The sequence below is a fragment of the Onthophagus taurus genome, chromosome 1 (genome assembly GCF_036711975.1).
Source record: "Onthophagus taurus isolate NC chromosome 1, IU_Otau_3.0, whole genome shotgun sequence".
NCBI classification, from domain to species: domain Eukaryota; kingdom Metazoa; phylum Arthropoda; class Insecta; order Coleoptera; family Scarabaeidae; genus Onthophagus; species Onthophagus taurus.
The window spans coordinates 38,345,949-38,490,127 of NC_091966.1; the positions used below are offsets into that span (position 1 = coordinate 38,345,949).

Sequence of the window (144,179 nt, forward strand, 5' to 3'; positions counted from 1 at the left end):
GTTACAGTCGCCCTGGGTCTCGGTCTCTATGGAACTTTAATAAAGCGGTAGAAGTTTCGCAATTTGTTTGGTAAAGGTCGCCGGCCAGTTCTCGCTCTATGCCGAAGAAGTGTTATTATGTTTGCGCCGCGATAATTAACTTTTTAGTTTTTGGTGAAACTTTGTAGAGGGGGGCTTGCTTTAATATTAATCCTTTTAATTAGACGTTTTTACTTACCTTAATTAAAATTAAAGATTAAAATGTACACTTTTATGTTAATATATCATATTTATTATCTTCAACAAAAATAAAATTAAATCACAAAATAATAACAAACGACAAATATCGTACTTAATGCAATTACAATAACATTTTAAAATCTGTTTGGTAACGGGACGTTTACCAACGCAATAATAAATGCTAGTAATAATATGTATCACAGCGATTACAAATAGGTTATTTTACAATAAAAAAAATTGTTCATTGATAAATAGATTTACAAAAACTGGGAATACTGATAACATTACGATATGATCAGTTGATTTGTCAGTGGTGAAGCGTCCCATCCATTTTCAATCACCCAATTTTTTATTCATTCATCACGAACACACAATGCAAAACGTCAACGTTGGTTGATGATGGTCAAACATGAATAGAAAAAAGATTAGCTACCCTTATCAACATTAATAAAATAAATTTATTATTATTATTATTGTTGTTGGTTTCTCGTGGTACAGTTGAAAATATAACAAGGACGTATATAGTTATATAAAGATTGTTAATTTGTTTGATTTTAAGTTTAATTGATTTTTATTTGACCTTGTCTGGCAAGCAACAGTTTAGCATTTCATGAAGGCCGGAAGTTTGCTATAAACAAAGTTGGGCGTATAGCAACGGGGCAATCAGAAGTGAAACTCGACAGTATTTGATTAAGAAAGGATTGCTTGTTTCGGAAGTTACGTTGGTTTAAGTGGACCGCCTTGCAACTTCCCTACAAGTTTTCGATGCTAATTTAGATGCAGAGTGACACAAAGTTTTCGTTTCACTCAAAATTAAAGAGCTATGCATTTCAAAACGGATGTAAAATTATAATAAAATAAGCAAGAAAAAATGAGATGATATCTTGAAACGAAATAGAAAATAACTTTATAGGTTGTGTTATATATTTAAGTACTGTTTAACATTCCTGGGAGTACTGGTGACCACGATATTTAATTTCCGCACAAATGCGCCGTAAATTGCATTTTCCGAGGTTAATTTTCCAAGGATATTAACCGGAATAAATCCCAGTCGGCGTAAATAAAGTAGGAGTCAGTGGCGTGCACAGTAGGCGACGCACGGCATTATTTTACCGGCAATTTATACCCTAGCTGGTCGCAATTTTAAACGTGCTCCTCATTTGACCGTGCCCTGCAATAATAAAGCATAATTGGTCGCATCGATTGCGTGAGTTTCGAGCAAAAACGCTTGGAAATTTTCCAGTACCACGCGTTCCGTTTGGCCATATTTTAGTGACGCCAATTTCGGGATTAATTGAACTTTTAATTTGTTGCATAAAATTTTACAGGCTCGTTGGACAGGAATTTTAACAAAGCGTTTTGTAGAGGTATTCTGAATTTCCACCAGCGTTGCGACACGTGCCATTCGGATTAAAAGCGTCCGGTATTAATGACATCATTTTATTTTGTGAACAAACCAACGGTGTATTATCAAATTGCACCTATGTAAACTTGATATCGGTGCAATTATTAAACCGCATATTAAAATTTCGTTATCAAACGTTATGAGGCTAAAAATCGAATTAAATCGACGTGAAATATCCATTTATAAATTCTAAAATCTCGTTATAAATTCTAAAAAGTTTTCAAGATATTTACGTCTAAAATCAATTTTGAAATGTTGAGGGGAAACTCGCTTATTATCCTTGATGTTAAGAATTGGAAAAGCTTTTTGGGTTAAAATTCTTTTTTAATAAACGCAGAAATAACCTATGCAAAGTTTTCCCCTAACTTTTTAGCCAATTAGATATGAACCATTTTTTTGACATTCTTAATCGATTTCGACGAATTATACCTCATTCGAATTGCTGAAATGTCAAAATCTTTTTCGAATTGTGCTAAAAAATACTGAAAAGTGTGTAAAAAGTAAGTTTTATACGAAATTATAAAATATCCGGTCTCTTTTCCCTTATTCCAATAAATAATTAATTTTAATCGATCAAAAAGTTTATAATATCTAATAGCAGTGATAGGGAAGATGAAGTACTAAACCAGATGATAAGCAAAGAATTCATGTAAGTATGATTATAGTTTTGTTATTCATTTCGCTATAAGGCAAAGTTGCCAACGTTGGATGAAATGCAATAAAATAAAATGCTTGCAAAATATTAAAAAGTTGAAGGACATCAAAAAAAGCATGGCTCAAATCCTACAGATTCGTATTGAAATTAAAAGCGGCAATGATGTTGAAAATATGAAGCATCACTTCTAAATTCTTCCTACGGTAATATTAGCCTTTTGGAAAACTCTAGTTGCAATTAAAGTCTATCGGTGTTATCTAGGCAATGACAATTAAAGGTCGTAGGTCTTTATATCCACATTCCTTATGTCTTAGAAGAGTCTACAAGAGGTTGCTTGCGGCCAAGGCTCCCCAAGTAATATTATATGAACCCAAAAGTAGTTGACACATTGTCTCGCTCGTAAACGACCTTGGCTAAACTTCGAATAGAACATGCATGATTTTGTTTTATTAACACCACTGGAACCCAAATAGTCAACTCATGAAACGCCGATAATTGTCCGTTTTTGAGTTACTAAGCCGTGGTCGCTTGCGGCCGAGGTTCCACAATTAATATCATATGAACCCAAAAGTAGTGGACACATTGTTGTGCCTCGCTCGTGAATGACTTTGGTTAAACTCAGAATAGAACATTCAGGATTTTGCTTTATTACTGTTAACACCATTGGAACCGAAATAGTCAACTCATGAAACGCCGAAACTGCAGACGATCTTGGCTAAACTTGGTACAAACATTGCCTTACCAAACCGCTGTTGCTTGCGACCCAAATAGTCAACTTATGATAGTACCGAAGCCGCTACGACCTCGGCTATACTTAGAAAAATAACTATAGGTGTTTGCCTGACTAAACTGAGGTTGCTTGCGACCGAGGCTTCGTAATTAATACCATACGAACCCTAAAATGGTAAAACTGATCAAACTAGTTGAAGCCAAAAGTCAACTCATTGCAACGTCAAAGCTGCTAGCGATTTAGATCAAACTTAGAACAATACGCGTCCAAGGCTCTATATTTAACAAAATTTGAATCCATATGTGATCAAAACGTTGTGTTAACTCGATCGCAAACGACTTTGGCTAAACTCAGAATAGCAAATGCATGATTATGTTTAATTAAGACTTCTTCCTTCTTAAATTATCCGAGTGTGATAAGTAAAGATAGAGATTTAAAAGAGATTTCTTAAGCAATGGTGGTCACACCAACAACTTTATCCCACTGTCCAAACTACAAATATTTAACCTACTCAGTATTATTCTTTCCTTATTGGAGAAAGAACCCAAAAGTAGTGGACACATTGTACTGCCTCGCTCGTAAACGACCTTGGTTAAATTCCGAATAGAACATGCAGGATTTTGCTTTATTAAACCGAAGTCGCTTGCGGCCGAGGCTTTGGTATTAAATGAGATATTGATATTTGAAACTTCTGTTGAAAGCCTGGGTGTGGTGATTGATGAGCAGCTGTCTTTTTCTGGTCATGTGGGTATGCTTTGTGGTAGGGCATTTGGATCGTTGAAAGCGCTTTATGGTAACAGGAATATTCTTTCTTGTGAATTGAAGCGACTTTTGTGTGATTCACTAGTTCTTTGCCATTTTAATTATTGTAGCGCTGTGTTTAGTCCGTGTTTATCGTATGACAGTGCTCGTAGGGTGCAAATAGTTCAAAACTCTTTTTATGTTTTATTTATGGTATCGGGCGTAGAGAACATATTTCGGCTAAGCTATTGCTCTGTAGGTGGCTGAATATGGGACAGAGACTCACTACTCACTATCTGAGTCTGGTCTATTCAGTGTTATTTTATGGGAAGCCTCCTTATTTGGTTAATAAAATAAATTTCAGGACTGATGTTCACCACCTTAATTTGAGGCATCGTTCCTATGTTACCATTCCTAGGCACAAATCACCCAAATTTAAGCAATCGTTTTCGTATCAAGTGGCTAGGATGTGGAACGTGATCCCTGATTTCGTGAGATGTGCTGGCTCTATCGCGAGGTTTAGATCTTTAGTGTTGCGGGACAGGTTGTATGGTCGACTATAGTTTTTTCGTATTTGATTAGTTTTGTTTTAGTGATTATGAAATTTAGTACTATGTAAATAAGTTGCATTATTGCTCGGTTTTTTTCTTTATTTCATATCATGCATTTTTATTTTGTTTGTTTGTTCTTTTTTTGTTTCACGGTGGAAGTTAAACCAGATTTTGATCTGTTCTTTCACCATTTGTGCTAACATATCTAAATGAGTTATTATTGATTAATTTAATTATTTTATTGATTTGTATTTTTTTATTGAATATTATGAATAGTATTTGTTTTTTTTTGTTTTGTTGTATCATAGGTAGAGGTATATTATTATTATTTGATGTACGACTTAGTAGATGACATGATTAATCTTAAGGAACAATTTGTTTTATGGATCTTGGGAGGACCAATTTAATGAGACATCGATCCATATAAACGCTACGATTTAAAGAAGAGATAACAGGATTATGTTCAAACTCTAACGAAAGTATAGGGTTCGAAAAGATAGAAACGCAACGTTTCTCACTTCTAAGAACATCCGATGTTGATGTAACTTGTCTGATCAAGCATTACATTAACTTTTCCTTTATTGTTACTTTTAGAAAGATGTTATATAAAAAGGGATCCACCACAGCCAATAATTTCAATATTTCATTTCATACCTTTTCTTCCTTGCTAATCAGCTATGGGTATCTACACCAGGAAAAGAGCATAAAGGCTGAGAAGAAGGTGCGGAAGTCGATATTTCGAGTTTAAGTCCAAAAAAGTTTGAAATGTGTAATTGAAAGATGTTTACTTTAGCAATATATGAATAATAAGTGTTCCTAAGAATGTTAACTTTTGAAGATATGCACAGGAAGATATCTAAACGAGCCTTGCAGTCTTAGCAATTCTCCTACTAGTAAATTAGGATCAACTTGTACTTACAAAAAAATAGGACATGACAAGATAAACTACGATTCATTTTAAAAAACATTACTTGGTGCACAAGATTTCGTAATATTCATAGACAATTGGCCCAGATCAGTACAAGAATTGGCTCATGATATCTCTCTATACAGTTAAAAAGCGATTCAAGAGCATTACTACTTAATACTTCTTAGTGAGTGAGCATAATACCCCATTATATACAGGGTGAGTCAGAAAGAATGGGAAATCCGAATACCGGAGATACTAGACACCAAAATATGATGATTTAACGTAACATCTCTTATACAAATGTCAGTGGTTTTTGAGACATAGGGTGTTGAAAGTTAAATTCTTATTTCGAAATTTTTTGATAATTTTGAAGGTTTTTATACTATTAACATAAAATTTGGTAGTTTTATGTTTTCGAGCATGAGAAATACGAATTTGAACTTGTTTTGTTATTGCTCGTAGAGGGCGCTAGATACACGCTGCTCGTTTGATAAATCAAATCATAAGTTTTTTGGCTCGACAGCTACGACCAATAAGAGCTGCTAATCACAAAGAGCATTCAATTTTACATAAAAAAGGTACTCTTATTGAAATTGTCTAAGTCTATCGGTTTTCGAATTATTTACTTTTAAATGTTTAAATGTATTTTTTCTTCTAAAATATTTATTTTTGAACATACGCAAAGTTGGCTTATTTTTGCGCTCATGTTTCGACAATTGCTTGTTAATTGTCAACATTGATCTAATTTCCGCGTGCAATAATCATTTTTACCAACAATAAAGTTATTACCAATTTGAAAATGCCACGACATAATGAGTTTTCTAATAGTGAAAAATCCAGATTTAAATCCACTAGAATTTTGAAAATGGTCACAAAATTCTATTGTTATTAATTAATTGTTATTGTTATCGATTATTATTGTTACTAATTGCTATAATTACTGTGTTATTGATTTTAAATGTTAACCGTAAAATTACTTTGAAACAATTAAAAGCAGATAACTTGAAAACCAGTAGACTTAGACAATGTAAGCAAGAGTACCTTTTTTGTGCAGAATTGAAAATTCCTTCAGATTTCTGGTTCTAATTCACCATACCTCAACTGATAAAATAGTCATGACTTGATATCTCAAATGTACAGGGTGGTTCAAATTCGATGTCCGAATAGGCTATCTCGGAAACTATAAGAGCTAGAAAAAAAATAGCTTACATGTCATGATCTCGTTTTTCGAGAAACTGTTAATGCCAAAAACCTCAAAGCGCTACCGTCTTTTGTTTTTCCCCTAGAGACCAAAATTGAAAATATCGTAAAACCAGCAAGTGCAATTATCTTGGTTGTTATTATAGGTGGAGTATTATAACTAAGACATTATATGGACACTTTTTTACAGAGAATTTGATGATGTAATCAAAAATTTTTTTTCGAATTTAGATTTTGAGATATTGTCACAATTTTCGTTTTTTTAAATGGATACAACCACTCATTATTCGCTTGTTAAATTCGTTATTTTTTTCTGATTACAAAAATATGGGGTTAGATAGGTCTATTTCTTATTGTTTTGGAATAAAGCTAAAAATAAACTTTTTTTTGGTGTCGTCAAAGAAATTAAATTTACAGTTTCCTGTAAATTATAACTAAAAATTAAAAAAAACATATTAATGATATTTGAAACAAATATATTTGTTGAACTATTTAATTTATACTTTTTTTGGCACAAAAGTTGGAATAGATTGCATTATTTCACATTTTTTATTAATATTTAATATTATTATTAAATAAAAATTTTAAAAAAATTAAAATTAAATGACATTTGTATTCAAAAATTTTCTTTTAAGATCGATTACGAAAAGTTTAACATGTTAGAATGTTACATATTAGAAAATAAAGTAAATTTTATATAAATTTTTAGTAGAATAATTTTTAGTTATAGTTACAGGAAACTGTAAATTTAATTTCTTTGACAACACTAAAAAAAAATTAATTTTTAGCTTTTTAATTTAATAATTAAATAAGAAGATAACTTCTGGTATTTAAAAACAAATAATTTTTTTAATATATAACATTCTAACATGTTAAACTTTTCAACATTTTCGTAATTCATCTTAAAAACAGGATTTTTAAAGTGACACATCAGAAAATTTTTTAATACAAACAAATTGCGCCATCTATCAATAATGTATTAAGTCATTTAAGAATAATATTAAATATTAATAAAAAATGTGAAATAATGCAATCTATTCCAACTTTTGAATAATTACATGTATAAATTAAATAGTTCAACAAATATATTTGTTTCAAATATCAGAAATATGTTTTTTTAATTTTTAATTATAGTACCGTAATTTACAGGAAACTGTAAATTTAATTACTTGGAAGACACTAAAAGAAAAGTTAATTTTTAGCTTTATTCTAAAACAATAAGAAATAGACCTGTTGAACCCTACATTTTTATAATCAGAAAAAAATAACGAATTTAATAAGCGAATAATCAGTGGTTGTTTCCATTTAAAAAAACGAACATTGTGATAATATCTCAAAATCTAAAACCGAAAAAAATTTTTTGACTACGTCATCTAATTCTCTGTAAAAAAGTGTCCATATAATGTCTTAGTTATAATACTCCAGCTATAATAATAACCAAGATAATTGCACATGCTGGTTTTACGATATTTTCAATTTTGGCCTATAGGGAAAAAACAAAAGACGATAGCGCTTTGAGGTTTTCGACATTGGAACTTATTTAAAAAAAGAGATCAAGACATGTAAGCTACTTTTTTTCTAGCTCTTATAGTTTCTGAGATAGCCTATTCGGACATCGAATTTGAACCATCCTGTACAGTGTGCATCTAGCGCCCTCTACGAGTAATCACAAAACAAATATCAAATTCGTATTTCTCATGCTCGTAAACATCTAACTACCAAATTTTATGTTAATAGCACAAAAACCTTCAAAATTATCAAGAAAATTCGAAATAAAAATTTAACTTTCAACACCCTGTGTATTAAAAACCACCGACATTTGTATAAGACATGTTAGGTTAAATCGTCATATTTTGGTGTCTAGTGTCTCCGGTATTCGGATTTCCCATTCTTTCAGACTCACCCTGTATAAATCACGCAGTTAATGGGTGATGATGTTAACAAGAAAATGTCTAGTAACGACGTTTATAAACGATCTCAACAGAAAAAAGACATTTCCCAAAAAAAGTTAGATACTAATCTACTACATGAGAGTTAGTAATGATAAAATCGAAGACGTGAAACTTGTAAAATGATTTTACTTAATTTTCTTACAACACTTTTTGTTTGTTAAAAACACAAGTTCTTTGAAGCATTAAATTACTGAAGTTAGAGTAAATGTATTTTACTCTATCTTAACATGTTACAGCAATAAGCTCTTCGATTATTCAATTATTAAAAGAGATAATTAATGTATTTGATTAACTTGTTTTTTCTTGTGTTAATTAAAATTCTTCCAGATTTCTAATCGGACATTTCGACATCTGTATTCAGCGAGATCGAAATTCACGATTGAGATATAAAACATTAAAATCCGTTGAATCGTCCCCTATTTAATCGATTCAATCTAAATTAATTTTTCCTTATAATCTGTATAATGTTAACGTGAAAGAAATGAGATCAGGAATTTTGTAATTCTTTAAAAAAAAAATGCAAATCGAGGTAATAATATCCATTCTCTTATTGGCCTAGAATCTCTTTCGAATGAGATATTATTCATCGGAATTGCTTAAGAGGTTCTCTTGTTACAATCAAAAAAGTACACTTTAAAACCTTATCTAATTCGGTACTACAAATAATTTGGGGTTAACTTTGTAAATTAAAAGGAAGAAGTCATGAAAGGTTTTTAATGTATAAAATCAATTGGTATTTCCGGGAAAAGTTATCGATTACCATTACCCACAAGTGCCAAAATCAGGATTGATTACCCCTTATTACCCGATTACTTCGCCCGGATACACACAAACAATCGCGAAGAAAGAATCGCGTTTAATATCGATCTCTCTTAGAGGAATGTCCGGTGGTTGAAAAAGAAGGAAAAAAGCGTTTTTACGTCGGATCATTAACCATACAACTCTGTTACGGAGCCCTCCTCGGCCATGTTGAGATCTCGGCTGTTCGCTTAATCATCTAATGGACGAACCGAGCGATTCGCATTATATTCGCTATGATTTATAGCCGGGATATTATCCCGAATTCGGTGTAACAGTGATTTGCTCGGCATGTGCTCCCTCTTATAAGGGTTTTTATCAAATTAATTACCCATATAACGTTTTGTGTAAAAAGAAAAAAATTAAATTAAAATAAGTATTCCATATAACTTTTTCATTTCCTCGCTTTGTCGCTGAGGAAGTTATCGTTTAGCAACAGGTACAGCTATAACTAACACTCCTTAATCTAACTTTGTTAAGATTTTAATTGAAATTTATTGCAGAAATCCGAGGAGTACCTCGAGAAATTCTTGCCAGATATAAGGAAGCCGAAAACAAGTAAGAAGAACATTAAACACGACTCCTGTTTTATTATCAAGTTTGATTCTTAGTTTTGTTTTGATTAATTTCCGATAATTTCGACTGTACCACTAAGAACCCTGAATCTCACGTAGTACAAATAACCATGTATATAAACGTTGTCTCGTTTTATTTTCTTTGTTTACTTAAGTATCCTTTAGAATATGCGTAGTTTATCCCACTTAATCCGGTCATACGGCACTGCCTGAATACCCGAACGTATTCGATCTCTTCCCGAAATCAGCGAACTGTTCGGGTGTTTGAAAAGTTTCAATTTTTACGCACTTTTTCTTCGGCCTGTTTTGATGCTGAAGGGTCTTACTTCGCGCACAATACGTTGAGGAACTGTTCGAGCTGGAGGAACCGAGTTCAGACACACCCAAAAAACCTTGATGGAGCGTCGTGCCGGCGGTTGGCATCGTTCCGTACTTGTTAGGAGGGAAATTGGTGTAGGATATGCCCGGAGCGACTGCTCCATGATGGTTCTTCACCGTGATAGGAATGGTTTGTCCGGCCAGCGAGTTCGTCTCCACGAAGTTTGCCTCGATGACACCGCTATTAATGTCTGCGCTTGTGAATTCTAAGCACTTGTTGGTCGTACAGACATCCGGTGGAGTTTTGTTCAATAGAGGTCCGCATTCTGGTACGTATTTTGGTGTGCGATCCGACGTCGAGATGGCATCGTATTGCTGCCTTTGTTGGTGCGTTGCGACGCCAAGGCGCCTGTCTATGTATTCGGCAGTCAACCGGTGTTCTCGAAGCTTTCTCTCCGCTCCTGGTACCATTATCCTCACCTGTGTACAACAGAGAAACACATAATTAGTATATTGGGTTGAAAGCAATTTCAAAGTTGTTTGTTACCAAATTACTACACTTTGAGTATACACCTCGATAAGGAGTTAATTATTATTGTATTATACTATGAAAATCAATCGTTGGGATGTCAAAAGCACTACCTCAACATTCAAGGAATAAAATTGAATTTCAAGAAATGTCATTTCCATTAAAATGCAAAATGCACTATCATTAATTACCGTTATTAGAGTCAAAAGACGCGAAACACGATCAACAAATCCTTTACCCTTTCGTTTAATACCTCTTGTAAATTTTCCGAGTAAGAAACCTTTTGTGTAACGAGGAGAGTGGAGGGGTGTTTCGCTGTCGTCGAGAGACAAAATTACCTAATTTGTTATCGTGTGCACATAAAACGAATTCGTTATACTCGGTGTCGTTGTAACGTCCAATCAGATTTACGGTCGTTTACTTTTGGGGTCGTCGACGTTCAACATCGCAACGCGAAGACCCGTTTGATTTTATTGAAGCGGGTGAATATCGCGAAGGGGGGCGACACCCAACCAACTAGTCAATACGCGGCGAAGCCTATTGTACTAGGAGTTCGTTGAAAAAGCGCACAACTCAGCAACTGTGGATTTAATTGCGCAGTATTTCCATTAATCGAAACGAGGAAATTCTACGTTGTATTGCGAGCACAATCCATATTACAAAAAGTTATAAATTTATCTATTTTGATACGGAACAAATCTAAATTAAATCATTAAAAATCAAATTTAATCAATTCAGTTCTTGAATTAATTCAATGATATGGTTGAAAAATAGAAAAGCATACAGGAACAGGTGATAATTAATATGGTGTATTTATTCTTTACATATTGTTTATAGTTTCTAAAATTCATAGTATGTGAACCTTTTGAAATTAAGCTTGCTCTCACTGCTTCAGAATTATTCACAATACCAGGCAATTGTTTCCAATATAATCTTTTAAAAGCTCTAAATAGCTTTTAGTAAATCCTAACACTATTGAGTGACGCCGAATAGCTCCAGGAACAATCGCGATTAATTAGCTAAGTGTAAAGCAGTTTTGCAAATTTATTATAGAGTCTGCGAGTATGGTTGAATTTAAAGAATTGCTCGATCTGTAGGAGTGACAGTACAAATGTAGTGCGAATGCTAAAATTATCTCTGTCTTGCTATGCAGACTTAATGGGTCGAAATTCCGAGAAGGTTTATTAAACTTCATGCAATCTCGGAGCATGTTCGACTGCTCTAATTGACTCGGACTATCAGTCCTAAAGGTTCTCATTGGTCCCCTATGGTTTCCTATTATTCCGAATAACCTTCAATGGCTCTGATTATATCTCAATAAAAATCTCAATCATTGCATACTGCTCTCAACAACTTGTAATATCAGTAATCCCTAATATATTTCAATGACTTCCAATATCTCTCGCACTTCTAAGTTTTTTCTCATTTATTTTGTGGAGTATGTATGTTATTATTTATGTAGACTAAACCCGACGGCTACGATTTTATTGAAGCCCACGGTAAAAATTCTTCGCCGTGGTCAAGAACACATCTACCGCATCATAATGGAAGGGACTCCAGATGACGTTTTTTCTTGTGTTTTCTTCTAGCGCATAAGATTCGTAGTATTGTCTCTCTCCAGGAATTTTATTGATTTGTATACGCTCCAATTGTACGTTCAAATCTGAGTGACGTATTTTGAAGTTCGCGTCCTGTAATTTCAAACTTTATTTTTTTTTTTTTTGAAAAACTAAGCCTTAGAATCAAAAATTAAAAAATATAGGGTCAATCAATTTTAAAAAACTTTCGAATAAGTCAATAAAAAAAATACTTGACGGCCCTATTATCTACCAATAGCATAGCTCCCACGTAGATGGGCAAATTTGCCGACGATACCCATAATTCGATTATATTCTGCTGCCATTCTAGAATAATTTACAGTCTCCCTAACGCTTTCTTCGCAATATAGTTGTTATCTTTTCGAGAAAAGTAGTTTATAAGAACATGAACATTTTTACTACCCATTTAACTGCTTACAAAATTTGAAAAAGGAGAAGAGAGTACCCTGAGGGAACATGTGGTATCGTTTGATGTTAAAGTAACAGGGAAAGAGTTAGACTAACTAGAGGTCATAAGAGCTATGCCTAGGAACCGTCGATGATGTTGTCGAGGATTTGCGAGAGTGCTCTCCTTTTTCTACTAGGTATACATACATATATAGAGTTATTTTATTTTTTTTACACTAATATGGTGCGGCGCGGGATTTATTTTTGTGTCTTGTGTCCTAAATCATGCCTAGATATTTTGCGGCGTTAGCATATGGCACTACAACACTATTTATGTGCACTGAAGGTCTTTTGTCCACCATACATGATTTGCATGGGAAGAGATAAGATGAGATTTCAAATCATTGAGGTTGATTCTCCATTTTTGTGTCCACTTTTGGTATATATCACCAATATCCTGTAGCTTAAGCTAGTTGCTTCTGGTTCTGTCAATCCAGTAGCGTACCATCTCATCGGCAATCGGTTGAATCTATTTTTGTGTCCACTTTTGGGTTATATCACCAAGTTCCTGTAGCTTAAGCTAGTTGTTTCTTGTACTGTTAATTCCATCTCATCGGCAAATCATATTATGGTTACGTCATCATGTTTGGGCAAGCCACAGGTATAAAGCAGGTATGAGGTTGCTCCCAAAACGCTACCATGTGGCACATATGCACATATTTTGCTCTCTGCTGCATTGTAAAAAATCGTCCAGTTACGTAGGATTCCAAGATTTGGACATATTGAGCTGATAATCCTTTAATTCTCCTGAGCTACATAAAGGAAAATCACCGAATATTGCTTGTTCTCTAGGGTCCCCTCGATTTGATCTGTAATCCTGTTAAATGATGGAATGATGATTGCGAAATTCAAATCGGTTGTTCGGAATGAGTTGTCTTCCAACTATAAGTGGTCTTAATCTCTTTAATTGAAGCTTTACGAATACTTTAGATATGATAGGAAGTAATGATATTGGCCTGTACGTCTTTATATCATTAGGATTTATTTGATGATAATATTTGGATTTGGACATTCTTATCTTATATTACTTAAAAGAATAAGATCGCGTTAAGGCATTCATCCGTCGTTAATGATGTTCGAATGAGATAATCTTAAGTTAATGATAGGGTTGAGTTGCAACAATCATTAATTGTTAATGGCTTGGTTTGATTGGGACATTTATAGGCTGAGAATGAAGCTGGGTACAAATTTTTTAATTTATGGATTGAATTATGATATATCTGTTTGCATTGTGACACTGGTTGGGCAACGATATGATCGGTTCGGTTTGAGACATTCTTGCATTAAAATGCCTTTCTTAATCGAACAGGAGTCATTGTTATACTTTACGAATTTTCTCAACACAACCTCATGAGCAATCAAATTAAGCTGGGGCATTGTTCGTTTGGGTTATATTTAAAATTCGAAAAATGCAGGTAATTCTTTCCTTTGTGACGTTTTGTTGATGTAAATTGGGTTTTCTGAAGTATTCAAACTTAATACCATATCATTCATATTTTCTACAAGCTCTTCGTCAACACTTTTTATAAAGACATGTGGCTAAATGATGTACATTGAGCTAAAATCACTTCGATGTTGATTTTCCCCAATAATTTCTTTTTAGGTATTAACTTCTAAAAAAAGCTTTCGTACAATATTATGATTAATTGTACAAGATATTAGGTCAATTTTAATACAATGGTTCTGTATAGATAAATAATAAACAATGTCCACTCAAAGACTATTAACTGAACCGGTATCGATGTCGACGGATAAATTTCACATTCAGTATTCAAGCATTCAACGCGTTTAATATTGAATCCGTCCAGGTGGGCAACAATGGCTCTTTGTGGCTCGGAGGCCATTGTTTAATTATGGATTTTGAGCGGTGCCGCTGGAGTGCTACCACCTGCCTAAATTTTCGAGTTAATATTTCATGACATCGACCGCCGGAGGACATGTCGAAACATGAAATCGGTCCGAAGAAGGATTCGACATATTATTCCGTTCCGGTAAACGGATTTCCGCGAACGAGTTCATCAACATGGAGTCGTCTCTGGTTCGGTTTTAGCACGTTTCCCAAATGGTCATTTGCAAATGTATGCAAATTCGGTCGCGATGCAAGAAGCTCACGTCGGCGTCGGCGACGGTGCGAAAATGCAAAATAATTCAGAGTGTGCGAACGCCACTGAATCCCGAAGAAATATCGGCAGGGCAACAAATTTCGAAATGCGTTTATTTCGGGGATATCGTTTCCTTGTCTGCGTAAATTTCGACCTGAAATCTAGTTCGGTGACAGTGATAGAATGGATTTCGCGCGGCCAATGTATTTTTGAAATCCGAATTTAAACGGAAACACATTTTATCAAGAAATACTGTATCAATACGGATTATTTGCGTTTGATAAATGGTGTTAAGATGAAAAGAGATGAATAATTTGTGATTCTTCCGTGGTCAAATCTCACTTTGGCGACTTAGAAAGTTTCAGAGAGTGGTTCGTACGTGATTCGGGCGCGAGTTGAGAAAGGATTTTTCCCTTTATTATTTTTTCGCTTTAAATTACGGACTTTTTGCATAATGCAAAAGCATTCCGGGCGCCGTTCACTCTTTCCTGTGCCGAGGGAACCGCTCCCCAAATTATTAAATCACGTCACGGTTCCGCCCAATCAAGTCACGTTTTAGTTCGACTGACCATTTGTTTCCTTTTGGCCGACCAAAAAATTTCTATTCTACGTTCCATTTTTCAATTTAGATAATATGTATTCAATTTTCGAGCAAAGAGAATCGAAAATTTGTGGGTGAGAGAGTTAAAAATGTGAACGGAACAGGGAAATGGAGGGCGCGACTCTTGAACACCTTTCGTTAGCACTATATCACGAGGGGCTTATGTACGGGTATTAAGCGCTCAATTTGCGAGATTAGCGAAACGGAAGTGATTTATGCTGCATCAATAGGTGTGCGGGCGAGGGCGTCGAGCGTCTGAAAAGTTCTCTCTGTAGTGCGCTTTTGACCGATCGCCATAAATTCCGGACCCAAACCGGTCCAGATTTATGTGTATCCATCAAAGCGGCACTTAATCAAACGACTGCAAATAAAATTGTTTCCCAAGTGAGTCGAAACGCGGTACCATCGTCGAGAGAGCCATCGAGAATCCGCGTCGATAAATCCTTCCTTTCAAATTGACGCTACAACATAAAGAAGAAAAAAATGATGTATATCACCCGCAAAACCTTTCTTATTTCAAACTTAACGCAATTGGATATCTGGTTACCAGCTGTTGGCGGTTGTCGAGGCCACAAATCATGACCTGGTTGGAATACGGGAGTCGTCGTTCCGCGGACATCCGATGCATGTGTGGTGGCGGAGCCGGCGGCGTCGAGTTTCGACCGAACTAGAACGTTGTGGCATCGCGTTCCGAACGGGACAACGTGTTTAACGAAGCAAATTCTTCGAGCTGCACAATGGCGCAAATTTCCTCCGACGGACCGTGAATTTGATTGATGTCAAATATTACGTTTTAATGGTATGCTACAAGAAACGCGCTCGATTTCGAACGCGAGACGGGCGTGGAATTAAATATATATTATGGAAATTGAAATGGCACGCGGAAAGGGTCGGGATGAATTGAATAAATTCATGTTCTCAGCTCCGGACTTCCATTGTACTTACCAATTACATTAACATAAAGTGTTACTATGCTGATTTTTGGATTATTATTAGCTTATATAGACTATTGAGGAATTTACTCATTATTTTTCGATTAAATGGTAAAATTTACTTGGATTGCTTGGATTCGACATGTATTTACAGAAGATTCATAACTTGGATGGATATATTTGCGTGTGTTACGGTAGTAGTTTGCTTAGTAAACTCAATAATATTCAGACAAATTTGATATTTCGTGTAAACATAGAATGAGTTGAGGTACACACATAGCAAGGTTTTTATTTGCGGCAAAACACTTTAAAGGCCACCAAGTGTTCTTTTATTGAACAAGTAAATTGATGTATCAACATCATTTGGTGTAGCGTGGTTTGGTACAGAAACTTGATTGAACTGAATCTCGGTTGTTTTGAAAGACAGATGATTATTGTTAGGTCGACATTTTTAGGTAGGATGCACATGGGAGGATTCAAAGGTAGCCTTGCTCTGGAAAGAAGTTTTGAAAAGAGGTCGCTCTCGTGTTTCCTAAGCAGCCATATACCCTAAAAATATTATTTAACATTGGACAAGCTGAGGTTTAATCTTGTCAACTTTGCACCGATAACTGAAAGAACGCTGAACATTTGAATTTTCGAAAAGGTTCGCCTGACACCTACTGACATAAAGGAAAAAAACTTTGAAACAGTACTAAGGTTGAACCTTGATGTACCTTGACCTCAAGGACCTTGAGTTGTCCTAAACCTTTGGGGGGGGTTAAGTTACAATAGATTTCATAGGTCGCGGTGACGAGGGGGGGCGATTTCCCTCAACTCGGCAGCAATAATAATAATAATAAATCTAGGATATGAAGAAGATCACTGCGGTAGTGGTCAGATAGTCATAGACAGTCTATATCAAATACAAACTTCACAGCTTGCTAGGTATTTAAGTATTGTTCCAGATGGGTTGTTTAATTTATTTATTTGATGTCCCTCCGGCGTCATTAATTTATAGAATTTGTGAGCTAATAATAATGCATTTAAATCTGCGAGACTGCAATGACTCGCAGAAGAATGCTGCTTTGTTAATTAATGCAATGATTCTGAAGATTGATAGATTGTGTTAGATTGAGCTTAAATTCTCTGCTTGCCGTTCTCTTATAAGTCTTCAATAATAACCTGATGGTGTACAGCTCCATGAATGAAGTGGGAGTGGATTTTAATTGTATATTGTTGTAGAATTTAGTTCCTACGCAGTTAGAATTTTGCTGATATTAAAGTATATAATATCCCTAAGCGCCTAAGCCACAGCAAGTTTTCTGCCAGAATCTTAATCAATCACTTTCGCTGTCATGAAGACCAAGTTTATTGAATTGGCTACTTTTCTTCCACTTTTTCCACGCCTCTATTACTTCTTGCCATAGGATTGTTGGTACACCCCACCTTTTTCTTCCTTCCGGTTTCATACTGAACATTTTCTTTGGTATTCTTTCCTAATTCATTCGAAACAGGTGGCCATACCATTTCTGTAGTTTCTCTTCTATCTCCTCTAATAGAGCTCTCATGTCTTTTCCAACAGCCTTGTATCTTGTCTCTTCTGGGTTTTCCTACTATTTTTCGTAGATGCTTTATTTTTGCTGCTTCTACTTTTGAGTATGGGTGTACAGATGTTTTGTAGGATATCTGCTTTGAATGACATCGTCTGCGTGTATTAGGTCTTGCGTACAAATGTCTCAATGGCTAAGGAAAGTAGTGGGCTTATTACCCTGTTTAACACAGTGTTCTCTTCTAAAACTCATCCACAACAAACCCTTGTAACTAATTTTATAAGAACACAATATGAACCCTAAACTACCCCCTAAAGCACGAATCTGCAAGTCACTCAAAAACAAGCAGTATGGTAAAAGTATAGAAATGAGATTAGGAGTGTTGCATAGTCTAGCAGAACTAAATATCCAGGATATTATTAGATTCACAAGATCAAGACGAAGATACTGGGGAGAGCATTTCGATAGAATGAACCAGGAAGTATCACTTAAGAGATAACATGAAAGCTAGATATCTGCATGTAAAGAAGCTTAATATTTTATAACAGAAACTACAAGACTTTGTCTTAATAGAACAAGAAGACATCACTTCTTTCGTTTTCGAGTTATTAAATAATAGATACGACAAAAATTGCTAAAAAAGGATTTCGAAACCGTTGGCCCCGTGGTTGTCCTCACATAATATTCTTGATGGAACACCGCGATCGGCCTTTCCAGATCTTCCTGAGACACAACAGCATAGAAAATAAGAGCGAGTACTGTTCCTTGCGAAACCTAGTGACTCGGGGGTGTCGTTCAGCGAGGAAAGCATGTATATCCAGCTTAAAAGATACTAAGAAGGCTAAACTACTATGGAAAGCTCTAAATAGTTTAGTGGCAGAAGGGGATAAACATAATAATGATCTGCCACTTCATCTGAGCGACGTTCATGCTATCAATAAATTTTTCATTGACGCTATTCCCAAATTTGATCAGGACATTGCAGCGGTGGTTAATGACTACTTATCGAGTCCACTGCTTACTGATGAGTCAATGGGTGTTACAAAAGTTTCCGAATGGGAAGTGCTTACAATTTTCCAGTCAATTAGTAGCAATGTTTATGGTTGTGATGGTTGGATTGTTCTGGCTCAATTAATTCCTCTTAAAAAGAAGCCCAACCCAGACAGATTGGATGATCTTAGACCCATAGCTCTTCTACCACTGTTGTCAAAAATTTTAGAGAAGGTTATGGATAAACAGCTGCGCGACTTTGTAAATCGGAATAACTTGTTGCCTGAGTGTCCTGAGGTTCAGGGTGGGTTATGGTTGCTTGTTTTGTTAGATTTCTCCAAAGCGTTCGATTCAATTAACCACGAAATTATGTTAGGTATTTTAACGTCGTGTGGACTGTCACCATCCATCGGCAGTTGAGCAGATCGGTAGTTTCCTTCGGGGTAGGCAGCTGTTGGTTGTGTAATGGTAATACGTCCGATCCGCTTCCAATACATTGCGGTGTTCCGCAGGGATCAATTATTAGTCCATTACTGTTCTCGTTATACACATCAAATCTTATTGCACACCTTAGTAGCGTTCAAAGCCATCTTTATGCCGATGATACTCTACTGTATGTATCCTTCGCACCTTCGGAAGTTGACCAAGCCTGCCAGAAAATAAATCGCGAATTTAAGGGTATAGCACGGTTCGCTGAATTGCACTGTCTGAAAATTAACCCTCTTAAATCCCAGTTCATTTTGTTGTGCAATAATTCTTATTACAATGAAGTTTTGTGTCGCATGTCAGATAATAATCTGAATTTCACATCTCATATAAATGGCTGTCTGAAATCATGCTACTATAAGCTTAGGCTAATTTTTCAAAATCGCGATATTCCGACCGCTGATATGAAAAAACAACTTTGTGGGATAACTGCGTTATCACGATTAAATTATTGTGATGTCGTCTACGGTACCCATCTCGGATTCTGTGATAGGCAGAGAGTAGAGAGGGTGCAGAATGCATGTCTACGCTTGATTTGCCTGCTACACTGTTTTACAAGGTTTTGTACAATGCTATGCCACCATATCTATATCACAAAATTTCCTTCAGAACTGATGTTCATAATATTAATGTTAGATTTCGCGGTCGGCTCACGATTTCTAAACACCGTACAGAGTCTTTTAAGAAATCGTTTAGCTATTACATGCCAAATTTATGGAATAGAACAGTGGAGAGAGTGGCTAAGTTGATTCCTCGCCTCTTTAAACGGGAACTGTGGTCGTTTCTTTTTGCTCGGCAGCACCCACAACCACAATCATATGTATAGTTCGTGCCTATCCTACAACCGTATAATGCTCTGATGCGGAAAATACGGCACACGGTGTATATCTGGGTAGGTATCAACTTTATAAAAAAATAATTATTTAAAACAACTTTATACAAAAGTTGTTTAATATTTGATTAGCCATAATGAGACAGCTTTCAATTGTTTATTGACGAATAACTCGCTCATGAAGTTTTTTAAATGGCAATGTACCTTTTCGTTAGGCTCATTTGATAGAGACTTTTTTTCTCTGTACGATGACGTAAAATTTTAGTACCCTTGTATCAATCAAATTTTGGAAAAAAATGTAAAAATTGTTTATTAAGAAAATTGAATTGATAACATTAATCTAGAATCCGAGATCGTCAAGTATAATATACAAGTTGATTTATAACATACGGAGTAAACTAAAAGGGTAGGTACTAAAGGTAAAACTGAAGAGATTTTTTTAATGTTTTATTAAAAATGTAATAGTTACATAGATATCGCATGAAAATTTTTTAAATAATTTATCGTCCATTTTTGAGAACACGGTTTGAGCGTTTTAACAAATTTTTAAATAGCCGTAACTGCTATATTATAAAGATTTTATTATTTTTGTTAATTATGCATTGTTTAAGTAACCCCGAAATATTCGCAGTTTGAATTTAAACGTAGCGTAATACCGTATATGGTAAGAAATGAAATTAATTCAACTTTAACGTTCTATATCTTTGTGATTATTAAGTTGTGGTCAAAACATTATTAAGAAAATATCTTCAAGTTGGCTCCTAGTACCTACTCTTTTAGTCTGCTATTATTTACTTTTTATTATATTAGTTTTGGAAATGCGAAGAAATTGTTCGTTTGATTTATTTTGCTTTGATTCTTTGATTCATTTATTTGTTAATTATATCGAGAATAATTAGGTTAGGTGGAAGAACAGTCTACAGACTGAACCTCGCCTATTTAATTTAATTAAGCAAATTTTGCACTTAAAGGTGAAAGGTGTTTATTATCACTCTACCGGTTTCGCTCTTTTCGGAGCATCTTCAGGAGTTCCTAAAGTTATTAATTTTACAAATCAAAAATGAACACAGAAAACCTTACCACCGAAATAAATACAATCTACCAAGTTGCGAAAAATAATAACTTCCCAACTTACATAATAAATAATATTATAAACAAACAACAGAAAAAACAAAAAAAAATGATTAATTGTACCACTCTAAAGAATCAACACAATGAAGATCAAAGTATTTATTATAGAGGTATAACATTCCAAGGCAACATATCCAATAAAATAAAACAGAGTTTAAAACAATATAATATAAATCTTAATTTCAAACCAAATAAAACATTAGAAAGAATGCTTATAAACAATAAGGACAAAATAAATAAACTGGACGACAATGGTGTGTACATACTAGAGTGCGACACTTGTAAAGCAGCGTACATTGGAGAAACAGGCAGAAGCCTTAGAAAAAGAATAAGAGAACATAAACACAAAAATAACTCCAACTTCGGAAATCACTTAACATTTAACTCAAAACATGAATTTAACGAAGATAAAAATTCCAGAATCCTTCATCATATCAATAAAAGTTACTATTTAAAAATAATGGAAAACTATGAAATTAATAAATTCCTCAACAACTGCCCTGATGTAACATGCCTAAACGAACAAATTATACCTACAAGAAGACCACTATATACCTATCTCAAACAACCATACACACCTCCACGAAAACCTCCCGAACTCTAAAAATAGCTGCTCTCTCTGTACCATTATATTTTTCAGTGTGTTTGATGTAGGGAGTTGATATGTTTATGTTGTAATACCTCATTTTAACCTGTTGAAAATCAACCTATTCAAAACAAGAAAGTTTAAATTCAATACACGACAATCACATTTGACAGATTACCAACATTAAAATAGAAAATATACCATTGACAGTTTCAACATAACCTAAAATAAAAACCTAAAATAAAAATAAAAAGTGATGTATGATAGCACATGTTTAGAGATTAACATTTTAATAGTGAATTAATTCAATAAAATATCACATACATGTTTAGTTGTTCAAAAAATTGACGTAAGTTAAAATGTAAAATTATATAATAATAGAAAGTGTTGTAAAATTAATAACTTTAGGAACTCCTGAAGATGCTCCGAAAAGAGCGAAACCGGTAGAGTGATAATTAGGGCACGGAACTTTTGTAACGGAACGATGCGATTTACCCCCTCCACTTGTTCTCCTAGAAAATAAGGTGGTGGGGTCAAGTCAACTCACCTCATCGGTTGTTGTTGACGACCGACAATCGGTTTATTACACGTCAGTGTCAACTGTCACTACAATTTGAAAATATTAAAAAAAAAATATATTTTATAACTTTAATTCAAACAAACAGGATCCGATTTGTAATATCAATCACAAATCGGATACGGATATAAAAATATTGCTGTTAACGTATATTGAAACAATCATCCCTAAATTTTCATCTGTAAATGACGTTCTAGTTGACGTTAAAATGTGTTTGTACCTAGAGAATGATCTTTTAACATCACAACTTGTAAGTGGAGCATAAATAAAATACTGAGTTATTGAACCATATTTTTCCTTAAGAGTTAAAGGTCGGTTTTCAAATCCGAACAACAATTTTACCACAAAGGGAAACTAAAAACAATTCTTAAAAAAAAAACTATAATACGAACACAAACAGAACTCCAAATTCCAATTAAAGGTAACTAAAGAAAGATAAATAGCAAATTTGACGAAATTATGCGGATGAAAAGCGTCGAATACTGCACATTTGAACAACACAGTGAAATCGTACTGACAGTTGACAATGTTGACATTGATGTGTAATAAAAAACTGATCGTCGGTCGTCAATAACAACCGATCAGGTGAGTTGACTTGACGCCAACGACTCATTTTCTAGGAGAACAAGAGGAGGGGGTAAATCGTATCGTACCGTTACAAAAGTTCCGGGCCCTAGTGATAATAAACACATTTCACCTTTAAGTGCAAAATTTGTTTAATTGAATTACCCAGGTGAAAAGAAAACAAAAATGAATATTATTTAATTTAACTTTTTTACGATTCTTTTTTATTATGTACATATTAAAGTAATAAAGTCCTTTATTATTATTATTATGTTTACATTAAATATGAAATATTTTTGAATTTGACAGTGAGGAACTGTTGTAAGTTTCCTACATCTGATTTTATTTTATTTTTTTTTATGGCTTTGCGGGATCCTAGCAAATCAGCCCCTATATTATAGTTATGTAATATTCACCAATAAATCAAATCGCAATATTAGACCTCACCAAAAATTCATATATAATGTAAAAGACATTAAACAGGTTACAACTCAATACATGAACGATGTTAATAAGCAAAACAAAACCACAGGCAAGCAACGCCTTAATAAATCGTGGGCGGTATTTCTCATGAAATTTGCAGCTCAACAATATGTGATTTAGATCCGTAAATTCTGCTCCACATTCACAGGTCGGAGAGGAGAAAATCTTAATCTTATACAAGTTAGACGGAAAACGACTGTGGCCAAATTTCAGTCGTGTTGAAAACCTGCGAGACACCTCAACTTTCAGTGCCGAAACAAGACAGTAGGATGTATAACGGCATATTGTGTTATTCTTTTATTATAGTATGCCCTCCAGTGTGAAATCCATCCCTCTCTCTTCTTTATTTCTGTATGATTTTATTTTTATTATTGAAATATGTGTAAATCGATATAAAACATGTTTTACTAAAAATGTTGGCAAAAAACTTCAAATGATAAAAAGAGGCTTCTTGTTCTGCTGCATTAAAAACGAAATTGCCAGAACTGACAGGTTTAAATGGGGAAGTGAAGTGACATGGGTCTCTCGTCGGACGAAGCTCGTCAGCGGGTCGATATCACGGGCGGGCACAGAACGGCCACCAAAGCGGAGATAATATCAATTATCTTGTTTTGGCGCCGCGACGCTCCAAATTCCTCAACGAAACGTTCCGACGCGTCCCATGTATCGATCACACAACCACCCGAAGCCGGCGGTATAATGATAATTGAGCGTCGGTGTCGCGAACTATTCATTCATGATACCACAAATCACCGACAGTGCTAACGCGTATGAAACATTAGTTAATGCACCGGCGACTGTCGATTGTGAGCGCGACGACCGCAACACATCGCCAGGATTCATATATACGGTCGAACGACGTATGCTGGTTTACATTTTTTTTTTGAGTTTCCTGTCGTTCATGTGATATCAATCAAACGCCACATAGTAATTGGTGGTCATATTGTGCAGAGATTGTGCAAATGTGACAGTGATTTAGTGCGTTCGTTAGAAAGATAAATGGTTCGATTTGAAAGCTACTATTCAGGAATACGTCTGTTTGATTTATGAATAGAAATATATTGTTTCGGTTCTTATATTTTAGTAACTCAACTAAATATAGTTTAAGCAAGAATCTTGTTTCGTAGGAGTTGATAATCAAACTAGACGGGAAACAATGCAAACAAACGCAGGAAGTGTTAATTTGCAAATGGAACGGGCACCGAACTGGACTTTCCTCCTCTCTCTCTCTAACTCTTCTAACCCAGAGTGACGGGTAAACTTAATTGAAGACAATTTAATTATTCAAATGCGTTTAGTTGGACGAGCTATTAGCGCGCATAAGCTTTTATGTCACAGTTTTGTTTACCCGCAAAACGTAATTAAAGCTTTAACTAATGTTAAATACGATGAATGCTACGGAATGATTTTATAGTAATGGTTAAAGACTTTAGGATTTTTCCCCTCTTTTACCATTACTGATGAGATAAAAATTGCATGTATTCGAGCTATTGTTATAAATATTAAAGAGTTGAATGTGCCACAGCCAGTGAGAGCAAAGTTCTGTACCGGAAACTTTGCCCAAAGCGAGCACGCTCCTTGACTTTTTCAGTGAGACGCTTTACCTTTCTTTTCTCCATCTCTATCCTCCTGTTGAAAACAAAGATGTGGATATTTCTTTTTTAACTGTGTTCGCTATAAAATAATAATATATACTTATTTATTTAGATCTTAAATAGAAACCATATAAAAGAAAATAAATGACTGAAAAGTTTAAAACAAAACAAGAAGTGATGTCTTCTTGTTCTATTACAACAAAGTCTTGTATTTTCTATTATAAAATATTAAGCTTCTTTACATGCAGATATCTACCTTTCATGTTATCTCTTAAGTGGTCTATCAGGAAGTATCATCAAAACAAGTTTTTGAGCTATGCTTGTTTTTAGTAACGAAAGTCAATTATTTTAACATTTTGTTGATATTCACTTTCTAAAGTATATATGGTTATGAATTATGTATTCTGGGTTCATTATAAATTATTTATGTATAAAACATTTTTCTCCATCGCTTTTGAGTTATATTTGATTTTTGTAGTGAAAATCAACAATATTAATATTTTTTAGATATCCACTTTGTAACTAAAATATGATTACAACTAAAGTGTATATGGTTATGGATTATGTATTCTTGGTTCATTATGAACAATTTATGTATAAAATATTTTTCTGTTTCGCTATTACTTTTTGAGTTATTAATAACTTTATTAATGAAAATCATCAATTTTAATATTTTGTAAATATCTACTTACTAACTACAATATGGTTACAAATAAAGTATATATGGTTATGGATTATGCATTCTGGATTCATTATGAATAATTTTTGTATAAAATATTTTTTTGCTTCGCTGTTAGTTTTTGAGCTATGCTTGTTTTTAGTAACGAATATCAACAATTTTAACAGTTTGTTGATATTACTAAATATGGTTATAACTAAAGTATATATGATTATAGATTATGTATTCTAGGTTCATTATAAACTATTTATCTATAAAATGTTTTTCTCCATCGCTTTTAGTTTTTTAGTTATGTTTCATTTTTGTTGTGAAAATCAACAATATTAATATTTTCTAGATACCACTTTGTAACTAAAATATGATTACAACTAAAGTATATATGGTTATGGATTATGTATTCTGGGTTCATTATAAACTATTTATGTATAAAATGATTTTCTCTATCTCTTTTAGTTTTTGAGTTATGTTTGATTTTAGTAGTGAAAATGAACCATATTAATATTTTTTAGATATCCACTTTCTAAGTTAAATATGGTTACAACTAAAGTATATATGGTTATGGATTATGTATTCTTGGTTCATTATGAACAATTTATGTATACAATATGTTTCTGTTTCGCTATTACTTTTTGAATTATTAATAAATTTATTAATGAAAATCATCAATTTTAATATTTTGTAAATATCCACTTACTAACTACAATATGGTTACAAATAAAGTATATATGGTTATGGATTATGCATTCTGGATTCATTATGAATAATTTTTGTATAAAATATTTTCTTGCTTCGCTGTTAGTTTTTGAGCTATGCTTGTTTTTAGTAACCAATATCAACAAACTTAACATTCTGTTGATATTCAGTTTCTAACTAAAATATGGTTATAACTAAAGTATATATGATTATAGATTATGTATTCTAGGTTCATTATAAACTATTTACCTATAAAATATTTTTCTCCATCGCTTTTAGTTTCTGAGTTATGTCTGATTTTAGTAACAAAAATCAACAATTTTAATATTTTGTAGGTATTCACTTTCTAACTAAAGTATGATAACAACTAAAGTATATATGGTTGTGGATTATATATTCTGTGTTCATTATGAACCATTTATGTGTAAAATATTTTTCTTCATCGCTTTTAGTTTTTGAGTTATGTTTGATTTTAGTAGTGAAAATGAACCATATTAATATTTTTTAGATATCCACTTTCTAAGTTAAATATGGTTACAACAAAAGTATATATGGTTATGGATTATGTATTCTTGGTTCATTATGAACAATTTATGTATACAATATGTTTCTGTTTCGCTATTACTTTTTGAGTTATTAATAAATTTATTAATGAAAATCATCAATTTTAATATTTTGTAAATATCCACTTACTAACTACAATATGGTTACAAATAAAGTATATATGGTTATAGATTATGCATTCTGGATTCATTATGAATAATTTTTGTATAAAATATTTTCTTACTTCGCTGTTAGTTTTTGAGCTATGCTTGTTTTTAGTAACCAATATCAACAAACTTAACATTCTGTTGATATTCAGTTTCTAACTAAAATATGGTTATAACTAAAGTATATATGATTATAGATTATGAATTCTAGGTTCATTATAAACTATTTACCTATAAAATATTTTTCTCCATCGCTTTTAGTTTCTGAGTTATGTCTGATTTTAGTAACAAAAATCGACAATTTTAATATTTTGTAGGTATTCACTTTCTAACTAAAGTATGGTTACAACTAAAGTATATATGGTTGTGGATTATATATTCTGTGTTCATTATGAACCATTTATGTGTAAAATATTTTTCTCCATCGCTTTTAGTTTTTCAGATATGATTGACTTTAATAACGAAAATTGCAAATTGCAAGATTTTCCTCTTCGTTGCGGAAATAGGGTTACAATTAAAGCATATCTGGTTATAGCTTATGTATTCTGGGTTGAAAATCATCAATTTTAATATTTAGTAGATTTCCACATTCTAATTAAAATATGGTTACAATCTACATCTTGTTATATATCCTTGATTCGATTTAAGCATTTTATGTACAAAATAGTTAAAAATACATGATATAAAGTCGAATCGAGGTTTTAAAGTTTTTGTAGATAATTTTAATTTGATTTTGTGTGCTTATAGCCAAGAGAATATTCTTAAACGATATTCAAACAAGTTCAAAATATTCTCGTTGAAGAAGCGGCAAAGTAAAAACTTTCATTTACATCAAAACAAAACTGAAAATGGCCTGGTTAAAGTGTTATTTGGCTGGGAAATGTATCCAAACCGTCCTCATAGTATCACATTTAAAGCACGACTTAGAATCCCTTGAAGCTGCAGAGGTTCGTATAACCAATAAAACAAAGCCCTTAAATACTAAAATGGTTTTCGTCGTCACGCGAAGCGTATTATATACACTGAGCTTTTTAGTCCTAAACAGAGAGAATTGAATAGTTTTTAACACGATTTATAAGATATTTTTCAATACCTTTGAAAATTTTTATAAAAGTTTGACTATCTTTTTTGATTGTAAGATTTTCACTTTAAAGAGGTAAAAGTGGTGTGGGTATAATGGGAAAGAAGTTAAAAAGAAACTGTAGAATTTTATTGTACATCTTGGCTCTGTCCTCGCGGAGCCAGTAATTAACTGCCAATTTGAAAGTTTCGAGAGTTTTCCGGACCGGACTTTTCTTTCCACTTGTGTTTCGCAATTTTCCGTAATCCTCGCTATGCACGGCCGGAAGTTGGGCTATTTTCTTGAGCAAATGAACTCGCGGAAAACAAGGCTTTGTCCAAAGTGCCACTTCCGGATTATTGTCGATTGTATCGAGTACGAAGAAGAAATCAAATGTCAACAGAAAAGAATTATAATGGAAAATTCAGTCAATTTCTCGTTGTTGTTTGCAGATACAGAGTCGTCTTTCAACAGGTATCCAATAATGCGACCTTTGATGGGAAAGCGACGACACGTGCAGTGCGAAAATAGAATTTTAAACACTGCAACACTATGTGTGACGATGGGGTTTGCTTTGCGTGGACCGTAAAACAGCTGCAGCTATACGAATAGCGATGCTGACGGCGTCGCAAATACCTTTTAACTTGACAAGCTTAGTGCTGAACTACCAGAGAAAATGTCGTTGGAAACGTCCGATATTCAGAGAATAAAACGAACGACGAAAGCATCACTTTGAAATTTAAAACGTTCTCGATAATATTTTTCTCTATATTATTTCCATCAATTTGAATTTTAATTTTTGTTTAAAATATATGGAATTAATCATTCATAGAGTTTATATTTTATTAATTTCACCATATTTATTTTTATTGATTAAAATAGAGAATATGAACGTAGAGAAAAATATGGAATTAAATTTTAATCCCCTTCGTTTGGATGCGTTTACAATGTTAATACAAAAAGCATTTTCACAATTATTTCAAGATTTACTCGGGATTAAAGGGATTATTGGAACTACGTTTTCAATTATTATTAAATATTACTGTACCATTTCGTCGACAGATGAAAATCTATTCAGGTATCCACTCAATGAAAAAACAGCAGCCATTTTCGTCATAATAAAAGCTGCACCAGCCGTGAAAAAGCACCATCCATAATAGTATTCATATAAAGGTTCTGTTGATGATTCTTTATGGTACTGCGTAACCTCCAACATCGTTTCAGACAAAGTTGAAGCGAACACCACAAGTCCAGTACCGAGTAAGAGGGCTAAAACAAAAAAAAATCAAATTAATTTAGTAATCAAAAATTTGATTCTATCTTAAATTTAAGCATGCGATAATTTCCGCTCGTTGAGTTTCACTTGAACTCATTTGATTGGTCTTCAAAATTGTATTAAACGAGGAATGAACTCGATTTATCCTTTTTTTTTGACGCTTAATTGAGGATCGTTAAAGGAATGCCTCAAGTAATAAAGTTCTCCAATTCGCAACGGCTCTGACTTCAAAGCCGTTCCAGTTACGAATGAAAAATTAAGCCATCGCGGAAAGAAATCGTGTTGTATTTCAAGGGTTGTGATTTTTTTAAAAGACGTTCCTTCCTAATTGGTTCCCGCCGTGTCCCTGTCATCGAGACCGGAAAAAAAAAATTACGATGAAGAGGATCAAGTTGGATTTCATGGAACAGTCTTAATTACTGAACAGACCGCGGGCGTCGTAAAAAAAACTAATAAAAAGAATACAAGAAAAAATACGGATACAAACTTCCGAGAATGTCTTTTGAATGAAATTAAGAAAAGGAACGATCCCTGTAATACTCGGATGAGCTTTAAAGGTGAAGTTTTACATCGCGCCGTTGTCTTAATGCGACGGTCTACGGGGAAACATCCGAGGAAGTTTAATTTTTATCACCGGTTTGGGAGGACCGCCTATTTAAATAATTGTTACCGTAAGGTACTTATTTACAAGAGCGTCCTTAACGAGCGGCAGTTTGTTTTGTGTAAGTCTCGAGGGTGTCAAAGTAAAGTTTTTGTCGACTTGTAAACTTGCAGAATTCTCGCCTCCCGGCTCACCGTTTAAATTAAACAGAATCGTTCGTCAAACTATTTAATCAACCATCGATCAAACGGTCCCAATATCTTTACAAACTTACCCAATAATATAGTTACACGACCCAAAAGTGAGACGTTAAAGTATACCGCATCATTAAATCTTGCTCCGATATAAACTGAGATCGTACCTTAGACTTTCAAGTCGCACCTAGAACTAGGTTTACCTTCTAACTTCGACCTTTTAGTGTTGTTGGTATGGCAGAGCTGTGATGGGAATTCCATTAAACTCGCTTCAAATAGATTTAGTTATTTATTAAATAGATTGGAAGTTTGGAAATGCTATCGAAGTACTTGGTTATTTATACGTAAAGTTTATTTTAGTTTAAAGTATTTATTTGGTAAACAGAAATTATGGTGGAGGCGCCAGTTAAAAGCACAAAACTAAATTATATGTTATTAAATAGTTTCTAAATTTATAAAAATAAACGGGTTAATATTTAGGATGTTTTCACTAAGTGACAGATATCAAAAATTAACTACTTTAATAGTTAACGACTATTTTCATGAATGAATAATAGAATTCCTAAACTAGAATTACTTTATCATATCTATAAAGTTATAAATGTTACACAAAACTATATGTTACAAACACTCTGTTATCTTAAAAAAACTAGAGACGCTCCAGAGAATAATAACTTCGAATTAACAAATTTTTGATATAATGAGTTGATTTCGTAAAGAGACCAATTCCACGAAATATATTTTATGGTTGAGATTTGAGAATGGAAAGTTGAGTGCGAGACATACTCAGAGCTGTATTGAGTAAAAATTGATTTGCAATGTTGCTACTACAGGTAAGATGTTAATTAACTTAACTAGTTTTCATTAATTGAGCTGATCAATATTTTGAGAGATGGAGGTTACCTATGTTGGAATTATCAAGAAAAGTGAAGTACACATTTTGCCTGAGAAACGATCTAGAAAAGTAGATTCGGCAATGGTTTTACTGAGAATATTACCATAATTTTGTACGTATCGAAAAAGCCTCTGAAAAATCGAAGATAATTGCTTACTGTAATAATACCAAAGCTGGAGTAGATTTCCAAGATCTAGAAGATAGCCAATGATGGCCAACTAACTCAACTGCTACTTATGAAAGATCTTGCTTTGTCTAACTTCGTCTAAGCAAAATACAAAATATTCCCAAAGTAACAAAATTCGTCCTAGTATTCTGTCAATGCGAGGATATTCCACAGACTTAGGAGCGGCTGTAACGATAAAGGTAGATTCCTGAAAAGGAACACATGCTCCACATGTCCTTATCAAGAAAATGTACTCCATACAATTATTTCCAATGTTCTCAAAATATATGTAAAACGTGTTATTAGTTTTTCAAATTTTGTTTAAGTTATGTATCTTCAACTAAATTAAACACAAGTTTCATAAAGTTTCGTTTGATTAGTAAACTTGTATTTTAATGTTTGATGAAACGTGACCAAGAAGCTTCTCATACTTTTTGTTAAAAGCGCTCATAATAAGATAGCGACCAGTGGTTATGTTCCAATTTTGTAACGTTGGTACTTAAGTCATACTTCCATAAAAACTAACTTGCGCCTCGGTCGCAAGCGATCTCGTCTTGATTAAGTTGAATATACTTGAAAACTGTCCAGCTTTCCAACTATGTAGTATTAATGTAATGCCTTGGTCGCTGGCAACCTCAGCTTGATTAACTCATAGATCTTTGCAAAGTATCCGTAGCTTTTTATTAGTTTCGCATGAATTAAACGCCTCGGTCAAGCGAGTTCCGCTTATTTTTTTCATACATTCTTGAAATCTGTCCAGGATTCTATCAATATGTTCATAAGACTAGATTAAGTCATACATCCTTATAAACTATCCAGCTATTGATTTGGTATGGATGAAGCTGTAAGCGACCTCGGATGCTAGAACTGCTCAGGTATCTCTATAATGCTGTAGATGCTTTGACACTACAGACACCTACTATACAGAAATGCCACACACTGTCAATCATCGCCAAATAAGTTTTTAGCTACCAGCAAAAAGGTGTATTGCAAAAAATTTCTTCTTAAACATAATATTGGATTATATTTAAAGTTGGTGTGGTCATGAACAAAAAAATCTTCTTACAACATTTGTTCCTAGGGCCTTTAACTGATATTCCTTCTCTCTTTCTGTTCTTGTGCACGTGTCAAATTTTTACAAATCAATCCTTGAATGGTTTACTAATTGATGCCTTTTGACTACGAAATCATTCTGGCTAACAGAACAAGAGCATTATGTATAATTCGTCAAGCATTATTGTTTGCATCATTTGTTTCCTGAATTTTCCTTCATATCAACTGCGATAAAATGCAAGCGTTAGATAACAGTGTTTATGGACCATCTAAAAAATGCAGGAATACAACATGTCAAAAATGAACTATAGAGAGAGCTGTAAGGACTACCATGAAGTCATTACGATGCTAGAGATGCTTTTATAATAGGAATACACCCTGGTAAAGGTTACCTAGTACCAATATATAGCTGAAACAACTTTTAGACTAAAAAAATGTAATAAAGTTATAGATTCTTTAATACCAGAAATATCTTCTATATTCGAGGTTTTCTAGTATATCTATTACACTGAGGTTGCTTGGGAACAAAGATGAGCTACAGAACAAGTTATATGTCATACACAGATTTATGAGAGATTTTCATGCAATTTCAGTGGATAGTACAAATTAATTACACATAGAGATGTTGGTGCACGGATAAAAATCAATACTAGGCTCTATATGTGAGTTGATATGAGTTATATGCATTTAAAGTAGTATAGCGATATTGCCAACTAACTTTATATCTGTGCAACTTATAAAAAAATGGTAGGTATAACTCCATACGGCATCACTGCAAAAAGAGTTAACCACAATCGCCCGCGAACTACCATTACTCTTCATCAGTACACCACACGGTGACAGCTATCTATATTTTCGATTTTTACCCGAACGTGTAGCTTGTTGCTAAAGGGAGATAACAACTATGTTTCGAGGACTCCTTTATTTTCGGGAATGCTGAAACATGGACAATACGGCGAGTGTATTGTTTGGGCTTGAATTCTTCGATTTCCAATATGAAAGGTTTCTTTACCGTGTTGATCATTTGACAGATTAACGTGTTGTTTAAAATAAAATAAAATAAAAAGTAAAGAAAATCTAAGGTTTTCCTTTTAATAGAGATAAACTAAAAAGTTTCGTTAGTGGTTATTACTTTTTCCGATAGTTCTGGGAACGGATATTATGGCTATCGGAACTTTGAACTTGGGATGATTATGATATCGGTAGAGAAGTTTCCAAAGTATTTGGTTCATTCTTATATCATCTAGAGTTTTAACAATGTATGTGAACGTTAAAATTCGAGACTTCTAAAAAATCCTTTAATATTTTTGGAAATTTATCAAACAGGAAACTAATTTAATCCTTCATCTCTACATGAACTTAACTCAACATAAATAATTAGCCGTCATAGACCAGTTTGGAATTTCTAAGCTTGTTAATGTTCCAACAATAATATTTGCCAGCTTTGCAAGGAATTCATTCCCCTTTTCACTGCTACCGTGCATAACAAACAATTTCGTCCAGGGTAATTCTCGTAGTGAAATTAGTTGTTGAATTCTGTGAAGGTATATAGTATTTCTCAGACTCCGAGTAGTTCTAGTACAAGCTATTGCAACATTAAAGTTAATAAATTCATCCACAAGAATTATTTTTGTAAATTTTACTTATATTTAAAATTTTCCTTGAAACTAATCATCACTGTTACATACAAGCCTAACATGTCATGATAAAACTGCAGTGATGAATCAATCAGTAATAATAAATAACGAATTTGATTTGGGCTTTTATGTAGATAAGATTGGGGGCAAAGGTGACATTAATAGAGCTTTTAAATTGGAATGGTTAGAAGGATACTTTTTCTCCCTATTCAAAACGAGGTTTGTAAAAAAATTGTGCACTTTTCCAGTTTTCATTGTAAGATTATATTTGCGATTATTGTATAATAGCAACAATTTTTAAATTTGTAATCACGTAGTTTTGAGTAAACGACAAAAAATGAGTAAATATCTTCTGATGTTTAAAAATTTATATCTCAAAAAAACTAACACATATTTTGAAAATCCGTTTCTTTTACTGGAAAGCCAATAATTCGTATTACAAACGCTGATAATTTCACAATGATTTATTAAAATTCCTAGTTATTTTGATGAGCAAGTAGTTGCTTAAAACGAAAAATGAGTAAACGTCTCTTTGTGTTTAAATATAAATATCTGAAAAACGAAGAGATATTTTGAAAATCCATTTCCTTCACTAGAAAGCTTATAATTTGTATCACAAATGGATATAATTTCATACTGATTTATTAAAATTCCTTTTTTTTATGATTTCTTGAAGACGAGAGCAGTTTGTTTATTTAACCTGAAAAATGAGAAAATGTTTTATTGTGTTTAAATATTAATATCTCAAAAACGAACAGATATTTTGAAAATCCATTTCTTGCACTAGAAAGCTTATAATTTGTATAACAAATGCAGATAATTTCATACTGATTTATTAAAATTCCAATTTTTCATGATTTCTTGAAGATGAGAGCAAGTTCTTTGTTTAACCCGAAAAATGAGTAAATTGTGTTTAACAATTAATATCTCAAGAACTAAAAGATATTTCGAAAATTGGATTCTTTCATTGGATATCTTATAATTTCTATAACAAATACTGATAATTTCATAATGATTTATTGACATCTCGATTTATTATAATATTTTGAAAATGACTGAAAATAGTTGCTTAACCCGAAAAATCTGAAAATGTTTTATTGTGTTTAAATATTAATATCTCTAAAACTAAGAGATATTTTGAAAATTCATTTCCTGCACTAGAAAGGTCATAATTTGTATAACAAATACATATAATTTCATACTGATTTATTAAAATTCCTTTTTTTTATGATTTCTTGAAGATGAGGGCAAGTTGTTTGTTTAACCCGAAAAATGAGTAATGTTTTATTGTGTTTAACAATTAATACCTCCAGAACTAAAAGATATTTTGAAAATTAGATTCTTTTCTTGGAAAGCTTATAATTTGTATAACAAATACTGATAATTTCATAATGATTTATTGACATCTCGATTTGTTATGATTTTTGGAAAATGACAAAATAGTTGCTTAACCCGAAAAATCTGAAAACGTCTTATTGTGTTTAAATATTAATATCTCAAAAACGAACAGATATTTTGAAAATCCATTTCTTGCACTAGAAAGCTTATAATTTGTATAACAAATGCAGATAATTTCATACTTATTTATTAAAATTCCAATTTTTTATGATTTCTTGAAGATGAGAGCAAGTTCTTTGTTTAACCCGAAAAATGAGTAAATGTTTTATTGTGTTTAACAATTAATATCTTAAGAACTAAAAGATATTTCGAAAATTAGATTCTTTCATGGGAAAGCTTATAATTTGTATAGCAAATACTGATAATTTCATAATGATTTATTGACATCTCGATTTGTTATGATTTTTGGAAAATGACTGAAAATAGTTGCTTAACCCGAAAAATCTGAAAATGTCTTATTGTGTTTAAATATTAATATCTCAAAAACGAACAGATATTTTGAAAATCCATTTCTTGCACTAGAAAGCTTATGATTTGTATAACAAATGCAGATAATTTCATACTTATTTATTAAAATTCCAATTTTTTATGATTTCTTGAAGATGAGAGCAAGTTTTTTGTTTAACCCGAAAAATGAGTAAATGTTTTATTGTGTTTAACAATTAATATCTCAAGAACTAAAATATATTTCGAAAATTGGATTCTTTCATTGGAAAGCTTATAATTTGTATAGCAAATACTGATAATTTCATAATAATTTATTGACATCTCGATTTGTTATGATATTTTGAAAATGACTGAAAATAGTTGCTTAACCCGAAAAATTGGAGTATGTCTTATTGTGTTTAAATATTAATATCTCAAAAACGAAGAGATATTTTGAAAATCCATTTCCTTCACTAAAAAGCTTATAATTTGTATAACAAATGCATATAATTTCATACTGATTTATTAAAATTCCTTTTTTTTATGATTTCTTGAAGATGAGGGCAAGTTGTTTGTTTAACCCGAAAAATGAGTAATGTTTTATTGTGTTTAACAATTAATACCTCCAGAACTAAAAGATATTTTGAAAATTAGATTCTTTTCTTGGAAAGCTTATAATTTGTATAACAAATACTGATAATTTCATAATGATTTATTGACATCTCGATTTGTTATGATTTTTGGAAAATGACAAAATAGTTGCTTAACCCGAAAAATCTGAAAACGTCTTATTGTGTTTAAATATTAATATCTCAAAAACGAACAGATATTTTAAAAATTCATTTCCTGCACTAGAAAGGTCATAATTTGTATAACAAATACATATAATTTCATACTGATTTATTAAAATTCCTTTTTTTTATGATTTCTTGAAGATGAGAGCAAGTTCTTTGTTTAACCCGAAAAATGAGTAAATGTTTTATTGTGTTTAACAATTAATATCTCAAGAACCAAAATATATTTCAAAAATTGGATTCTTTCATTGGAAAGCTTATAATTTGTATAACAAATACTGATAATTTCATAATGATTTATTGACATCTCGATTTGGTATGATATTTTGAAAATGACTGAAAATAGTTGCTTAACCCGAAAAATCAGAAAATGTCTTATTTTGTTTAAATATTAATATCTCAAAAACTAAGAGATATTTTGAAAATCCATTTCCTTCACTTGAAAGCTTATAATTTGTATAACAAATGCATATAATTTCATACTGATTTATTAAAATTCCTTTTTTTTATGATTTCTTGAAGATGAGGGCAAGTTGTTTGTTTAACCCGAAAAATGAGTAATGTTTTATTGTGTTTAAATATTAATATCTCAAAAACGCAGAGATATTTTAAAAATCCATTTCCTGCACTAGAAAGCTTATAATTTATGTTACAAATGCAGATAATTTCATATTGTTTTATTAAAATTCCAATTTTTTATGATTTCTTGAAGATGAGAGCAGTTTGTTTGTTTAACCCGAAAAATGAGAAAATGTTTTATTGTGTTTAACAATTAATATCTCAAGAACTAAAAGATATTTCAAAAATTAGATTCGTTCATGGAAAGCTTATGATTTGTATAACAAATACTGATAATTTCATAATGATTTGTTGACATCTCGATTTGTTATGATATTTTGAAAATAACTGAAAATAGTTGCTTAACGAAAAATCAGAAAATGTCTTATTGTGTTTAAATATTAATATCTCAAAAACTAAGAGATATTTTGAAAATCTATTTCCTGCACTAGAAAGCTTATAATTTATGTAACAAATACAGATAATTTCATACTGATTTATTAAAATTTCAATTTTTTATGATTTCTTAAAGATGAGATAAAGTTGTTTGTTTAACCCGAAAAATGAGTAAATGTTTTATTGTGTTTAACAATTAATATCTCAAGAATTAAAAGATATTTCGAAAATTGGATTCTTTCATTAGAAAGCTTATAATTTGTATAGCAAATACTGATAATTTCATAATAATTTATTGAAATCTCGATTTGTTATGATATTTTGAAAATGACTGAAAATAGTTGCTTAACCCGAAAAATCTGAAAATGACTTATTGTGTTTAAATATTAATATCTCAAAAACGAACAGATATTTTGAAAATCCATTTCTTGCACTAGAAAGCTTATAATTTGTATAACAAAGGCAGATAATTTCATACTGATTTATTAAAATTCCAATCTTTTAAGATTTCTTGAAGATGAGAGCAAGTTGTTTGTTTAACCCGAAAAATGAGTAAATGTTTTATTGTGTTTAACAATTAATATCTCAAGAATTAAAAGATATTTCGAAAATTGGATTCTTTCATTAGAAAGCTTATAATTTGTATAGCAAATACTGATAATTTCATAATAATTTATTGACATCTCGATTTGTTATGATATTTTGAAAATGACTGAAAATAGTTGCTTAACCCGAAAAATCTGAAAATGTCTTATTGTGTTTAAATATTAATATCTCAAAAACGAACAGATATTTTGAAAATCCATTTCTTGCACTAGAAAGCTTATAATTTGTATAACAAAGGCAGATAATTTCATACTGATTTATTAAAATTCCAATCTTTTAAGATTTCTTGAAGATGAGAGCAAGTTGTTTGTTTAACCCGAAAAATGAGTAAATGTTTTATTGTGTTTAACAATTAATATCTTAAGAACTAAAAGATATTTCGAAAATTAGATTCTTTCATTGGAAAGCTTATAATTTGTATAGCAAATACTGATAATTTCATAATAATTTATTGACATCTCGATTTGTTATGATATTTTGAAAATGACTGAAAATAGTTGCTTAACCCGAAAAATCGGAGTATGTCTTAATGTATTTAAATATTAATATCTCAAAAACGCAGAGATATTTTAAAAATCCATTTCCTGCACTAGAAAGCTTATAATTCATGTAACAAATGCAGATAATTTCATATTGATTTATTAAAATTCCAATTTTTTATGATTTCTTGAAGATGAGAGCAAGTTGTTTGTTTAACCCGAAAAATGAGTAAATGTTTTATTGTGTTTAACAATTAATACCTCCAGAATTAAAAGATATTTCGAAAATTAGATTCTTTTCTTGGAAAGCTTATAATTTGTATAACAAATACTGATAATTTCATAATGATTTATTGACATCTCGATTTGTTATGATTTTTGGAAAATGACTGAAAATAGTTGCTTAACCCGAAAAATCAGAAAATATCTTATTGTGTTTAAATATTAATATATCAAAAACGAACAGATATTTTGAAAATCCATTTCTTCCACTAGAAAGCTTATAATTTGTATAACAAATGCATATAATTTCATACTGATTTATTAATATTCCTTTTTTTTATGATTTCTTGAAGATGAGAGCAAGTTCTTTGTTTAACCCGAAAAATGAGTAAATGTTTTATTGTGTTTAACAATTAATATCTCAAGAACTAAAAGGTATTTTGAAAATTAGATTCTTTCATTGGAAAGCTTATAATTTGTATAGCAAATACTGATAATTTCATAATAATTTATTGACATCTCGATTTGTTATGATATTTTGAAAATGACTGAAAATAGTTGCTTAACCCGAAAAATCGGAGTATGTCTTATTGTGTTTAAATATTAATATCTCAAAAACGCAGAGATATTTTAAAAATCCATTTCCTGCACTAGAAAGCTTATAATTTGGATAACAAATGCAGATAATTTCATACTCATTTATTAAAATTCCAATAAGTTCTTTTTTTAATCCGAAAAATGAGTAAATGTTTTATTGTGTTTAACAATTAATATCTCAAGAACTAAAATATATTTCGAAAATTGGATTCTTTAATTGCAAAGCTTATAATTTGTATAACAAATGCTGATAATTTCATACTAATTTTTTGAAATTCTAATTTATTATGATTTTTTGAAAATGACTGAAAATAGTTGCTTAACTGAAAAAATGATAAATGCCTTATTATGTTTAAGAACTATAATCTCAAGAACTCTGGAGATATTAGCTTATATATAGCTTATAATTTGTATAACAAATGCAGATAATTTCATACTGAAAATTACTGAATATCTGATTAAACCAAAAAAAGAATAAACGTTTTATTGTGTTTAAACGGTTTCACTAAATAATCTGATCCAGTTGATTTAACGAAGAACGTGCCCCAGAAAAAGCGGGATCTACACCGGAAGTACTCAGAATTAGTCTTTACTATATAACTGAAATGCTTCTTTTTTGGTCTTACATTTTTGATATATTTGCAGTCTTAAACTTGTCTTGCCAACATCAATAAGAACAACCTATGTTTGGTTATACATAAAGTTGTATCGAATGCTTTCATAAGCTACTTCACAATTTATATACCTAATAGCTTTTATAGAAATAAAAGAATGAAATGGTATTTGCGGTTTTAATCAAGATTAAACAGTGTTAATGAATAAAACAATTTTAAAAGACTTAGTAAAATTACGAGTCTTTTTTTCCGAGTCGTTGATGTTCCTTTTTAAATTACAGGACGCGTGTAAACTCGATTATCTCCATCCAATTTTCGCGCTCCCATTCTCAGGCGATTTCGGTGGGGGAATTATGCGAGGATTAAAACCGCACATCGCGCTAAGTGGGAACGTAATTATCTTTTCAGTAACATTAACGACTGGCCCGCGGCGATGAATAACACCGCTATTTTCATATTGCGGCCCGTTAGCCGAACTAATGAATTGTAACTAGTGGGCCCTAGCATCGAGCGTCCGTAATTTCGGAGATTACCGAGCTCCGGGCATAATTCCGCACTCACTTTGCGCAAGGCCCAAGAAGTTATACCGGCAGTTAATTGGATTTCTCGGGCAGACGTGAAGTTTTAACTGGCCCGGCGAGATGCATTATGGAATTGTCGATGGGAAATCCGAAAACGTCAAAACTAGCCGAGTTTATATTCAACGAATAAAGAGGATTCATTAAATACGTGAAAAATTTGTTGGAGCCGGCGCCTCCGCCAAAAATTTTAACCCACATTTTCTGGCTTATCTATTAATTTAATCTTTATTCATGTGGCCGTACAATCCCATTTTGTGTTACTACAGCAGCAAAAACACGGAGGTTATCTCCGTTCATGGCCCATGTAATCCTGAAAAATATGCTTAACCCGTTAAATGGTATCGCGGGATTTGACTGAACCGACGGTATATCAAGTCGCACCTAATAAATACGCGCTATCTGACAGCGAGAGTGTGCCACCGGAAGCGCTTGCACTGTCCCAACTCTATCGTCGGTCTAATCTATGGTTTCGGCTCACTTTTCCATGAGATACGCCCAGCGAAATTCTCATGTAATACGTTTAATAGGATGGGGCTTAATCAGATGATGGAAGACGCTTCCAGTTTTCCGAGTGTAACTTTTGATAAGTTACTTTAAAGGATTTTAACTGAGTCAGGATTTAGTACTGGGGATTACATATTTTTTTGGCGATTACTTTTTTTTAATACACAAGTCGTCACAAGTCAAAATTATTACAAATAACATGTCACGAAAAGCAAGACAATCTTTTACAATTTTATACACTTAATTTTAAATAAGTTTTTTAATGAAAAGGAGTTATAATCTTCTGCAACATGGCGAGGACATCAACATCGTTAATATATAGGATAATTTCATTAATATTATTAAGTATACTCAATTATCTTTTTAATTTTTTATTCGTTATTATCATTTAAAGCTTTTAGTTTTCTTATATGAAACGATTGGGGAAGAAAATTTGTATCATTCAAGTGGGGGTAATAATAATAAAATAAATGCGATTAGTATTCTTTAACAAAACGTTTTAAGGTACCGCAAGTTGGGTAAATACTTACAAAGAGTGTGGTGGTAAAAGACAATCCCCGATAAGTTTACCATCCGCGGCGAAAGCCAAAGCTCAAGAAAAATTCCCCAAATTTGAAAGAAATAACATGTACGATTCAATCCCTGATTTTTACAAGTTAACCAAGAATTACCACACAAGTACTTTTATATCGAAACAACTTTACAATCAATATTAACCCTAATTATTCTTAATTAGTTCAAATGGAACCAAGATTTGGAAGCGGGGATAGACCTAATTTTACCGGTGGACCACTTCACAACACATACATTTTGGAGCAACTTCACTTTCATTGGGCCGCTGAAGATGAGGATGGATGCGAACACAGCGTCGACGGGCGCAAAGCCTCAATGGAAGCCCACGCGGTTCATTTTAATTCGAAATATAACAACATCGGTGATGCTTTATCTAAAAGTGATGGTCTTGTAGTTGTTGCTTATTTCTACAACGTGAGGATATCGCTTTAATCATAACGACTCGTAATTAATAAGCTTAATTAAATTGATAGGCTTCAGATGACGTAAAAAATTCAGCAATGGACGCATTAACAAATTCATTCGCCTACATCTATGGTGGTAAAACAAACGTTACAAAAAAAACAAAAAGATTTCCAATATCCAAATTAATCCCCGAGATTCATCATGGTTACCTAACTTATCCAGGATCGTTAACCACCCCGCCTTGCTCTGAAAGCGTGACTTGGATAGTATACGAAACCCCAATTCCGATTTCGCATAAAAATATAGGACGTTTCAGGGAATTTTACAAAATAAATCCATACCTTAAAAATAATTTTAGACCTTTACAAGAACTTAATGATCGCGTCATTATTGGAAGACCGTGACGTAACGAGAAAATAATAAAACTGTAATTTTGATTGAAGTATGCGTCTTTATGTTAATTGACTGAAAACACTTTGTGTTCGCGAAGACCTCCTGCAATTAATTGCGAACATAATTACGTTTGAAATCCGTCGAAATTCATTTACATTTCGCCGCGTTTGGTTACCAAAGCAAACAATCGCAAGTTTAATTCCGAATCCACGCAAATTTTAATTGCTGCATTAATTATATATTTCAGGGGCGGCCATAATTAAAGGGCCTCCGTGGCTCGTTCCAACCGGAAACGCAATCGTTAACTTCCGAGAGCTATTTACAAAACCCGGAGTCCGCGCAAATTGTCCGTATTGCCTCGCTGGCCGTTAATAGGGCTCGGAACCGTACACCTGAATGTTCTCCTAACCGACAAAGCTGCACGTTACCGTCCCGTATGGGCTTCTAATTAAGATTATACGGTCACCGTAACCGTCGGCTGTAAAGTTTTGAAACGCCCCCCTGCAACAAACCGACGCCTATGAGTTGAAATGACTCCAACTGCGGCGACGCCACTGGCAGGGAGCTTTCGTTAGGTCCGCATCCGCGCGTATAAATTAGAGAGCGCATTACCTCTACGCGCCGGCAAGGCTCGGAATTACACTGGTATAAGCTTACTAATTTCAACGTAGAAAATTAATTCCTAAATAGCACCGGCGCGAACTTTCCCTGTCGGAATGGGACGAGAATAAAACGTAAAATGGTCACCACTTAACGTTACTCCAGTTGCGTATTACGTATTAGTTACGGTTTGGGGAATTCAGATTAGTGAATCTCCAAGCCTGGATATTAACTTTTAGTAAAATGAGCTTGAAAATAGTTGCCTGAGCTTTAAGTGAAACGCCACCAGGGGGGTAAATTTACAATTTAATTCAATTTAATCTTTCCAAGCTTTACCTTGGAACATAACAGAACATACACCCTATTATTAAACTAATACCACACACACCATTTATCCTACATTAAATTTATTATCAAAATTATTTTCTAATTTTATTAGGTTTAAGCGTCATAATTTATAACCATCAACACATCATTAATGATGTAGTTTACAAAATTTATTGTCAGTATACAAATTACACTAGTATACAAGAAATATCTCGAAGACTGTGATATTTATGTGTTTTTTATAACATAGAATGTTGTGCTGATTCTGAAACTGTCTTTAGTTTTTCTCCATCACGTCCAGTTCGAGATATACCCAAAAATGTGGAAAATCGTAAATTAAAAAACATAGTAACGGTTCATGTTCAGTATATTTTTTATTTTGCATAGTGTGCTTCTGTAGCTACATGGACATGAAAGTAGAGATCCAGACAAACATTTTGAGGTATTGATGGCATAAATCGGACTGTCCGTTATTTTGCTACAGCCTAAAACAACTCGACAAAATCAAATTTGGCATTTTTTCCATTTTTTTATCACTTAATCCCACCGTAACGAAAAAGAATTATATATGAACAAAAAAGTTAGCTATTCTATCCTGTAGAACATTTAATTCTCTACATTTCGAAGCATTGGACACCATGGTCGAACGTATTTTACCGGGGATATCGTTAATTTACGACAATCGTGCAAAATTTCATTTTTGCCATTTTCACCGTATTGTTGAAACATTATTACGAACAGTTTTTTTTAATAAAGAGGTATTTTTACTGTTCCAGGCACTAAGTATGAACATTAAATTCACTGACATAAATATTATTATTTTTTAAATACAACAAACAATAATATTCTTGGAAAAAGTTTTTAATAACTCGCGCGTTTACTTGTTAGATCTTTTTTGGCAAAAGAAATTCTAATTGTTAAAAAACAATCACAATAAAAAGTGTTTTTTAATAACTCCACTTCATTATACAGGGTGATTCACATAAGAACCGACACAGAGCAGGGACATGTAGAGGACAATAAATTAAGATGATTTAACGCAACTTATCTCTATACTAAGTTGTACCTCTGAGGAGTTATAGACCTTCAAAGTTGGGTCTTAAATTTTTAAAACATTCAATATCTTCGTAATACATTAAGCTAGAAAAACCAAATTTGGTATACGTTATGAGTGTACCGAGGGTATTAATTGGTAGCAAGTTGAGACCAATTGAGGCATTTCATAGGGTTGATTAAGGTTTGATGGTCCTCTAAATTTTGATTTTTTTTAACCTCTTGGTGGATTTAATACATTATTATCTCATTTCATGTAGAATTTAATTTTAAAACGTTTTTTACTCTTATTATTTTTTAAAAAACGTTGTCGTTTTCATAAAAAACTCAAGTAACTAATGACACATATTTCGTTAATGCTACTTAAATCATCGAAACTTCAGTAGTCGGCTGTGAAATTGTACGTAATTTTAGGAATAAATTGTTTATTATAACCTAAAAAGACATCATCCATAAACAAATTTAGTTTAGGTATAATAATTTTCTTGTGATAAAGTGAAAATCTCCAAAATGTCAAAATTAAGTACTTTTGATTTTAAAATCGATTATAAGTCAAGAATGAAAGGTGATGGCGAAAAGTTTTTTAGGAATAAATTATTTATTATGAACTAAAAAGATATTATTGATAAACAGATTTTGTTTAGATGTAATGATTTTCTAGTGATAAAGAGAAAATCCCCATAATGTCAAAATTGAATACTTTTGTTATCAAAATCGATCATTACTCAAAAATTAATTGTGATGGAGATAAGTTTTTTTGAAATAAATTGTTTATTATGAACTAAAAAGACATCATGCATAAACAGATTTGGTTTAGTTATAATGATTTTCTAGTGATAAAGAAAAAATCACCAAAAAATTCAGTACTTTTGGTATTGAAATAGATCATAACTCAAAAATTAAAGGTGGTTGAGAAAAGTTTATTTGAAATAAATTGTTTATTATGAACTAAAAGGACATTACTCATAAACAGATTTGGTTTAGCTTTAATGATTTTCTAATGATAAAATTGAGTACTTTTGGTATTAAAATTGATCATAACTCAAAGATGAAAGGTGATGGAGAAATGTTTTTTAGGAATAAGTTGTTTATTATTATTTTCACTGGGCCTGTCCTGTTTGTATCCCAAAGATTACAAATTATCAACTAAGAAGACATCATCCATAGACAAATTTAGTTTAGATATAATGATTTTCTAGTGATAAAGAAAAAATCACCAAAACATTAAAATTGAGTACTTTTGTTATTAAAATTGATCATAATTCAAGGATGAAAGGTGATGGAGAAAAGTTTTTTAGGAATAAGTTGTTTATTGTCAACTAAGAAGACATCATCCATAAACAAATTTAGTTTAGATGTAATGATTTTCATGTGATAAAGAGAACATCCCCAAAATGTCAAAATTGGGTGTTTTTGGTGTTAAAATCGATCATAACTCAAGAATGAAAGGTGATGGAGAAAACCTTGTCGTCAAATAACTTTGTAATCTGTTTGTCAAGTTTGACGTACAATTTCATAGCCGACTACAAAATTTTCTCTTATTTTAAGTAATATTACGAAATACGTGTCTTTACTTATTTAAGTTTTTAACGACAAAGTTTTTTAAAAAATAATACGAGTAAGAAAAGTTTTAGAATTAAATTCCACATGAAATGAAGTAGTAATGTATTAAATCCGCCAAAAGGTTAAAAAAATCTGTCAAAATTTAGGGGACCATCACCCTTAATCAACCCTATGAAATGCCTCAATTGAGTTTAATTTGTTACCAATTAATACCCTTGGTAGACTCATAACGTATACCAAATTTGGTTTTTTTAGCTTAATGTATTACGAAGATATTAAACTTTTTAAAAATGGAAGTGCCAACTTTGAAGGCCTATCACTCCTCAGATGTTCAACTTAGTATAGAGGTAAGTTACGTTAAATCATCTTAATTTATTGTCCTCTACATGTCCCTGCTCTGTGTCGGTTCTTATGTGAATCACCCTGTTATGTGAATATATTAGAACCTTGTTCTGCTAAACACCTTGTTTTTTTTTTAATATTTTTTGGTATAAAAGGAGAATATATTGCCATAATATTTAGTTCTTCTTGAGACACCTCAGTGATCTTTCGTTTAAGAAAATAGCAGTGTTGTAAAAGTTTTGTTGATAATGGCTAGCAGCAGCAGAAGTTTTCAATGCAAGAACAATCCTCATTTGTTCTGTTTTATTTGCGGACAATACATTATTGGGATGACGGGACGACCAATTACAATTCTTATAAGACAGGCGTATTCTCATTATTATTTGGGGTTTGCTTTGACGAATTTAGACAAGCCCTGGCCAGCCAGCTTCGTATGTCCAAATTGCGGTATAACTTTGAATAGATGGATGGCGGGTGAATCTAGTTACATTATAGTTATGGCTAACCAAAGTTAGCCAGAAGATCAAAGCAAGTGTATTAACTGATAAATTTTGAGTTGGATTAGTAAAATCGACATTTTCATATTCCAGTTGGCACGGTTTTTCCACACAATGTATAGCTACTGACATTTCAACTAGAATTAAATGAGTTGGGTTTAATAAGTTTGCTAAAAACGGACCTCTTTAACTTTTCCTATAAGTCTTAATACATTATCTAATACATAATATCTCCAAGATATAATGCGTGTGGCTAACTTTAAATCTGTTGCTGATGCTAGCTAACATCAGCTGCTTCAAAGCAGCACAAAAAGCAATTTCCATCTCTCTCCATTCGTTCGAGTTGCGGAATAATCTCGTTTTCCATTGCTTACATCCATAACATGAACAATCTCATCTCGTCCAATGTTGTAGTAAAATTGCTCTTTTAGAAACATTTCGTTGTTTTGATCTTCTTGGCTGATCCCTAACTTCTGTAACGTAATTTTTTAAGTACTTTAGCGTAATAAGTATAGCATAATTTTAGATATGTCGTCAAGCAAAATGTAGTGTCAAATTATCCACTGATTTTGAACGATAGTGCAAGTGCGCAAAATGACGAGAGGGGATATTCACGACCTCTTTTAATATTCACGTTTAAATGTATTTTAATCATAAAATATGTATAAAAAATAAAAATATAGAAAACATATAGGTACTATCCAATAAATAATAATAATGCAATACACTAAAAAACAAAAAAGGATTTTATAGCCGATGTTGAAATATACGTGATTTAATAAAAACAATTTGATACTGTTGAAAGAGAAAATAAAAACGAAATAATACAACATTTAAAATCAATTTTTAGATTGTTGTCCGCGTTTAGTTTGTTTCGAGTCGGATTGTATTGTATTGAGTTACAACACCTCTTCACCGATGCATTATACCGCGCAGATTCAACTGTATATATTATAACAAAATAGACCTCTTCACGCATCGATAAAAGTACCTCACCATGTTTTATAACCATTTTGATGCTCAATAATACAAAGCCTCCAATAAGCCTATTTGATACAAAATAATCAATTTTATTTTCATCGCTTCACAATATATTTCGTCATTTTAACCAGCGCAAATCGTGTGCAAATGAACATTGTAACCTTCGTTATACTTTGCTCATCTTCACATGGTGTCAATATTCAATTTAAACTTATTTTTGATTATTTTTAACGATCTTTCTTTGCTAGTCGAACACCTGAACAACTTATTTTTGACCAAATGACGATTTCCTTTTATTTCCACCGCTTGCAAAATATGGCACTTACAACCCGAATTTCTAGGCTTTTTATTTCGTCAATAAAACATTAAAAAAGAAAGTAGAGGTTATAGAATGGAAGATATCAGAGATGACATTAAGATGGATTTATTACGGATTTTATCTAACTTTATTACTCCAAGGGCTTTTCGTAAGTATTTCATTTCTATGAATAACATAAGAGCAGTTAGAGCAGATCTGTTATTCTGTGCCAAAGTCGCTCAAAAGTTTTGAACCTGATCCTGAAGAAGGTTGTAACAGGGCATCCGAAACGTCAAATAATATTTTAATTCAATTTCACCTGGAAGTGTCTAGATGTAATTTTATTTCTAATAACACCGGCTTTGACAACCTACGAACTTATTGGTCTATATACTGATTTATATATGTACATCTAGTAGTACGTACATTTTTTCGCTATCTATTAATATTGTCACTACTTATGTCTTTTAAGGAAACTTATTCATTTTCATGTAGTTCATATTGAGTATATTATTTTAGTTATTATTCGAGGCGAAAGCGCATTCCGAAACATTTGCCGGTGCCAGATTTCTAAAGCCGACAAATCGCGGTTTGCTATTCTCGTGTGTCTAATAATTGCATCCATAAACGTTATCATCAATAGTGGGCGAAGTCACCCTTCCTGTTTCACTCCTTCGTTAGTGGCAAATTCATTTGATATTCGGTTGTTGCTTGTGACCTGATTGCGAATTGTATTGTAAATTTTAGTTAGTAATCTTATAACTTAAGTTATTCATCACCTCTTCTTTGGCATGACCAGTTTTTTCTTTGTTACGACGTCAAAAGCTTTCTCGGCTTTAGTTGTGGTTTTATAAGTATTCTCCGAGTCTTTCCAACCTTTCTTACAAATTTTATACAGTAACCCGATTTTTTAGCTAGTAAGTATTTTTAACTAGTAACCGTTTTAAATAGTTATAAGAAAATTCTTAATATTTATTCTTTACATTCCCAATAATGATGGATGCACTAGTCAAAAATGTGAAGAAAGCCTTGATGACCTAGAAGGTTTTAACCAATTATTTCCAATACGTGTTGGGCGTTTAATTAAAGATGGAATGGGCCACGATCGGCACTAATCCAATTACGAGTTCATTAAGAGATTTCGTCCCCCAAAGAATGTCTTCATGCATTGTTATATTTGGTTTTTATATTAAACATAAAAACTTATTTAGATCATTTTTTTAAGTTTGTATTAATAGATATCGTAGCATATTACGTATTAAAATTAGACATACACTAAGTTGAATGAAAGCTAGAATTAATGACATAAAAGCATAACCCACCCAAACTATTATTTAAGGCAGGAAATAAAATGACATATCATAACGATAACTAGAAATTGTCAACTCATTGTCAATTTGTATTATGTCAATAGAAATTTTAGGCTCTGGCAATGGAAAGATCTCGATAAAAAAAAATGGCTAGTAAAACATCTTTATTTATGTTCGTACTGATTTGTTTTCAATTAATCCCTTTATATAATGAGTTAAAAGTCGAAAAAGAAAGACATTACTGCCAAGAAGGACAACACACCTGGGAAGGAGCGTTTAAATCATGCGCAGGAAAAGAACAATCACCGGTGGACGTACCTTGTTCAACATGCAATGTAGCGTTAAAAACAAATTTTCCAAACTTCGCATGGAGTCAAACGTATTATGAATCACCTAGATCTATAAAATTGATAAGAACCAAAGATACCGGTATAATCCCCCATAAAAATTCCGATATAAATTTATGTTGTATTTTATTGTAGTGGGATTACAACCATGTGGAGTTAAAATTAAAATTAAAGGTGGTCCTCTACGCGATACATATCAATTGGATCATATACATTTTCATTGGGGTGATCATGATAATATTGGAAGCGAACACTCAATAAACGGAAAGTATTTTCCCATGGAGGCTCACGCTGTATTTTTTAATACAAAGTATGGGAAATTAAAGAAAGCGGAATTACAAAAAGATGGTATTATGATTATGGCGTATATGTATCACATCGTTTCTAAAACTAATGATATCGCGATGAATTGCGTTACATGCTGTTTTGAAAAATTTTATTCAAGATCTAAAAAGATAACAATTCCGATTCCGTTTCCAATGGCACGATTACTTCCCCCTTTTCAAAGACGTTACGTCTGTTACGCTGGTTCATTAACTACTCCGCCTTGTCACGAAACAGTTACATGGATAATTTTTGATAAAATATTGGAAATATCTAGAGAAAATATTGAAAGATTTCGAGATTTGTACTGCATCGATCCTGGATTAAGAAATAATTACAGACGTGTACAACCGTTAAATGGAAGAGTATTTGTTGCCAGAGCCTAAATAAATTTTTATAAAACAAAATAGATTTTTTTAGTTATTATTTGAGGATTTATTTAACTCGCAATATATGAATGCAGTAAATATAGTTACGAAACTACTATGTACTTGCACTGCCCCTCATAAAATGCAACATAGCTTAATAGTACAGGAATTGGGTAGTTTTGCAATGGAAAAGTTTTTCTTGAAAAAGGTGACGTTTTTATGATAATTCTATGTTTTTGACTTAAGAGACGCATGGCTAAACCCAAATGATTTTAGTTCTAGTGTTAATTCTAGTGACAAAGCAAGTGTAAAACTAGAACTAACACTATACCTAGAACTAGAGTACCTAGTTCTAGTTTTGCACTTGCACTGTTGGTATGAAGAACTAACACTATACCTTAATTAGAACTAGAATCATTCGGGTTTAGCTGTCTTTAGAGACGTGCGGCTAAACCCAAATGATTCTAGTTCTAGGTCTAATGTTAGTTCTAGTGACAGTGGAAGTATAAAACTAGAACTAACACTATACCTAGAACTAGAATCATTTGATAAATGTAACCAAAATGGGCGATGAATGGTTTTACACTTTGATTATACAGGGTGATTCATAAGTAATGGGCCAAATTGTAAATGTACGTTCAGGAGGCCAAAATAATAATATTTTCATTAACCATAATGGGTCTTAGTCTGCTCCTTACTGAGATACAGGATGTTAAAACGAAAAAAATAAAATAGATTTTTGTTAATAGATCAGCTACTTTTCTACATAATGACTCATAGTTGACTTATAGTTTTTGTAAGGGTAAACAATAATGTGTGAGAGGATTTGAGTTAACTCGTAGATGTCGCCACATGCGCCATATGAATTAGATGAAATCAGCTACAAATTTTTTATCGCTCATTATTTTACAACATACTTGTTTAATTTGGATAGCCCCATCATTTCTGTAGAAAAAAGCTATACTTCTTTGATCTTGAAAATATTAACGATTTTCGAGATATTTGAATTTTACTAATTCACTACACTACATTTCACGGTGGTCGACGTAGCATTAATCTGTTAAGACACAAGCATGGCATGGAATGTTGACATTTACCTAACCGTAATTGATAATTGATAACAATATTAAACTGAAACCATAAAAAAATTACGTAATAAAACAATTTATTGTACGCCAGTTAATAAAACGAAATACAACATTAGAACAGACTTGAACTAAGACCACTTACGACAACTGTTATCAAAACCTACATGTTAATGTTGTGCGAAGTTAAATTAAATTTAAGCTTAATTATGAGCTACTGCAAAAGGTTTTCAACATGACCACCACCAGCATTTATACACGCATTTAACCGTTTGGTTAAGGATTGTCTGACTTTAAAAAATGTAGCAGGATTATTTCGTATTGAATTGGCTGCATCTTGAATTCTATTCCATAACTCGTCTCGTGTATTTATAGTAGGTTCAGCATAGACCATTGATTTCATGTAACCCCACACATGGTGGCCACTGAAATTCACTACCACGTCCAATCCAACGGTGAGGGAATGTTTCATTCAGATGTTCGCGCACAGCACGTGAAAAATGTGGAGGAGCACCGTCTTGCATGAACCACATATTTCTTCTTAGTTGTAATGGAAGATCTCCCAAGAGGTCGACTAAGTCATTATTTAAAAAAATTAAATATGACTCTCCATTTAAATTAGGAGGTAATTCAACTGCACCACACATTTATTTTAAACTCGTGCTGGAAATGTCTATCTTTTTTTAAACGAGGGTTTTCGGTTTCCCAGGCATGACTATTTCGCCAATTAAAAACTCCGCGTCTGGTAAAGGTTGCTTCATCCGTGAAAAGAATGTTATTTAGGAATGTTGGATTATTATTCAATTTTCCTTTTAGCCACTGACAAAATTGAACTCTGATTCGATAATCTGTTGGAAGTAAATTTTGCACAGGTATAAAATGATAGGGATATAAATTTTCCTTGTGTAAAATTCTAGTCACGGATGGTTGGCTTATTCCAGTTGCTGCAGACAATCGACGAGTGCTTATTTCAGAATTTTGCGCAATTCTTACCAAAATTTCATCTTCTTGCTGCGGAGTGATAATCTTAGGACGTCCTGTATGATATTTTGGACGAAATGAACCTGTTTCACCCAATCCATTATAAATATTTTGAAATATCATCCGGTTTGGCTGCCTTCTGTAAGGGTACATTTCACGATATTTTCTGGATGCTGCTTGCCCAGAAAAACGTTCTTGTGCGTAAACGCATAACATGTCTCTTATTTCTTCGTTTGAAAAGTGATTATGTCTCGACATTTTGATTTATGTTAGGACAAGAATGAATCAGTTTACTTAACAATAAAATGTTTTAAACTATTCATTAAACGTAAAAGCTCATTGACGTTTCATAATTCATATGGCGCATGTGGCGACATCTACGAGTTAACTCAAATCCTCTCACACATTATTGTTTACCCTTACAAAAACTATAAGTCAACTATGAGTCATTATGTAGAAAAGTAGCTGATCTATTAACAAAAATCTATTTTATTTTTTTCGCTTTAACATCCTGTATCTCAGTAAGGAGCAGACTAAGACCCATTATTGTTAATGAAAATATTATTATTTTGGCCTCCTGAACGTACATTTACAATTTGGCCCATTACTTATGAATCACCCTGTATATAATATGGATTGAGCTAACTGAATATATCTACTAACAAAAATGTTGCTCAAGGTGAATAGACGCAGATGGAAAGCGATAATGTGAAAGTGTAACAAAGATAGATATATTATATGTCAGTACGCTTCTATATCTAACTCACTTCTATCAGTACACCCATTATATGGCAGTACGCTTCTATGTCTATCTCTGTTCGATCACCTTGCGCAAGCTATCTCTCTCGTTGGCTCAATCCATATTATATATAATCGAAGGTTTTACAATGTTTCGAGTGAAATCCTCACTCTTCTTCAGGCACTGAAGGAATATATATAAAAAGGTGATATATATATATAAAGAAAAGATATAAATTATAAGGATAGATATAAGTGTGTAAAACTAATTTACCGTCAAAATTTTTATCGATGTTGAAAATGATTATGTTGTCGACACAAGTAGTGAAGATAGATTAATATTAAACCACGTTTACGCAACGGTTTAATTATAAAAGTATTCGTTATCTATTCTGTAAAGAAAACAAGGTTCACTTCTTATTCGGTTCTTAACTTGCTAAAAAATATAGTTATTAATTTCGAGAGAACAGTTATAAAACAAAATGGCGACTTACTTATTCTGTCAAAAGCACGACGAACACGCAAGCGGAATATCTTTTCAACAACCGACAATGAAATGTAAAAAGTTATTTTGCTGTATGAACAACACGTTGTTAACAGCAATTATTGTCAAGGGTGTTAAAAATAGATGGTCAGCAAAATCAACTATCGGTTTAGCGAGTTTTCGAAAGACCGTTTCACAACTTATAACAATGGCGTACTGACGTTAAAATAAATGTAAAGCGCATGCGTGATTGACATATAATATTCTAGTGAAGAGGGATGATGTTATGGAGGGGGGGGAGCATATTGGATTGCTTACACAAATGTCATAAAAAATCTTTTTCTGTTATTGAATTCAGTCAGGTCGTTCATTAATTTGATTTGATTATTATTGCCTACATTGATGAATAATTCTTCGTAGAGGTCCATTTCACGAGACTTTTTTAGGTTTTTGACAATTTTGACGTCTTCAAATTTGATCTCATGTTTGCAGGCTTTAACATTTTTATATACCGATGAGTTGCTTTTTGTGGTGTGTTCCTTAAATCTTGTGTATAAATTTCTTCCAGTCTGTCCCATGTAAATCTCATCGCATTTTTGACACTTAATTTGGTACACGCCACTTCTGTCTTCAATCTTTATTTTGTAATAATAAATACTATAAACCATTTTGCATTTTATAGTATTTATTATTGAAGTCGAAAAAGTTTTGTTTACAGACTATGTTAAGGATTTCAAGGAAACTGTCGATTTCTAGTGATTTCTATTTTATCTATGTTCTCTATTAGGTGTTCCTTTATTAAATCAACAATAGGGGTAATTGGTATGTTTTAATATAAGTTTTTTATATCCAGAGATATCAGTCTGAAATTCTTTCCTATTTTGATTTTTGATAGTTTTTTGCATAATTCCGTGGAATTTTTAATTGTGTCTTGAAAGCAGTTGTTTAATGCCTTATACAAAAATCTTTGAACTATTTTCGCAATTTTGTTGGTTGGTCTATTAGTGTTTAATAATTGGTCTGATGCTCTTATCGACCCTATGCAATTTTATTAAACTTTTCATGTGTGGGATCTGAGGCTTCATTTCAATAGAGTTAAAGTTATCTATGTTAAAAGTCTTCAGGAATGGGAGATTTTGTTTTATTAGTTTTTTCAAATTATTGTTATATGCAATAGTTGGGTTGTTCTTAATTTCTATGATATTATTTTGTTTAAAAAATAGGGTGGTTTTTGAAATGTAATCATTTTTCTGCAAGATCACTAGGCCTGCTCCTTTATCACCCAGACTTAACAATAACCAGAAATACTAATACAGAGAAAATGTATATAGAGAAAAACAATATACACTGACAATATCATACCAAGGAACTCATACTGTTGCAAACAACACAAATACGCCAACTTTAGGTTCCTTTTCAATACAATATATAATATACCCCTTAACCCAGACAATCTATCTGCTGAAATAAAGAAAATCATAAAAATTGGTATAAACAATGGATACAGCATTGAAGAGTTACAAGGAATATATAATATGGTCCACAAATCCAGAATCAACAACCTAATTTTTCCACAGATCAAAAACAGGCAAAACTTCATCTCACTACCTTTCCACCCTACACTAGAATACAAAATGAAGAGAAACTTATTTAAATTCGACCTAACCCCTGCTTTCACCTCCAGTAATAAAATACAACATCAGTTAGTTAACAACAAGAACAAAATAAAGATTGAAGACAGAAGTGGCGTGTACCAAATTAACTGTCAAAAATGCGATGAGATTTACATAGGACAGACTGGAAGAAATTTATACACTAGATTTAAGGAACACACCACAAAAAGCAACTCATCGGTATATAAACATGTTAAAGCCTGCAAACATGAGATCAAATTTGAAGACGTTAAAATTGTCAAAAACCTAAAAAAGTCTCGTGAAATCATATGTATATAAATCATATATAAAATCGCCTAGTTAGCGATATAGGAGATAGCTAGGCAGCAAAAGAGTGTAAAGACTAGAGTGCAGATATATATGTATCTGCCTCTCTCGTTATAATTCAACTCAAGACGCATGCGCGAGCACGTGGTGCGTACGCTATCATCTTATTGGACGGTGAATTAAAAATTAATAGCAGCTGATGACCTTGATGTTTATAAATCACTAAATAAACGTTTGACATATGAACATAACCTAAAATCTTAATATTTAGTTATGTATATTATAGGTTTTATGTGTATAATAACATAATTATTAACATATTTTTGGACTAAGCAATTTAAAATGTAATCATTATTTGTTACGAAAGTGAAGAAAATTTGTTAAAAGTAAAATAAAAAAGAAAAAGAGTAGTGGAGATATTTTTGGGTCCTAAAAATTGGTTGAGCAGGTACAAGGAAAGATCTCAGTGTAAAAATAAAGAATTCAAAGTCCTCGTTTAATTACATCGATGTAAATTTTATGATAGAATATTATGTACATTAAATAGTAAGTACCTAAGTACAGGTGGTTCCAATTTGTTGAAATAGGGTTTTTGTAAGAGACGAGGTTGGCAATCATGAACCTTGTGTAGAAGTGACCGCGTGTTGAGTTCGTTGAGTTGTGTTAGAAAACTAGTAAAAGTTGTTATTAAAGAATAAAAACGTTTTTGTTACATCTTAAGTTTCTCCTGGCCTTATTTATTTCACTTAACCTAAAGCGCACTCCGCAACAGGTTATGGGCCCAGGTGGACGGGAGAAATTGAGAGGTTAGAAGACGTGTTGGACGAGTTCTTTTGAGAAGTGAGGTTAGAATCAGTTAGAACGGTTAGAAAGAATAACAACGTTGGGTTAGCGTATTTTAAATAAAGAAAAAGAAGAAAAAAAAAAACATGGAGTCATCTCAGGGTGTCGTTGGGTCGTTGAATAAATTGAACGATAAAAACTGGAGTGTATGGAAATTTCAAATAAAAATTGTTTTAATGGCGAAAGGGTTATTTGATATCGCAAGTGGAACCGAAAAGAAGCCGGAGGACGATAAAAAGTTGGCTGCATGGCAACTGAATGATGGAAAAGCACAGGAGGTTTTGGTGACTCGTATGGAGGAAACTCCACTTTCGTACATTATGCAATGTTCGACCGCATGCGAGATGTGGAAAAAACTAGAAGAAATCTATGATAGAAAATCAATATAGTAGAAACCACGAGAGCTGGCAGTGACAGATCGCTTAAAAATGGTATGAATCAAGATATGGACGTACGACTTAGATTATTTCACCACATACATTTAAATGTAGGTTATGTTAGTAATGGAGGTTATATGTCAAACATTGTCAAAGATATTATTTAATGATTTTCCTTTCAAAGAAAATATTTTCGGCTTGTGAAAACACTAACAGATTTATGACAACGCTCACAAGACGTTTCGATTTGAGGTTAGAATTATAGAGTGACATCCCTTGAAAGAACAGACGTACTTTTTCGACGTGGCCATTTGAATTGTACAGCAGACATATTAAACTAATGCTATCTCTTTCCAACACACATTACTCTCTAGCGGTTTGTGAACTACGTATGGCATTTGTAAGAGCGGAAAATGATGATTTACTGCCAGCTCTCGTGGCGTTTACTATAATTGGTTTGCATTTGTTAACTGAGCAGTTTTATAATTTAAAATTTGAAGAAGGAAATATAAATGACTTTGTAACAAAAGTTACTAACCTATGTGCGAAAATGAAACAGCAAGGAGAAGAGGTTCCAGAAAAGATGGTAATGACGAAGATAATAATGGCATTGCCAGAAAAGTTCAAACATTTTATATCAGCATGGGAAAGTGTACCAAGTGATGAACAGAATTTAAATAATTTAATATCGAGACTACTAACAGAAGAACAAAGAGTAGGAAGAGAAGATAACTCTGTAGCTTTAATAGCGAAGAAAGAAGGAAAGAAATGTTTTACCTGTGGTAAAGAAGGGCACCTAAAGGCTCAATGTAGGAGGGCAATTGAATGCTTTTATTGCAAGAAAAAAGGGCACAGAATGAAAGATTGTTACCAAAGAAGAAAAAGAGAAAGTGAAAACAATGAAAGAAAACAAAAACAAGTTGAGAAACAAGACGGTTTAGCGTTGATTGCATTGTCCGAAGCCGAAGCATTAATAAACACTGATTGGTACTTAGACAGTGGAGCGTCACACCATATGTGTAGTAACTTGGATTTGTTTGATCGATATGTATCATTACAAACTTACAAAACAATAAAAATTGGTGATGGGACAACAATGAAGAGTACTGGAATGGGAACTGTGAGTATGTTAGCCTATAATGGAAAAAGTTTTCAACCAGTTACACTTCAAGATGTGTTATATGTTCCTGATTTGAAGATTAACTTATTCTCACAAGGAAGTGCGCTAGATAAGGGAATTACTCTACGGTCAGACTCAAACAAGGCAGAGTTAATATTGAAGAATGGAAACACATGTGCAATTGCTAAACGAAGCGGTAAGCTGTTTAAAATGATTTTCAAGATAGATACAAATTTATTGGAGAAAGATAGTTGTTTATTGGCAAAAGAAGAACATAATTTAAACTGGTGGCACAGAGCAATGGCTCATCAAAACTTTAGACAAATTGAAAAGGTTTTAGAGCAGAACAATATTGTGGTAAAAGAAACCTCAAAGTTTTGCAGTTCATGTGTGCAAGGAAAGCAACATAGAGAAACTTTTAAAATGAGCTTATCGAGATCAGACAGGATAGGTGAAATTATTCATATGGATTTGTGTGGTCCAATGGAGGAGTTATCGCTTGGTGGTTCAAGATATATGTTTCTATTAAAGGATGATTGTTCTAATTATAAGACTGTTTATTTCCTAAAAAGTAAAGATGAGGTATATAAAAAATTGAAAGAGTTCATAATTGAATTAAAGAACCAAATTGGAAGGGACATAAAAATCGTTAGAAGTGATAACGGAAAAGAATTTGTAAACGTTTCAGTAAGAAATCTATTAAAAGAATATGGAATCATACATCAGCTCACTGTACCTTATACCCCTCAACAAAATGGAAGGGCAGAAAGAGAGTTTCGAACAATTATGGAAGCAACAAGAACAATGTTGGCTGAGAAAAAGATGGAGAAAAAATTTTGGGCTGAGGCAGCGAACATGGCTGTGTACTTGATAAATAGAACTGGAACGAGTCCAGTAAAAAATAAAACACCTTATCAAGTGTGGTATAATAGAGATTTTGACCTTCAATCCCTACGAGGAATATTTGGAGAGGAAGTTTGGGTTTATATACCGAAAGAGAAAAGACAAAAATTGGATATGAAAAGCAAGAAGGCTATATTTATGGGATATGCACAGAACACAAAAGGTTATAGAGTATATTTAATTGATAAAGAAACTGTGACAATAGAAAGAGAGATAATTTTTGTATCAGAAAGTGAAGAAAGCAATGTGAACAAGGAGACAGAAGAAATTGTAAGACTAGATTTTGAAGTGGAAAATGCAAGTGAGATAGAGGAGGATGAAGAGGGAACAGAGGAAAATGAAGAAGAAGAACATGAAGAGGAAAATGAAGAAGAAGACCGTGAAGAGGAAGAAGAAGAAGAAAAATATGGTGATGCTTTACAAGAAGAAAATGTAGAAGTTCAGAGACAAGAAAGGCCTAAACGAAAAATAAAGTTACCGAATAAATTAAAAGATTATGTGAGTTATTTTACTGTTGATCAGGACGAACCCATAACATACGAAGAAGCTATGAACAGTGAGAACGCGCATGAGTGGGAAAGGGCAATAAAAAATGAACTAAAAGCTTTGACAGATAATAAAACATGGGATTTAGTAAATAAACCAAAAAATTGTGAAATAGTGGACAGTAAATGGGTGTTTAAACTTAAACGAGATGCAAACGGTGACATTAATCAATTTAAGTGCAGGTTGGTGGCAAAAGGTTATCAACAACAGGGTTTACAGGAAGATCTCTATGCTCCAGTAGTAAAATTAAAGACAATAAGAACATTATTAGCTATTTGTGTGACTAATAACTGGTCAATATATCAAATGGATGTTTGTAATGCATTTTTGCATGGAGAATTGCAAGAAGATTTGTATATGTATTTACCAAAAAATTGTAAAGTTAATGGCAAAGTATGTAAACTTAAAAAGGCTATTTACGGTTTAAAAAAGGCACCATTGTATTGGTACAATAAATTTGAAGAATTTATGTTGGCAGAAGGTTATGTTAAAAGTAATTGCGATAATTGTTTGTATATTAAGATTTCAGAAAAATTTAAAATTTACGTATCAATTTATGTTGATGACATATTGATAACAGGTTCCTCTAAACAGAACATTGAAAGTTTAAAATATAAATTACATGAATTCTTTAAAATGAAAGATTTGGGACTGTTAAGTTATTATTTGAGAATACATGTAATTCAAGATGAGACAAATGGAAAAATTACTCTTTCTCAGAAAAGTTATTTAGAAAGGTTACTTAAAAAATATGATATGTTTGATTGTAAACCGGTGGGTACCCCTATGGAGAACAATTTTGATTGTAATGTTTTAATAAGAACTGAAAGCGAAAGTACAGAGTTAGAGCATAAATGTAGACAAATGATAGGTTGTATTATGTATAGTATGTTAGCTACTAGACCTGATTTATGTTTATGTATTAGTATATTATCAAGATTTCAGAGTTGTGCTAGCGAAAAATTGTTTATATCATTAAAACGAGTATTACGTTATATTAAGGGAACGCTAGATTTGAAATTAACTTATCAAAAATATAACACTAATGTAATATTGGGGTATGCCGATGCCGATTGGGGAGGTGACACAGTGGATGGAAAATCAACCAGTGGTATTTGTTTTTTAATACATGGGTGTATGGTGGCTTGGACATCTAAGAAACAAAGTACCGTGGCTTTGTCAACAACTGAAGCCGAGTATGTGTCGTTATGCTTAGGAATAAGTGAAGCTTGTTGGTTTAAAAAATTATTAGATGAATTAACAGACAGGCAAGATTCAAAGGTGGTGATTTACGAAGACAACCAATCAGCTATACGTACAATAAAATCTCATGAACAGATGAAAAGAATGAAACATCTAGATATTAAATATCATTTTATAAAAGATAAAATCAAAACAGAGTTGATTGAAATCGAGTATATTGATAGTGGTAAACAGTTAGCCGATATATTTACTAAACCATTGAACGGCATTAGATTTAAGCAGTTAAGAGACGAAATGTTAAACTGATTTTTTTTTGCAACAAGGTTCTGATTGAGGGAGGGTGTTGAAATAGGGTTTTTGTAAGAGACGAGGTTGGCAATCATGAACCTTGTGTAGAAGTGACCGCGTGTTGAGTTCGTTGAGTTGTGTTAGAAAACTAGTAAAAGTTGTTATTAAAGAATAAAAACGTTTTTGTTACATCTTAAGTTTCTCCTGGCCTTATTTATTTCACTTAACCTAAAGCGCACTCCGCAACACAATTCGATGTCCGAATAGGCTAACTCGGAAACTATAAGAGTTAGAAAAAAAGTAGCTTACATGTCGTGATCTCGTTTTTCGAGAAAGTGCTAATGCCGAAAACCTCAAACCGCTATCGTCTTTTGTTTTTTTGCCTAGAGGTCAAAATTGAAAATATCGTAAAACCAATAAGTGCAATTATTTTGGTTACTATTATAGGTGGAGTATTATAACTAAGACATTATATGGACACTTTTTTACAGAGAATTTGATGACGTAGTCACAAAAATGTTGTCGGTTTTAGTTTTTGAGATATTATCACAATTTTGGTTTTTTTAAATGGAAACAACCACTGATTATTCGCTTAATAAATTCGTTATTTTTTTCTGATTACAAAAATATAGGGTTTGAAATTAAATTTACAGTTTCCTGTAAATTACGGTTCTATAACTAAAAATTAAAAAAACATATTTTTGATATTTGAAATAAATATATTTGTTGAACTGTTTAATTTATATATGTTTTACACAAAAATTGGAAGAGATTGCATTATTTCACATTTTTTATTACGATTTAATATTATTTTTAAATGACTTAATAAATTATCGATAGATGGCGCTCATGTTTTTTTTTTTAATTCAAATAAACATAGCAACATTTGTTTGTATTCAAAAATTTTCTGAAGTGTCACTTTAAAAATCCTGTTTTTAAGATCAATTACGAAAATTTTGAAAAGTTTGACATGTTAGAATGTTACATATTAAAAAATTATTTGTTTTTAAATACCAGAAGCTATCTTCGTATTTAATTGTTAACTTTCTAGATTTTACCTACCGCCCCGTAACTTACAGGAAACTGTAAATTTAATTTCCTCGACGACACTAGATGGAAATTTTATACAAAAAGTTTATTTTTAGCTGTATTCTAAAACAATAAGAAATAGACCTGTCGAACCCTATATTTTTGTAATCAGAAAAAAATAACGAATTTAATAAGCGAATAATCAGTGGTTGTTTCCGTTTAAAAAAACGAAAATTCTCATGATATCTCAAAATCTAAAACCGAAAATTTTTTTTTGACTGTCATGAAATTCTCTGTAAAAAAGTGTCCATATAATGTCGTAGTTATAATATAATGTTTAATGAATAACCTATAATACATAAACTTGATATTTAAAGCAATATTCAATGTCAATTTCACACAAAAGTACATATATTCTAATTTATTTGATGCATCTACGATCATTTATATTTAAAGGAAATTATCTACAATAATTGCATTTTCAAACTGCATAAAATACGCGCGAAACACTTTAAGCTTTTTAAAATTTACGGTTCGCGCATGCGCTTTCGCGACACTTCAAACGACAAAGACAGAACATATAACATTCCGTCTGCCTTTGATGGAAACGCTCGCCACTCATTGCTTACATAGGGAGTCAGCGATATAGGAAATAGTATATATGTATATGCGTGAAATGGACCTCTACAAAGAATTATTCATCAATGTAAGCAATAATAATCAAATCAAATTAATGAACGACCTGACTGAATTCAATAACAGAAAAAGATTTTTTATGACATTTGTGTAAGCAATCCAATATGCCTCCCCCCCCCCTCCATAACATCATCCCTCTTCACTAGAATATTATATGTCAATCACGCATGCGCTTTACATTTATTTTAACGTCAGTACGCCATTGTTATAAGTTGTGGAACGCTCTTTCGAAAACTCGCTAAACCGATAGTTGATTTTGCTGACCATCTATTTTTAACACCCTTGACAATAATTGCTGTTAACAACGTGTTGTTCATATAGCAAAATAACTTTTTACATTTCATTGTCGGTTGTTGAAAAGATATTCCGCTTGCGTGTTCGTCGTGCTTTTGACAGAATAAGTAAGTCGCCATTTTGTTTTATAACCGTTCTCTCGAAATTAAAAGTATATTTTTTAGTAAGTTAAGAACCGAATAAGAAGTGAACCTTGTTTTCTTTACAGAATAGATAACGAATACTTTTATAATTAAACCGTTGCGTAAACGTGGCTTAATGTTAATCTATCTTCACTACTTGTGTCGACAACATAATCATTTTCAACATCGATAAAAATTTTGACGGTAAAGTAGTTTTACACACTTACATCTATCCTTATAATTTATGTCTTTCCTTTTTATATATAGCACCTCACTTTTCTTCAGTCGTGCCTGAAGAAGAGTGAGGATTTCACTCGAAACATTGTAGCACCGAAACATTAATAAAACCATTCATCGTCCATTTTGGTTACATTTATTATAACTCACGATGAACTTAGAATCCATTTTATCCAAACATAGAATCATTTGGGTTTAGCCGCACGTCTGAGTTCTAGGTATAGTGTTACTTCTAGTTTTGCACTTGCACTGTTACTATCTTGAACTAACCCTATACCTAGAACCAGAATCATAGTTCTAATGTTAGTTCTAGTGACAGAGCAACTGTAAAACTAGAACTAACACTATACCTAGAACTAGAATCATTGCGGGTTTAGCCGTCTTTAGAAATGTGCAGCTAAACCCGAATATTTCTAGTTCTAGTGTTAATTCTAGTGACAGAGCAAGTGTAAAATTAGAACTAACACTATACCTAGAACTAGAGTACCTAGTTCTTGTTTTGCACTTGCACTGCTAGTATGAAGAACTAACACTATACCTAGAACTAGCATCATTCGGGTTTAGCCGTCTTTAGAGACGTGCGGCTAAACCCAAATGATTCTGGTTGTAGGTATAGTGTTAGTTCTAGTTTTACACTTGCTCTGTTACTAGAACTAACATTAGAACTTAGTTTATTAGAACTTTAGTTTAATAAAAACATGCAATATAGTGATATTTTATGCTAACTAGCCACCTGGTAGGTGGTGTTTAGGGTCCAAATGTTTCTAGGTCTAGTGTTAGTTCTAGTGCTAGTGTTAGTCTAGTTTTATTTGTTATTCAGCGCTAGATTGTTGTATATATTTATTGATCCGTTATATCGAGGTTTCACTGTAATGTCAAATTATATAGACATGTTGCATTTTATGTGGGACAAACTAAGCAGGTACGCCCAGATTTCTATGAAAATAAATTTTTGTATATTGCATCTTAAGTGAAATTCAGTGTATAGATGGAGTTTGGAAATGCCTACAAAGCTTATGTCGTTAAATCGGCACCGCATCGCTGTCATGATCTAATTAATATGAGCCCCTGAGTGAATTTATAATGCATGGCCGTTAGGTGTCGCGTGGCAGGGGTCGGCCGTTATAGCAACCCCTCCTGACCCCGCACGACCCGCGTCACGGCAATTTATGGAGGTAGTAATTTTGGCTCCGATAGCGGGCTCCGGCTAAAAATTTCAAAATTATGCCTCCAGAAGGCGAACGTAGATCGGGGAATTGCGTTTTGAAGAGAAGTTATGCTACCGCGTTACGATGTGGTGGTGCGGTGCCATCGTCGTCGACGGTGGTGCTAAAGTGGATTAACCTAGTCACGTCCACCGAACATTACGCAAATCGAATACGTTTTTGTTAACATCGTCGTCATAAAGGTAAAAATATCGAAAAATTGTCGTCTTCTTAATTGAAACGCCAGTTAATTTAGGCAATTGTTTTAACTGAAATATATGCGTAAAAATTGCTCTGGCATTTTCCCGATATATTTTCAATGAATTTTTCCAACCACGTTTCGTCCGAATACAGACCCACCACCAATTATTTCGGTGTGCAAACAGTAATTCTATATATAACGATATTTATTTTACATTGCACGCCTCGGTTTATTTGTTACAACTTGTCATACGGCCCCCGTTCGCTGTGGCTGGATTGCAATTACTAATTTGCTGATAATTATTATTTCGTTGAATCTATTTTGCCTGGTACATTTCGAACTGTTGACGGCTAAATCAACCATCCAATGGAAAATAATTATTAGAGATAGCGGCTATTTATTATATCGTACGTGCTCTATTATTTCCCCAAAACATTGTTTTTCATTTTTTGTTTTTATTTTACCATTTTTTATTTAAAAAATTAGTCACGTATTTAGCCAAATTTAAATTTACCTACAAATAGAATTATTTTATTCTTTATATAAAATCCTTGTTATATAAAACCTTCTCGTATTTTGAAAATTTATTGGCACCGATCTGGAGCCCGATGATATTGGTCGAGAGTCGGCCCTTCTGGCAACATAAAATGCCAAAGGTTCAGATTAAAATGTGCATATTGAATCAAACCGCGTTCGCTGTGCTCCCATTCCACTGAAATAATACCGCGCTATTATTTTTGGAATTACAATAAAACGGAAAGGAAAAGTTGCCGTGTACGCGCTTTGATATTCATGTGAAAACGTTTATATGTTTGTTTCGAACAATGACCGATCGAACGTTTAAATATTTTATAAAAAGCAATAACAGCTTTGTGGACCGTATTGCCGCATAACGTTATTGAATGGCGTTTTATGTACCATAAAATTCTGATAGACGACGATAAAGTCTCTTGAAAAATCGAATTGTCCCCGTAAATACATTTTGTCTATATAGACAACTTGGAGCCACTTACCTCCCAATATAAACATTCCACAGGCAATTAGGGTTTTATTGTCACCATTACAATGGCCAAGAAGTGCGAAGAAGAATCCTAGAAGTAACAGGACGATTGCTGCTCCAGATAATACGGTACAGGACCTAGAACAAAAAAAGAAAAAAAAATTACGAAACGTGGAAAAGTTTTGTTTCTTCTACACCATTATTCTGTACCTACACGTCTCACGAGCTATTGACGTCATATTCTGGTTGTATCTTTCAATATTCGAGTAGTTGCACGTGGAAAATTGATGCCATGCGAAGGAACTCACGTTTTGTATTCAATTTAAGTACGTAGTACGGAATGCGCACGGAGAAAAGTTCGAGTCCTCTACGTATAGGTCACCGACTTTTTGCCCCATCACTTCGACGTGTAAATTGGAAAACTTGACAAAAGTTAGATGAGATTCGACGCGCAACCTATCAACCGCTCATAATTCGCAACACGATCCCTTACAGTATAAATTTATTTAGGTATTTATAAAAGAAAATTATGAAACGAAACGATATCCTCAATTATACTACATCACAAATATAAGTTGTCATCTAAAATAGTCACGTTTCAGAACATTTTCTCATACTACATTTTTGGTCATGTAAAGTTCGCAATTTTAAGATCACAATTTCAAAAAGAATTTTAAATAAATGTTTATGGACTAGACTTGCATTAAGCAATAGCAAACAAGCCATATTAATGATCTAAATATGTTTCATGGATTATGTTTATGGTAACTTCTTAAACTTTTTCCTATCTTAATGTACACAAATTTTTCAAAGATAAGTTATGAGTTGGATAAGGCGTTACTAATGAAAATGTGCTGAATTCTACACAACAAATAAAATTCAAGGAAGAGATCTACATTCCCAGGTTACGACGTTTGTTGACATGTTTTTGTAATGGGGGTGGTTGTTTGGCTGTCACATCGTGAATATAAATATCAAAACCAAAAATTAGTCCAACCTCATTACCTAATATTGGCAGCCAATTAGTAAATAAGATCCTGGTTTGCAAGAATTTAATTTCATAGCGTGATGAATAAAATTGTTGCAAAACAGTTATCGAACATCTTATAATCAAAATTGATGTTGATTACCCACTTATGTAAACCAAGATTGCAACATGGAAAGGATAAATAATAAGCAAAACAATAGCAAATAAAGAGATTATTTTAAAAAACTTTCTAAACATGGAAAAACACTGCCAAGTATTGGTGAAACAAGGAATGTCATTGATGCACTAAAACTCGGAAAACCGATTTCATAGACAAACTATTCACGGTTAAGCAAATATGAGAACAAATATAGAGAAAAAGAAAATATGTTGCAGACTAGGTCAGGAATGGTCGTGGGTAGTAATACGATGGACGACATAGAGATGGCCTCGCAATTCGTATACCTTGATATGATGCTGGCTAGGGATGGCAGCCAGGCTGGGAAAATACGAGGAAGAATACTGCTGGCCAACAAAGCTTACTATGCAATAGCTCGTATAATCTAATCTAAGTGTATACATAGAACAAGATGGAAGGACGAGTCGGACAGAGACGCAAGGGATACAGTAGAGTTCTGAAGTTTGATGAGGGAGACAATAGTTAGAGAGGCATGGAGCAAAAAGTTGATTCAGGTCAGTTTATTAGAGAAAAAGAATGCTTTCATGCAACATTCCTGGAAATATTCTAAGGAAGTATCATCGACATAAAAATGGTACTTACAACACCTAAGCAATTAGAACTGGTCTACTTGCTTAGGTGCTGATATACATCAAATGGCACCTACAGGAGTGCTTGAGAAATTGTGTACGTTTAATCTAGAATAAAGATCACAGAGTTATGCTAACCAGAACCTAGATTGCGATATTCGCTGCTCATTCAACTACATTACTATTACAGTTTATTAAAATAATGAGATGAGTTGAAATTCGTCTTGCTGCACCCAAGCTAAAGAATCGTTCTGATTCTCCGGTCCTCTCTATTGAGAGCGTCTCTAATCGATGCTTCATACATGTAGAAAAGAAAAGCAGGAAAACTATTGTCTCAATAGATCGGAATGATGAAACAAAAAGAAGGCCATGGCAATCATCTTAGGTAGGTAGGAAGTACTCGATTGATTTGTAACGGATGCTAGATGATATTCTCCCTGACTGCTTCTATGCAGAACTGTGATGTTGTGTTCACAACACATTTAGAATTGGTTTAATTGATTAAAAACATCCTTAGAATACTTCAGGAGGCTATAAGGATTTTAATAAAATGACTTTGATGATTTTTGAGAGTATTTCTTGGATACCAGGAAACAGAAAAAGTTTATTGGTGTTTGTCGAAATGTTACTAATTGATTGGAAAGAGCTTCAGGTTATTTAAAAAAGCCAAGACAAGATAATAACTATAAAGGAGATATTTTCCAGATATTACGAAGATTTTAGAATACAGAAAAGTCTGATTGGTGCGAATCAAAGTTGTTCTAATCAATTAGAAACATCCTTACGATACTTAAGGAGGGTAAATAGAAAATATATGTGTCGAAATGCACCAATCAATTGAAAACAGCTTCGGCTCATTTACAAATGACATGACAATACAGTGACTTTAAAGGGGAGTTTTCCAGAAATTTAAAAGACTAGAATGTGGAAAAAGCAGATTGATGTGAATCACAAGATATCGGCCGATAACAAATATAAGGTGGCCCCGTTTGTCGAAATTTGGTGTTGTGAACGATATTATACAAAATTATTAGCAAGTTCTGGCAATAAACTTTAAATGGAGGAATGATTGATCGGTGTATACACCTATTGCCTTTGATACGGACTCACTACAATTTTTGCCTATAAAAGCTTTGCAATTACGTGTCCAAATAAAACCCTATTTTCTGGCGTGAGATTGACAAAGCATCGATCAGCGGCACCTTCAATCTTCATACCAGGACGTTCACCAGTAAAACTAGACTGTTTTTGCAGCGTAGAAACGTCCAAAAAATGACCTCGTTTAAGATGACTGACGAATTTAACCACGATAGCTTTATGCTACTACATCAACATCCCGAGGTTTTTTATTTTCAAATTTAAATTAAATTTAACTCGATTTTTTAAATTGAATCAAATTTAACGTAAATAAATATATACATTATCGTTATATCTACGTTAAATACAACACAATTCGGCAAACTACTCGTTTGGATAGGTTCCAGGATAGATTTTTCAACAAACGACGCGACGGTGTTAGAAAAGTCAATTTTCTCCAAATGAAGAATGCCATTATTTCGGACGACGTTTTATTCAATTTCAGGGGATTTCTCTAGAAGCGATCAAAACTTCCGACGGACTTCTGCTATTAAAAGTTAATGTCTTTCTTAGCCCGTCTAAAGCTTTTCGGGAACGTGAATTTTGAAGTTTTGCCCGGATGTCGACGATTAAACTTCTTAGCTTGATACTGTTTTACACTTTTAAATTGATTGCGCAGAAGGTTCTTTCCGTAAAAAATCAGTTTACTATCACATAATAAAAGTGACATAAAATCCAAATAGGTCTATTTTATTTGGATTAACGAACAAATTCTATGGTTTACAACACTATAAATTTAGTTTAAGAAGCACGACTCGGTTGTGCTTTCGTTGTAAGTCTGTCGTACATCTTCCAAATCAAATTTTAATAATAAATTAAGGTACTTTTTTTCTAGTACTCTTTCTCGGACGTACACCGTATTACATTATCTCTCACGGTCGGAGATAAAAAGAGGAGAAATTTAGCAGGGATTTGTAGGACGTTCGAAATAGGAGCGGCGCGAAACGATAAATTCGCCAGATAAAACCTACGGAGTGAGGGCGAGCTTGCCCGTTCGTTGTTTTTGGTTTAGTAATTGTAACAAACGACCTCCTGAGCTGCACCAGTCCAACCCGTCCCGTCGTTATCTGCGAACTGTATTAAATACTGGCCTTCAATTGTAACCACCATAAATCTTAGGGAACAATTAAAATAAAAAAGAAACATTTACTGGGAAACGTTTTTAGTGTTTTCCGATTTCGTTACACTTTCCAATTAAGATTGCCAGTCATAACTTTCCCCCCGTTCCGAGTCGTACTCGAATTGTAATTAAATTATAAATGCAAACAGCCTATAAAAATGCGGGATACTTTTTATACAACCAACAAAATCTAAGCTATGCATTTTTTCCTCTGAAAATATGAGCACATATATAACTCCTAAAATATAACCACAACCCTTAACGCAAACCGTTATCGTTTCTCACCTTAAAGTGCTTTAGCAAACATCCACCGTTTACCGAAGAACGTTAAGGAGGTTCCCCATATTTTCTAATACTTCTTTCGGGGCGTTTCATTATTGGATATAAATCATTTCGAATAACTCGTTCCATTATGAATTTTACGGAAAGTTATTTTTAACAATAAAGGCAGAATAAAATGGAGACCAAGAGAGAATTAATAATTGTTGTATTGATCCATCATGTATAACACAGAGCGCGCTTTGAAATGTGCAACCACCATGAAGTAATTGATTGCAGTTTTCGTTCTGAAAGGAATAAGCAATAAAAAGACCGCGTTCGTCGCTTATTTAGGGCTATTTATCCTTGTCAAGAGGACATATCATTGCAATCCGCAATATACGCGGCGAATTTCCCAAAAGAAATATAAGCGTCATAAGTAGGTGTCATCCTGGGATAAATGACATTGCCTGTGCGGTAAATGTTGCGAAATAAACTGATTTGACAGTCGAAACGAACATTTTACCCTTTTAAAAAAGTTAGGGTCACACTAATATGAAATATTAAGAACAATTGTACTTGATATATAAGTAAAGTTACAACTAAAAAACTGTCTCCAAATGAATAGCAGACGTAGTTATAAAATCGAATGTGACTATAACAATGGTCGAGTTGAAAGTCTCAATATTTTTATTTCTAGATTTGTTGAAACTATTTCAAAAACAAGGGAAACATCGATGGATTGAAACGTAAACCAGGACTTGTCCATCACTAACGAAAAATTTCAGGACGATTCGTTTGAACCGTCGAATTCGTTGATTCGATAATAACCAATAGTCGATGTCATCATTCCAACCAAATTGTTTATGAAGAGACATAATTGCTGCTACATGTCAACGAACACTTCCAGAGCACACACGCTCTCCGCCGTTTGATCCAATTAATTCAGTTTCACAGAAATGGCCTACCCTTAAAGAGCATATCTAGCGAGTATACCTAAAATCGACGAATAGTACAGTGTGTTAATTAATTATCGTACCCGACGTCATCATTGCAAGTATGCAACCAATATCACAGTGCAATACGCATCATACGCAAATCGGGTATCGCAATACGAATATTGTGATATTGGTTGCATACTTGCAATGATGACGCCGGGTACGATAATTAATTAACACACTGTATATGTTATTCAGAAATGAAAGGTGAGCGGTGATTTTAGGAATGTTCCCCGAGTTGGCAGACCGACAAAATTGGGAGATAGAGACCGGGGAGTGCTGCCCAGAGTAATTCGAAAGAACCGCACCCAACCCATGGACCACATACACCAGGAGTTTCAACGGGCATCCGGGAATGTTGTTTCGATGAATACCTTCGGTAACGACGCACATCTGCTTTCTTTGTGAATGGATCAGCTTTGAAAGGGCATAAATAAATTAATTAAATGGTTTAGTTTACTTTCGCCAGTTAACAGTTTGGTGACTTTAGAAGTTAGAACTTTAGAGATGTATTTAAGTTTTGTGTGTTGTACAAAATTATTACAATTTCACTATGAGAAAAAAAAATAAAGTTGTGACCTTGCGAATAAAAGATTTATTATGCGTTACTAAACAAGAATTGGACAATAGGAAAAGTATCAAACCCATAAACTGTTCAGAAACAACGTTTTATCAACATCGACTACATTTTCGAAAACGCAGAATCACAGAAAACATTGCACGCAGAAAACTGCCTAACAAAACATCAAGAAGAATTGCTAATTAAGCTATTTTGATATTGTGCTTGCTATAATATTGGTCTAAATATTTCTCATCTGAACGATGCCTGCCCCGAATCGCATGTGGTGTCAAAGAATTTTAGTGTTTTTGGGAATCCCTAATCTACTCAGTACTTTACCTAATTCAAAGTTCTGGATGACAGCGGTGAAGAAGGTTTTTCTCAAGAATACAACCTCAAAAATTGGTCTAAAATTTGTCTAACAGATTCAGACTTTAAACCTTAGAATCTGAAAGGAGTGATACTACTGATGATGATGATCTACTAATTATTATTAAGTTTTATTATTCATTTTCTATCAAAAAATAAACCTGAATAGTGGTATAAGTAGTCAAAATCACATAAAAAGGGGAGTCAACCACAGCAAAACGTGATTCATGGAGACGCTAAGCAAAACTTGCTGCAGAGGGTTGCATGAGGAATGGTGCCTTATGGAGAAAGCTAGATTGTGATCAGTTTCTAGGATTTGTCAGCTAGCTAATATTGGCAGGAGTTTAGAAATCCCATAATCAAGGAATTACGAATTTATGGATTGTGACGCTCAACATTCAAGAAGACTGTTTCCAGAAATAAAGGCACTACAATTTCCCAATTTTTACGATACCACAATGCTGAATCACGGAAAAAAAATTATGATTTAGACAAATTAGTCAAAGATTAAGGTTGTCTTTAAGTTATGACTAAAACTTCAAGATGCCTACATACCTCCTTCAAATAATATGTTCCTTCTAAACCAGGAAGGAATGACATAAAGATTTGGGCAAACAAAGTAACTTTGTATACATATACTTGCTAAATGTAGTACATGAAGAATGTAAGTGATGAGTGTTGTCATGGATGTGATAAAGGGATTGGAAAGATGAGGGACAAAGTTGACAAGGTAGAGGAATGGAAAAAAGGAATTGCTCATCACGCCAGAGAGAAATGTGCCTCCTACTGTCTTAAAAAGGGAAGATTAGTAACTTGCTACCATCTATGCACAATACGAGTGAAATTTTTGAAAATGAAAAGAAGAAGCCACAAATAATTATATTATTGATGACAATAAAACTAAGCACTATTGACCAGCTTCTCTGAACATATTCTGTCAAAACGCTATCTAGAAGATGACGGTTATTTATAACATGAGTAAATTATTGTAGTTGTCTCGGATAATGGGTGTAGCCAAAATTAGTTAGACAGCAAACGTATAATAAAGCTCAGTTTATGTACAAACACTGTTTGAACAAAGAACCACTTACAATCATCTAAATCAAGATTGGAGAACTATAAAAGTTTCGACATCTCCTCAAACAATTAGGAGAAGAATTGATTAGGACTGGAAACGCGCAGCTGCAAAAAAATGCACTTTTTTCTTTTGAAATTATAACTCATTTGAAATACTTTTTGTCCAAGACCCTCAAATCTGACTGTGGGATTTTGAGTCGTGCTGTAATATTGCGTTTCGCTACTTTATGTGCAAGTCAGAGAGCATACGCTTTTACTAAATAATAATGCTGCCGTTTACTAAATAATATAAGTCTTGTTTTTATGTTTTAGCACTTCCTGTTTGAACTAGCTCTCGTGGTGCTTCGTTGCAAACCAAGTTGGTATGATGAACCTCTGTCTATGTTACCCAATTTAGGTTTAGTGTCTGTATCTACAGATAGGCTGCTCTTTACAAGTATAAAAGTAAGTAAACACACCAAACTTTTGTTGGCGCAATGATCCCATACAATGTCCATCTCATGTTATTTATCAAAATTACAGCAGAACTTTAAAACTGTCTATATTATTCTAGAAGCTAGAGTGCATTTAATCAATATTATCCAGGGTCAATAAGAAGGTCAATAACCTGCAAGAATGTTGGGTAAGATTATGGACATTGTACACGGCCAAAATTGATAGGGTCAGTTATGTTTGCTAAGGTTGATGACCCTTATTAGAAAAATCTTGGTTAAGGTTAGTTTTGTTTACCACGTTTCATGACTTCCATGAAAGAAAAAGTCTCTTTTGTGTATCAAGGTTTTCATAAATATTGTTTATGTTCTGTACATAACCAAATGGAAAAAAAAATCTTCATGTATTTGACTCAATTATTTTTTTTGTCGAAATAAAGAAACTATTTTAAATAGGTTATTTCTAGTTGGTGCCAGTTTTTCCCAGAACGACCAGAATTTAATTGTCGCCATACTTCACCTTCTGAACCTATATCCGATACGAAATTGAATTCGGCTCGAAGCCAAATACAAAAACAGATTTACCGACTTCGTTAAAGCCGTAAACTCGTCGACGGCAGCGGTTCGGGTCTACAGTTTAGAATTATAAGCCTGCTTGGGCATGTCAAATGTTTAATTATCTTTAAAACTGGTTACGCGACCTGAAAAGAAACTGAAACGGCAATTACCCGAACTGTCGAAACGATTCGATTAACTCCCAGAAAAATTCTATTCAATTATATTCACTTAGAAATAGTCTTTTATGATTATGTGAGGGTGAAATTGAGAGGAGGCGGTATATTTTCCCCTCTCAGCCATTAGCAAATCTGCGTCTCTATCAATTACAAGAAACGTCGTAGAGGAGGGGAAATTGTCACATAGCTTAGAAGCAACTCCTCAAGTCTACAAGTTCGCACGCGTACGTAGAAGTTCTCAGCTCTCACCGTATAATACAACCGGAAATTGCCGAAATAACTTCGCACTAGGTGTTCCGTCAAGAGACTGAACATTGTTTTAATCACGAAGCGAGTCTTCGCAGGTGAGCATAAAGTTGTCGACCGTGTGGAGACGTTTAAATTCCAAGAATCTGAGATTCGTTGCATCTTATTAGCGAACGAGTTGTGTTGAAACGTTTCTCGTGTCGTGGTATTTAATTTATCAACATTACGCGGCGGGTGCGGTCGCATAAAGGCGAAGAAATTGTTATAAATCGACGCGAGTGCATCAGGAAAATAACTGTCAAGCTACGAGACTATATATCTTTAAGATAAATCGTCGCAAAGAAGAGCTATGGAAAAAGAAAAATATACAAAGCCGTCGCGAAGCCAAAGTTGCACGTTTTATATGAAGATTAATACGGTGCTGGTTGGAAAACCGATAATTAATACGCGTGGCAAACGCATCGGGTGAACTTTAGCTCGGTTCCGAACGCGACCGTAATTTGTAATTACAACATCTACATTTACGAACCTCATCCGCGTGATGAAAACGGGCGTGAACTCGAGCGGAACTGATGAGGTCACAAGGTCCGTCGACCTAACCTCTTCCCAGCCGGAGTACTTCACGAGCGAACAGGCGGGGGACGGCGTGTCTGCAAAAGCAAAAAGATACCATTAATGCATATGCATGTGCGCTTCTTGTCAACGTAGATGCTACTCTACTCGGGTTCCATCAAAACTTGTCAATATACATTTTCCACAGTACGATGTTGCTTCAGAGTTACATACAAAATTTCATCAAAGTCACATTACATTAACTACTCTACCTAATTTATAAAGATATATCTAACATATTAAACTTTATTATCCTTGTATGCATACTTAAATTGAAATTCCAGCAAATAAGCCCTCGTATTTCATCTTGCGTAGGTATGTACCTATATCATTCACCATCCCCTGTTGATTTTAATTTTGTAAATTGGTGCTGACGTGAGCAAAGTGCTCTACGTATACGTCGCGTCCACCTCGACGCTCGCAACTACGGGTAATTACCCTTTGAGAGGAGATTCCCTACGGATTTGTCACCCCACATATGAGGGAAGTGACCGTCGGAACAAAGCGGATGAAAATCCGCAAGAACGCACCAATCTAACTCCCCTCGGTTCATACCGTTTTTGATTAGGCGACGTTTCCGGATGGGAAAGGATCTCGTTCGATGGCGCATCTAAAGAAGGTAGCAATTTTTTCTCTCCCAGTAATTACCGGGAGTAATGCGAACAATTCTGGCGTCAAATTACCGAGATTTAGGGAACGACTAACAGTCCAATTTGTAAGGGTCGAGTTTACCGTGAACGTATGGACTATTATTTGTAGAGATCACAGCGACATTCTTGATTTAATCTTCGTTCTTTGTCGCATGTTTTACTTCAATTAGCTCGTTTTAGTGGAAATTGAAAATTTAAATTTACGTAATGATTCGATTGATTGTTACTTATGTTGTCTTTGTTTTAACAATGTCATAGCAGATTATAGATTATATTGCAAGCTCTATTAGTACTAGTACTAAGTAATATACTTTTACCAAACTCAACCGGAGGCATGTCTTACAAGTATTTAACATATTACTTAATTTTAGAATGAAAAAAGCTGGTTGTGCAAAATTTTCGTCAAGCAAATGTGATGGATGTGGCCAGAGAGTTGCGTGAAACTCTGATGGTGTTCAATGCGTGACCTGTGGTTTCCCAGAAACTGAAACAGGATCCTCCATGCCATACGAAGTCCCTATATTGTATCTATGAAGGCAATATTGATTTTGTGCAATTCTGGAATAATAAAGTTTTCGTGTTTAACGGTGTTATAAACGAAATGTCCAATCACCTAAAGATCATTGTAATAAAGATCACAGAAGTTATCTGTATATTGTCTCGAATTGGTTCTTCATTAACTATTATCGTACTCACTCCAACATTATCATATTTCTAGACATATTTAATTTTAAATGGTTATAAAATGGGAAAGATAATTTAAAAATAAATACTTTGTAACAGACCGAAAAGTAAAAATATATAAGACCCTAGCTAAGATATACAAGCAGAAATAAACAACTCATGCGAACAACTGAGATAAGCACTTTAGGAACGATAATGGAAAAGACAAGGAGAGATAGAAGTAAGAAATCATTAAAGAAATACAGGGTGATTCATTAGCTCTATGACAAACTTTGGCAGATGAAAGGTGATGCGATTCTAAGGAAAAAATGTTATATGAATATGGGTCCGATTCATTTTGGTTAAAGAGTTACAAGCCTTTGAAAATTTTACACAGTTTAATAAGCAAATGAAAATGTAACATAAAAAATAAGTTTAAAAATTACAAAAATTGTTCGAAATGTCCGCCTTCAGCTTGAATGCACGCCTCACATCGACGAAGTAAAGATTCTATCACACGACGTATGATATTTCGATCATTCCGTATGCTATTAGCTGCATCTTGAATTCTGTCCAGTAGTTGCTGACGGGTAGCAATTTCTACATGGTACACAAGGTGCTTCATGTGTCCCCAGAAATAATAATTCAGCGGATTTAGATCTGGGGATCGTGGTGGCCAGACTACTGGACCTCTATTGCCAATCCATTTGTTTGGAAAATGTTCATGTAATCAAGCGATGACTTCTCTTCCTCGATGTGGTGGTGCACCATCGTGCTGATACCACATATTTTGAACGATGTTAAGTGGTACGTCGTCGATAAAATCGAAAAGGTTATGTCCCAAGAAATTTCTGTACATATTTGCATTTAAGCGTTCATTTATCACCCATACAGGTAGCAAAGAATTGTTAAAAATGCCACCCCAAACGTTTACACTAAACCGTTGCTGAAATCTTCCTGGTCTAATTGCATGTGGATTTTGCAAGGACCACACATGTTCGTTATGATAATTATTTATGCCGTCCCTAGTGAAACACGCTTCATCAGATCACAGAACTTGGGAAATGAAGTTATTATTTTGAGCATGTTGCATGAATAATCCAGTGGCAAAATGCTAAGCGTTGCTCAGTATCTCCAGGATGTAATGCTTGAACATTTTGGCGATGAAACGGATGTAACATTTCTCGATTCAATACAACGCCATACAAAACTTTGGGATATTTGTAACATGCTCGCTATACGCCGAGTACTAATTGAAGGGTCGTCAAGTACTAAATCAATAACACGTTCTTCATTTTGTACATTCACATCATGGGGGCGAACGGAATGTAGTGGAGCGAGGTTATCTGTTTCTCTCAGTCTGCGAAATGATGCACTAAACACTGTATGGGCAGGTTGATGTCTATTTGGAAACCTACGAACGTATTTTCTTGCTGCTTGCCGAGCGTTTCCGTTACAAAGCCCGTATACAAAAATAATATCTGCATATTCTTCAGTCGTAAATACATGCATTTTCGTTTTCGATCAAAACTCTGACAATTATAAACTTTGTAACACATAGAATAGAGTAAATTGAAATGTTTGACATAAAGAACTCAGTTTTGTTATCACAGCCAACTCTGTATTTGTGTTTCATAATTATTGTTGCGATTGTTGCAAATCTTTCCTTCGTCGATGTGAAGCGTGCATTCAAGCTAAAGGCGGACATTTCGAACAATTTTTGTAATTTTTAAACTTATTTTTTATGTTACATTTTCATTTGCCTATTAAACTGTGTAAAATTTTCAAAGGCTTTTAACTCTTTAACCAAAATGAATCGGACCCATATTCATATAACATTTTTTCCTTAGAATCGCATCACCTTTCATCTGCCAAAGTTTGTCATAGAGCTAATGAATCACCCTGTATAAGCAAAGTTGGATCTCCACCTCTATTGAAACACCATGAATGATGTGTGAAAAAAAGAACAGATTATGACCTAACAAGAAGAAGAAGATTGTTCAAAATTACACTTGTACTCTTTTTGCTCCAATTCCTTCATATCCTTGGCGTACTCTCAGCAAAAGAGTTGCATACTGTAAGATTGGGAGACCTGGGAGTCCAGTAAACAATATCAAATCTTTCTTTTCTTCATATTGATGCCAATAAAGCGGAGCCTCATTTTGTTGAAAAATGAACTTGTTAGAATCTTCTGACAGTTGTAGAAATAATAACCTGCACTTTGGCAATACTTATCACAGTGTTTTCAGATTAGAGCAACACTTTTGTCGTCAAAATTATAAACATTGCGAAGTTTATCAATAAGAATTGGATGAGAAACCATATCGAATGCACGAGACAAGTCCAAAAACATTGACATACAGTATTCACGCTTTTCAAAGCTGTCAAAACAGATATTCACATATTTAACTACCGCGTCAGAAGTGGTCCAATTATTTTGGTCCAAGTATGCGATGAATGATGACAAGTGTCATTATTCATACCACTACGCCTAGTATTATTAATAAGATTCCACATTGCTTTTGGTTTATTCTTGCACTGCTTAATAACTTCACTCGAAGCCTTCTTTTTTGCATCAGAAATCGCCTTTCTATATTGAGTTTCATATCCATCAGTTTTAAATTTTCTATAAAGCTCACAAGAAGAGTTATACATTTCCCTTATCTGTTTCAAATCATTGTTAAACCAATTGAGGCCGTCATCACAAGACCTGTGATTTATTTTATATAGTAGAAAAGACGCATGAAAAGCCTCCATAATGACATTATGAAATTATTCTTGCATATTGAATACAAAAATAGTTTGTACGATACCTTGCATACCTTGCACGATATGTTCTAGGTGAAGCAGAAGTATGTTGTATAGTGAACGTGCCATAATTTTTGCAGATGACGTCAATTATCATTGCGCATTCATATTTATGTCGTAGGCAATATACAGATTTGAAGAAGGCGGAATTATTGTTACGCTTATTTTGCCAATTTCGTCGTTACCTTGTTGTTGCAAACAATTAAGCGTTTGGTTCAGCATCTCGTAGAAACTGGGTTGGGTTGGGTCTCTAATGACTCAGAATGAAAATAACCATGAATGAAAATATCGCTGTTGCAGCTGTGGACGTCCGAGAGAGTCCGCAAACATCAAAAGTGCATACAATTCGGCATCAGCAGATATTTACTACATCCAATTTTGGTGAAACGTCTCAAGATGTTTCAAATCGTTGACCACTTACTCCCATGCTTTCATAAAGTGTTGGAATAACACGATGATTTCCACAAAATTTGTGTTTTTGGGCTACGGAAAAACTAGTATAAAATGCATGAACAGCTGTTGCATCTCCTTAAAGTGACTGTTTGGTGCGACGTTTACAGTGAAAAAGTGATTGGCCCAGAAAGCATTGTTGGTTCCAACCCGATGGAGCAACCTCACACTGTTCGGGCAACAATGAAGATTTTTGAACACCAACTTTCGAGCTGTATGATCTCCTATTTTGGCGATTTGAACTGAACGGCCAGATCTGATGGCGCCAGACTTTTTTCTTGCAAACTTTTAGAAATTTCGAAAAAACCTTCCAAGTCATGAAAGCCAATATTTAAGAAGAAATCGCTAATGGAGCCAAATGTTTTGCAACAATTCTAAATGCTGTAAACGAGTACACATCTGTACCAACTCAGAAAGGAGTCTTTATCCAACTGCCTCTATCGTTTTCACCATAAATCTGTGGTTTGGGTTTTACACTTAACTCTGCGTTCGCATCATTTTTGTTTCATATTGTGTTAAAAAAATTTTAAACACATTAAAGACTAAAATTTTGTTCTTGTTTACAACATTTCATTAAGAGTTCTTTTTTACGTAAAAAACTTCGCGGGATTCAAAAATGTCGTCTAAACTAAAATTTAGTTTATGTAGTGGAAGTTAGAGGTTGCAGAATGATGATGTCCTCAATTTTTGTTTTTTTTACCACAAATTCTTTCACACCTTGGGAGCCGGTGTTGTTACAACTTTTAATTAAATCTACTTTTTTACGTAAAATTCATGGAGGAATTAAAAAATTAACTCAAAATCACAAATCATTCAATCAATACTGCAAGGTGTTCATTATACATCTACAACATCCATAAAGATATTAATTTCGATATTGATTTTGTTTTAGCTTGTTATTAAAGATTTTAAAATTATTTACCTTCAGGTAAAAATGCTGGCATAAATCATTTTGCGCGCTTACTAGAGCGAAATCGATTATGAGACGATTTTAAAATACCCTGTCGTGTATAAACTATATTAAATATCAACTGTTATTTATTGTACGAATTATACGAATTGCGTCCTTTGTAATTTTTGTTTTGTATTTGTTTGATGTAGATCCATTTGTCGAATCGCTCTATATATGTTTCAAAATGGGGAAATAAACTGAGATTTCTACCGGTGAATGTGGTTCGGAAAAAAAAACGGTTTACCATTAATACATGGCCTAGAGGGTTAAACAATCAGAAGTGAAATAGAGTGAGAGAGGGGACCGTACGTTGTTTAATTGCACTTGATCGGTATCTGTGATGTACGGTTTATATCAATAGCCTCAGGTTTATTCAGGGAGTGATTTGTGCGAACTTTGAACAGGGTGTGATTACGCCGCATTGTCGGGGACTGATTGTTGTGTTTGCTGCAATTTATATGACATTTTATTGCGACCAGAGGCTGCTGTACGGCGAAACGATAGACTTTTGGAGTATCGTTGAATGTCGCGAGTCATCGGATAGCGCTGTCGCGTTTTGTGCCGTTTTGCCGTGTTCAAGTCGTAAAAGGAAAACTGCTCGTGATAAAAATCGAGTTTACGGTCGCTCTGTAGTTCGCTCGTGTTAAGTTTTAGTGGGTCGTAAAGGGAATGGCCGATTCACGCTAATTTCCCATTGGAAATATGTTTGATAATATCCTTAGGCTTCTTTAAGATCCCCCGGAGACGTTTTGAAATGATTTCTCGCTGTTTATCCGATCAAATTATATTAGGGACTTCGGTTTTCGTTACGTGCAGGTATGAGGGGGAACTCTGATCTGATAATAAATAAAGGGTATATTACCGCGTGACCAGACTGCGATTTCCGAAGACCCTTTCTGATATTAACCCTGCTTTGCATGCGCGTTTTGTATAAGACGCGCATTTAAACCTGTTTATTCCGGGACAAATTTAGTTTCGACGCCGGCTTAGAATGCGCCAATCTAAATTCAAAACGCGACTAAATTTGCGAAGACCTACTTCCTTATTTGTCGTATTTGCATACTCCGATTGAAAGCGTGTTCGGGTACCCTCTCGTCCTTTTTTCGTGGTATTTATGAGAAAAGTTTTTTAATTAATGAAAGTCGTAGGCTATTCAAATTAAAAATGAGTCTGAAACATTAATACTTGTCGTGATGTATTTTTATAAATAAGTATGCACGACCTGGATGTGTAAACAAAAATCTTCTTACTGGATATACGTTCAACCCCAAATATTTCATATTATCGCATGTCTCACGGTTGAGCGAACAAAACTCGCTTCGAAGCGTTCTCGGTACCCTGTTTGGCCGGTTACAGGTCGCAAATCACAAAATAACACTTGTACGAACCGTGGAATTTAGGTCTAAGAATCCCGCTTTCTGCCATTGCAATGCTTTGTGTAAAACGAAACGTCTTAAAGATCGAAGAAACTGGTTTACCAATGACATTTTTGCTATTCGTTTTATTTTCTAATGGTCTAACAAAAAAAAAATAAATACGTTTTTTATGTTGTAAATACAATATTCAAGCGTTCATTTATTTTTCAGTTTACGTTGATTATGGGTTGTCGAAACTTCAAATTCAAATAACGATTTTATTTTATACGAGAAAAAACGAATGAAAAAACTGAAACATGTTCGAACCGGGTTGTCAGTATTTGACGAGGTGCCTCTGTTCAGAGTTCATTTTACAGCCGCGCCTCTTCAGCGTGCAAACGATTTTCCGCCGTTCGGAATTAATCAACCCATGCACTTGAAAAGAAACTTCCATGGTTATTTATGATCCCTAATTGACGGCGCTACCGCCGCCGGACCCCATTTATACCGGAAATGTGGTGGCGTACACCGATCGTTGTGCTACCGGCTTTTAACGTGGTTCTCTTTTCATCGCCGCCACGGTTTCAGGCAAAATGGAACTTAAAAGATTTTTTGGCAAGCAAAAAGTAATAGATTCGAATAGAAGAAAACATCTCGAGTAATTACGTAAGTAAGTAAACATGGTTAGTATTAACAAGGATGTTTCTCTATACTAAATTCTCTTTGAACCGGTAACAATAGAACGTAGAATAACAGGACGTTAGCAGATAAACACAATTAAGCACGTCAGGGTGTTAAAGCTGGTATTAGCGGGCGCACACATACGTAATATTGAAATTGCAGGAATTACCATACGAACCCGTTTGTCGTATCAAAGATTCACCCGGTGCAGGCATTTCGACCGTGCCAACACACATCCTCCTACAAATGATGTGCTAATTAAGTTAGGAAGACTTTAATTTGAATTACTTAATTGTATTAAAGAATAAATTATTTAATATTAACTTCAATTTTGTATATACCTACGTATAATATTTATGAAATTATAGGTTGCTTGTGTTGACGTAAAGTTTTCAATATAGCGATAAGACTAAACTGTTCGTAACCCATTGAGGATGGCTTGTATTTAGATAATCGCCGTTTTCGAGATTGAACTGCGGCAAATTGAACCGGCAATGTTCGATTCAATAAACCTCAACGGTACAGCGCAATTTAATGCGATCTTATCTCACACACGTATTGATTCTGGTGACCGCGTGGCCGCAGCTGGAAGAAACCCAAACTGGGGTTGGCGCCCTCTGTCGCTCGGACAGAAACCCACCGAGACCCAATCGGAAAATGTGCTGACAACCCGACCCCATTATTTTTCAACACGGCCACAAATCTTACATCATCTTTTGAAACCACCACAGTTGTTAATAGTTATATCCATGGCTTTTACAATTAATTGTAACCAGTTCAGTTAACCATTTTAGAAGTAACTGAAAACTTATGATGTTGACTTTAGCTTCTAAATACTTAAGTGTTCAACTTAAGTTTCAACTTTATATCTTTTAGACTAAATTAAACGTTGGAAATTTCTGATCATCTTTTAAGCCATTTTCCTCAATCAGAAGAGATTCTCTGAATCTAATCTATCAATCAACCAGAAAATTTTATTCATCTATAGACGCACTTTTGGAAAATGTTGTTAGTCCATCAGTGTTACTTAAAATTGCGCGAAAGTTAAGTATAGGCCACTCTAATTAATTTTAATAATAATGATAATTGCCGTGAAATAACTCGAACAAATATGGACAGAGATCGGGTTGGAATGACACACCACTTCGCGGAAATGAATTGAAATAACCGTAACCGATGGTTAGACCAAACCTCAAACTGACAGTCGCCGTTTTAATAAAATTGACTGTCAGTTACCGGTAATGGCAAAATAAAAAGGATGGTAAAAGAAGACTTTTGCATAATTAATAGGTAATATTTAAGCATTAAATTTTAGTTTTCATATTCATTTTCGTTTTATTGATTTTTGTATTAATTTTTCAGTCATCCTTTCAGCTTTGTGAATCTCTTATTTTCGATATATAACCATCATGGATATTTTATTACCGATCTGAAAATGTTCCACCTTGATAAATTCAGCCTTTTATTCATTTCGCTTACTTTTTTGGGAGTTACATCAAATATTAACATGTAGTTACGTAATGTTGCAGTCGTAAGCGACCTCGTTCTTAGGTTGTAAAATAGTATCTCCCCAATGGCTGATGGGTTGCTATCAATGTTAATATTGCTATGCCTCGTCCACAAGCAAATTCGGCTTTGACGATTGAGCTTAAGGTTATAGTTTCGACTATAAGCATTCTTAGCTGTCGACGTGTAATAGTTAACTTTGAAATTGGACACATCATTTGTTTGGAAATTACATCATATATTAATGTGTAGTCACGGAATGTTGCAGTTGTGAGGTTACAGGGCCTCGACCGCAAGCGATCTCAGCTTTAGCTTGTGAAATAATATCTCTCCAATGGCTGATATGTTATCAATGTCAATATTGTTATGTAGTGATGGAACGGATAGTGATTTTGCGAAAAGCCGGATATCGGATATTCCGCATCCCCTTCGGCCGGACATGATTGCGATATTTGATTAAAAATGAAATTAATAAGATAGCTGATAAGATATGTCAACTTGTTTGGATCCAAGATACAAAATTAACTTTTTTGATGCTGATTTAACTAACGAAGCAACTCTAAAAAGAGGATAGTTTAATTAATAATTGGCGATATTTCCACAAGGATCCTTCAAGAAATTCATTTTATAGCGAATTTTGAAAATTATCGATAAAAATTGCAACATCGAAAATTTGATTAAAACTTTAAACTTTTTGTTATCTCAAAAACTAAAAGTTATTTTTCAAAACGTGTTGGTTTATTGGAAAGAGGACACTTTTATTAACATTTTGGGAAATTTTGATACTCATATTCCAAGAAATGGATTTTTTACGAATTATTAAAATTTAATCAGCAAAAATTGCAAAATTCGAAAAAATTGTTGATTATTTCAAAAACGTATTTCTCAAGAACGGAAAGTGATTTTTCAAAACGGCTTTTTGCATTAAAAAGAGGATATTTTAATTAATAATAATTGGTGTTATTATTTCCACAAGGATCCTTCAAGAAATTAATTTTATAGGGCATTTTGAAAATTATCGATAAAAATTGCAACATCGAAAATTTTATCAAAACTTCAAATACTGTTTTCTCAAAAACTAAAAGTTATTTTCCAAAACGGGTTGGTTCAATGGAAAGACGACACTCTTATTAACACTTTGGGAAATTTTCATACTCATATTCCAAGAAGTGGATTTTATACGAATTTTTAACAATTAATCGGCGAAAATTGTAAAATTCAAAAAAATTCTCGATCATTTCAAAAATTTATTTCTCAAAAACAAAAATTTTTTAAAACGGTTTTTTGCATTAAGAAGTGGATACTTTGCGTCCCATGAGTATATTGCCGACCATCAGCACGGTGTTGGAGAAAAGCATTAATTTTCAGCTAAGGCAGTACCTTAATGTGAATAACATTCTTCCTAATTGTCAATGTGGGTTTGTGTCAAGCCGCAGCTGCTCCACTGCTTTGTTGAAGATAACTGATGATACAATCTGTGCTAAAGATGTCAACAAATGTACTGGACTTGTACTTCTTGATTTTAGTAAAGCTTTTGATACGGTCCATCACGGTATTTTATTATCTATTTTACACCATATTGGCTGTGATGTTTCGTTTATGAAACTTTTATGTTCATACTTAAAAAATCGTCTACAGTCAGTTAAATTACCGAATTGTATATTTTGCTGGAGAGGGGTGTGCCGCAGGGCTCTATATTGGGGCCGTTATTATTTTGTACTTATACCGCGTTCTTACCTAAATCTATAAATTTCTGTATATATGGGAACGATACTCAGTTATACTTAAGTTTTGAACGGGAAGAGTTAGATGACGCTTTGGTTAAGATCAATAATGATCTCGAAAGTTTATTTTGTTATGCTCGAATGCACTCCTTGAAATTGAATCCTGATAAAAGCTTAGTGATATTTTTTGGGAACGACAAAAAAGTCGAATTGTCAACGAGGAATTTGGGACTTCTTATCGATAACAGTTTTAGATATTGAGCTCATATTTTGAAAAAAATTGTAGCTGCTTTTTGTAATCTGAAGTTGCTTTACCCTTATGCCTCCATTTTCAGTGTAAAGCTTAAAACTGTGCTCTGTGAAAGTATGGTGTTGTCTTTGTTCAATTACTGCTCGCCTGTCTATGATCCTTGCTTGGATTCGGTGTGTGTGCGCAGGATTCAGGGTGTTCAGAACGCTTGTATGAGGTATATATTTGGCATTCGAAAATTTGATAGAATCTCACACAAATTACTAGTTTTGAACTGTGTGCTGTTTTCCTCTTGCTCTTCAATGAGCAATAATTAAGCTATTTTATGGCGTGGACTTTCCTTGCAATGAGGCCTTTCTTTGAATTGAATTGGAATTGATACGGAATTTTTCTATTTTTTTGCGGAATTAATTAGGCTTAAGTAGGTTTTTGGTAATAGTTTTAGGCCATTATTTCTACTATTACTTTTAGTTCTGTTCATTTTCTTTTTAATTTTCTTAATTTCTTTTTAATCTTTTTAATTTGCAAGGTTCAGTGTAAGAACAGGGAGTGTCATTGGGACTCATGTGAACTGCACCTTGAGGTTCTCCAATAATTAAGTATTTAGTTATTTGATAGGTTGTAGTATAATAACATATGGATTATTTGTATTATTGTATTGGAGAATAAAGGCGATTATTATTATTATTATTATTGTATCTGCATAGAAAAAACTATCGGCGTTAATTCAAATGAGCGATCAGATCATTTCTCAAGATTACACGATTATCGAACTTCCCCAATAAATCATTTCTTGATCAGCTGTGTGGCATGTACCACCAGCTTCTTGGAACCCCGTATTACTGATGTCAAATCCGTCAAATTCTGGCCAAAAATAGTTTTCCAACATGGCACGATAGCGAATTTCGTTGACCGTAGCACGATGATCATTTCCATCTACGCAAAAATATGGTCCAATCATACTTTCGGCATGAAATGCACACTACACGGAAACTTTTTGTGGTTGTACTGGAATCTCTTGGAGGACATGTGGATTTGCACGCATATTTGGTTATTGTCAAAGACATTATGTCAAAAATGAACTTTTGAACAAAAACACCAATCAGTGCGTTGTCTTTCTGCCACAGCAACATCCAATAGTAAATACCTTAACTAATTTACCCACTATAGCACATACAGCCTGTCTTATGGAACGAGGATTACGACTGAAAATTCTAATAGACCTTTTAAAGTTGCGACCTACTCAGAATTGTGGTAGTAATTTACACTAATTAATAAGCATTTTATTGTTTTTAATATTTACAATTTTTATCCCCTTAATACATTCTAATATATATTATTAGTATATTATTTTCACCCTCTACCCTTTTCCTCCATTTCCATACCCTCGGCTCCTCGGCCCAATCATCCCCTCATTATTCCCTTTGTCTCCTTACACCCACAACCATTCTCATCCATCATTTCCCCTCTCCCCCCTCTCCTAAGATCTGCCCTCGTTCCAACTCCTCCTCCCTCAACTCACTGCACCCATTCAACATATGTTCCAACGTTTCCCATTCCTCCCTGCATAGCCTACACTACCTCTCCTCATCGGCCATCCAGTATCTGTTAGCTCTCTCCTCGTTTCCACAACGGAACCTAGCCACCAACTTCTTCCCTTCCTCATCTCCTTCCAATAACAAGTATCTAGGCAGCCCCTCCGTTATTATGTCCCTGTACCTTTCGTTATACCTCCCCTCTTTTATTTGTGTCCTTCTTTCCTGTTTCTGCACATCTCGGTCCCTATCTCTCAACTCCCTCCACATCTCCCTACCCACCCTTCGTCTACTATTTATCTCAGTTACCGAGTATCCCGCTCGTCTATAATAGTTGTCTCTGTCTCCTTTCCCATATCTGATCTTTCTAATTTCCCTCCAACACTCCCCCAAGATCCCGCAGTTTGGCCTCCTATTCTTTCTATTCCTATTCTTTCTTCATATTTCACTGCTCTCCTGCCCGCCTCCACTCTGACCTTATCCACCTTTACCTTTTCCCTAGAGGGGCGAGAGAAACACCATACCCCGGTGTTTCTCTCGCCACCCCAAGCACCCATCTCCAGTATCTAGCTTGCACGTCCCCCAGCATTGCCTGCTCTCTCCATCCCCATACCTCTGCTCCATACATCATCACACTGCTAACCAGGCCTTCAAACATAATCTTCCTCGCTGCCACATTCCTTCCAAAAACTCTCTTCCCCCAACCCCATACTTGTCCCATCACCTTATTCGCCTTTTTTGCCATAGCTATCATATGCGACCCCTCCCTGTTGTCCTCCCTGAACACATACCCCAAGTAAGTATACTCCCTAACCTCCTCGATCTCTTTTCCCTCCCATCTCCAGTTTTCTGTTCTTTTTCTCCCACCCTTACAAACTAATTTCCCAACATTATTTGATCGTGAACTTCACCATGTTAAAGAAAATGATAAAAAAGGATTAATTCGCGTTTGAAAAGGTTAAAAAAAGGTTCTTGAAAATTTGAGAAATTCCAAAAAGAAACTATAAATGCACGAACTGTTTGTCGAAAATTAATTAACAATCGATCGTGCTGGCATCTCGCTAGTTAAAAGCTAAAACCATTATGTAGATTTTAAGGTTTAAGTTTGCGACTTTAAATTTAACTAACTTCATCAACATACTACTATTAACTAAGAAACAAAACATATAGAATCATATTTTATACTTAATAACGAGAAAAGCCGTACTTTTACATTATCGCCTTTCTTGCTTTTCGAATTTTATATTATTCACTGTATACTGTCCAAGGATAATAAAGCGTGTAGATTGTAGGGGGTGCAAAAGCTCCTTATATTAAGAACCCGCCCGTTTCTCCATTGTTTTAAATTACGTTGCTCGCCACCCTAGACGCAAGAGATTTAGCGTTCATCGTCGCAGTAGGCCATCCGCGGCGAATAGATGGCGCCGCGGTTTTGTTGATGCAAAGAATGGGTTGGGAGGAGCGCGGTTGTTTGTTCTCGACGCTGCGCACTCGCCGTTCTGTCCCGGGGCGCGTTATTTGCAGTTTATTACAATGAAATATTGCGAAATAGAGGCTAGAAATTTATAGTAGATGCGCCCTCTCGACGCCCCTCTATAGTTCTCCATAATATTCCGGTTATATATTTTGGACGCTGCGTCCAAGGATAATGCATTATATCCCGTGTGTTGATGAGGTTGTTTGAGCTTAAATTCTCAGTATACATAACTTGAACTGATTAATGTTTTATATTGTATTCGCTTCTTTTACTGTTCATTAATTAATAGAGATGTACTTAAATATACATTCCGAGAGTATAAATTGAGTCGTTTTGTGATAAGGTTTTGATAATAACCCGAAGGGTTAGTTCGAAACGAAATTTGCATGTTTGCTCGCAATTTCCCGTCCTCGCCGTCTGTTTTATTGGCCGTTTTGTTCGATCTTAACGTGGGGCGGCCGCTGCTAAGCCGTGTTAGGCCCCATCTAGTATACGGCCCGGGCTTAACGGTTAATCATAAAATGAATAATTTATATAGCGGGACCGACGCGTACAACAAATTACAGTAATCACGAAGGAGCGTCTTCGTGAATGCGCCCGAGGTCCTTCTCGCCTTGAATCCTTTGATCCTGCAGACGGTGCTGCCTAAGCAGGGAGTTGTAATTGTTCACGATTACTGGCGGTTGTGAAATTACTAACCGAGTCGCGATCTGTATATTGTATTAGAAACGCAGTTATGTATGATTATGGCGTTTTGGAGAATTTCATGTAATAACGAATGTTATAAGGTGGTTTATGAGTTATCGTTTATATGTAATATAACGAGGGATTACGCGTATTTGACGTAACGAGATATTAAATAAAATACTACACCGGTACACCCTCGCTCGGATTCATCATAAATAATCCTTCAAATCAATCGTATAAATCGCTCGACTATAAAACTTTACAATTGTTTAACGTTGCATCCCGTTTCATTTATGGAATAATTCATTGCGGTTATATTTCGAAATTATTTTATCAAAAATTGAATTTCAATTAATAACGTTAACTCGACAATAGAAAAAACATTCAATTATCCAATTTGTAGAGCAGCCTCGAGTTTTTATTTCAATAAACGGGAATTTAGTGTAGGTGTGAGAGAGGCATTCAGAATCAAGTGTTAAACCAAAGCGATATGGCGACCGGCGGAGGACCGCAAACAATTTACCAACTGCCATTAAGATCAAACACAACAGATAACAACTGTAACAAGAATACAAATGGTCGCGCTCGACCCGTCATAGACTATGATCTACGGCTTCCTATTTATGTAAGCAGCTCGATAAATTAAGCGTGCAATTACGGCTGTCGTGGTTCGGGTTTGTATAAGTGATATTAGCGGCACACAAGTCGTTTTGTTCGCCATTTCGACGTAAAACAACACGTTTGCTCGAACGCGTAAAGATCTTTTATGGGGTGGTGCATTCGCGGTTTCTCCAACAACAATAGCTTACATTGTGTCTCAAGCCTCGTCGTGTATCACTCCGTAATCTCTTTTATTTTCAAGAAACTCTTTCCTGTGTAGTACGAAAGTGAGACGCATCACCGACAGAAAACGATAAGATGGTGCAATGTCCAATAAGGTTTAGACTCCAAACAGATTTTATAGAGTGGAAACGGACTCATTCAAACACCTTGAGAATTGTGGTATTTATAAAGTTGTACTTTATAAATAGATAACTCCACAAATATGAAATTACTTCATAAATGTATATCTGAAAAAAGACTTCTAAAATGATACAAAGAACGAAACTACAAAGAATACGGCTTTCGTTGAAATCCTATAAACTTAAGATATATCACGTAAAATTTAACTCAAAAAATGACCTCGACAGACCCTATATACAACTTGCACAACACTTCTGTAAGTTTGACTAAGGTTTCGAGAAAGTATGCAAATAAGCATCTCAACAAAACAAAAACACTCTAGCTCCATTTAGAAACCCCTATTTCAGATATACTTATTCCACATGGCGCCTATAGGCATCAACTCTTCGGCAATTCTGCCGGAAAGGATATAAAAATAAAATAAAAGAAGTAATAAACAATGACAAAGGAAATCAACATCCCAAACACACACGCGCAACCATCACGCCACTCTTCAAAGTAGGTAAACTAAAAAAATGGATATTGCATGAAAAGAGATGGACAGTAAACAGACATTTTTCCATAAAATGATGTAAAGCGAAAAAGTTTGCCTAACAGGATAACGACTAAATGGCTTTTTTATAACAGTAAAGGAAAGCAAGTGGAAAAATGAAAAGTATACAGACGGATACGTTGGTTCTGAATCAAATTCAAATTGCAACACAAAACTGCAATCACTCTTTGTTTACTTTATGTACTTTGACAATATTGTCTTTTAAAATACAACGTCATCTATATTTAAGAGATTTTTTGAAACGTAGAAATGTTTAATAGTTACAAAATTTGTCAACAATTCATCCTATTGGCCATTCAACATGTTTTAAAAGTTAAAATATAACATTTTTAAAAATATTAGCGATAAAGATTATTGATTAAATTACTTCAGAGTAGGCAGAGTACAGCAAAGTGGAAAATTTTTTTAGAGTAGTGTACACTCAAATAAGGAATAGTGTAGTGTGGTATAGAATGCCAAAATAACTGATTACGCCACATAAGCAGACTACATATTCTGGAGTAGCCAAGAACTTCAAACTTCTTTCTGATTACGAGGAATCTTGATTTCTGACATATTTTTTTTAATGAAAGGAATCTGCAAATTGCCCAGTGGGCAATAAGCTTTTGTTATGACTACGAAACCCTACAAGTTATGTAGAGACTCATAACTTTTTATACAAATTTAGTGTCTGGAATAGCCAAGAACTTCAAACTTCTTTCTGACTACGAGGAACCGGGATTTCTAACATATTTTTATTAATGAAAGGATTCTGCAAATTGCCCAGTGGGCGATAAGCTTTTGTTATGACTTTGTGAAGTTATGTAGAGACTCATAATTTTTTATACAAATTTCGTGTCTGACACTTCATTTCGATGATAACTCAAAAACTAAAAATGCTAGAAGAAAGTATTGCAGATAAGAATTACTTGTAATGAACAAGCAAAGCCTTATCCGTAACTGATAATAATGTAACAATGATTAATACCAACACAGCGGATTTAGAAATATAAACATTTTAAATTTGACGCCATTAACAAGAAAACGGTTTTTAACTCAAAAATTAAAAACGATGGATGTAAATGATATTAATAAAAAATGTTCATAATAACATTAGAAAAAGATAATATATAATAGATTTCTTACCAACTCTTTCGCATTTTTAGTTATAATCGAAATAACCTCAACGTATCTAAATTAACATTTTGTCCACTATGTATTTTAAGAGGAAAAGTAAAAATGATACGAGAAAATGTTTATAACTATTGTTCGTAATGAACCTATAATACGTTATCCGTAAGCGATTATAATCCAATTATAATTATTACCAACGCGCAACGTAGAGAATTTAAATTCCCAAATATATCAAATTTGTACCATTTTATAACAAAATGGCATGTAACTCAAAAATTAAAAGCTGTAATAGAAACTGTTTCCATAAAAATTGTTTATAATAAAGCACTAAAATATAATCTATATATGATATATTTCTAACTATTTTACGTTTTTAATTAAAAACCTTCAAATCTCTAAATTGACGCTTTTGGATAATAATTCTTATTATAAGTTAAAAATGAAAGCTGCTAGAAGAAAATGTTGTGCATGAAAATTATTTGTATTAAACCTACAAAACGTTATCCGTAAGCGATTATATCCCAATTATGATTAATACCAACCTAGCGGATTTAAATTTCCACTCAAAAATTAAACTCTGTGATTAAGAATAATTTAAATAAAAATTATTTATAATAAACCACAAAAACATAATCCATAAACAATATCTCTCTAACGATTTTATTTTTTAGTTAAGAACCTTGAAATTCCTTAATTTCTAAATTCAAGTTTTTGGATAATATTCTTTATTATAAGTCGAAAACGAAACGTTAGGAGAAAATGTTGTAGATGAAAATTGTTCATTATAAACCACAAAAACATAATCTATAAAAGATTTCTTTCCGACTATGTTGCATTTCTTGTTATGTTATAAAATCGCGAAATTTCTAAATTAATGTTTTTGGAGACGATTTTTATTATAATTCGAAAACGAACATTAGTAGGAATTAATGGTATAGATGAGAATTGTGTATAATGAATCAACAAAACGTTAAACACAAGCGATTATAATTCAACTATAATTATTACCAACTTAGCGAAATTTTATAATATGACGTTATTTTTAGTGATTATTTACAATTATAGACATACAGTGTGTTAATTAATTATCGTACCCGACGTCATCATTGCAAGTATGCAACCAATATCACAGTGCAATACATATCATACGCAAATCGCGTATTGCAATACCAATATTGTGATATTGGTTGCATACTTGCAATGATGACGTCGGGTGCGATAATTAATTAACACACTGTATATTGTTATAGATAGGTTCGAATCGTATTCAGGTTAAGTAACAGCTTTGATTGACGGATTTAGCTCAAAAATTTATATTGATTATAGCGCAGTTGAATCCCTTAATCTCTAAAAATCAATCAATCTCAAATCAAGACAAAATAATAAAAGATCAACAAGTGGAACAGCAACGGATTCTAAGTTACAAAAGAATTACGGTTGTGGATGGCGAACAAAAGGGCTTTCATTATTATAGGTGAAGTTTATAACGTTGTAGGGATAAAAATATTAATATAAAAATTATAGCCAGTTTGAGATTGATTAAACAGAATATTGAAGAATTTTACGAGCGAAGACTATTATATCTCGGTAAATCAAAATATGCAATGACAATATATCAAGTAACTTTGCGAAGTGGTAGTCATAACTCACCTCATAAAGGGTCACCGCTGTTTAAAAACTCAATAAAAACTTATATAGATGTTGAGAAGCGTGGGTGGTCAATAACGCGATCGTGAATTTTATATCCGACGGTGTCTTCACAATCGACCGTAATAATTGCTTTATAGGGTGCCTCGTAAAATTTTGACGAGTTCCTTTCCTTTTTTCATTCCTTTTTTATCTACCAATACAATAAAAATTTTCCAAATTTTACTGACTGTAAGAGACGCATTTTATTGTGTGTATTTTAGGGAGTTTGCGAAATGTTTTTTGATCGGTTCGTCAAATTCTGGAAATGAAAGTTTGAAAAGTCGTACAATACAAGTTGGGGATTTTGAATAAAATTCGAGATAAGCCTTTGTAAACGCTAATAAAATCAGTCGGCTTTGAACCGTAGCGGGGAGAACAGATTAGGCGCACCCCAACTTTAGACAATAAATAATTTAAAGGTTGGGTAATAAAACGCCCCGAAAGTTGAGAACAACACTGGCGCACTAAATATATTTTATCTATTTGCGCTTCCGTTCGAGTTTAACTTTTTTTTTAAAAATCGATGTTTAAAAAAACTCAATTGCTTTTAGCATTCAAGTGTCAGATACTAAACGTGGCACATAAGCTTGACAAGTAGAACTACTTAAGCTTGACATCAAAGCTAATACTACATGCTCAGCTCTTGTGTGTTCTCCCACTTGATAAGTAATTACCAAGCTAGGTTAAGTGATAACATGGCGTTAGCTTACGAAAGAGGAGATTGCATGTACAATTTCATAGAATGGAATTTTGTTCGTAAATGCATAGAAAGTTTAAATGAACACTCATAACTGCAGCTCGTAATCACCAACTCGGCGACAATTTGAAAATAACGATGTAAGCAAAACTTTTTGTATTATCGGTAGTACTGATCACTGCGCGCAGTTATCGCATTGGTAAACAGAACTGTACAAAAAGTCGGATGTAGACTACGTGATATACGGCTTTAAAATTAAAATCGGATTAACGTGTGTTCAAAATTCCGTTTTACCCCGAAAAACTTTTTATTCGCTTGCCCATTTCGCAACTATTTGAAAATACACGTTTTGAAAAGTCTAGCGCAGGTTATTGCATGTTTCCAACAAAAATTATTCAATAACTCTCATGAATGCGCTTTCATTCTAAACAAGAGTTTAATTACACGTAATAATCCGTGCTGTTTTATTTATTAACAATATAAGTTCAGATTTATTTTTGCTGTTTCCATATTTTTTTTTAACTTTATTTTTTTTTCAAATCAATTTCATGTGTTCAAACGCCGGGCAGGCCAGATATTTAAAAAGTGTTTGGGAGAAAATAAACTCCGGGCAAGTCAGATATTTATTTTGGAATGGATTAAACTCCGGGCAGGCCATACGTTTAATCCAGGAAGGAAATGAGCATTACGAAGATATCAATAATACTGTTTTATTAAGTCGAAATTTTGGGTTTATATAGAAATCTTAATGCTAATTTAACAATTAATAAAGTGTTTAAAAAACTAATTAATTTAGGCCGCATAATTGGGCGCGGAGTGCGTTACGCATTTGACTAAAATTGACTTATTTCCGAAATGATGTTTACAGCTATGTGATATGAGTTCAATACATACATGTTCAATTGATTCACATCGACTTTGGCGAACCAACGATTCATTTCGTTTAACGCAGAAAGTCCTTGGTTTAGTTTTACGCGAAACTTCTCTAGTTGGGCATAAACTCTTGCTTCGGTAACGTTGAAAGTGGAAATTGCAGACATCATGAATTTAGTTTGATGGTTTGATGCTTTTATAAGAGCTTGTTGATTCTTTTCTAACGCCTCGATATCTTGGTATACTTCTTCGTTGACGCCGAAAACACTTGTTAATAATCGTCCTATCAGTCCTCTCTTCTGTTTTCTTTGCATAACATTATGTAATCCATCATGAACCCATTTTAGTGGCTTGTTTTCTTCTTCCAGATGATGTAGAAGAGTTTCACAATGAATAGAATGTCCCATTGCAGTAATGTTATCACATAAGTATTTGAAATCTTTAATCGCGCCTGCGGCTGTTTCCATATCTTCGTCTATTTTTGATTTGTTGATCTTGGACTCTATTCTGTTCTGGATTGTGTTCGATGTACAATCCAGAATGTGGATATTTTAAATTGTATGTTGTTGTGACCGAACTGAATATGGTGGTGCATAGGATCTAGACGGAAATTATGGTTAAGAGTTTTCTTGTTACGACTTCCGCTGTTTACGCCGTAGTGATTGCAATTGATATTAATTGCTTGGATCGGTTCTTCCTGTTTTTCTTTGGTCATTGGTAATGGTATCGCTCTTTTCAGGGTACTTCCACCAGACTTTTTTAACGTGACCACTCTAACATTGCCATCATCTGATGGATGGACTTCTATTATTCGTGCTAATGGCCAACGATTGGGATCGACGATATTTTCTTTGATAATAACTACATCACCAGGCTTGAAATTATCTTATGGAATTGTCCATTTGTATCTCTGTTGTAACCGACTGAGGTACTCCGTGGACCACGCTTGCCAGAAGTCTTTGTTCATTTTTCGAATTAACTTCCATCTTAAAGATAAATCTTGCTCATCTTTGATAGAAGGATGATTGTAGGATAACAATGGTCTACCGATAAGAAAATGGCCAGGAGTTAAAACTGTTGTAGCATTCATGTGGTTACTGAAAGGTGTTCAAATGTTAATGTTGAATGACCCCAATGACTCTTCTCAGGTGATGTTTGACGAAAGATGATTTGGTCAAAGGTGATGTTTGAAAGTGCCATTGCGTCCTTTGAGTTGCAAGGCTGTCTTGAAATGACCGATCCTGGATGACTGCTGCAATCTCTGGTTGTAACAGCTTACTGGCTCCAACAAAATTTGTTCCGTTATCACTATACATGTCCTCACAGTGACCATGTCGAGCGGTAAATCTTTTTAGTGCAACCAGAAACATTTCAGTGGTCATATCACTGACTGCTTCCAAATGAATTGCTGTTGTCAGGCATACAAAGACGGCGATGTACCCTTTATATGATTTGTGCCCTCTTCTTTTCGTGGTACGAATTTGAATCGGGCCAGCATAATCTACACCAGTATGAGTGAATGGGGGAGCTGGGCAGACTCTTGGTGCAGGAAGTTCTCCCATCATTTGTTCTTCTGTCTGAGACTTGTATCTAATGCATTTTACGTATTTCTGGAGGATGTTTGGTACGTCACGTTTTCCATTTATGATCCAATATTTTCTTCTAATATAAGCTAACGTTGCTTGATTTCCTCCATGTAGAGTTGAAGCATGTGAATTTAGGATCAACATTTGAGATAATTGCTAATGGTAAGGAATAATTATTGGGTGTTTTTCATCGTAGGCTAGAGGTAATTTTTGTAATCTTCCGCTAAAACGAAGTAAACCTTCTTTATCTATGAATGGATTAAGTGTCGAAAGTTTGCCTTTTTTGTCCACTTGGTTATTTTTTCGAAGATTTTTTATTTCCATTTCGAAAGTTCTGTGCTGGATTTCGATAATGATTGCGTTTAAGGTCGTATTCATCTCTTGAATGGTAAGTGGTCCATATTCTTTCGCTTTGTTCGAACATTTTGTTATGAATTGACGATAGTAAGGAAGTACTCGAATCATTTTTGTCAATGACAAGAATCGTTCGAATCGGTATTTCGATTGCTTTCATGATTCTTGGGATCTTCATTTCCTCATTGGTGTTCTCTACCTCTTCTTGTTGTGGCCGCCAAATTTGATGCTGAACTAATTTTTCAGGATCGATACATCTTGATATGATGTCGGCTGGATTTTCTTCGCCGTACGTAATGCCAGTGTTCTTTCGAAATCGTATTGTTTATTTCAACGACTCGATTTGCAACAAACGTCTTCCACTTCGTTGGATCTCCTTTTATCCAAGCTAATGTGATTGTGGAATCTGACCATGCGAAGTGGAGTTTCTTGATCTAATTTTAGTGTTCTGGTGATTCTTTTAAATAATCTTGCAAGTTCTAATCTTGGTAATGTGGATTTTGTTCTTGCAGGTGCTATTTTTGATTTAGCTATTACTAGGGTCGACGTAATTTGTCCGTTTTCGTTCGGACATCTTGCATAAATTACTGCCCCATATGCTTGGAGGGAGTATGGGGCATTTTTTTAGTACTTTAACAAAAAGAAAGAGAAAATTGCTTTGCGAGGATACATAAATAATGTTGCATAAACTCAGCTTTAGAAGCTCAATTTTAACTTAAATGTCAAAAAAAAAACTCGCGGCGTACACACTGACAAAAAGCTTTACTCAGGGCGAAATGGACGCGCCCAGAAGGGTAACTCCACACAAAGTTTTCCAGGAAGTATTCGTCAGGGTGCGACGCGTTGATTAATTACACTTCTAACTACTTCTCCGGCGTCGACGTGAAGGCAAATATTCGATAACTTTTCGACGCGCCGTAAATAAAAGCTCAATATGATTGAGAGGGCTCGTTTTAAGTGAAAACTTTGTTCATTTTCAGAGGCATTTCATACCCATTGTACTGGTCTATACGGTTATATATATTTAGAACAATTAATTTGAATTTTTTTTAATTGTAACCACCTACGTACAATTGTTAACGAACGTGGCGGATTACTTTGGACAACGATAGACGTAAAACGAGTTTCCTGTTTCCGCTGCAACAACGGATGAGGGTTTTAATTGGAACCGGATTTCGACGAAAAAACCGGACACCCTTGTGACACATCCTGTGTTAAAAAATCGGACGCATGTGATGAACGCAGGGTGGATTCGGGTTAAAGTTAGCTGAATATTAGTACTGAATTTGCATGCGAATGTCGCAACGATGGAGTTCCCGATCCGGTTGAGCTCACTGTTTTTCCTACTGCGCGTTGTATTGCGGCCATCTCGCAGTTTTAATTAAAAAATTATAAAATTTTAATGCGTGTGTATATGTTGAACAGGCTGGAGACCGTTTTCCACGCGACCGCGACTCGTCCTATTATCTTCCGGATTCCCGGGCGAAACGCTCCCGACATTTACATAAAATTTAACTTCGCCAGTATTTACATTACCTAGGGACATTTAATGCAATTAAAACAGCGTTTCCTGATTTGAATAGGAGTCCCGCTTTCGCCGTGTATACGATTAAAAGTAAAAATGTTTTCAGAATCTTTCAAAAATATTTATTAGAAATGATAATTCTTTTTATTAACGATATTGTATTAGTTAGTTGTGTATTTATCGCACGATAAAACGTATTGTTTACGTATATTGTATCGATAAACCGAAAATCCGAACCATTAGATCGCCGATCAACTATATTTGAGCTTTATGCGGAACTGTGTCACCGCAACATTAGCCTGTTAACTCAATGTGATTGTTCAATGATTAGGTTGTATATTCTCTTTGACTGAAACGGATAGATGCCTATAATTAATTAATACTAGTATAGGGTATATTGAGATGATAACAAAGAGGAATTTAGATTATTAATAATATTTACCTAAATTAAATAAACATAAACATAAAGAATTGGACTCAAATATAAATCAATAAAGTTTATTGCAATACTCTAACGTGAATTGATCATATTGTTCAATAAAGGACGTAAATTTTTATGGAACAGTATAATTTATTTCAACATTAATAGCGTATTTCTCCATGAAAACAATAAAGATCTAAAACAATATTTATTACGCAACATTTAAATTTACAACCTCAACGTCCCACATTTATGATTGCCAACCCAACCGAGTCTCAAGTCTATGAGTTATCTACGAAGCTAGCATCGTAATTTCAGTGCATTGATATGGGCAACCTCAAGTCTGATAAAAATGAATATTTCAGCTGTGTTGATAGATTTAAGATCAGAATCAAATTCCTTCCATGAATTTCATGTGTACAAAATATTATGTAGAGCAACTCAGATTAAATAGAGTGCAGAAAGATATGGTATGGACAAATATCGTGTACCGCGCAGCTACTTAAGAAATTATGCAATTAAAATAATTTGAAATAATAAAATAAATGAGGGCTTATACTCCACAAAAATGGTACTTTGTTTCGTTGCTTCTTTTTTTTTAAATTAACTTAACATATTCGTTATAATTCACTTCTAGGTAAAACTATTTTTTTTTGGTATAAGCTGACAAATTAGCTGTAGCAGCAATCTGTAGAACGAAATTATCGTAATGGGCCATCTTAATGAGAATTGGTGACATAAAATAGTGGAGGGCGCGTAAAGAACAGATTCAATGAAGAGATCCTTAATGAAAGTGGTGAACAACACATACAAATGTGCGCTCGGAATACTAAATATGTATAATATAATATAAACAACCCAAGTTCGGTGCTAAAACTAATGACAAAGATAATAACCGATGAAATTGTACACACAGGTATCAGGAAAAAAAATTGGGTTTCCTACAAAATCGGCTAACAATCTATGACAATATATTCTAGTGATGTACAATCAAAGTGTGGAACAGGTATGATCTTCAAACACCTGAGAGTCTGCAATAGAAACATTATATCGGGATATTTATGTAACATAATATGGAGAAATAAACAAAAAACATCAAAAGTAAGGTCAGAATATACAGAACATAAGACCCATCATCACATACGTCATAGAAACAAAACCGCAGTATACCATCAAGAAAAAGTGTTTAAGAACTGCTGAAATGAACGTTCTAAGAGCCATAACCAGCTATATATTAAGAGAAAGACAAGGAAGCAAAGACATCGGAAGCACATATGGCATTGAGGACATTGTTAGATTGGTTAGAAAATGAAGAAAGGGTTGGAGAGACCATGTTGATAGAACGGATATAGAAACACCATATCTCAAGATTACACCGAACAGCCTCTTTCCGTGTGGCTTGTGACACCGTCTTCTTGGAGCTACATATCACTGGTGTCGAGTCCATCCAATTCTGGTCAAAGATAGTCTTTCAACATGGCACAATAGCGAGCACTATTGACCGCAATTTGTTGATCATTTCATTCACGAAAAAATGTAATTCAATGTCATGAAATCCTGGTTTGTTGCTGCCCAATAATGCATTTTTTGCTTATTGATAAAGCCATTAAGCCAGATACAACCTTCATTGTTGAATATGATTTATTAATGAAATTCAAGATTTTCTTTAAAGTTTAGCAGCGCCTAATATGAGATGTTTGTGGTTTCAGGAGTTCCCAATCCAAGTCCTATTGAAGATTTTTCGATCATTTCGTTTGGAATGGGACCATTTTCCTGTCGAAGTGCTTGTTTTAGCTGGTTTAGATGATAGTGATTTGAGGTAGTTCCAAACAAAAAAGTCTTATGGATTCAAGTAATTTGAATGTTGATTCAAAGGATGTCTATTATTCTTATCATTGCATCCTCCGCACTCTCGCTGGTTTAGAAACTACATGCAGTCCCTCACACATTCATAATTATCTTAACCAATAAAACGGAATCACTACTTAAAACAATACACGTCCAAGTCATGTTCTATAGATCTTTTGAATCTAAGGCTCCTAAGCACTATTTCAAAATACATCGTGTATATTGTAATTTGCAGATCATAAGATCGATCAAATAAAAAAGAAGAGGAAACATCAATATTGATTACAACCAAGACCTAGCAGCTAACAGAAGCAAACATTAGTTTGAAAGAGTTAAAAAGTGACGAGGTTGGTTAAATTCATTATACTCTGTTTTTAAACCAGGAGGAGTAAACGCGAAAGTCAGATTTACACTAGGAAAAATCACCAGAAAATATCACTAGATATTTTGGCGGTAAATTTAAATTAATAATTATTATTATTTATTTATTTACTTATTATTGTATTTATTTTCGTTTGTTATCGTCAACACTAAACATACAAATTAACATTGAAGTTATGAGTGTATTTATTTCAAAATATAATAAAGAAGGGTTTAAGAACACAAAATTTACAATGACACGAAACTGTCGAATTGTCAATAACCTAACCTTCAAATTCAAAATTCAAAATTGCCTGTGTGTGAACCTTCCTCGCATTCAACCAATCACGTGCAAGGTCAATCTGGTGACAAATTTAAAATACTCCTCCTGGTTTAAAAACAGAGTATAATTGCCAAAGAAAACTTCAAGGTATAATTAATGTTTGTAAACAAAACTAACCTTACCTCACATTCCTTCACGCTATAATTGACATTACAAAAGAAAACTTCACGCTATAATTGCCATTACAAATTGCCAAAGAAAACTTCAAGGTATAATTAATGTTTGTAAACAAAACTAACCTTACCGAACATTCCTTCACGCTATAATTGACATTACAAAAGAAAACTTCACGCTATAATTGCCATTACTAATTGCCAAAGAAAACTTCAAGGTATAATTAATGTTTGTAAACAAAACTAACCTTACCGAACATTCCTTCACGCTATAATTGACATTACAAAAAAAAACTTCACGCTATAATTGCCATTACTAATTGCCAAAGAATACTTCATGGTATAATTAATGTTTGTAAACAAAACTAACCTTACCTCACATTCCTTCACGCTATAATTGACATTACAAAAGAAAACTTCACGCTATAATTGCCATTACTAATTGCCAAAGAAAACTTCATGGTATAATTAATGTTTGTAAACAAAACTAACCTTACCGAACATTCCTTCACGCTATAATTGACATTACAAAAGAAAACTTCACGCTATAATTGCCATTACAAATTGCCAAAGAAAACTTCAAGGTATAATTAATGTTTGTAAACAAAACTAACCTTACCGAACATTCCTTCACGCTATAATTGACATTACAAAAGAAAACTTCACGCTATAATTGCCATTACTAATTGCCAAAGAAAACTTCAAGGTATAATTAATGTTTGTAAACAAAACTAACCTTACCGAACATTCCTTCACGCTATAATTGACATTACAAAAAAAAACTTCACGCTATAATTGCCATTACTAATTGCCAAAGAATACTTCATGGTATAATTAATGTTTGTAAACAAAACTAACCTTACCTCACATTCCTTCACGCTATAATTGACATTACAAAAGAAAACTTCACGCTATAATTGCCATTACTAATTGCCAAAGAAAACTTCATGGTATAATTAATGTTTGTAAACAAAACTAACCTTACCGAACATTCCTTCACGCTATAATTGACATTACAAAAGAAAACTTCACGCTATAATTGCCATTACAAATTGCCAAAGAATACTTCATGGTATAATTAATGTTTGTAAACAAAACTAACCTTACCTCACATTCCTTCACGCTATAATTGACATTACAAAAGAAAACTTCACGCTATAATTGCCATTACAAATTGCCAAAGAATACTTCATGGTATAATTAATGTTTGTAAACAAAACTAACCTTACCGAACATTCCTTCACGCTATAATTGACATTACAAAAGAAAACTTCACGTTATAATTGCCAAAGAATATTTCATGGTATAATTAATGTTTGTAAACAAAACTAACCTTACCTAACATTCAGCGTCTGAAGACACAGGGCTAAACCCGAAACTTAAAAATATACAACTTAGCGCTGAATAACAATTAAAACTAGAACTAACACTTGCACTAGAACTATACTCTGTTTTTAAACCAGGAGGAGTAAACGTGAAAGTCAGATTTACACTGGAAAAAATCACCAGAAAATGTCACTAGATATTTTGGCGGTAAATTTAAATTAATAATTATTATTTATTTATTTACTTATTATTGTATTTATTTTCGTTTGTTATCGTCAACACTATACATACAAATTAACATTGAAGTTATGAGTGTATTTATTTCAAAATATTATAAAAAAGGGTTTAAGAACACAAAATATACAATAATGACACGAAACTGTCGAATTATCAATTAAAATTTGTTTTTTATTTAAATCAATTGTCATTGCTAAATTTTTATAAAAAAACGGTCTGTACCACCCTAGATACCATGTTCTATGACCGCGCTTTATAATATTTTCCACTAAATAATAAGTAAGGTTGTGTATATTCTAAACGAAGTTGTCACTGATTGTCACTTTAAAGACGAAGCCACTAATCTCTCGTTACTTGGCTAATATCTACGTTTTGAAATTAAAACTCGTGAGCAATATATTAAGATAACATAATTAAGTGCTATAATTAAAATTTGAATATTGTTTAAAAATCAGAATTACTGGAAGAATCTGAGTCTTCCGCTAGTTGGATGATGACAGGAGGTAAATCAGTTATTAATAAATTTCCCATTAATGTTGTCCAATCTTTTTTAATTAGTTCTTCACAGTGGCGAACACTATTTGCCCACATTTCCGGAGTGTAATGACCAAGAGCTTTTTGCCAAGTCTCCTTGACACGACAGATCTTTTTCTCCGAGCTGGACTGAACATGTTTATTGTAGCAAGTGTTTAAGAACGCCCAACATAGTTCAATGGGATTATATTGGCAATTGTATGGAGGAAGGCGAAGAACAGTATGGCCATGGTCTCTTATTAATTTGTCAATTACAAAGGATTTTTCAATTTGAGGCTTGTAATAATGGATTATTTCCCATAACGATTTTTTATTTAAGGTCGGTTCAAACTGTATATTATGTTCAGTTAACCATTTTTTCATATCATTTTTTTTGTGCAGAAACTTGGAGCTTTCTCGATTTGTTTTGAGTGATATGGAGCATTATCCATTACTACCGTACACTTCGCACCCAAATTATTTAATGCTGGAAGTAATTGATTTTTCACCCATTCCATAAAAATAATTGACGTCATATTTTTATGATAATCTCTGTGCTCCGTGTTGTCACTGAGCAAGAGATCGCAATTTGTCAAAAACCCTGACGAAGTGCCTGCGTGCAAGATTGTAAATCTTTTTCCTTCGCCTTCTGCTCTTTGCGGAATACCGAATCTTTCATTTACCCATTGATAAACTTGGGTGCCATTTTCGTAAATCCAAGTTTCGTCAAGAAATACAAAAGTATACTCTCCGGATTCTAGGTATTGCAAGTATGTCTTTAAAAATGTAATTCTTTTTGAAACTATATGTGGTTGTTCAATTAACACTTTTCTATTGCTAATCTTTTTATATCTATATCCCATAGATTTTATAATTTTATATAATTTTGATCTACCATTAGTAAAATCACATTCATTTCTTGCAAAATTAAGTAAATCATTAAGATTAAAATACTGTTTCTTTTCATGCAATTTTTGTATTAGTCTTCCTAACTCTTCTTTAATAAAATATAAATTATTATCCGTTTTGTAGTTCATTTTACAACGCCCTTGTGTTTTTGGTTTTTTTACAGTTTGATATTTTTTGTAGGTTTGAATAAGTTTAAAAACCGTCGTGCTGTGAACCTAATACAATTATGTTGAATATAAATTTAATTTTAAAACTCATGTGCAATACACATACATCAAAAATACGTGAAGCTTTATCACATATATATTTTAAATTCGTATTTGGTGTCTCCGTCTGTACTTCTTCACAATACCTAATTATAGAGTTTTTTTCGCGTTTAGACAGTTGACATCCCGTTCCACCCTTTCTTAGCATTTTTATGGTAGATTTAGCAGCAAAAAAATTATATGAAAATTGTTTTTTAATCAATCTTAACAAATTTGATAGACAGTGGTGGCACACAATTAAAGTAAAAGTCACGACATGCGCTTTTACTTTCAATACCAACTTGACGACACCTTGACAATTGATTTAAATAAAAAACAGATTATACCTAACCTTCAAATTCAAAATCAAAATTCAAAATTGCCTGTGTGTGAACCTTCCTCGCATTCAACCAATCACGTGCAAGGTCAATCTGGTGACAAATTTAAAATACTCCTACATAGGATGTAACACAGATCAAGAAAGGTAGTCAAGAAACATCAATTGAAATAAATAAGAGAACCTAATCCAGAGATCAATATTATTTTATATTATCAATTATTCCTAGTATGTATTAATGCTAGCCTGCAATAACGTTACAGATTATTTTTGATTTAATTGTGCTATGTGAGTTAAAAAACGTTAAATCAGAGAATAAAATACAAAATTTATGTTGTTTGAAATAAAGTTTAAATAGATTATAGTCCAATGCACAAAATAAATGATATTTATTAGTCGCCAATACAACCCAGAATATAAATGGCGAGATTTGCAAAATCGGGTTCATTTCACTTTTATTTTAAAAAATAATTCTCCTTTTTTACAAAGAAAGACTCTTATTAATCATTAATTAAGGAACAGTTTTAAACTATGTATCTTTTTTATTTATTATTCAAAAATATTGAAAATTTGATCATCCAGCAAATCATATAAGTAGTTCTATATTTATCGTATACGCTGTTTAAAGTTTAAACTATGAATATTAAGCGTTAATATGTTAAAGTAGAAAGGTTGTCAAGATTAGAGATTAGTAGCAGAAAATACCCAGTTATTGCCATAACCACAGACAGGTGCACCTCAGAGCAAAATTTAATAACAGGGAAGCAATTCGGTTACTATGGTAAAGTCTCAACCGGCTAGCAGTTGAATTACCACAATGGATTGGAAAGCCGAGCCGGAATTCTACTCTAATTAACCGAATGCCGATACTCAAAGTTTCTCTGAGCTTGTATTCATTCATTAGAATTAATTAGATGAGATGGGTCAATCCCTATAAATCTCGAAGTATAGTTTTCGCAAACATTGCGGCGGCATAATTTATTTAATTATTCTCGGTAACTTCAAATTGCAATTTATCACGAAGCTAAAGCGGAAATCAGTCGGTTTTCCTGTCGGCGCTTTATCACCCCGTGCGCATAAAGGTTATGAAAAAGAAGTAACATTTTTCTTTTGGGAGATCGCGTTCCCCCATTATGTAGTCGGGTGTCACGGACCTACGGGGGTAGTTTTATTTATGGCACGGGGAACGGGCATAAAACTGAAAGGATATTAATAGGGCGTCGCGACGCCTTGTTTGCAATATTCCCACACAGAGCTTTTGAAGAGGTTGCGTGACGAGCACAAAATGCCAACTGCAGACCAAAAAATGTACGGTGTAATTGGTAGGCGTGGTTCGCTTTGACACGATGATATATGAACGTACGAATCTCACTTTCAAATGTACCATCATCAACTCCATGAAAACAAAGAGAAATAAATTTTATATCATTTCTTTTTTTTATTTCGTTTAAATTAAATTTGTTTTAATTTTATCTGTATTCATATTATGTAGATATAATTCTATTTTATGGTTCTGCGGTTTAAGGAAATACACTCTAAAAAAATGTAGTAGTTTTTACGACCGGTTTGAATGGGAAAATTAATTTTTCACTTTGCGGCCGTTAAAACTGCAACTCGTGAGATTTATAGTTCTGTATTCAGGTGCACGGATAACGGTCAGCTTTTAAATCTGCATCCTATTAGTCGCTATAGCGATACCTCCGAGTGGATTATTTACTAAAATTGAAAATTAAACGGATATTTCATTTTTGACATGAACACGAATAATTAATTGCAGTGATGATCATTTTATGTGATCATTGATGATTCTGCAATCATTAATGATCAGTAATGAAATGCAACAGACGGAGGTTCTACAATAAGCCAACGTTTCTTGCTGTCGAGGCGTTCGTTCGAGGTTTTTGTATCAATTGTAGCGCCTCGGCCACAAGCGACCTTGGCTGAATCAAGCAAAATTTTGTTTCAAATTGTTAACCATTTTCAGTTCGATTTCTGCAATCATCAATGATCAGTAATAAAATGCAGTAGACGGAAGTTCTACAATAAACCGAGGTTTCTTGCTGTCGAGGCGTTCGGTCAAGGTTTTGTATCAATTGTAGCGCCTCGGCCGCAAGCGACCATGGCTGAATCAAGCAAAATCTTGTTTCAAATTGTTAACCATTTTCAGTTCGATTTCTGCAATTATCAATGATCAGTAATGAAATGCAATAGACGGAAGTTCTACAATAAGCCGAGGTTTTTTTGCTGTCAAGGCGTTCGGTCAAGGTTTTGTATCAATTGTAGCGCCTCGGCCGCAAGCGACCTTAGCTGTATGAAGCAAAATCTTGTTTCAAATTGTTAACCATTTTCAGTTCGATTTCTGCAATCATCAATGATCAGTAATGAAATGCAATAGACCGAAGTTCTACAATAAGTCGAAGTTTCTTGCTGTCGAGACGTTCGGTGGAGGTTTTGTCTCAATTGTAGCGCCTCGGCCGCAAGCGACCTTGGCTGAATCAAGCAAAATCCTACATTTGCTGAAATTTCCAATTTGTTGACCGGTTTTGGGTTAATCTAGTAAAATCCTATGTTCTCTGTTCTGAGTTTAGCCGAGATTGCTTGTGCTCGCGGTGTTTCAATTTGTTAACCATTTTCAGGTTGATATGGTATTAATTGTAAAGCATCAGCCGCAAACGACCTTGGCTTAATTTAGTAAAATCCTACTTTCTCTGTTCTGAATTTAGCCGAGATTGCTTGTGGTTGAGGAGTTTCAATTTGTTAACCACTTTCAGGTTGATATGGTCTTAGAGATAATTGTAGAGCCTCGGCCGCAAGCGACCTCGGGTTACTCTAGTAAAATCATACATTCTCTGTTCTGAGTTTAGCCGAGCTTGCTTGTGGTTGAGGAGTTTCAATTTGTTAACCACTTTCAGGTTGATATGATATTAATTGTAGAGCCTCCGTCACAAGCGACCTCGGCTGTATGAAGCAAAATCTTGTTTCAAATTGTTAACCATTTTCAGTTCGATTTCTGCAATCATCAATGATCAGTAATGAAATGCAATAGACGGAAGTTTTACAATAAGTCGGAGTTTCTTGCTGTCGAGGCGTTCGGTCGAGGTTTTGTCTCAATTGTAGCGCCTCGGCCGCAAGCGACCTTGGCTGAATCAAGTAAAATCCTACATTTGCTGACATTTGCAATTTGTTGACCGGTTTTGGGTTAATCTAGTAAAATCCTATGTTCTCTGTTCTGAGTTTAGCCGAGATTGCTTGTGCTCGCGGTGTTTCAATTTGTTAATCATTTTCAGGTTGATATGGTATTAATTGTAAAGCATCAGCCGCAAACGACCTTGGCTTAATTTAGTAAAATCCTACTTTCTCTGTTCTGAATTTAGCCGAGATTGCTTGTGGTTGAGGAGTTTCGATTTGTTAACCACTTTCAGGTTGATATGGTCTTAGAGGTAATTGTAGAGCCTCGGCCGCAAGCGACCTCGGGTTACTCTAGTAAAATCCTACATTCTCTGTTCTGAGTTTAGCCGACATTGCTTGTGGTTGAGGAGTTTCAATTTGTTAACCACTTTCAGGTTGATATGATATTAATTGTAGAGCCTCGGTCACAAGCGACCTCGGCTGTATGAAGCAAAATCTTGTTTCAAATTGTTAACCATTTTCAGTTCGATTTCTGTAATCATCAATGATCAGTAATGAAATGCAATAGACGGAAGTTCTACAATAAGTCGAAGTTTCTTGCTGTCAAGGCGTTCGGTGGAGGTTTTGTCTCAATTGTAGCGCCTCGGCCGCAAGCGACCTTGGCTGAATCAAGCAAAATCCTACATTTGTTGACATTTCCAATTTGTTGACCGGTTTTGGGTTAATCTAGTAAAATCCTATGTTCTCTGTTCTGAGTTTAGCCGAGATTGCTTGTGCTCGCGGTGTTTCAGTTTGTTAACCATTTTCAGGTTGATATGGTATTAATTGTAAAGCATCAGCCGCAAACGACCTTGGCTTAATTTAGTAAAATCATACTTTCTCTGTTCTGAATTTAGCCGAGATTGCTTGTGGTTGAGGAGTTTCGATTTGTTAACCACTTTCAGGTTGATATGGTCTTAGAGGTAATTGTAGAGCCTCGGCCGCAAGCGACCTCGGCTTAATCTAACAAAATCCTACATTCTCTGTTCTGAGTTTAGCTGTCATTGTTTGTGGTCGAGGAATTTTAATTTGTTAACCACTTTCAGGTTGATATGATATTAATTGTAGCCTCGGTCACAAGCGACCTCGGCTTAATCAAGCAAAAACCTACATTCTCTATTTCGAGCTTAATCGAGAATGCTTGTTAACAGGTTGATATGGTATTAATTGTACACCCACGATCGCAAGCAACTACGGTAGAACTTCGAACGAGGATCTTTAAATAATTTTGTTTGGGACGGAAGCTCTACAATAAGCCGAGCTAGAAATCGATACTAAATAGGACCATCGGTGTGGTATCTATCGATTCACCTCGATCGCAAGCGACCTCGGGTTAATTTAGTAAAGTCCTATATTTGCTATTTGGCTGTTCTGAGTTTAGCCTAAATTATTTGTGGTCAAGGCGCTTCCATTTGTTGATCAGTTTTATATGATATGGATTGAAGATTGTTCCCAAGATTCAGAATTTTCCATAACAAGTCAAAATGATTAAATTACTAAATATCACATCTATAGCTCTTCTGGCATTTCACAAAAATGACGTTAATGATTAGGGTGACAATTATTGAGTTATATGATAAAAAAATATGCTAATATCTATCTATTGTAGTAGTAAGATTAAAAAGAACTTTAAATTGGACAATTTTTCTTTGAAACTCGCACGACATTTTAGTTCTGGACGAGCGACAGATAATGAGGTTCAACAAAGATTTATCATGTAGTAATAATTGCCGGAAAGTTTGAATTGAGAGAAGTTCTGCAGTTTCGAAACGACGCATGTGCGCCGTGGGGCACTTTAAAATAGTTCGTGAAAGTTCATTGTTTTATCTTGTGCCGTTGATAAGTTTACTTAATTATTTCGTTGTCTCCAGACTGCTCTGGGATAATCTCGGCAAACTATTCCACCGCTATTCCAATTTTCCTTCGTTTTCTTTCATCTAGAATCATTATTTAACGTGATGAGTTTCGGTAAAATTCGCATTTATTTGATTTACCGTTAAAATGAGTCAATCAAGTCTTGATGAATCGTAGATCTAGTATTAAAATCCGGTATATTTCGGTTGTAAGAATTAAAGTGGAGTCTTCTTTTAATGGATCCTGCTCAACGCTAATGCGGGCAATCTATCTTTTGAACAAAAATTCGTGACGTCTCGGTTCTAATTTTTTTCTTCGTATCTCGTTCGCCATCAGCTTCAAAATCCACAGGCCGCTAATGCACATAACGGAAAGAGCACGGAATAACGGATTACCTCTTAGCCTGGGACATAAAATAGACATTTTTACGCGCCATTTATATTTCGTCGCGCATCTTCGTCGTCGATGGTATCGCGTTTTGCATCAGATATAAAAGGGACATTTCTGTTTTCCCTTAGACGACTTTGAGGGCGGACGCTTCAAAAGAAATACAATGCGGTTTGCTTCCTGTAGGCCCCTTTTGCCCGGGCGAATGTGTAAAGTAAAGGGAATCATTAGTGAATGGAGCGGATGTGCCTTTCAGAACTCCTTTCGGGAGATCTCTTTTATTTTCCGAACTTTATTAAGGGTATGCTAAAAAGTCTGTTAGTCGACCCGTTTGTCTTTACGCGGAGATTTCTTCTTCGATTGCGACCTCCCTTTGAAGTCGCCCTTATAATCTTATCCCTTATTCCTAATGGTTTATATACGATTCAATCAAATTTTTTTTAATCTATTTTTTAATTTTACGTTGTCGATAGATGATCTAACTTTTCGCTGTTTTGAGGCGAAACAATAAGACAAAACGGAAACGGGAAAGCGCAGAAAATTATGAGAAAACAAACAGAAAGAGTAACCAACACTTCGCTTCTAGAATCCCTATGGAATATTGAAAACAAATACCGGAGCGATTCAATATCCGGCAACATGCGTCTCTCCGCGTTCAGTTTTAGTCCGGGGGTAACTCTGATATGATAGCTGCTGGAGCTCCACAGTTAATTTTGCACAAAAAAAGTTGGTTGGTGTGCCTTCGCGGCGGTTTTTGCGTTCCTGAATTCAAAAAGCAGGATTACGCATTACTCTGTATTCGTCCGGATTAAATCAATGCGCGGCTGCATTTCGAGCTGATTGGGGCGTGCACTGCGCCTCCCGCATTTCAAACTTCTCCCCTCACGTAACTCTCCGTGCCTCGAGCAAGGTTTTCAGGAACAATAGGGTGCAATAACTCAGTTTTCAAGCTCCGAGAGTAGAATATCTGATTATTAATCAAGTCAATAATAATTTCAACTATTATTTAGCGTAAAAACTTTTAAATAGGAAAATTTCGTTAAAATTCCAATTTGGCGGTCGATAAAGCGATTTCAAGAAAAGTTATTAAATTATGTTCATCACTTTGAAGTACGAACCAACTACCATAGTTCCCTCTATAGATAGCCTCATGTCCAGATCGTCAAAGCGGATCGTCACGAGACCAATACAGTCGAAGCATGCTGCGGAAAGTTGGGGTTGTCATCGAACACTTAACACCATTACAGGGGGAAAGTGCCCGCTGTGACCTGGGGCTAAGTGGTAGCGGGAACATGCCTGGAAATCCCGGTTACAGCACCCTTTATTGCGAAGTTGCCCCGAGGCTGAACGCAAATCAAACGCGCCTTGTACACGATGCAAGAAATTACAACAGAGAGGAAGGACTCGAACCGGACTTCGAACAGAGTTTTGTACTTTGGAATTGATAAATTAATCCGTTTAGTGGACGCCGAGGCGATTGCTGGATCTCCATCGATCCCCCCGGGTTTCATGAAGGATCCAAGAAAGATTAAACGAACACGAAACAAATCGAATAACTGATCTGGATTAACTACCAAAATTACCACTCAATCCAAGCAATTTTACATAATTCACAAGTAATTAAGTCGATGTTCAGCATACGCCGAAATGTATTATGCCAGTCGGCCTCAACTAAACAGAGTATTAATATTAATGCCATAAATGGGGGAGTTCAATAACTCCCTATCGTATTTGATGCGCGTCCGCTATTCCACGAGTCGACCAGTTTTAATTAAGTTACAAACGGTATATAAACGCGTGATTGCGAGCTGAAATAACTGAATTAAGGTCGCGACCGCGCGAGTGAATATTTAGCGAACACATAAAAAATTCATTCGCCGAATGGAGCTCCGCGTTGTTTCGGGTACATTTCGACGCTTTGCATATGTATGTTATCGTCCTTAAAGCTCTCCTCGAAGTGTTTTGCGGAAGACGTTCCTAACTAAACGCGGTAGTTGCGTCCAAAGATAGTATGCATAAAATAACAACTGTGAAAGTAGCGTAGTCTCAGTTGAATTTAAATTGAAAAAGGTGACTCTAATAACGGAAAGAAATATAAAATTTCGATTGTATATTCTGGTTTTCCTTGGTCCCAGATGCAGTTTTGTGTGCGCTCTGTTCTACCAAGTTCGGATGCTCTAATATCATTAAATTTCATATGAGATTTTAGTGAACAGGCACTGAAAGTAAAAACCAGTTAAATTTAATTAACACAGCCTGGGACTTGGTTACCGAGGTGCGTAATTAGTTTTTTACGTCGACGTCGGGCAGATTCAATTAAGCTCACCTCCGGCACTTGGGCACGTTAGGCGATTAGAGGTCGACAAAAAATTGATGGTTGTTAGTGAACTGTTGTGGCCTAATTAAGACTGTTGCCGGCGAAAATAGTTTTTGAGCTGATTAAAATCTTCTTTTTTACTTTACAGATGTTTTCTGATTTGTATGGTTCTTTATTTTCTTATTATAACAATTTATTACTTCAAAAAAGATAATTTGGGATACATCTTTTTCATTGAATTGATTCTCAGAGAAGCAATTGATTGACTTTAAAAATTGATACCACGAAAACGTATCAAAAAACGTTTATAAAACGATTATGTATTATTGAGTGAAAGTGATTGCAGTGAAATGAAGACTGAATACCGAAAGATTATATTCCAAAGTTTAAACGTGTCTAAATAAGAGAAATGTGCGATCAGTGATAGCCGAAACTATTGAAAGTGTGATTCCCATTTATCGAGTACCAAGTGATATCGGTTCAGATCAGGAACCAAGTTAGAGTTATTCCAAGTTATTACTTTGTAATTTATATTTCAGTGACAACGAACAAAGAAAAGCTCTGTTAGAAAGTCTGCTTTAGATCTTTTAAACACTCTGTTTAAAATAATTTGCTTCATTTATACATTTAATTTTTACTAAATCACTAAAATGTTTATTCCATATTATTTTTGCATTGCATTATAGAGCAATAATGAGTACAACACTGATTTCGCTTATGAGATCTGATAAATCGTGATGTCGAAACGAATCAGAAACTGCAAGATAAGCTTTTTGATGGATATTTTAAGTGATGCTTAATATTGTAATAAATTTATTCAATTCTTCAACATCGAAAAGTATTTTAATATTCTTGAACTATCTGAAACCCCAACGGGAGCAATAAAGCAACACTGTAAAGTTTCATTTTTGATAAGCATGATATATTGGGAGTCATTTGTAGTCAAAGCTTTGCAATCTCAACAGTTAAATATAAAGCGTGGTAAAGAATTACAAGAAACTTTGAATAACTGGTTTTAAAATCAATTGTGTATGTGATACTTAAAATCTTCAAGATATAATTAGTGAAGAAAATGTCAAATGTAGTCCTTCGGCCACAAGCAGTCTTGGCTGTTATCATATACTTAAGCTATAAAGTTTTATTATTAATGAGAGTGATATATAATAGCCGAAGACGCTTGCGGCTAACTTTGAAAGCTTTGAAACCTACTTTGTATCTAATATCTTCAACACGTATTTAATGTAGTTCGCAAATAAAGTGATTCGGTTGCAAGCGATCTTGGCTATAATTTCATACCAACAAGTAATAAGATTAGAAGTAGATTATGTCTCTTTTTTGAGTAGTATCATACGAAGTATTCCAAAACTTAATCAGAGAACTCTACCTCAACCGGCTTCAGCTATTATTACATATGAAAACCTTGAAGATTAATAGTTGATGAACAACAGGGATCAAGTATATGTATGCGTAGTATTTTAAATGTAGTTGCTACACATTTAGATAGGCAGCCTAAGATTACATTCGACCACAACGAAAGAAGTCAGTGCTTAGGTATGTATGTAGCTTCACGTGGGGGTGAATTCCTTCACAACAGTTCGGCCCCTTTGAATTGAACATTTTACAGTTCATTCAGGAGTCAAAAACCAGCCCAAGGTTTTAATGAACGTTAATATAGAACAGAAGGGTATGTTCTTTATATCTCATTTGGGGCCATGGTACGCCAAAAGTGGATTCCCTTAAGTACGCGAGGTTGGGACAGTCACAAACAATATGACTTACCGTCTCGTCTTCCATTTCATACCCTCTACAGAAGGATATATTTGCCAGCTTCATGTAGAACATGTGCTTACGTAATCTGCAGTGTCCGGTCAGTAAGTAGGTGAGACTCACCACTTTTTGATTTTGTTAGTAACTGGGTAGTAGATCTCCTCTGGTCAGTTTTCTTTGCAAAGACACCTACTGCAGTCTCATCCCATCTATCGCAAAAAGCTCGATGGCAGATGGAGTTGATCAGCTGTGATGCTGTAGTAATAGTTAGAGGTACAAACGGTTCAGGGGAGACCGGTCACTTCTTAGCCGCCCGTTTCGCCAACTTGTCTCCAATATCTAGGGGTAGCACGTTTAGCATATTCTTCAGCACGATTGTGGGTGTCGATTTCATGGCGCCCGTGATTAACAGGCAGGCCACTAGTTGCAATTGATGCAGCAATTTAGCCTTATAGGCATGTTTCAGTGCTGAGGACCAAACTATGGCTCCGTGAGCTACCATGGGTCTTATCACAGACGTGTAGAACCACATCGTAACCCTCGAACTTAATCCCCAAGTATTCCCAATTGCCCTTTGACACTAGGTGAGTACAATCGTTGCTTTTTTGGTTTTGCATCTAATGTGTGATTTCCAAGTCAGTCCTTTGTCCAAAATAACACCAAGATATTTCATTTCTGGAGCAAAGGTTAATGGACTGTTGCAGAAATGGGGTGGTTTTAAGTGTCTCAGTTTTCTCTGTTTATCAGTAGTTAGTAGAATACATTAATGGATGAAGTTAATTGGAAAAAAGAATATGTTTTTGTGGAAAAAAACGTCAAACCAATGTGTCTTCTATGTTAAGTAACACAGGTATCGTCTGCACATGTCAGACAGAAATGAGAAAGGGGCTTTACCAGCTTCGTTCGGTTCTACCCGCTCGATCGGAAGAGTTGAGACTCAATGCTAGACACTTCATAAAATCTTTTCGCAAATTAGTTATGACGTCATTAGAGATAACATGTTTTTTTGAACCACGCTTCGGTGTAAGAACATTTTGTTACAGAGATATGGTAAATATAGCGGCCTCAGTTATAACATCTGCTCCTTTCATATGTCAACATCTCTGCCTATGATGCATCACATGTGAAGACGATAGTACCAAATTTAATCCTTAGTAGCAAATAAATCAAAATAAGGTTGTGTCAATGTTTATGAAAGAAGCAGATGTTACAGCTGTGGCTATAATTATTATATTGCTGTAAGAAAATGGTCTTACACCGCAGGATAGTTCATAAAAAATATTATCTCCCATGACATCATAACTATCTTGCAAAAAGATTTAATTGTGTCCATCACTGAGTCTGGTCCTAGACGAATCATGGGCATTAAACATAAACCACAACTAGCTGTATTTGTTCATTATGTAATAAATAATGTGGATGTGAAAGAAGAACTATTGGAGTTTATTGCACGAAAGGATACGACTCGTGGTATACACATAAAAAATGCACTTGATGGTGCAACTCGAAAACATTCTGTACCAATTAAAAAGTTAGTTTGCGTCGCAACTGACAGCACTATAGCTATGAGAGGGCTTTAATCGATTTCTAGTAGTTTTAAATACAAACGCAATGCGTCCTAATTGTATCCCTATACATTGTATTATCCATAGACAACAACTAAACATTTTAAATATATGCTCACATTATGGTGGTAATTTTTTCATACAAGAAATAGAGAACGATAAGCTTCCAGATAAAGTATAATTAAATATTGTAATATTAAAGCTATGTATAAACTGTTTTACTTACTTGATGAGTTAATTTTCTTTATGGTAGGACACACTCTCCAGAGGCCTACTCGAAAACTAATGGTGGTTGTTCGATCGGGTTTTGTGAAAGTAATGGGTTCCTTGGTGTAGAGCCAACTGCCGCTAACGAAGACGACGAGTAAGGTGACCAGAGCAACGAGGCCCCACACCACTCCCAAACGGGATAGACCCCGTGAGCTGCAGCACATTACGAGCCCCTGCAGCCGCGACCGCGCAATTTTAATTCCGATTTCAGTGAACAAGCGGTATAACTGTGCCGGGACACTGAGCCGCCGCAGGAAAAATTATATTTCGTCCTTTTATTTACACTGGATTTTATCTCGGTCATCGTACCAGTGTAAGCTTCGTTTTCGTTTCACGTAACAATCATCTGAAAACAAAAAAAAAAAGAATTAAACGGAATAATAAAATAAGCGAAAAGGAAAACTTATAAACGCCCAACGGGGACGTTTAATTAATCCGACCAGATTAGTTGTCAAAATTAATAACGGCTGGGCTCTTGTACTCAAGGAGAGTCGTGGTAGATTTAGAGAGATGTACGAGACATAAAGCTTCGGTCCATTAATGTTTTCAACGGCGGTTGGACGAGGGTGGAACATACGAATGAGTTCTATTAATCTCCCGGGAGGTAATTGAGGCTATATTACACAGTCCATTAGTCGAATCTGATCTGATACATGCGAACCTGGACCGATAAAGTGGCACACGCGAGCTTTGAAAGTTTCCAAAGAAAGGATCACGACATCGACATTTAAGTAATTCGACCGCCGAACAGGATTTTTTGGCTTTCTCCCCTCAGGAAATGAACAAAAGGATTGAAGAAAGAAATATTGCTTTTACGAACCGGCACCTCCACCATTTCTTAAAACTTATTTTATAACTCAAAAAAATAAAAATTTACATTATCTTGCTGTTTCTTAACGGTTATTCTCCAAGAAACTTGGTTTTGGGGATTTCTTATTTGGAATACGAGCATTCGAGCATAGTGAAGATGACGTTATTTGAAAATGTTTGCATGCTGAGGTGCTAATATCATAAAACTTTATGGTTATATCGTACTTGTGTGTCTCCTTTGATTACTTAAACCTCTCATAGCGGATGCTACTAGCATGAAAGTTGCAATAAAACTGATAACGACTAAAAAACATTATCCTTTATTCAAAGAAATAATATCTAAGTACATAACGAATCAAAAAGTCTATCACTTGAAATCGGTACAACTCGAACGAAATGGATAGGGGGGGATGAAATCGAAGCGCAAAGTTTTACAGGAAGCACGCCAGTGAACTTAATGTGGAAAGTTTTTCAATAAAATTGAAATAAATTAGTCTCCCTTCACCAGCGCGAACATTGTCCGCCGAAAAAGAATGGAATACGGGAACTAAACGCTAAATGTTGGCGCTTTAATGGGCCGTTTCGAATTCTATCGTCGCAGCTTTCGCCGAAGAGCTTCAGAGTTAGAGGTCGAGCCACCCTACGCGACCTTTTCCTTTCAATTACCTGTAAAGGCACTCTGTCGACGAAATATCGTTGCGGAATTTTAACCCCATTCATTTTAGCTTCTCGATTAACTTCGGTGTAGCGAATTATGAATTTTTGGATCAATCTTGCCGGGGAAATTGGCCCCAAATTAACTTTCGAAGGGGTTGCTGAAGGGACAACGACCCAAAATGTTTTTCACTTGTTTCGGCCCATAATTTATCATCGTGAATAATTACTTGATTTTAACAAGCTAATATTGACGAAGAAGCTATTAAAATAAGGGGAGAAATCATTGCGTGGTTTCTAAATAATGTGATTGAGTAAAAAATTCATTTTAAAATATAATTTCGCTCAATCATAGAACATAAGCTTTTAATCGTACAACTTAATTAAAAAACTTTAATTAAAACATAAACTTACTTCATTAAAACGACCTATAGCGACAACCACCTCTAACGATGTGACGCCATAAAAACTCGATCAGGGTTGAACTGTAATCGAAAAATAACCGGAACGCGTATTCAAAAATTTTAAAGAAAAATAAAGATTGGGAAATAATTATACACAACCGAGATTTTTTTTTTTTTTTATTGGGTAGTTGAAGAGGGTATGGTCGCGAAACTTACGAGAGCTTTCGTTCGACGCGAAGCTGGTGCTTGTTTACGTAGCGTGGTGCGCGATGCTCGACTGAAAGCTCGGCGGAAGCTCGTCGAGCTTTCCCAAACGCATCGCGGCGGCGCCGTTACCTCTGCCACTCGTTCAATCGTCGTTGCCTTCATCCATCGCCCTTGCACTTTTTGCTGTGAAAAGTCGACGTTTTTGATTGCTAATCCTTGCGGTGACCCTATATCGCCTCGATTATGTGTTCGGTCGCCATACAGATAACCCATAATGGATTCGCGGATGGTATCTGCGCCATAAATCAACTAAGCTACTAATATCTAGGTTTAATTAAATCCGCAGCGTGTGTTACGAGGCCACGGACGCATTAACTGCCAGGAATGAAAGCTCGCAGACTTCTTTCTGTAATTAACGACTACGGCGCGACGATGGTGTTAAAACACAATCCGGCAGTTTCCCCAGTGATTACCACGAATTTATTTCGATGGTGGCCAAGTTACCGAGGTACTTAGTACCAACTATGGTCGTCCCATCCATTTTGTAGGGCGAGCGGGATTAAACTGCAAACATGCACGGAAAGGGTCAATTGGATAGCGCTGATGCACTTAATCTGATATGAGAAAGTTCGGGGCAAGTTCGCTACGGCACACTTGCTCCTTAGGGAGGATTTCATTATCTCTTGTTTCGGAAATTCCTTTAGACAATCTTTCTCTGGGCACTAAGCAAATGGCGACGAAAAGTTTACTTTCAAAGCGCACCTGCTCTCTCTTTAAACATCAACTCGAAAACAAATTGAAAAATAAACAATTTTTTATTTCAAAACATAAACCTTAAGCGTAATTGATTTCTAATCAACCTTGACCAGATCGTTTATCATTTCGTTTTCTTAACAGTTTCCACATCATTAACTTCATACATCAAACTTTTTTTTATTAGTGATTTTTTTTTCCTTTTGGTTTAACGAACAATATTGTACCTGCGTTCAAACATAAAGATAATAGCTCGTAATGAGACGTAATAGGAGCCCGAGAAGTGGAGATCAAGAATGTGCCGGGGGATTGTCCTCATTTGAAGTTCCATTGCACTAGTGGCGTACTCTTGTAATACACCCCCTAAGCTCGCTCGTCGAGAAGTCTGATTGAAAATTTTCTCGAGATCATAATTGGCAGATCGCCATCGTAGATATATATAGAAAAGCGAGAAGGGGCATTATCTGGATCGTTTTTAGTGAAGAGCATCTGCGGAACGACAACGGGAGATCTAGAATGGAATAAAATAAAACGTGAGCACCCTTAGATGCGCTTTCTTTTCAATAATCCCTTTCTTTTCAACAACTAAAAAGCTATAATTTAATACGATTTTATTAAATTTAAATCTCTCTTAATCTAACATCGCATTATGGAATTTTAAATTTGTTGCTAGCTGTGAGAAAAATAATTTCGTGAGTATTGAATTAAACGCTCCCGCAGTTCCTCTCGCAACAATGACATCGCCATCATCGCGCGGCGGCTTTGTGCGTTCAAAGTTCCGCTTCTGAATTGAAATCGGAGAAAATTTCCATTGTGGTTGAGATTTAAAAATGTACGTAATAACAGAAAATCCGAAAGATAGCAAAATATCAAGTTCTCCGTTAAGTTTCCGCAATACGGCAACTAAATAATAAATACTCAAAACGATAAAGAGAAATAAAAAGATTTTTAATTCTTTTGTTCTTTATATTTTCTGGAAGAATACTTCTTATCGTATAAAGATTACGAACACAATGTGGGTGAAATCGTTCGGTTCTATATCAGAAATTTACGTCAGGGTGCGCACACTGAAAGTAATTGTTTAGAGGAGGAAGATAACTGTACATTGTATACGACATCGCCTGCATAAAAATTCCATAAAGCTCAACGTTTCACGCGGCCCAGAATTTCTATATTATCCGTGCTGAGCCCTTTATGGGACTCCTCGCCGAACAAAATTCCATTGTTTAATATTAACAGCGGGATTATTTCTCTTGGAAAAGCAAGAGGGAAAAAGCAATATGTTCAAAGCCAATTGGCGCCAATAAAACAATCGTCAGAAGTAAACGATATCGTATTGATTAAAATTCTCAACGGTCGTCGGTACTTCGCGTCCCAAAGAGCCTGTTTAATTATCGTTAGTCACGGGAATGAAAAAGAAATTGCTCTCTTTGGGCTCACTATCTGCTCGGAACAAGCTTTTGTCTGGCGAGTCACGACGCAGCTGTGTTGCATTGTTGAGTCCCAAACAAAACGTCTTTTTCGTCCTTTCACGGCGTGGCAGTATTTTATTATTGCCTAGGTTCCTTTAAAATCGCGAAAATTGGAAATTTTCATCTCCTGGATATTCAGACTATAGCCTAAAGGAAAATCCGTTAATAGTATTCAACTCCTTCTATATAAAAGCTTTAATGTATTAGTTCACTTACTTTGCTCAACAGAAGTGGTAAAAAAAGGAACCATAACAATATTTATTAAATGAAAGTCAAATGAAAACAGTTGATCGCGACATATAAAAGAGACCTCCCGAGGACACGCGAGGAGACAAGTCAAGCGGCAAAAATTGCTGTCATCTTTGCTGAAACCTTGTTGAGGGAGTCGAAGAGGAAAATTTACATTTATCCACTTATAGTAATTTAAAACTCAAAAATAAATTATTAAGAATTAAGGATGCGTTTGTGTCAAATCTTAAAATCAATTATTAAAACTATGTATATGACAACTGGTAAATTCACTGTGGAAGATTTTAACATCTAGATACAGAAGATTTCGGAATCTTCTGTATCTAGATGTTAAATCTGGTAAGCAAGACTATGTTCCTAAGTCCTTTAGACCAATTAGTCTGTGTTGTCTATGTTGAAGATGACTAGTTTCCAAGGAGACAAATTAATGGAAATAAACAAGCTTTTAGGCAAAGTAAGTCTACAATGACGGCTCTCCACTCAGTGATCAATTTTGTCAGTGAGGCTTAGAATTATAAGGAGTCCGCCTTGGGGTATTCATGGATATAGATAAAGTACAACGTTCCATCGAAGCTATTTTAGACCCCTATTGATAGACTGAAAAAACTCTAAAACATATAGTTTTATCAGAAGCTGTCCACAAGGAGATATAGTATTCCCCTTCTATAGAATTTCGCCCTAAATACCATTATTAGCAACGATTTGACTATATTTTTGAGAACTCGTGCGATAAACAAAATCTTTTCGTTAATACTAGAAAAACGAAAATAGTTTCATTCAGATTTATGTCAGAAAACGTTTAGAAAGTGAGAACGTGAGAACACTCTGTTGTGAATATGAAACGGGGTGAAGAGATGTCCCTAAGGACATCTCAGAAGACGGAATTTCCGGAAATCTATTTGATGTTAAAACAAATCGAGAAACGACCATTTCTCCTTCGAAGCGTATGCAGAATCAGCATCTCTGTTGAATCGAATAATACGCAGAAGACTTCATCTCTCAGTGCCACCGATGCCAACTCTAGGGCCAATGATTATAAAACTGTCACGCATCACCGCAATGTGTCAAAAGTGCACGAGCACCTTTATCCTCGCAGTGTATTTTTCAAAAGATTTTATCGCCACCTGTGCCATACCTGGGGGATCACATCTCATAAGATTTAAGGCTTGTCCAAGTGCCCTAGACAAAACTAAGCGAGCAAGCTGTCATACAATCCAGCATTAAGCGCTCCCAAACAACAAATATTCCACCTACACTTGCAAAACCAAAACCAACCACACAAACTACAAACCAACACCTGCCCCGGCAAAGTATGCCATCCCTACCGACACCACCAAACCGTCATGCAGAAACGTTGTTCGTAAATGAAAACCAAAAAACCCCAGAACACCAAAACTGCAACACCAGCCCTGCGGCAACCCCAGTTTCAACCCCTGCGTTTACATCGAAAGAAATACAAGTGGTAGAAAATAGAAACTTGGAAGACCAGAGAAGCCGGACTGGTGCTGCTAGGCCACATACAGAAATTATTGCAGTGTTTCGTTCACAATGGTTGGAAGACAATCAAAAAGACCGGAATATCTGGAAATATCTGGAGAACTTGATAGAATTCACCCAACAGCACCAGCTGAACGTTATTCTCATAAATGAAACCCATCTACGCCCGTCTCATCGTTTGAGTACGGCCATCTTTAAAAAGACCTTAATTGAGTACCATGTAAATTCATCTTAAGGTTTACAGTTTATGGAAACTACGAGTGTCACGATCATGATAATCACCGAACTGTTGAGACTGATCTCTATCTACTACAGACCAAGACAATAAGAAGATGACAACGATTAACAACGATATTCGTCTAGAGGGACTGAGCATCCTAGTATGAGATCTAAACTGCAAGCAACCCATGTGGAAATCTAAATTGTCATACGCTGCCGCTTTTCCGTTTTGCCGATACGTTTAATAGGGAAGTGGGCGGAGTGTAAGAGGTAACGATCCTCCTAGAAATGGAACACCAAACGTCCTGGACATAGCAGTGATGACTATCATTCATAGAGCTATCATGAGATCACAACCCAGATCTATTGTAACTCGGTGAAGAATTGACTGACAGATTACTGATACATGACGAGTTTCCAGTTTGGAAGAGCGCTTACATTGATCAGGAACATACCTCTGCGAGGTATCTACGGCTTTAATAATATTTACGGCTGATTAATTTAGCCAGGGGCTGCGGTGTAGATTGGAGCCTACTAAAACCTAAAACTTCACGAGAAATTTGTAAAAAATGCATGAAAAATCAATTTGTATTAGGATTTAAGGTCGAGTACAAATATTGATTCTGGAAATTACTTACTAATGCTTAATGTTTCGTCCCAAAACAATCTATACTGAAACAAAAATTTTAAATTCAAAACTAGCTTTTATTAAATATGCTCAGTACATGTTTCGAGAGATATCTCTCATCTTCAGCTGAGCATTAATTACCAAACAATTTAAAAAATTAAAAAACTAACGTTATAATTAATTATATAAAACTTATGAAGAGTGTGAAAAAATTCATAATAACGGTCGAATAATTACAAAAAATCGATTGGGAACAAAAAACTTATTAAAAGCTTACTAAAAACAGAAGAAAAACGAAAAATAATTTGAGAAAAGTGCAAGATGAATGGCGGATAAAAGAAGAAACAAGATTGACCTACAAATACGACAATCAAGGTTAGGACAAAAACGAAGAGAACAAGAGACAAAGACCAAAGTCGCAAGAGAGAGAATGGGAAATTTAAAATGAAGGCACTCACAAGATAAGAAAAGAGAAAAGAAAGCGACAGAAGTAAGGAATCAAAGAATTACGAGTCCAGCTTTTTCAGAAACATAAAAAAGGGTTTATATTGTATTTGAATTTGATCATTAAGCAAATTTACATTTTTAGATTTATGTTTCAGAATTTCTAAAGTTTCAAGAAGATCAAGTCTATAACTTTTATCACATTTATGTATTAATGAAACATTATCGTAATTACACAGGAAAAAATCGTGTCGTGTAAAAATTTTAGAGTAGTTGGTAAAAAGAATTAGAGTAAAAATTGTAATATCACATGGTAAAAATAACTCTAATGTACACTATATTTAATATTAATATAGAGTTCATATATTATTCACTTAATAGAGTAGTTTTTACAGTTCTCTAAAGGAGAGTTCTTTTTTACTTATGTTAGTGAAGTTATGTAATATATAAAACATTAAATTTTACACTAGACGTGTACTTTTCCTTCGGGTACTTCGTATGCACCCCACTATTTTGCTCGGGATTACTCGTCGGTACCACGTGATCAACATGTGGTGTGATACAGCTAAAATTTAACGGTCATCTACTAAACGAGTCGGAACTCGATAGCGTCTCGAGACCTGATTTACGCGATATAGCAAGAAAGAACGATTATTTTTATTTTAATTATGTTTGCCAAAATAAAACATTCATGATGTGAAATTAGTGGAACTTCCGGAAGATTTCACATACAAGTTCCTTGTGAAGATTGGTAAATATGTGCAACTTGGTGCAATTATACATATAGGAAACTTATAGAAGACTCATTAGATGCAGTTTTGATGGTGACTCGGTGGAAACTTTAAAATGAATTAAGTATTATATATGTATATAAACAGAATATAATTTTTTTAAATTTAAGTTATAACAATATATTACAAGTAAAAATAAAAACAAATATTTTATAATTTTGATTTTTATTACAAACGTAAAACTTCCCTCTCCACTTCCTATTAAAAATTAACACTAATAAGTGGAAGATACACACTATTTAGTGATATTTTGTCAATTAATAGAGTAAAATTAGAGCGAATTTTTAATAATTTACACTGATTAGATTAAAAATGTATCTAATTAGAGTCACAACAATATCTAGTTAGATTACATATAATACACTGTTATAGAGTAACGATTTTACACTATTTAATAAACACCATCTTCTCACTATTGAGTGTAAATTTTTAATCTATTCACCTACACTATATAGTGCAAAAAAATAACTCTAAATAAATTGGACCGATCTGAACCATGTTTTAGAGTTGATTTTTACTCTATATTTTTTCCTGTGTAATATTATGTCCGGGTTCTTTGGTATGTTTGTAAACATTCGAAGTGATTTTGGCCAATATATTTTCCTTTATAGGTTTAACATATAAGGGATCGGATTGAATATGTATTTTATTGAAGAGATTATTAATAATATTAAGAGGAAATTTATTTTCTATTGCAAGATTTTGTATGTAGTTAAATTCATTTGTTCTGTTTTCTTGTGAAAGCGGATATTTTAAAGCTCTGTTAATGAGATAACTAAAATTGGCTAATTTTTGGTTAAGAGGATGTAAGGAATCGTAAGGTATTGTATCATGGAAGATTTTCTATATACCGGGTGATTTAGACCACCCGTACCAGGGTGACGTTGCATTAAATCTAAGAAGAGTTAAAGCAAAAGTTCTACGATAAAACTTAATTCACATGACAACTTGAAAAATTTTTAAGTTGATGTCATTACCACCAACTTCCGGTGTTACCAGCGTGATAAAAACTGGTGCAGTGAATTCTTCATATACGATTTTGTTATCATATTTTTATTGCAACTTCTTAGGTAATTGCGTTTTTAAGAAAAATCTCTGGTACGGGTGGTCTGAATCGCCCGGTATATTGTATGATATCTTGTCACTATTCAAAAAATTTACAGTTAAGTCAAGAAAAGATATATTAGATTCAGCTGAAAATGAGAGATATCTCTCGAAACATGTACTGAGCATATTTAATAAAAGCAAGTTTTGAAGTTAAAATTTTGTTTCAATTATTCTATACTTGCAACATGGATCTCCTGGAATATAATCTATATTGAGTTCTTCAGATTCACTTTTAATTCGTTTTCGGACCAGCATTAATTCGTTTTTACTTAAAAACATCTTTCTTTTTTTAAATGTCTATTAAATTTAGAAAATTGTATGAATATGTTCGAAAATTGTTCATGATAAATTCACACACTACCTTGAATATTTCTTTGCCAGAACCGATACACTAATAATATCATTAAACCGGTACTTAATGTTAAGAAAATTATCAATATTTAATCAGATAAAATACTGAAAAGAATCCATACTAAATAATTTAATTTATTCTAGAACGTAAATCATTTCAATCCTTTATCACGAACAAATTTGCTCCATTACTAAATAATCTGTAATTTGATTACAAAAAAATGTTGTTGCGAAATGCGTGTATGCGCTATTAAAAATAATTACACCCACATCACGTTTCATTATTTCAAATTTTTTGTTCAAGTTCACACAAACACATTTTTTTTAACTTTAATCCTTGTTTTTATTCCACCTCAATTTCCGATATTACTATTTTTTGAATGAATATGTTTCGATATGAATTCGTACATATAGATAGAAGCATAATTAGGATATTTGCGTACTAATTTAGTACCGGATCGTCGCCCCATCGGAGATTATTGTATTTCAATTTGCCGACCCGTTATATTGATGCTGTCTGGGGACGGGATTGCTGCTATAATCGATAATTGTCTTCGGCCGGCGATTACGCTAATTAAATTCCGCCGATATATAACGGAGCCTAATGAGATACGAGGGCCCATTACGTGCGTACCGTAACGCTAATTCTGTTTTACTTTAATTGGCTATATTCTTGGTTGAAGCGTGTCAAACTGTTACCTTGTCGTACCTCAATTAAGCCGCGACCCCGTCACCCGAAAGTTCATCAAAGGAAAACTCGGTAGCAACAAGATTACAGTATAAGTGCACTTCGTATCCTAAAAGTACAATATTATCCATAAAAGTACACAATTATAGGTACAAAACGTAACCGGGTATCTTGTTGAAGAACTCGACTGTAAAATGTTCCGAGTTGACAGAAAGTACACGTTTTGGCCTCTTTGTTGGTTGCAAAAAGACAAAGAGTGTTACCACGTACAGGGGTTGAGTCGGAAGTTGGTCCTTGAGCGAATAAAAAAGAAATCCGGCCGGCAGAGGACGGATTCGACCAGGCTCGGTCCTCCAAGCGGCTTTTCATAAAGAAATGCTCTCAACGAAAACTCGGGCAGCGGGTCGGTATTTCGAGGAAGAAAGTTTATCGGGTTTCTGACGACCGACCTACGTAATAAATTGAATGAGGGGTAAATAGCAGCGAGATTTATTTCTTGATGCATGCGGAGCGCTCTGTTTGCGCCGCCGAACGCTCTCAGTAATGTCTTTTTTCTTTTGACCGTAACTAAGTTTTTTCAGCAAGATCTCGTCTATGTGAAATCCTCTCACCACAACGTTGCTGCAACGTGGTGCTCTGAAACTTCGCCGTACCGAGAAATTAATCCACGTAATGTCACCGGGTGCCTACTCACGTGTAACGGGGCGTGATTGTTGCTACGAGATGTAACACGATCCGTCTCTTTTGATGCATTTCAGCGGCGGCTAATTATGTTGCGAGATTCGTGCACTACGAACCGCTGTAAGGATTAGACGTCGACGTTAACTGAGACGTTTCGTAGTTTTTTGAGTGAATATGACGTTATTGTACTTCGAACAGTATACTTATATTTCAGTTCGCTTCACCCTATTTCAGCTTACTGTAATTAAAATAAATAAGGTTATAATTAATAATTTATGTGTATTATTAATCCGTCTTGTTTTTCTTTTCAAACCGCTGTGTAAAGCGTGACGTGGTTGACGTATCACTGCCGGTTTTCAAAAACAAAACTCCCTCGCCCCAGTAAACACCCCATTTCATGTCTGATGAATACACAGCCTGTGAATGAAAATTAATTGCTCCCAATTTTGTTTTGACACGCGACCAAAAGTACATCCGGTCAAAATTTTCAATCGATAACATTAGCGCCACATCAATTACCACCGATCCCCATGGGACAGACTCCAATTGGTTGGATAATTCGGTTACTTTTTTAATTACGTAATAAATCGCCCGCGAGGGGGCGTTTAGCGACCGCGTTTCCGGTCACAGCGGCATGCAAAGCCGCCACCGCCGTCGTCCCTTTAATATAATTTATCTTTTTAGGAAGTTCCCGCCGGAGGCGTGGTTTCGGACGGCGCGCTAATTCGTTTTCCTGCCTCCGGAAAACTCACTTCCCGATAAAAGTAATGCCCTTTTGTTCGAGGTGGTATCTCAGAAGAGGATGTCAGACGTTGTTACGGATGAGGCTGTTTCCTAAACGAACAAGTTCTATAATATAACACAACATATCCAGGAATTACCTGCTTCTAATCCTTATTTATTTAAGTTTTATCGCACCCCCATCATCTTTGGCCAAGGTGCTACGCCGTCGCGAAAGAGACGATGAATCTTCCGAGTAGAACGTCCTCTGGGAACGATTATGTTTATTACTGTGACCCAGACGACGGCATAAGTGTACTAAAGCGATATCCTAACCCCGGCAGTGCAACAATTTCCGGCTCACTTCCATAGCCAACCCCCCGTGGTCTTGAGCTTATCGAACGGGATCCTGGAAGGTATCGCAAAGTAATGTATTCATAGACGACGAAATTGTATATTATTTCCAGCCATCGTCACCGCCGTCGCGCCTTGCGGCGCATACACTAACGCGATCACCTCCTTCGGGAGAAGCTCAATACATTTTTCACCTCCACGTTATGTAATACCCAGCTTACCAGGTATTTTCAGGTAAGAATTTCCTTCAGCGAACTACACACTTAATAATAACAAGTAGTAAAATATTTAGTGTCGCGCTCGATTTAAAATACATGCAAACGCAGTTCGCTGATGAAAAATTCATGACGTGCATAAATAAACCATTTCGTAAACATAAGTACACGTTGTTGCTATACATTTGCCAGTTTGCAAGTGGGTCACAAAACGACCCGCGCTGTCCGTATAACTACACTAGCGTGCCTGCATGTGTAATATCGCGACAGCCGCAGACAGCCTACAATTACCCCGTTTCGGAAGGTAGAAGGGTTAATTAAAACCATGCAATGATTAGACGGATAAGCAAAACACGACGGTGAAGTGAATGCGGAAATTAGTTGTTACAAGGAAAATAACTAAAATTTGTTCAAATATGAAAACGCATACTGTGTGGTTTACTAATTAAATTAAAAGTATGTTGATTGAAATTGAAGATGTAACTGCGCTTAGTTTAATAACGAAAATATTTTTATTAAAAATAATTATTAATTATATGCAGTTCCTTTCAATGCGGCTCACGATTTTAATGTCACACGTATCTAAATACGACCAGAAAACTTGGTTCACCAGAAAACACTTCTTCTCCATCCAGTTGTTTAAACGCCAAATAAATTCTTTTTCTTCCTTCTGTACCTATTTAGGCGTAATTTCCTATATTTCATCCCATCGTCAATAAAGTATTATTATCTTTCTTTGCCTTCTCACTTCTTTCTCTGTCTATCAGTGCTTTTACACTACATTCGTTTTTGTGGTATTCTTTTTCTTTTAAATGTCTCAGGTTGGGTTTCTTCTGCATAAGATAGTATAGGTCTAATTGCAGTGTTGTAGATGCAGGTTTTAGCTTCAGTTCGAATATGCGTTTGACTCCCTTGCATCTTGATTCCTTACTTCCGGCTCAACATCTTATATCCGTATCCAAATTTCAATGGTGTACAGCAGTGTTCTTCAACCTTTGTCATTGTGCGGAACCCTTTTTCGATATAATTTTTTTATGGAACCCTTCGTACAGTAACACCCAGATTTGATTTTAGGGATTGATGTGTCGTATTACACTGTTGGAAATAATTCACGAGCACACCCTATATAATCTGAACGCGTGAAGATAAATCCATAATATTTGCAGAGTACAAAGGTTTACTGTAGACGAGTTTATTCAGGGAGTTTCGAGTTGTTCCGTCGCGGCATTGTTGACTGAGCCGCCCTTCCAAGTGGAACATTCCGTCGCTATGGAGACCGAAGTGGATGGAAAATACCGGTCGTTTTTAGTGTGGTGTGAGGGACCACATTGTTATCGTACTCTGTGCGCAATGGATGGGCGATCGCGTTACTTAAGCGAGTTTGGGCGAGGAATGTTTGTGGGTATGCACATTGAGGGTGTATCGTTCTGTGAAACCACAAGTGCAACAGGCATGGTGAGAATGGTCTGAGGTAGTACATAGGTACCTTCAGCCGCGGCCGGGACAGCCCTGCGCCTCCCCATCACACGAGGATCGCGCTCTTGTGCTCAGCGCTTTAGCGTCGTGTGTGTCCTCCTCAAGGCAACTTGGAGCTGTTTGGCCACTGCCAGGGGAAGGCGCACTCACTACGCGAACAGTACGGCGGCGTTTGATAGATAGTGGACTGGCGCGCGCGTCGTACGATACAGCGGATTGCAGTAACACCCAAGCACCGCAGCATACGTCACGAGTGGGTCGACGCTAGGCATTAGTAGGTTGCCGAGTAGAGGGACATTTTGTTTTCCGACGAATCAAGATTCAAATTGAGCTCCGGTGATGCGCGAATTTTAGTTCGTCGGAGCCGTGATGATCGTCTACTCGAGCAGTGTGTGCAAGAACGCCCTATCCACCGACAACCGAACATTATGGTATCGGGTGCGATTACATATGGTGGACGTACACGTCTGCTGCGTGTATAGCAGACCCTGACGGGTCAACGATACGTAGATGAGGTGCTACATTCCGTTGTGCTTGCCTACGTTCGGCGGCTCCCAGGTCTGCTATACATGCACGACAACGTACGACAGCACATCGGGCGTGTTGTATAGACCTTTGTGGAAGAGCCCCGTATACGAATGCTTCCATGGCTACCTCGGTTTCCGCATCTGAATCCGATCGAACATGTTTGGGACATGACTGGTCGGAGATTTCTACGTTATCCGGCTTCCTCGGCTACCGTTGAGGAGCTGTGGAGGCGAGTTGAGGTGACATGGTTGGCCATCCCTCTCGCTACAATATAGCTACTTATAGACTCCATGTCACGTCGTGTAGCGATGATACGCGAAGCTCACGGGGGATACTCTCGCTATTGATGTTTCTCCTCCCAGCAGAGTTGTGCCGTTCTCCATGTGAGAGTAAGTTACACTACTTTAGTACTACTTCCATACCAAAGTTTATTGCGCTAGACACACGCGTTCGGATTATACAGGTTACATATTGTGAACAAAATGCGTTTATTCAAACAAAAAGATAAATATTCCTTATAAAATATAAATATGTCATAAGCATAGTAATAGATAAATACTTATAAGTACATAAAGACTTTGTTGTGCTTGTTTATTACTGCACAATTTATCAATATATAGATGAATCGATGTTAATTGGAGAGGCATATCATTTTCAGCATCAAGTCGATTTCTGTACTTCGTTTTTGTAGCGACGTATGTGGAAAAGGATTTCTCACAGAGATAGGTTGTTACGATTCTTTTATGGCGAGTTTGGAAATTTCCGGATATTCATCCATTAATTTTATCCAAAATGGACCAATTCCATCATGTACAAATGTAGATTTTCTCTAATATCTATAAGTTGCTCTCTTAATTGGGAAGGTATCCACACCATTGCACTCATTAAAAAGATTTTTAACCCAACCTAAATTATTGCAAGTAGGTGAAAAATATTCTGGTCGAATACGATATTATTGGTTGCTAAGAAATCGTTTAAATTAGCAAAATATTCTGTACTATTTTTGGTGATGTATTCTCTCAAAGCGACCTTAAAAATTGTAGTATTTGGATATTCCTCGAAGTGAAAGATTAACGTCGTTCAGGTACTAAAATATGTCTGCAAGGTTGGCTAAATTTTGAAACCAACTAGTGTCATTAAGTTTTCTAGCAAATTCACAGTTAAAAAGAATTTCACGAATTTCATCAAGTAATTCCTAGAATCGGGTTAGAACCAGGGACTAAAAACGAAAAGTATTTTGTTCGTTTCCGATCAGAACGAAAACGAAAAATTTCGTTTTCGTTCTTTTCGTTCACACCCAAAAAATATCGTTTTCGTTTTCGTGAACCGAAATGAAATAACGGTTAAAACCGGTTTTTTACTATTTTTCTAATAAAAGTATGCCAACATGCTTTTTTTAATTTTTTTTTATATTTGACAAATAAGTCACTTGTCATCATTTTAATCATAGCTGGCAAAAATTACTAACATAAAATTTATGCTTTTAAAAACTTAAATGTTAAAAATTTCAATCAACTGCATTGGGTGGTGATGGCATTTTTGCTTTTTATAAATATTAAAAATAAAATTTAGAATGAATTGTTTGGGACCGTTTCTGTATTGGAGAGACACGAATCTGTTATAGTTTCTTTCATTTATTCCCATTAAATTTAGTTACTTGAAAACCACGCACAAACTGCTATGCAGTTTAGTGGTATGCCAGTGACAGATTTTTTTTTCTTTTTTTGCTTCATATTTTAAATAATAATATTTGTTTCTTTTCTCTCTGATCTTGCTTTATTTCAATTAACTTTTACTTATTTAAAAATTTTGTGTCATGGTTAATTTTTGGTTATTTGTAAATAAAGTTATTATTATTATTAAATATAAAAGAAAAAAATTGTTAACATATTTATTTTATAGTAAAAATATATACAGGCTGTCCCGCAACGATTGTACAAAACTGCATCAGCGTATTCTATGATCAAAAATAAACAAAAAAAGCCTAATAAACATAGGTCCGAATATATAAGATATTCAAAGATTTAGTTTCATAAGTTGATATTGTTAACATCATGAATTTAAATTTGTTTTTATAATAATTAAGTCGTTACTATGATTACGATAAGTTGTCTAATCTAAAAAAATAATAATACTTCACGAAATTACTATTTTACTATTTAATTTAATAAAACTATTAAGTATGGCTCCTATTAATTACTCCAAGGAAGAGATGGCGGATATGGTGTATTGTTACGGACTAGCTGATGGAAATGCGTCGTTAGCAGCTCGTCATTACGCGCAAAGGTTCCCGAACAGACGATTGCCTAATAGTCACACCTTTAGCAGACTATTTCTCAGATTAAAAGAAACGGGAAGCGTAACCCACAGCCATTCCACGGAGAGACATTACACGAGGCCGGTGGAATTAGAAGAAGCAGTTTTGAGAAGAGTCGATGAAAATGCGTCAACCAGCATTAGAAGAATTTCTGCACAAGAAAACATTAACAAAACAACCTTTCACCGCATTTTAAGGGAGCAGTTGCTTTATCCTTATCATTACAACATCATTCAAGCTCTAACAGAAAACGATGGCGAAAAAAGAGAGATTTTTTGTAGGTGAGCCATACAGGAAGAGGTAGTAAACGTCGACTTTCCCATAAACATGGTATTTACGGATGAAGTAACATTTACTCAAAGCGGAATTTTTAATATTCATAATGCGCACGTTTGGAGCGATGAAAATCCCCATGCAATACTAGAAACTCGTCATCAGTGGCGATTCAGTGTTAATGTATGGGCTGGAGTTATAGGTGATCAGTTATTAAATCCATTTTTTCTTCCAAAGAGATTGACAGCCGATGCCTACATACATTTTTTACAAAATGACCTTACAGAGGCATTTGATGAATTACCTCAACAAATTCTAGAAGATTGCTACTTTATGCACGATGGAGCACCAGCACATTATGCACGCGCTACTCGAGCATACTTAAATAACAGATTTGGCAATAAGTGGATTGGCCGAGGAGGTCCTGTCCCGTGGCCACCTCGTTCACCAAATTTAAATCCGTTAGATTTTTGGTTTTGGGGACATTTAAAACAAATTGTTTATTCTGAAGACGTTCAAACTGTGCAGGATTTCAAGAATAAAATTAGTAACGCATTTGACACAGTAAAACAAATTCCTGGTATCTTTGAACGCATTAGAAGTTCATTTAGAAAACGTATCCGTTTGTGTTTAGAAGTAAATGGTGCGCATATTGAACATTTATTATGACATGAATCTTTTCCATTTTGTTAAATATTCGTTGTTTTTATGCTGGTTGAACGATTTTCTTCGACAATTTGTTACTTGTTTTGTTAAATTATTAATGAACTGTATTAATTAACTTAATATTATCTTATTATTTATTAAACTTTATCTTAACCATCGTAACCATGGTAATCATATAATTACTGCATCTAAATCGTTAGAATTAATGATGTTTACAATAGGTCAGCTTATGAAACTAAAACGTTGAATATCTCGAAATTGGTCCATTTTCGGACCTATGTTTATTGGACTTTTCTTGTCTGTTTTCGATCAGAGAATACGCTGATGCAGTATTGTACAATCGTTGCGGGACACGCTGTATATAGAAGATATATAATAGAAGACCCTTGCATCCCCGATATGTCTACTAGGAGTAGGTTACAAAAATATTGTGTCATTAAACCGGTTAAAACCGGTAACCGAAATTATTTATTTCGTTTTCAATCATGAACGAAAAATAAAAATTTCGTTTTCGTTTCCGTTTTCGTTCTTATAAATTATTCGGTTAATTTCGTTCTTTCGTTCTCGTTTTCGTTCCGTTCTTAGTCCCTGGTTAGAAATTTTCCCATCGATAACCATCTTACATTAGTATGAAGAAGGAGATTTTTATGTAAGCTTCCAAGTCATCACACAATAAGGTAAATACCCTGGCATTTAGGGATCTGGATTTGATGAAATTAACCAATTTAACGGCATCATTAAGAACTTCTTGCAGAGCAGTTGGTATCCGTTTAAGAGCGAGAACGTAGCGATGAAGACAGCCTTGATATCCGGAACTACTTTCTTTATACGTGCTATTACGCCCTTTACGACACCAACCATACCTTTGGCTTCATCACTACATATATGATGGCATAAATTCCATGGCATTGAATATTTTTCAAAGTTTAAGTAAATTAAATATTTCTTCACATGTTGTTTGAGCTGGCTTTTGTAAAGTAAACCCATGTTTAGCGAGTCCAAACCATTCACTAGTTCCGCCTCGCAGAAATCTGACATGTCTTTAATTCGTCGTGAAATCGTCGTATCAGATAATGAGACAAGGTCAATTTTGCTTGCAAATTTTTCACCAATTATGGATGCGATTAAATCTTTTGCATAAGGTTTAGTCAATTTTTCTGCTATCATATAGTGGAACCCTAGGGTTCCGCGGAACAGGTTGAAGAAGGGTGTATGATTTTATCATCAACTATAAGCTTACATCTCCTTGGTGTCTTTGAGATAGTCATAGATTTTGCTTTTGCCGCTGATATTGCCATATTAAATTTCTTTGCTGTATTATTAAAATGGTGCAGTAACCTCTGGAAAACATCACCAGTACTGCATCGTATGCATAGTAGGGGATTGATCTCCCTATTTCGGGGGCTTAGAGATGCACTACATACACGTATCTCTTCAGTTAATTTGCTATTTTTGTTAGATATAAATTCGTGCTTTCATATTGCTCTATAGTAGCTTACTAGTCTGAGTCTTATTCTTTTCTTAGCAAGAATTTAATTATAGATCCAAGGTTTTTGGAAATATTAAGGTTGCCACAAGTACAATTTATTGAAATTAGAAGAATAACATGTAGTGTACTATGGTTTATGATACTCAACGATATATATGATAGGAGTATATGTTACGTATGGTGATAGTCCGCCCTTCCAAATGCAATGAGATAGTACGCCTATATACGGTCTCCAAAATTACCTGTTCCGCACATATTTGAGAGTTTCAAATTTGAGAAACGATGATAACAACACCTTTCTATTTAAAAAAGTTTTGACAATTCATTACTTAAAAGTTTACAGAGAGGCTGTACCGAGGATTACAATGCAAAACCGAGAAGTCCAGTAAAACTTACAAGCTCTGTTTTAGACACAGAGAAACTTTGTACAAAATTTGTCTTAATACTGCTATATGAAATCTAGTTTGTCTTCCACATGCTGTGAGTACCAAATTTTTACATGAAGAAACTTACAGTACTCTATAGAAATCTAAGTAGATCTTCGTTCTTCTTCAATAATGTTTTCCTTCTACTTGCTCTAACACCCTGTGGTTCTTGTCCTCTTTTACAATGCCGTCCAAATGCAATTACTTGCAGTAATTATTCTAGTATCTCACTTCAACCAGTTCGGCATCAGATTGGAATAATAACCGTATATCATAATAACCGTAATAGCATCTGACATGGCTGTTAATAAGGCATTGTGGCACACGCATTCGTACATAAAATGGGTAAAAGACATTACTCTGTGGTATAATGTAGTAGCTAGTTTTAGTTCACCAACTGCGTTGTGGTTCCCTAACAGGCGAGGTATTACAAATCGTCTTGGTCTTATGTCGATGAAACATTCCAGATCAAAGCGCTTCGTTGATGCGGAATTTCTCATTTAAAATACAGTGGATGGCTTGGGTTGGGATGAGAATACAGGAATACATAATTGATTAGTATGGATGGTAGTCCTAGCATCTCAATCTCGACGAAGTTTCTTTCTAATACTGTTTTAATCAATCGATCGATTAAATACCTCCTCTATAAAAATGTTCTTCTAAGCTAGCCGTTTACTCATTGCAATATCTTAATCACAAAGAACCTCGGTTAAATTTAAAGCGGAGAATCTATGACTTCGTCTAATTAAGTCAAGATCGTTGGAGCATCGCGGCTTTAAAGTTAGGATGAAAATTATATGAGTTCACTTTATTAAGAAGAGATCGCTTGTGGCCGAGAGTCTACAATTAATATCAATCAAAACAAATTGCAGCTAATACCCATCTAATTTGTCATAATGTTAAAATCTAATAAACCCAATAAATCCATCAATTTTATCTTTGTAAGTGATATCTAGAAAGCTTATTAATTGAATTAAGATTATATTGCAACAAAATTATCATATTGTGTAGAATTACGTTTAATTGAAACGAAACATAATTGCGTTCGTTAATAACCCGTATTTAAAAGAATTTTTAATTTTGTATATTTAGTTATAATATTGGACAAGAACGTTATAATTTGACAACGTGCAATAACAGAACGGGGTCTAACCGCACAAACACCACTAATAGCACCCTAGTAATAAACACTGGTTAGTTATTTTAGCTTGAAAGCACACACACGGCGTATAAACCCAGTAATTTTAAAAGTGCTACTGTTCCTCTGCAATTTAATAAAGCGGGTTGACACCGCACGTAAATAATATTGCTTGCGGCCTGCAGAGTGCAATATACACTACCAAATATAAATTTCTATTATCGCCATTGCAGGGGCTCTCTCGGGTCTACTTTACGATTTTATTCCTTTAAGGCGGTAACAACTTCCGCCTCTGGTAGCTGTTCATTGGTGTAGGAAACCGCAATCAAGCAGAGTTTAATCATCATTCGAATATCATAGACTTTATAAAATGAATTATTTTAGACTGTTATCAAAATTATACTATTTTAGTAAAAATGTTGAAATTTTATCTTTTTCACTTATTCAGACCTTGCTGACTCGCCTGACGAGTTACTTCATAAGTTTCTTTTGGCGGTTCTTCGTTCCGAGTCGACAATATGCCGCCGGAAAACTATACTTCAGCAGTATTTTTTTGTTAATGCCGAGATTTCGATGGACGACGCTGTAATAGAGGACCTTTTCGTCGCCATTCCGACCGATTTTTTCGCAATTTTACACATTTCCTTTATAACGGACGGACGGTCAAAGTTCTATTTTTGCTCCGAGAATAATTACGCCTGGATGTGGCTTCATGTTTGCGGAGGGTAGGCTTTTGCCAGCGCGAGACCCGTAGAAATAAAAAGAAGTCCTAAAGAAACGGCGAAGCCGTCGGAGGGCGGAAATGAAACCCTTTGTGCGACTTCCAGCTGACAATAACACGGATTTTCCGGGATTCTCAATTTTATTGACGGGAGGGGTTAGACGTGGAGGCGTTAGTAGATGGAAAAAATGGTTGGGAGTGATTTTTAACTGACGTTTTTAACGGATTTGATAAAGTTTAATACTTGAGTTTGAAATGAATTCACTGAGAAAGAGGAAATGACCAAGCAATCGAAGGGCTAATGTTTTAAGGTTTTAAAGCGTTTCTGTAGACTGTATTTTACCGGGTGCGATCAGAGTGTCCCGAGGGAATTGCCCCTTGCCATTGTTTTATTAGGGTTAGGTGTTGTTACGCGATGCAGCCGCGTAATGGCTTTTTCTTGCGGGTTCTCGCACCGGCTCTCATCCACCTTGTTCCTCGGAGAGTCCTCTAAGAAAAATATAAGATCGGGGACGACGTAATGTAACTCGCTCTAATGTTGTTTGCGCAGCTTTTTCGGGGAGCTAAAACAAAGAAAGCGGCAGAGCTTTTGCAATCTGAGGGAAAAGGAGGTAATTTAAAATTACTGTCAAGTCATTAAATTTCAGTATTAATTCTTATTTTATGTTCGAGGGGATATATTGTATCTTTATACATTTTAATTCCGGACGCGATATCGTTTTCCGGCACAAATCTCCCCCAGCTCAACCCAACCCCGGCTTTCTGGACAAATGATCCAAGAATTCCCTCGTGTAGTTTATGAAATTCCATTGCTATTCGACGAGAAATTTATCACTCTTGGGTTCTCGCACCAGTGAAGGAAGCAGGCGGTGTGAAAGACTCCACTCGTGGATGAACGAAATGTTTATCTTTCTAATGTAGAAATATTATTTTGTACAAAACTTATTTTTTTCTACAAAGCATATCTTTTCTTTTCATAATAGGGTTAAGGTATCGAAAGACAAAAGGGAGTAAATCCCTGAAAATCCGTTCTTTGTGATGTTAAAATCTTTTATTTAAGGCCGGACATTTCTTTTATCCACGTTAGAATATGGTATCGCGGAGGAAAGAACGTCGGGAAATTTTAAAAATTGCAACCAACAATAAAGGACTTAGCCGCACTCTCACGGGATATATAAAATCCACAGCGGTGACATGCTTCCTAAAATATGCATCAATGCGCTACGCTCGACGACTTTGTAAATACCGTGTTAGCAACTGGTTTTCTTCTATTTGCTATTATTTAGAATGCAGGAAGGTGTCAAAGATTTCGTTTATTTCTGTCAACTTAATTTTACCTACATACGACATTGTTAATGTAATTCTATTATTGTACATTGTAACGATTTGTCGCATGGGATCACCACATTAAAGCCGATCTGAAGTAATACAATTAGTGAGGACACTTCGATAGGAAGCTTCGAATCAGAGGCGTCGTTAATAGCCGTCGAGAATGTCAGTAACCTGAGGAACAAGGGACGCGTAATTTCGCGCGCTCGGTATAATCTGATTGTTTCTGCTAGACGAAGCATGGCTCTTGCAGCAAACGCAACTGCCACTGACAGAGCCTAAACGAGAGATGAGGCAAAGTATCCTTTTTTATCGCGAACTTTGCTTCTTTCCAAGATACGTCGGTGGGAGCAAACTTAACTTTAAATAGACAGTATCTATCAAAGTAATTGAAACATCAGTCACACTCTTTTTTGCACGCGACTTTTCCTTCGCTCTTTGCTGATTTCTCAAGGGATTGACGGCATCTCGGTTAAACTTACTTCAACCAACAAGGAAATATATGCGCATTACAAATTAAATCGAAAACGTAACAGTAAACAATGTTATTTAAATTTCTACGAGGTATTTAATATTATCTAAGGAAGCAGAAATAAACCCTTAATATTTATTAAGTGTCTTAAACGATGTACACGCCAAAGGCGATATCGTGCATTACTTTCCGCGCAAACATAAAAATCGGTTCAAAACATAACGTGTGTTGAATAATGTATGAATCGGGGGGTTATGTTTGATAAGGTCGTGGGTTTCAGCTGATGGGAACACGACTTCGTTACGTATTCCGGTGACGCAAAGTAATAGGCAGATGCTGTAAGTGAGATTTACACATTCATACCTGCGGACGTGTCTCGGTACATTGCAAACTTAACCAGATGAAATTCTTATACAATAAAAATCTCGATATAACAGACCTCGTTAGAACGAACTTCGGATATACTGAATAAAATATTTTCCAACCAAGTTGCTCTAAATTAAAAGAATTGAATTTAACATTACTTCAATTATAGTACCTACAGGGCATTATGAATTTTTGAAGTGTCTATTTGGTCTATGCAATAGTCCAGCCGTATTTCAGAGATATGAGAAGATTTTGATAGATTGGACAAATTTGCAAAGGATGTGGTTTAGAAATCAAAAAGAGAAACTGTCAAATCCTGAAGAAACTGATGCAGCCGTCTGAAGAGAAAGCACTTGGCATTCGCAAATTTCCTGAACCTAAGACAATGAAACAGATTCAATCCTTTTTGAGTCTAACTGGATACTTTAGAAACTTCATACCTAATTATGCGATAATATCTAGACCACTAATGCCCGTTTGCACCGCAATAGTTAAGCGTCGCTTTACGCTAAGCTTTCCTTAAATTTTTAAATCGGTTTGCACCGTTGTTTAAGCTACGCTTATTCTCAGCTTAATTTAAGCGTTCAATGTTCGGAGTTTACCGGTTAAGCGTAGCTTTAAATTACGTGAAAAAATTTATTTGTCATTGTGACGTGAAAATTGTGAAAACATGGATATTTTTGACGACGATGAAGATATGTTTGGAAATGATGCAGAAATATTAGAGATTGTTGATTATGGATTTCCTAAACAGATATATCTACGGCGCAATCATTTTGAAGATTTGGATAACCTTACATTTTTTCAACGATTTCGTTTAACAAAGAATACTGTTTTAAACATTTTATCACTAATTGAAGAAAAGCTTGAATATCCTACAGACATGTACGTAAAATATTATGTAAATAATAAATATGTAATTAATTATTAATAATAATATAATATAATATAAGTATTAGTATGCATGAAGAAGAACCCCCGGAACCTGATATAAATGCAGATGAATTTGAAAATCTAATTCAAGTAGGAAATATACCAGAAGTAATTAATGGCGATTAATGCACTCCAATAATATACAACCAATCAGAGTAACGATCGTTTAAAATTTCGACCAATAACGTGAATTTCTAAGTGGATAAAAGTTACCTAGGTTTTTCAACTGAATAAATCACACGTGATATTTTATAACTGATTAAAACGCGACTACCATATATATACTTTTGTTTACGTCACATTTTTGACAACTATAATTAAGTCAAAAATAGTTAATAAATAATTAAAAATTGTTGATAAATTGTGCAATTGTCGTGTATTAATCTCCCTAAAATACGCTCGAGCTTGATTTTAAATCAGGATAATTTTATTTTTAATTCACTCAAGTTTTGTTACCCTTTGGAAATAACTCTCAATCAAAATCAAAAGATAAAATCGCTCCAGCTAAAGCTGTCGCGATTTTATCATGCTTTTGATTTCGAGTTATTTCCATGGTAACAAAACTTTCGTGTAAAAATAAAATTATCCGATTAAAAGTCAAGCTCTTGTGTATTTACCCCCGATAATATTCAAGGAAATGTCAGAAGAAATGAGATGATAAATTACTTTAACCGTCTATTATAAAATATCAACATTATTATATAACATTTATAAAAGATTAAATTAATTTAGATTTTAAATATTTTCTAATTGTTTTTTTTTAATTTCTAAATCTAATTTTAATGCTTCCATACGAAGTTTATGCTCTTCTTTAAGGCATTCCATATACTCCAACTTTTTGCAAACTAACTCTTCGTATTTTTCAGCCAATCTTCAATTCGTCAGCAATAACTTTCCAAATACTTAATTTTTGTTCCGCAGACACACAGTCTGTTTTTCTGTTTTCGACAATGTTTTTGTAACTGGAAACTATTGATAATAGTACTTCCTTTTCGCGGCAACTATAATTAAGAGAACGCATTCTCTTTTTCTTTTCCACGTCCATTCTTATTCGGAGTTGTAAAAAGTACAAATTTCGCACACTAACTTTGAAATGTCAAAACCAATTATTAAAAAAAGATTATCGGTAATACAGTTTCCCATTTTCACCGATTTAGTGCGTTGTTGCCGAGTTTATTTTTGCTTTACTAAACTTTCTTAAATATATTGCGGTGCAACGCATTACATTTAAAGCTTGGCTTAAAAATTAAGGGACGCTTAGTTAAGCAAAGCTTAACTCAAAAACGGTGCAAACGGGCATAAGTGATGTATTGAGGCATGAAAATATTTTCAAGTTTGAGGATCAACAATAATTGTTATTTGAGACATTAAAATCATTGCTGTATGATGAACCAGTTTTGAAAATTTTTAAACCTGGACTTGGAACGGAGTTTTACACTAATGCAAGCAAGTTTCGTTATGGAGCTTGTTTAATGCAGAGGGTTAAAGATGGTTCGAAATTACATCCCGTTTTTTATATGGGCAAAAAGGCCGAGAAAAAGTATAGCAGTTATGAATTGGAAGTTTTAGCAGTTATTTAAACTTTGAAAAAATTTAGGATTTATTTGCTCGGAACCAGATTTAAAATTGTAACTGATTGTTCAGCATTCCAAAAAACGAAGGACAAAAAAGAACTGACGACAAGAGTTCCAAGATGTTGTTGCTCGAAGAATTTACGTATGAAATCTAACACAGAAGAGGTACTGGTATGCGACATGTTGATGCTTTGATGAAGTCCAACTATGATGGTGATTTCTCAGGTGATGACTGAAGAGAATGGGCTGGGTTGGGTTGATGAGTGTTTGTAAGCTTTGGGAAAGATTTTACAAACAGACACTTATGAAGATTACTTCTTGATAGATGAAATATTATATAAATACAAAGATAGAAAGGAGTTGATAGTCGTACCTAAAGCTATGTGAAACGAAGTAATTAAAAAAGCACATGAGGTAGGGCATTTTGCGGTGACAAAAACAGAGGAAATGGTGGAACGAGAGTTTCAAATTACTAAGGTGAAGGAGAAAATCAAGAAATGTGTGCAGTATTGTATCTCGTGCATATTGGGAGCTAAAAAGGAAGGAAGCAAGGAAGGTTTCCTACATATTATACATAAAGGAAATACATACCATATCGACCAATTAGGACCGTTACCATCTACAAATAAAAACGAAATTTTGATCAATGATTTTACACAATTTACTTGGTTGTACGCAACTAAAACTGAGACATCAAAAGAAACTATTTCATGCTTAAAGAGACAAGCTAATTTTGGTAACCCAGCAACAATAATTTTGGATAGAGGAACTAGGAAATAGAAAGGATAAACCGAATTATAATACCGGTCTTGACAAAACTCAGTATCGACAACCCAAAGAAGTGGTACCAATTTATAGGTCGGGTTCAACGAGTTTTAAATTCCACTTACCAGAGAAGACTCAATTCGAGTTGTGTATTTTCCTTATCATCGTGTGAATTAATAAAACTAAATATTGCACTTAAACGATAATATTTATTGTATATAAATTAGATTTCTACCGGCTTCGACTGTGTGACAGTCATCTTCA

The 144,179-nt window shown here is 34.4% G+C and overlaps 3 protein-coding genes and 1 long non-coding RNA gene across 4 annotated transcripts; 3 read left to right on the forward strand and 1 right to left on the reverse strand.

Moving 5' to 3' along the window:
* Positions 1-248: 248 nt before the first annotated feature.
* Positions 249-119,329, reverse strand: LOC111419787 (uncharacterized). Its single transcript, XM_071201289.1, has 6 exons — positions 119,078-119,329; positions 117,156-117,545; positions 75,046-75,166; positions 65,866-65,990; positions 29,230-29,450; positions 249-10,534 (listed from the first exon to the last, which is right to left on the reverse strand). Exons 2-6 carry the CDS (start codon positions 117,361-117,363, stop codon positions 9,932-9,934), a joined length of 1,278 nt encoding a protein of 425 aa, XP_071057390.1. The 5' UTR covers positions 117,364-117,545; positions 119,078-119,329; the 3' UTR covers positions 249-9,931.
* On the forward strand, positions 41,352-42,598 carry LOC111420592 (carbonic anhydrase 7-like). Its single transcript, XM_023053608.2, has 5 exons — positions 41,352-41,523; positions 41,580-41,630; positions 41,683-41,856; positions 41,915-42,165; positions 42,225-42,598. The coding sequence occupies exons 1-5, from the start codon at positions 41,469-41,471 to the stop codon at positions 42,558-42,560; spliced, it is 867 nt and encodes a 288-aa protein (XP_022909376.1). The 5' UTR covers positions 41,352-41,468; the 3' UTR covers positions 42,561-42,598.
* LOC111420593 (carbonic anhydrase 1-like) lies at positions 49,574-50,607 on the forward strand. The gene is made up of 2 exons (XM_023053609.2): positions 49,574-49,949; positions 50,003-50,607. The coding sequence occupies exons 1-2, from the start codon at positions 49,667-49,669 to the stop codon at positions 50,575-50,577; spliced, it is 858 nt and encodes a 285-aa protein (XP_022909377.2). The 5' UTR covers positions 49,574-49,666; the 3' UTR covers positions 50,578-50,607.
* On the forward strand, positions 104,206-105,352 carry LOC139432614 (uncharacterized). Its single transcript, XR_011642352.1, has 3 exons — positions 104,206-104,370; positions 104,426-104,720; positions 104,783-105,352. It is a non-coding gene; the product is annotated as an uncharacterized lncRNA (long non-coding RNA).
* Positions 119,330-144,179: the final 24,850 nt, after the last annotated feature.

Coding starts and splice junctions, on each gene's coding strand:
- LOC111420592 (XM_023053608.2), top strand. CDS start 41,469: ATGGCGAGGACATCAACATCGTTAATATATAGGATAATTTCATTAATA. Junction 41,524..41,579: donor AATTTCATTAATATTATTAA/GTATACTCAATT, acceptor TAAAGCTTTTAG/TTTTCTTATATGAAACGATT. Junction 42,166..42,224: donor TTGTTGCTTATTTCTACAAC/GTGAGGATATCG, acceptor TTAAATTGATAG/GCTTCAGATGACGTAAAAAA.
- LOC111420593 (XM_023053609.2), top strand. CDS start 49,667: ATGGCTAGTAAAACATCTTTATTTATGTTCGTACTGATTTGTTTTCAA. Junction 49,950..50,002: donor GATAAGAACCAAAGATACCG/GTATAATCCCCC, acceptor ATTTTATTGTAG/TGGGATTACAACCATGTGGA.
- LOC111419787 (XM_071201289.1), bottom strand. CDS start 117,363: ATGTGCTGCAGCTCACGGGGTCTATCCCGTTTGGGAGTGGTGTGGGGC. Junction 75,167..117,155: donor AAAGAAAATTAACTCATCAA/GTAAGTAAAACA, acceptor TTGCTTTTGCAG/ACACGCCGTCCCCCGCCTGT. Junction 65,991..75,045: donor GTTTTCATCACGCGGATGAG/GTTCGTAAATGT, acceptor TTTTTGTTCTAG/GTCCTGTACCGTATTATCTG.